Below are 144,179 nucleotides of genomic sequence, written 5' to 3' on the forward strand. Positions count from 1 at the left end.
AAAGCTATGCAACATTTCGGATTGTTCAGAGAGGAAACACGGATGAGGTGTATTACAAAAAGTACATTGAATGGCCATATTTGGGTTACAACCCTACATCGATTATGACAGTTCGTGTGCAATGGATGGATAAATTACTACTGTGAAATGATAGCTTATTACGTAATCAACTGGTTTGTATGCAAAGGCCAGTAGCTGTAACTTTCTATTACAGTTTTTCACTATTTTATTTCTGTATGTTTTACTCACAAATGCACGTTGACCCTTTAGGTGCTGTAATTTTTCCCACCACAATTTCAGTGCAACGTTTTACCATTTTTTTTAGAAATTTTGTCTTTAATTTTTGTTGATAATTTTGGATCAAAAGGTTATCACATTTCATTGGCTACAGTTGTCTACAAAATTTTGGCAAAAATCTGAAAAAAAAAATATTGACTGGTGACAAAAATTGACTTTGGCGCTCGAACGGTTATTAAAACGCTTTCTCCAAAGGTCATCGGAACACTATCTTTGTGAATTTGAAGTCTAGTCCCGACCAGAATCCACATGTCAGGAATTCCAATATAGTCTGCAAATGTACAGGACGACTCGACTAGATTAATACCATGTATCTAAACATACAACAAGAAACTGAAATTGACGCGAAACACAAACATGATGAGAAACCGATTAAAAAATATAGATATCGCTACTGGGCTTTTGTCATCGACGTTTCAGCTTCCCATTTCTCGACCAATTCGCCACTAATTGACGACAGAAATAACAAAAAACTATACTGTTTTGAGCCGCCTGGAATAAAAAGGCATAGAGAGATAACTGTAAATGTTCGGGTTTAGATGTGATGTATTCATTATTGATGAAGCGTGGACGATTGACTCGTTATTCACCAAAGCAGATGACTATATACTTTTGAAGGGCTGGGTAATTATTGATGGCCCTCTTTCAATGATGATTACACCGGTAGTAAATTTGATGAATATACAGGCAGGTAAATATAGCATACAATTTTAAGAAGCGAAAAATAATGGCTAATGGTGGTCGCGGTTCTGATAATGCAGACCTCATTCTGCTAGTCGAGTTAAGTCGTTGTAACCCCTAACTTAGCGAATTTTATCAATACGTTGACTTGTTCTGTCCAACGGCATCACTATAGAAACAAAGCAGGGAACGGAAGGAACGATTAGTCACAGTATATATCAGAAAACAAGAAAATCATTTTTTGTTTTTATTCTTTTTTATTAATCTAATCGACTATCTCCTTTTTGCTTACTATAAAGGGATTTCATCTGTACAGTGAATCACATAAGCTTTTTTATCTAACGATTTCGTTTCGATCACGTGCATGTTCTAATCAAATGACTCATTCTTACTTTTTGAAATTTACACTGTACTTTCAGAAATTTGCTTAGGATTCACTATTTATGACACATCGAAATGTGCAGTAGAAGCGGCTAAAATCCAATGATTACCAATAGAGTACACATCACTTACGACAGAACAGTGTTTATTCCGCATTTGAGGTATGATAGTGTAATTTCAGATAGAAAAACGAATTTTAAAAATTTGATAATCCAAGTCATACGCATTACGAAGCGATTAGGGATATAGACATAAAAGGAAATACGCAAAGCACGATGTCGACAGCCACGCATTAGTGACATTACGATGCTTGGTATTCCGAACCTCAACGTCTATAGGTCGTTATCCTATTACACTCAAACACTTAATCAAATTAATTGTATCACTTTCACAGTCGTCACGATATGCAAATCTGACAATGATTACCAGTTAGAGCCTTTTGTGAGTGCCGGACATCCAATTATCCGAGTCATGATCTCTGGTAGAGTGAATTCAACCAGATGATTGAAAACGGGGAGATTCGGTTTGAAGGACTTTTGTAAACATATTTTATGCAAAGTCGGACAAGAATACTTTATTTGTGGCCACGATGTGAATGCAAATTGAACTTTAATAATTCATCTCTTCGATTTGTTTCATAATTTTTAATATTGCGTTCGTGTCGTGACGTATTCATGAGGGGATCGGCCGGCACAAAGCATGTATCTAGGCTAATCCCCTGAACGCGGACAAATTTCGAGTTACCGAATTAATGGCGTATGACTCCCCACATAGTAAATAAACTATAGATCGAGTAGAACAAAAGATCACCATGTTTGTGGAAATTACACAACCCGTGATAATTGTAGAGCAATCACCGATTGACAGTCAGTTCACACCTCAAGTAAGGTAAACACGATTGGAACTAATTTGGGATAATTGGATTTTCATATTTTAAACATTTCTCTACAGTGTTAGGTGCAGTATAGCTGAATGTTGCAATATTACAAATTACTCATAAACGCAAATGTGTAACTTAAAAAGTAAAGCAATTGAGCTTACATTTGCAGATCAAACAGACGTTACTTCATCATCCAATTACCCCAATTTAATTACAATCGTGTTGGTATCTTTTCATATGGAAATGATTTCGAACCTACAGAGTTTGTGCCGGGGAATCTTGGCATGTTATAAATGTGTGTATATAAAACTTGGAATATGTACAATATTTGTAAAATTAATTGTCTTTCTTTGAAAGATCTTCACTAGGTTTGTGAATGCATTGATGCTTTATATCTAACTTAAAATATTGGTAACCAATGTCAACATTCCCCTGATAAGCTGTTAGTGAAGTTAACCTTATGTACTACGCTATAGCTGGTAATAAATCTTACATTTGGAATTCGAAGTAAACGATTTATCTTGTCTTATTTGTTTGCGCATGGAGAACGCGAATCAGCAATCACAGTCATCAAATTAGATGAAACTATTAAACTCGCTGGGTTCAAGGGATTTAGCGAAGAATTTTTTGCCAAGAATTCGGTCTTGTTTAAAGACAAAGAAAGTGTTTGGTGGTTTTGTGTATCCAATTCACGATTGAGATACATTTGTAGCAGAGAGAGAGAGAGAGAGAGAGAGAGAGAGAGAGAGAGAGAGAAAGAGAGAGAGAGAGAGAGATTCTCTGTAGAGGAATGACATTTTTCGGATTTTTAATTGAGCACATTTTAATAAAATGAAGTATTTTATTATCACTAATGATAAGATATGATAAGTTATCATGATATCTATGACATCATATGACATTGGAAAAACTAATATTTGCTATAATGTTAAAGCACAAAAGACGGTCAAGTTTGTCAATTGTATATAAAATAGTAATTGCATGCCCAGACCAAAAAGCACATTCATAGAAATACGATTTCAGTTATAACGCAATAGCAACACCGTCATAAAGTTAGGATCATAACTACAATAATCTTTCCTCGAAATTTTGACCGGGATAGAAAGTGAAAGGATCAAAGGTCTGTCTTGCGAATTGGAGTAAACTATCTTGTCACGCATCACACATTTTCAATTTCGAAGATTCAACAAGTAATGGATGATAAACGTACGTGCTCTTCATTAGGGGAAGGCTCCGTCATGTTGCACGTGACAGACACGTGATCAGATATGATGAAAGGCTACCGCGAGTGTTGTAATTCTTGACGTGAATGCTTACGATATGTCACTGAGACTTAAGTGGAAAATGAACCTATTGGAAGGTAATTTTCTAAAGATGCCACACAGCACTTCAATCTTCACACGTCATCAGCTACTATTAATGTAATGAAGACGATTAAAGTATTCTCATTATCTACCGTTTAGCATATTTTAAACAGACGTGACGTTTACAGCTTCTAACCGAATTAATTTTTACTTTTTGTGAACCAAGCTTTGCCAGTTATAATTTTAGACTTAGCTACTCGTCATTTATTCAGCCGCTTGAGGGCATTAACTGAACCCTTCTATCGTTTCACGAAAACCAAACATCTAATCTTGAATCGAGGCCGAATAAGAGCCTGCGCGCGTCTGCGGACCGCCTCATGTCATCCGTAAATAAACTACCTTAAGTTTTCCAATCTAACGATGCAGAAGCTCGCCTACAATATATTTTAATATGCGCAGAAGATGTGTATTTAGCAAGTCTAATAACATAAGCTGGTGTTGCGGAACCAATTTGAGAAATGGAATGACAGGCGCGTCCCCTGGGACAGTTCAACGAGTGCCGTCCTGCGCGTGCGTACGGACAAGGGCTACAGAGGCATCGACGCCCATGGGTCCCAGCCCTTGCTAAACATTTACACTAATGCCTTCTGGGAGAACGTGACCTAACATATGTTTGAAAGACAGACTACAAGAAATTGACAATGTGGGACGTCTTCGCGGGAAACATGAGAAGCCCGGGTGTGTCATCATTGACAATTCTGCTCGCTTGGTTTGCTTTGGGAGCCGCCAGTGTCTTTGACTCGTCCACAGAAGGTAAATACTGAACAGTTAATTGATACAAAATGATGTTTCATGCAACGTCAAGTGTTTGCTCTCGGTAAATTACCCTCAAGAAAACCAACTTAGGTGATTGTTATTGCAGCTTAAGTCTTCACAAAATTGTGATACGGTCTTGGCGGGACACGTATAAGGGGACTTGACAACGGTTCTGTAAAGTGTTTCTGTTCTGTCGCTGGAAGACAAGATTATCGAAATATTAGTAATGGCAATTTTCTGCGGTGTCAATAGTCTGTCTATGTCCCGGAGGGTAACTTGTTGAGTATTTCACTGCGCTGCACCTTCTATTTCAACTCTCCTCGTACCAAGCGTTTTCAGTGGTTTGGTTAATTTACCGTGTATGCGTATACGTTGCTGTTGATGACGTGACGCAATGTGTTCAGCTATTTAGGTAATTCGCTTTGCCATGAAACGCAAAGCAAAAGCCAGGAGCACTGACTTGACAGTGCAATATCAGTTACATAGCGAGTGACATTCACCGCACAAGTACTACGTTTCAGTGCTGTCCGGGAGGAAAGTTCTGTATTCTCCAGGCCTTGCTGATGAAAATAATGACTCATAATTCTCATATAAACTCACCATCAGTTACTGTATGTAGGAATATTCTGTGAGCGCGAAAGAGTCAATATTTATTACCCGCACGACAACCCTCCACGTTTGGTGATAAGTTTCGCCTAACCCAAAGCCCAGGCTTGATGTGTTTGTGTGTCTTGCAAAAAATATTGGATATGAGTGGGTTGAAATTCTGACAAGGAAGTGTATTTAATGATCGCTAGGAGCAAGCATTAATATAAACAACATCCAGTGATACGGTGTTAAAATTTAAACTGTTTATGAATTAATTATCTGCTCACTCCGTCTAGGTGCGTCACAACTTCAAGCTGTTAAGCTTACAGAGCTATATTTCCTCTAGTATAATGCGTAATCCGTCTATCTGACACTGTTTAAAACCATATTTCAGATTTCATATTTCATATTTGCAAGGTTCATACCCCGCTCATTTGCTGTTACGCTCATGTTCGCTTCATTAATTGGTAAATTTTTGGTTGAGTCTGTCATTGTAAATCTTCAATCGAAAAAGAAGATCCGTGTAAAATAATGTCTTAATGGTATATGTACCCGTTGAGTGTTATAATAATTTTTTCTGTATATTATAAAACATCTGCTAAAGATGACTCGGCAAAATTAAGCGGACGAAAGCGAAAACAGATAGAAAGTGTTCTTATATGACACTTTTTGCAAGTACCTTTAGTAATTTTTTTTTCACTAGTTGATTTTCGTTATTTTTGCCATCAAAAATAATCTCTTAAAAACAACGCTTCGAGACAAAATCCCATATTGAGTAAATAAGTGCTATATTTGTTCTATAGTTCCTAACAGCCTATAACCTCCGACTGGAATTTACAATGTTCTTAAAAGAAAGCTCTTTACAATGTCGACAAAATATTTGCTTTAGAGCAATGAATGGCGATGTAGAGAGGATACTGGCGAGTATCTTAATCACAAGACCGTGGAATACGAAGATTGGGAATGCAAAATTGTTGACATACCGTGCAATACCTGGCGCGTTCTGATTAATTTTTAAAATGAGTTACATTTCAAAACAATTTAAGCATAAGTGTCCCTGGAATTTGTATATGTAGCTCGTTATCCACGTTAATAAATCGTCCGATGATGATTACGAAGTTAAATTAGTCACTTGGACCAAAATTTCAAAAGGACGGAGCGTGTGCGAGTGACGATTTTTTAAAAATTAAATCCCTGTCCGCATAGCACGGCAACTCACCCACTCATCACCGTAATGGACACACACAATTTCACAGCAGCTTTGCATTAAAAGCACCTCGCTTCCCCCTAGCAACCTAGTAATTTACGTGTAAACAACGCGCAGAACGGCAGCGAATTCGTCGGACCGGGATTGACCGTACAGTCGTTAATTTCAGTGAGATCGGATAGTCGATGAAGTGTATTTTTGCAGGTAATTTATGTCGACACGGAGACAGTCGCATATTAAACGCCAAGTGCCATGATTTCTACCCCCAAAATTACAAAAAAATGGACTATGCGGATGCTTCTTTTTGAAAGGAGTGAATTTTCTCAGCGAGCACGCCACACAAAATGTCGATTCTGACCTGTAGCTGTTGCCGGTTGTTTAGGATAAAATGTTCACAATGTGAGTAAGAATGGCACGCCGGGCCGCCATCGACGTTGACAAAAGAACGGATAGCAAAGACAGAGAAGAGCAACGAAGCGAAGCGAAAAGAGTTTTTAGACATTGATAAGATTAAATTGCCTCGACAGGAGGGAGTAATTAGCACACTAATGAAAACATTGATGGTCGTGTGTTATGCTTTCCAGAAAAACCTAATTTTGTCGCGGAAATTAGAGTATGAATGAGTTTCTGGATACAAATCCAACAAAAGAAGACACGAGTAGACAAACAGCTTTATTTTACACTGCGAAGGAGGATGTTCAGCTTGATAATTAAATATCAGAAGGGTTGTTGACTGCATTGTCAGCTAATGACATGTTCCTCCTACGTAAGGGAGAATAAATATATACATTGCCAATATCTGCAATAATTGAATTAGCATAGCGAGAAGAACGCAGACTCCAATACAGTCACTGAGATAATCAACACTGCGACTAACCGATATAAAGTTGTGATCAACAATCAAATTTGTAATTATTATTGCGATATTATTAAAGTGCGGTAAAGCTTAGACAAGAAATTATAAAAATTTTTTAAGAAGGATGGAGTTTTTGAGGGGGACTTTTAACCGTGTATGTCACTTATTTGAACGTTACATGCCTAACATTTTATTTACAACACAATGGTAGAAAGCCTGCACTGCAAAGTTGAATGTTTAAGGAGAGAACACAATCACACGCCCTTATGTAATTCTTTTTCAACGCTGCCAGATGTTAAGAAATTTAACCCTACGAAGTGAAATATGTATAACACCAACATTCAATTTTTAACACACGTCTGCAGATTATGTTAATCGGCCATTATATTGAACACCAAGGTGTTCCATTACTGAAAATGTGTTCAAAAACTGAATGTATTTACGACTTCAAAGGGCTGTAACATTGTTTGAACAAAATATGTGTCAATGGCTAGAGCACACTAACACTTTTTGGACACCTTTAATTTTAGGCGTTCAGGGTCGTCCATGCCTTAAAATAACAAAACACACCAGTTGTATTCAGTACAATTAATTCATTTCAAAAATATACTAACGATGTCTCGAGGAAAATACAAGTATTTTGTGTAAAATTGACAAATAAGTATGATCACTTTGTTAGGTTCGTTGAAAAACACCGGCAGAGTCTTACACCTTTCCTATCAAAAATTAAACAGAAAGAAAATTCCACACAAACACTGTAGAGCCATTCAAAAAATATATTGTAATCAGCGTTGGAAACTACTGACAAAAACAGGTTTTACTAACAACACAATTGGAACTATTTTGTGATTATAAGATCTTGAGCATTTTGTCATAATCTATTTAAAATCATCCATCTAACAGTGTTTTGGTGTGAAGGCGGGGGCAAATTTCATAAATTATTGATAATTGCACAATCATCAAATACAACTCGAACAAATTTTACATTTTTGTCAAGCTTTTCGCTTGCTTAGGAAAAGAGTACCAATTAAACGTAACTGATTTGTCAATTTTGTTTTGTTTAAGTCAAAATACAAATTCCCCTTCCAAGGTTGATTTGTAGGCATTTACTGTTCTCACCAAACGATGCATGATAAAAATTTTAAATTTTCGATGGGAAAATGGCATTCTACCTCTACTTAAATTAGTTCTGCTGTAGTGTATGTTTTTTTGGTGATCTCTCTTTCAAATGATTTGGTAGATGTTAAGAAAATGTCTTGTACATTTATTTATTTCATATACAAGGAAATGAGACCTGGTAAATTTGATTAAACTACCCTTTTCTTGTAAGTGTGCTAATTAATGCTGGAAAATTTTACAAAATCACTGAATTATTACAGCTCTTCTATTTAAAATGAACTATTTTTGGTAGATGCAAAGAAATGTTATCAATATCATCTGTCTGTTGAATCCTTAAAATATCAACGGCGGAAATCAACAGTTTTTGTCTGGAATTTTTAGGGACTGTGCAGAGATGTCTTTGCAGCTTTCAGAGACACCCAGATGTGACCCTGAATCTTTCAAGGACTATCCTGGTGTGACCTTGAAACTTTCAGGGACCACCCAGATGAGTCCTTGAAACTTTTAGGGACCACCCAGATGTGACCCTAAATCTTTCAAGGACTATCCTTGTGTGACCTTGAAACTTTCAGGGACCACCAAGATGAGTCCTTGAAACTTTCAGGGACCACCCAGATGAGTCCTTGAAACTTTCAGGGACCACCCAGATGTGACCCTGAATCTTTCAAGGGCTATCCTGGTGTGACCTTGAAACTTTCAGGGACCACCCGGATGAGTCCTTGAAACTTTCAGGGACCACCCAGATGTGACCCTGAATCTTTCAAGGACTATCCTGGTGTGACCTTGAAACTTTCAGGGACCACCCAGATGAGACCCTGAATCTTTCAAGGACTATCCTGATGTGACCTTCGCTCATCAGCTTGTGCATTCACAAGCATTACTTGGTAAAGCTGACAGGCAGAGGAATCACTGGAAAGATTTGGTCCAACTTCCTGCACATAAGCGTCAATATTCAGCACCTCGAAGTTAAGATTATGTAATGGCTTAACCCGGCGTCCTCATGGCTCCAATGTGTGACTGGTCGGCCGGCGCTGAAACACGTCTTTGCGTATTAATCACGCGACGAGATCTACAAGGCATGTTCTCCCTGGCATAAATGTGATGAACTGGGCAGTGGCTGGACCTTCAGTCGGTTTAAACGAGCCTCTTGACGATTAATGGCAATGTACTCGTTTGTTGAATATGATGCATGCTGTCCGAGCCGACGCGACGCTGGTAAACAATTTGCATGATGGCATATTCCATTTTAATCTACAGGGACACCTAGGGCGCATCGTGCGATTGTGTAAGGTCCCGGGTAAGGTACATGTTGCTCTTTCATGCTGTAAAGTTTTCCCACCGTTTAAAATACTGTGGTTGTATGTTACAGTCTTCATGATTAATTTGGAGATGTTGTCAATGATGCTTTTCTCGTTAAGCGAGACACCGAATCGTACACCAAATAATATGGTCCTTGCTAATTAACATAATAAAGGTCACGGGTCACATTGTTGTGAGACTCTGCATTGTTTCAAGTCGATTGTGTAAACGACGCGACGTTCGTATGAATTTTGTCCACTGCACTAATTCCTTCGTCGGGAAAGGTTACCGATTCTAAATGAAGGACGTCATTACCTCAGTTATTTAATGACAGGACTACATGGAAAGCAACGGAATACTGGATATCGCCGATGAATTTGATGTATGTTACCAAGGTCCTTTGTGGAGTGACAGTGCTGTTCCCGATCTCGACAATGATGTCAGCAACTATGATCGTAGCGTGAACATGACTAAGTCTATGAGTCCTTGAATCTTTCAGGGACCGATTGAGGTGTCCCCGAATCTTTCGAGGACTATCCTCATGTGACCGTGCAACTTTCAAAGACCGCCAAGACGAGTCCTTGAAGCATTCAGGGACCACCTGATATGTCCCTGGATCTTTTAGAGACCACTCTGATGTGACCTTTAAACTTTCAAGGACCACCCGGATGAGTCCTTGAAAGATTCAGGGACCACCCGGATGAGTCCTTGAAACTTTCAGGGACCAACCTGAGGTGTCCCTGAATCTTTCAAGGACTATCCTAATGTGACCTTGAACATTGAGGGACCACCCACATGAGTCCTTGAAACTTTCGGGGACCACCCTGATGTGTCCCTTAATATTTTTAAGGGACCACTTAGATATGACCCCTAAACATTGTTTGAAATAGTAAAGAACCAATCAGATATGATCCCGAAACCTTCAAATGCATCCAGGTCCTCTAAACAATACAGCAATCATCAAGTTTTGACCTTTAATCTTGACATTTTCAAGAATGTGTATCAATGAGATGAAATATCCTTAAAAATTGTCAAAAAGGATAAATTTACAATTTTTGAATAGCAGATGGCTTTAAATACTACAATTTTATTTATACTACTTTAACATTTAGTTCGATAATTACAGTTTTGATATTTTCACTAGAAAAATTGATAATTACTAAATGATTTGAGTAAACCCTCTCTTAGAGAGCATATTCTGTGACTTTTACTGTTCATCTTATAATCACAAAATAGTTCCAATTGTGTTTTACATATTGTGAGTCAAGTTTTATGTTCATACTTGTTTAAAACGTACAAAAAGAATGGCGTTGAAAATATATGTATGATATGCATACATCCGTTTGTAAGATAATTTCTTGAAGCCATTTTCACTTGTAAAGACCTAAAGGATTCTCTGATGCATATGATACATGGTTTTCTACATTACAGTGAACTCAAAAAGTTAACATGTCAAATTGTCAAAGTGTCACATTTAGGCACAATATGCAAAAAGTGGGTCTTTGGCAGTGTCAAACCTATTTCCTTGTCCAGCAAAGTCCTTCATCAACAAAAGGATTTTGTTTTTGATACCTTGAATTATAAATCCTCAAATAAATCAATGACATTTCAAAAATCTACTTCTCAGAAATTAAAAACACATTAACTAATTAAGACCTCGTTTCATTAGTTTTGCTCTGTGTATCAACAAGCGTTTGCTCTTAAACCTGCAGGAAATTTTAGTCCTTACTGAAACACCCTGGTAAACCAATTATCATTTATCTGACCGATTTGATTGATCTGTACGTACCGTCAAGAAATCTGCGATCTTCTGAGAAATTGCGTTTAACTCCTCCTCGCGGATATTTTAATAAGTCCTACGGTCAAAGAGCATTTTCGGTATGTGCTCCTTTGCTGTGGAATGCACTGCCCTCAGAAATTCGTTGTGCCAGAAATGTTACTTCTTTTAAACGTTGTTTGAAGACCCATCTTTTTACCAAGTTTTACTCATAATTGTAGTTTTTTTTGAGTTTTTAGCTGTTTTTGTATCTTTTAAATACTTGTGTTCAGCGCACTGAGACGTTTGTGGAGTGCGTTTTTTAAGAATTAAATATTATTATTATTATTATTATTATTAAACGAAAATTGCCGTCTGAAACCCATGGCAACAAACTAAAGTAGCTTACTAGCCCATTCTACACCAATACAGAAATAGTATAGCGGCCGATAGAGCTCGCTGTGTTATGTAAAGAATGCTCTCTTTGGCATGGTTTTTACAACAAATGGCAAAAATAGCTGCAAAATACAGAATTGAAGATTTCCTCATAATATGAATATATCAAATTGCGACCACCCCCAAAAATGTGTCTTGCAAATACCAAAGCTATCAGACGAGTAATTTTTGAGAAATATGTTTTGACCAAATATTGTAAAACTTGCCACCAAAATAGCAAATTGCAAATTTCATCATAATATTGCCTATAAACTTGTATACAAAATATCAAAGCTATAAGACCAGGAGCTATTGTAAAAAATGACCAAAAATGAACAAAAATTACTTAGAAACACAAATTTGCAAATAACTGCCTAATTTGAACATATCTGATAGCGTAGTCCCTGTGACCTGTAATCCAAATATTTAAGGAATCGTACTGGCTGTTTTGACGAAAAGGCTTGTAGTCCAGTCAATCTAAGCCAAAAAAGGGGTAAACCTAGGACTAATTGCAACAGAAATTATTTCTTCACCATGCATTTTGGAAAGGTCCCAGAAATAACATACTAAAAGTATAATAAAATCTAAGGGGTGCAACAGTGTCTAATTTGCATAAATGTAAAGGGGGCTCATGGGTATAAAATTGTCGCTGATAGATGGTTTCTACTTAAAATATGTGGCTAAACATGATTTTGATACAGGTTTTTTGGCTTATTTGCCTCGTTTTTTGTCTAGGCAATGTTGATGGCTATATTTTATCGTCATAGAAATATTCCTCATTGCATAAATCCAATATGGCGGCCACACACCTCACTTTTCTTTGATTTTCTCTAATTAATAACTATTTTTAAGCTACTACTGACAGCAATAGAATAATTTTTTCTCTTTGTATTTTAGAGAAGTCCCAGAATAACATACTAAAAGCCTAGTACAATCTAGAATTGTAAACAGTGCCTAATTTGCATAGATGTATTAAGATAATGGTTACAAATTTGGTGCTGATAGAATGTTTCTGCTAAAACTATTTGCCTAAACGTGATATGTTATGCAGGTTTTTTAGCTTATTTGCCTTGTTTTTGGTCTAGGTAATGTTGATGGAAATATTTTGTCATCATAGAAATATTCCTCATTTGCATAAATCCAATATGGCCGCCACAACACCTCACTTTTCTTTGATTTTCTCTAATTAATAACTATTTTAAGCTACTACTGACAGCAACAGAATATTTTTTCACTTTGTATTTTAGAGAAGTCCTAGAATAACATACTAAAGCCTAGTACAATCTAGAATCGTAAACAGTGCCTAATTTGCATAGATGTGAAAGGATTATGGTTACAAACTTGGTGCAGATAGAATTTTTCTGCTAAAAATAATTGGCTAAACATGATATATGCAGGTTTTGGGATTATTTGCCATGTTTTTTGTTTAGGCAATGTTGATGGAAATATTTTGTCGACTTAGAGATATTTCTCATTTGCGTAAATCCAATATGGCCGCCACAACACTTCGCTTTTCTTTGTATATCCCTAATTAATAACTATTTTAAGCTACTTCTGACAGTAATAGAATTATTTTTTCACCGTGTATTTTAGAGAGGTCCTAGAATGACATACTAAAAGTCCAATACAATCTAAGAGGTATAACATTACCTAATTTGTATAGATATAAACGGTTAATGGGTGCAATACATTCACTGATAAAAGAAATATGCATATTGAATTGAGAAAAACGCGACATTATGTTCAAGTAATGTATGCATTTATCTTATTTTTTGGCCTGGCAATATTTTTGAATATATTTTATCGCCCGAGAAATATTCCCAATTGGCGTTAATCAAGTATGACTGCCACTGTGTTTCACTTTTCTCTGCATTTTACATAAAAGTTATATTTAATCTACAACAAAAGTAGTTTATGTTGCGCTCTGTATTAAGGAAGGGTCTCAGGACGATAAATAAAATGACTAGTAAACCCTAAGAGGAAGGGGTGAGACAGTGCATAATTTGAATAAATGTAAAACTCAGTAATGGGAACAAAATCGTTGCTGTTAATAGATTTCTTAAAATATATTGAGCAAATTGACATTTTATTCAAGCAATTTGATTATTTAATGTATTTTTTTTGTAGGCAATGCATCAAATCATTTAAGATTCCTCATTTTACATAACTGCAATGTGCCCTTCCTACCACTTAACTTTTCCCTTTCTTTGACCTATAAATGATTATATATAATGTTAAAAAATAACCGAGATCATATAATGTTAAAAAATAACAGATGATTAGAACTATTTCTTCATTGTAAATTTTAGTAGGGACATGGAAATTACATACCGCAAGTTTAATGAAGTTGTGCATAAGACAACTAATTTACCCAAATGCTAAATGGGTCATAGATGCTATACAAACCTGGTGGTGATAATCTATTTACGAAAGTGATTTAAGAGATAAGCTAGCATTGTAATGACTATGTAAGATCATTTTTGTGTTTTTAGTTTAGACAATGTTGTCAAATAAAAATGTTCTTATTTGCATTAGTCCAATTCAACCATGTCCCTTCCTTTTTCTAATTGGAACATGAATTATTTCTCACCTTAAATACTTAAAAGGTCCAATAAAAGGTATATTCAAAGTCTAATACAATCTACATTGCGCAACAGGGCTAATTGTAAAAGATTTTATAGGAAATGCCTACACTCTATTAAATGTAATACTTGAAACTTGAAATGTTATACAATATCGTAAAGAGAGATTGGAAGTTTTTACTAACATTGCTAAATATATTTTACCTAATTTTGAGCGATTCCTCATGTGCATAAATCCTATATGATGACCATTAAAATAATTTTCTTTAATTTTCCAAATTGACGTCAACTTATTTTAATTAATTATGTTATCAGTAAAATGAGAAGTTACATTAAGAGACACTACTTGTTTAAGTTATTTAATACTTTAAATTCTTCCTATCGAAAGATGTCCATTTTATAACTTGAATGAACATTTTGCTCAGTACAAAGAAATTGACATGGCTATTTATTTTCTGTGTATTTAACTCATTGTAATAATTATATACTAATAGGGCCTACAGAATGAAAAGCCCTGTAAAAATAAACAATTATTGATTCGTATAGTTCATTTCAATTATCTAGAGAATTTGCATAATGTCAATAACATTGGGAACTTACTGGAAGATTTGGATTTTCTTAATGCATACCAAATTGCTTGGCCAAATAACCAACACTTTGTACTGAGCGAGGCTGAAGAAAATTTTTGTTTCAGCTCTATTTCTTTTATTTTCACCCTTACCCGTATTACTAATATAGATTAAGTGTTGGTAAAATGTAATTAAAGACCAGGTTGTGTGGTCACTGGTAAATCAGATATACTTTTGACTGTGTGCATCTTGCCTGTTCATGCCACATACAGAAATTTATGATAATAATGTTAAATAAATTATAATGATCATGATGATATAGAGGTACAATTGTTATACTATACTGCCAATTATCATGAAATATGGATAACGAAAGCTGTTCCTTTATCAGCTAAAAGACATTACAATAATCAAAGGACACTGCTTTTCTCAAAATTTTGAAATTTCTTGAAGACAACAATTGAAAATTAATATAAAGTCATATAATGGACTGAAGAGAGAGATTTCCTGTTTAATCTTACCGTACACAGCCATAGCATTTGAGGAAAAACTAAAAAAAAATCTGTTGACTGAATCATGATAATCTAAATCACTGGTAAAAGCAAATCTAGATACTTTTCATAATGTTACATGGTCTAGCTGCTCTTTCTAATTTTTATAACCATGAAACAAGAAAACCAAAATGTGAAGGGATTTGCATCACAAAAGCTGCCGTTAACGAGTTTATCAATTAGGATATCAAATTTTGACATCAAATCATCATAAAATTGGTTATCCTGTATTTTGAACCTTATGGAAGTCTCACCTCAGATTGGCCAGACTTTCAATTCCTTGAGTGATCGATCTTATTGGTAATAATACAAAAGTCTAATAATCTGCAAATGGGAAGTCCTTTACATAACAGCCCCATGAGTGATACTTGCACATCTAAGATCTGATATGATACGCAGTACAATTATATCATCCTATGCTTCACATCTTTTCATTGAGTTGCCCTTCCCCATACTTATGGGTTCTACAATGAACTGCAGCAGCATGAATAACCCCGGAAGAAAGCAAAATCTAGACTTTCTGTTGTCAACGAAAGGATTCTGGCTGTAAACAAATGAACCACCTAGAGGAAGATGTAAACAGAGAGGAAGAGGAAGAAATTTTGATATGATAATGATATCATAATAATTGTCATCACCACTACCATCATGGTGATTCAAATGATGTTCGTATTTATACTAATGATAGTTTAATAATGAGAAAGATGATTCACAGGCACACCTGTTAAGTGTGGGGAACCATTTATTAGTAACTGAATATTTCCATCATCATTGAAGATAGTGACCAAAAGCATAAAATATTCCTTCAAAAATTTTACTGCAATTGAACATGTTGTAGGAGAAAATGACTGAAAATGACAATTGATGTCAAATTATTGAACACGTCCAATGATTTTTTATGAAAACCTATGATACCTTATCGTCGTAAAAGAAAGAAGAATATTCAAAGAAAGAATTCTGATTCCTTTTATTTAAACAGTAATGCTCTGAAACTCTTCTCTTTATTCATTGCATTTCTGAATAACCAGAAAATGTCAATGGAAGCTATTGTAGGCTTATTGTATTCAGAAGACCGTTTGTGTCAATTATGCAAATTAGGCATTTTGTATTAAAATAATAGCATGCAAATTAGGTCAACCTCATTTGTTTTAGGTAATTCTTGCAAAACCTTAACAATTTCATAGAGAAAAAAATTGTTTAAATATGAGCTTAAACATTCATTTTGTCTGAAGTATTGGGAAAAATGCGAATATATGCAAATTACTTAATTTGCATAATCTTTATTGTTCAAGACATTTAGAAAATAACCTGTTGAACCTTACTAAATTGTGTTGCAATGATAAAGTCACTTGAATTTAGTTTATCATGCCCAAAATGTGAGTATAGCAGTCATTTTAAAGGCGATATATAGCTATTTGAATATATGCAAATTTAACCAATTTGCACCCCTTAGATTTTTTTCTTCTATACTTTTAATATGTCATTAGTGAGACCTTTCCAAAGGTCATGGTGAGAAATAATTTCTGTTGCAATTAGTCCTAGGTTAAACCCTAAAATGACTGGACTATTGTGGTGTAAAAATGAGGACGATGCCACACCCGTTAGACAAGCTCCGCGTCGCTGACACAGAAGCTAAAAAACGGTTACTAATCCATAACAAAAATACAGAAATTTATCGTATTTAGTTTCTGGCCCTTTAACCTTTAGCAACCGATGAACTGATGCCCTCAAGCTTGTTTCCAGACAGACCTATCCTCAATACAAATACATATACAAGGTATAGAAGATGACCTAGATCAATCCACAATACACATACATGCACACAGTATGGAAGATGACCCCGTCCTATCCTTATAACAATACAATAAGTACATGTACACACTATAGCAGAAGGTGACCCTGGCCACATAGGAACAAATACCGGCATGTACATGCTAGGGAGATGACCTGGCCTATCCACACTATCTCTTGTCATGATGTGTACATTTACTAAGTAATTTGTATCTGCGTATTGTGGATAGGCCTAGCTCACTTATTTGCATAGGCCATAATGTTTGCATGAAGACAGGTCCATGACGTCGTGCAGTTGAAGGTTTACCACCTGCCACCTAAAGGAAAAAAAACACATTTTAGCCATTCCAAAGCGCTATACAAATAACATCGTAGGATAATAATACAAATGCTTTAAAATTTAACACATTTTACTATTTTGGAGAGAAATCTTACGTGTACAAGAAAAATGTCACAAGTTCCATTTTGATGCATGATTGGATGAGAAAAGAGACCTAACTTAAACACCAAGTGTTTAGGACTAGAACGCTCACTTGCACGCCGATGTTAAAATCACGAAGTTCATCGTGGTTTTCTGATTTTCTTTTCAATTTTGCAAAATTTTTAACTAATTTTTACTAAAATGTGCAAAATTATTTTTTAAACTTCCCCTTTTTTAGAGAAAATCATGCTCGCAGCAGTTGTAGAGCAGGGATATTTTTCACTTCTTGTGAAATTCGGTAAATCAAAATTCATGTACGTTTGCCAGACAGCAAGGCAGTAGTAAAGTTAATATAACCTGAGAAAAGTAAAAAAATACCAACATTTAAGATTGTTGTTTCACAGTATTGTAAGATTTCTGTATTCCTGAGTTTTTGAACTCATGAAGGAGATGTATGTAAACAAAGCGTGTTTAGGTCTTGAAATGTACATCAGTGTTTATAATATTTAAGGTGTTCACAACTTCAAAGTTTAACACGGTCATCTACATTTTGAACTCTTAATTCCTAATGTCCGCTATTTTTACCGTGTAGGCGTCTCGGGACAAATGTTCCTCCAATTTCCAATTCACCTGGTCTACCATTTGTGAGTACTGGTTATAAAGGTCTATGATCAGTAAACATTTTTATCGTCCTAATATTTCGAAAACCAAAAACTCCACTTTCCCAACAGAGAAAACGCATTTTGAAATAAAATAACTATCGGTAAATGTTTAGGTAATAAGTTTCTCTAGTGCTAACCTTTGCATAGCGACCATTGATTCTTATTCTTGATTGGTAATATAAGTGATAACAATTTCAGTGAGGATAGTTTGAGATAAAGTCTTGACGTTTTTCACTTCGAGGCGCATACTTCTACTATGGTCAGTGAGCTTTTATTTCGAAACAAGTGTTCGCCGCTTGCAAAGTGTTGCATTTATAGCCATAGAGCAAAATATGGGAAAGTAGCGTCTAATTTGTATTTGCAACGGGACAAAAAAAAACTGCACGATGAATATTTATTTACACAGTGTTCGAAGCGGAATAACAGAGGTTGGGTACAATAACTGAGGATTGTGTTTTTTTTTGTCTGTGGTACGAAAGAATTGACTTTATTTCTGGTGTTACTGACTCTTCCAGTGTTCTGTGGCCGTTACATCGAAGTGACCACAAGTTCGAACCACAACGCCACCGTGTCAACAGCCAATCGGAGCGAAGAGAACACCGTGTGCACCGAGGACGGCGAAAAATGCGTAGCAAAATGGCGAATACATGCATCAGATGCGAAGACCATCCGAATACGATTTCACAGCTTGGACATACCAGGCACAAGTGATTGGCTTGACATATACAAGGCGAGGGAGTGTCCAAGTGAGGCACAGAAGGAGTACAGACGTTTTAATAATTATAGCCCACCAAGGGAAGAATTGGTCATTGACAACGGATTTGCCTGGGTAAGGCTAAGGTCATACGGGGAACACAAGTACAATAACCAATTTAGTCTAACTGCCCTCTCAGGTATGTTTATCTGTACACAACTGCCGGCCGTCAATGGTCTTTATTTTAGTAGTCAATAACAACGGTTGAGACGATGATTGCTTGCATGATGATGAAGATAAAGATCATGATATGTATAATGCCTGTATGTATGTATGTATGTATGTATGTATGTATGTATGTATGTATGTATGTATGTATGTATGTATGTATGTATGTATGTATGTATGTATGTATGTATGTATGTATGTATGTATGTATTGTCCGCACACCACGTTTGTCTATCTATCTATCTATCAATAAAACCCTATTTTAAGTTTGGCTCGTTTACATTCTGTACAGTTTTTCCTTGTCAAATTTCTGTTACAAAATGTTACAAAATGCTTTCAGTGTTACATGAATTAAGTCAGCGGCAAATGTACCCTTATAACATTGTATTTTGTATGTTTTCTTCATCAGTTTGATTTATTTTAATCGACATGACTCAGCAAATTATATCTAAGTAAACCTAAAATAGATCAGCGGTCGGTATACGTATGTAATCAAAACATATTTCCGTGACATTCATTAAACGTTCTGTCATTTAGGGCACACGCATAACATATTCTTGGTCTTTGTATTGCATTTTCCATGTAGATGTCAACGACTGTGCTTCAAGCCCGTGTGAAAACAACGGCATTTGCATAGACATATACCGTGACTACACATGTTCCTGTGTAGGTGGCATGTCGGGAAAAAACTGTGAAATCGGTAGGTGCTCATTTTAGAAACGCTGCAATTTCTAATGCAATTGCTAAAATAGTATACGCCACAAAAGTGAGAGACTTAAACCTTCGCTCAAACTTTCCGCAAGGAATATATTATTTCAACCATTCTCTTTCAAAATGAATAATATAAATTGGGGATCACGGTGAAAAAATTGGAACTAGCGAAACAAATTACCGATTATTTGGGATGTTCGAAATTCAAAATAGCCGCCATCCCTGCCTTAACTCTAGTGGGGAAAATTAAATTAAGAATGTTCGATAAAAACTAAGACTGCCAATTTTATATATCTCCATGAGCTGTAAATGAGCCCCTACAAGTGGTAGGACGGAAAAGAATTGGAAAAATTTGAGAGTCGGAGGCGCGTTCTACCTTATGTAAATGATAGGAGTTGAATCCGTCGATGGATAAACAAGGACGGGCCTTCATAACAATTTCTATTCATTACAAATTCACAGAGTCAATTTTTATTTCGCAATATTTGGAGAAGTTGGTGACATTCTCGTTATCCTGAAAAATGTGTTTTTCTGAGGATATGTTCAATGAATAATTAAAGAACATTGCTCCTGCAAAGGTTAAATTCTCTTCCTGTCTGTGTGTCAATTGGCCTGTCTCTGTCTGTCTGTCTGTCCCCTCTCTCTCTCTCTCTCTCTCTCTCTCTCTCTCTCTCTCTCTCTCCATTTAATGGACAGACATCGCAAAAATGACAGCATCACCATCCGGGACGACTCACGAAAATGCCACATTGACGAGAAAGTCGACTGTGCTTAGGAACTCAACAGCAATAAAACAACAAGAACAGCAGCAGACGACGGACACAGTTTCAACAGCTACGCAAAAAGAAGCTGACGTTTCGACCGGAAACACAGCCTTTATAACGCGGGGTAATCAAAAGTTTATTGTATATCGCCCTACAAACAAAAACAATTATCTACCAGTTTTCGTTTTGTCCCTTCAGCGCTGTTAAGTATTGATCCTGTGGCTGATTAGAATGAAATGGTCTGATTAAAGTCATAACAGAATAATTTAAAACGTGACAGTGTCATCAACTTCAGGGACTGTGTGTTAGAAAATAGAAGGCTAAAAAACGTTCCCGTAGGCTGTAACGGTAACATCAATCATGTGTTATTTTCAGCAAAGTAAGCAGAGACAGACAAGCTGTAAAACGAAACAAGTCTAAAAGTAAAGAGCTTTAGCATGTCACAAGAAGACTTGCTCCAAACAAGAGGGACATGTTGTTTTTCCCCTACTTTAATTTCCTGTTATTAACCGCTTTCATGTACAGCTATTTATGAAGTGCAGTGTAAACATTTAATCAGTCAATAGAGTTTTCCGTAAAAACGACTTTCCCGCCTTCAATGACGTCGCCAAAATGATATAGCGATAAATCATCGACATTGCGCGGAATAACTGCAACTGCTCCCCATCTTCGCGTATGTACGTTCTCTGGTGCAGGAGGGATTAAATTAAAGAAAAATAGTACTATATACACTGTATCACTTACATTGATTGTGGCTTGTATTCTGGTATTCGTTTTGAGATTCCTGGCTCATGTACAGCGCAGTACAAATATTTAAATTGTAAAAAAAATAATAGCACAGAAATAAATTTATCTAGCTGATTAAAGTAAAATATTACAGTGCCTAGGGTCAAAGTTAGCGGATGTATGAAATCGTCAATTTGGGCTTCATTTTGGCAACTGTTTTGTGAACGGATTCAAAGAATATTGTTTTTAAAGAGTTCTTGAATATGACCTGCTCGTTATTCATAATGAGCTTGTCATAGTTCGGGTGTTTGAAATTCCCTCGTGGTGCTAGTTTTAGACTACATTGTGGTTATGTACGTCAAATGTGCCTTCGTTCACATAACAATTGTATACGCTACGTGAGAATCCATTCAATGCGCACTGTTTTCTGTGTCATACAGGGACGACAGATAAAGATGACACAGCATACCCAGTGAGGGCGACTATCAACACTGTGCAACGCAAAAGTAAGTTCAAGTGCTCACAGTCCCCTCACCTACCATAGCTATACGACGAATATAGTATAGGACTGTTCATGATTGACGTCATTGTTTTATCATTAATATGCGAAAATAAACATTTGTACGCATTTTGAAATTACGCTTTTGAAAATTACGCATGCCAGAATGACGAAAATGCATCTTAATAGGCAACTGCTAGTATAACAAGGGATACTATTGACGACTCAGAGTGTAAGCTGCAAAAACAGCCACACATGCACCATTGATACAATTTGTCCGCATTTCAAGCAGTAGTGCAGCTATATTTAATAACAAACCTGTAACCGTGAACAGCGCTATTTTTGCACAAAGTGTGTACCCAATATACAATGTAACGTTGCTATTTACGTAGCACTTTATTGTTCAGTCTACCTTGCATGTAGATGGCAGTAGAAATAGCGCCAAACGGCCTCACAAATGCACTCCATCATTAACCCTTGTAATAAATTCACCCGTCTTTTTCGTGTGTATCACAACCAGCTCTAATGAGCATCAACCGTTCTGACTTGGAGAAATGATATTCACGGAGAATTAGTCTCCATCCATGACTAACATCATACAAACTTTTATCATAAACCCATGCCCATGTCGCTTCAACGTCATCGTGACGTTTAACGTAAAATGTCAGCTGTCATATTTCACGGTAAACGTCGAGATATGTACGATTTACGTCATCGGTTTTGGAGTATTCTCGAACTACATTTGCAGTGTAATAGTAAATTACGTAACAACAAAATGGCTGCCGCTCTCTGTATACGGGAATAGCATATTGAATCCTGTAATATTTTTTCCGTTGGGTTCCTTTGTAGATTTTTTTTTCAATTTTTGGACAAGCTCTAGCAAACCTTCTGTCATTCCAACGGCACAGTCTACCTCCGAAAAGGTAGTGAGCGCGTGCCGTGACGGTGACAACGATGTCGCGGGCGCGACACCTGCTGCCATGGCAAATCTCGGTATAAATAAACAAAATTGCCTCCTCTCATCCGCTCTGTTAAAGACGATCGAGCCTGATCGCAATCGAGGGAGATTTAAAGCAGTGGAAAGTTTTAAATCGGCTACTATTGTTATAACACAGGGCACCATAAAAAGTTCTTCCCGAGCGATTATTTATGAGTTTGGTGTCTTTTCTCATGGACACGCGTTCGTTGAGATATCGACGTTTGTCGCAGTTGTTTTTGACTTCTGCAAATAGCTTATGATTGAAGCCTGTTTACACAAGTAGTCACATATTTATGCACACGTGGCAAAATAAAAATAAATCCTAAAAATTTCAGGTTGTTCCTATCATTTGTAAATTTCTGGGCATGGGTGTACAATAAATCGGTTATTAGCCAATGTCGCTAGTTCCTTGCGTCACATCTACATTCGTGTCAGTTTATTCTGCGTTAGACACTCAACTTTGCTGTTCTCGTGTCAAACGCTGCACAAATCGGACACCCATGCTATTACGACACAGGAAGAGGGGATATTGGGCAATAACATGTAAATACTATGTGGCCAAGAGAGATTGTTCCTTCAATACGTTTTTTCATATCAAGAAATTGTCAGGTCAATAAATCCAAAATTGACAAATAAAAAATACGATGAATATCACTTTTTATACTTGTTTCACTTTGAACACATCACAGGTTCTGATAAGTGTCGCACTTGCGGGTACTACTTTCCAAACCAGATTTGTGAAGACCCAGCCGGTGGATATAACTGCACATGCGCAAATGGTTTTGAAGAGATGGCTGGTGTTTGTAAGCCATCTCCGCAGGGGAAGGCTAAAATATGCGACGGTAATGGCAAGTGTTTTTTTTTTTCGCTTATCATTTTAGGGTGACAGAGCTATCGTTCATCTCACTACCATGCGGTCTGAACATGATAATTTGCGTTATTTGAATAACGAAACGATACATTCAGCGTGTGGAAATGTACAATATGTTGAAGGTAACCATATATGTTAATATCGAAATGTTTAAATTGTCTGTAAAGGGATAAAGCCGCGGCCTATTCAAACTTTTATTATTATTCATTATTATTGCTTCAAACCGCCAGGAAAAGTTCTTTGAACATTTAATTCACCAGTGTAAAATATTCCAAGGGCCGCATATGTGAACTTTACCCGCGAAAATTAAGTACACACAAATATACCTGAAATACACTTAAGGTAGTTCGCGCCAAGAAATTGAAAAGCCTAAACATTTTGTTCCCAAACGTCCCTCAAGAAAACGTTAAATTATTCCCTAGGCCGTTGAAACCAAGAATGATAATCATAGGTCTTTCGATAACAAGAATGATAATCATGGGTCTTTCGATAACAAGAATGATAATCATGGGTCTTTCGATAACAAGAATGATAATCATGGGTCTTTCGATAACAAGAATGATAATCATGGGTCGCAGTGAACAATGCGGTACTGGAGAATAGCGGGATTTAAGATATCAAAATGGTCGCCAGTCCTGTGTTAACTCTTTAGACAAAACTTATTTATCTATATATTTATTCACTTTAAAAGATTACAAATTTATAGACACCAATTGAGTGACCATTTCACATTGGGGCCGAAATGTTCCATGGGGTCCTACGATTCAATTTTCGATATTCAGTGGAAAAAGATAATGAGCCGATGGAAACTGTATTTACTCCATGGGTTTCAAAATGAGTTCTAAAAATGTAGACCAAAATGTATATGTAGAACAAAAGGTTTAGAGTTTGAATATTTTTCCCTAAGGCATATAGCATTCTACAAGCTTTAAACGTTTAAATTTACCTGCTGATGCAAAGGGTGTAGCAGCCATTAAAACCATCAAGAATCGAGTTGCATTAACAAGCAATGTTAGCGACATGAGACGCTGATGGCACGGGGAATGTACAGTCCAAGCTTTTCGACAACATTCGTTGTAGTGCGCAGTGTTTCGTGTGCGTGGACAAAATGGCTCTCCCTTGCCCGGCTTATTGGTTGATACTGAACCACCTCAGGCATATAGCAATTTAACATTTTCTTATTTAGGGGTAACAAAAGACATACCTTAGGGTAATGGGTGAACATAGCACACATAGTCACGAACCGTAAATGACCATATTGTTTTACCTTCGAATCCAAAACAGTGACAGTTCTACTTATTCGTGTGGGTTTTATTTTGTTTTGTTATCTTTTCAGAAGAGACTGTTACAAAGAAATGTCCACTGGAAGTCAGTGACATTGGAGTAGCTAAATGGAAAGAGACAGCTGCCGGCTGTGTGACTGAGAGAAAACCATGCAGTGGCCCGTCAGTCGGTAAGCGGTAGAATAGTCCCTTGGGGTTAACATTGCAGAACATCTTTTGTAGGCGGAATCTATTTGTTTGAGAAGAGCTTAACCTTAAACTCACTATGACAGAAATCTTCTCTTTAACGGTAGCCAGGTTGTAACACACAGACCCTTACAAAATATCCCTGAAATGTGGCAATTTTTCACGTAATGGCATTCGCGTTGTTTTGCTTGAATTCTTTCCAACAATCATACAGTCGACATCCTGTTGCTTGGGGAAATTGAATCATATTTTCGATACGCCAAGGTAGAAATTAAACGAATACAGCAATTCACCAATTACCCATAACATCGCATATCAAACACTTACTGTCCTGCCTACATGGCGAATTATTAAATGTTTCAGTAACAGACAGGCGGACTTTATCAAAGCATCATGTACTATTAATATTTATAACGTGAAAGAAATCATCATAGAACATTAATGATTAATGAAAAAACACGACAGAAGGTTAATACGTGTTCTGTTGGTTCGTCAGCCGGCACGATGACCAGAAAGTGTGGAAGCGATGGGCAATGGCTTGATCCCGATGTAACGCAGTGCGTGTCTGAGGATTTCTTTGAGATCAATGCCAAGGTAAATATGAAGCTATACGTCGGTGTTTCCAATGGTCTTGTCTGTCGGTCGATTGTTTCGGTGCGTACTCATTTTGCACCAGGCGATCGGTGATCCTGCTCGCCATTTGTGTGTACACCGACTGAATTGGCTGATTCCAATACTCTTCTGCACCATTAATTTGAATGTTTTTTGAAAGAATAACTCGTCTTTTAGGAATCTTCCCATTATGATATATTTAACGGTCCTTTAATTACTTTTTTATTGTGTAAACAGTTGTACAGCCCCTTGAGATATCCGTCTTTATGCCAGGCGTGTTTTTGAGAACTATATTATACCATTCCTTCTAATCACTTTACATGGATATAACGTGTTTTTGTCGAGGTTCAAACTTATAGAATTCAAGAGACTTGAAGACGACATTATTACATTTTTGCCGTCTTGTAATCTTGGCGCGCATATCATTTTACCAATCGCATGTTTTCTTTCAACAGGCGGAAAGGGCAAACACCCTGGCTTCCGCTAACGACGTACTGGACGATCTCGAGAGCATCGTAGAATCGGATGACATCATCACGCCCGGCAATCTCTTGGCCAGCGCCGAGCTCGTTCGAAATCTACTGAATGCGTCCCCGTTGACGTTTAACGCAAGCGAAGATTCAAAGAAAGCATTTATCCACGTAAGTATTTGTCATACTTAGTTGAAAGGTGAGCTGACTGAACCGCTGTCGATATCATTTCATCGCACTTTTGATCTCAAATGACAAGCTATGCAATCATAAGAATTTAGGATTTAAATTGTGTTTAATCAGGCATTGCGTGTGTTAATATTTTTGTTGGTTCAGATATTCAATCGTATGTGGGTAACTTGTGAACCCTTAATTGCCAATACATAAAATTTTCTCGCAACGGTTCAAGGAGAGAAATACACCTCACTGGAATACCGAGGTATCCCCGCCAAAAATTTGAAGACTTCAAACCTTTGCTGAAACTTTCCGCCAGGAAACTTTAAATCGTTAACTTTCGAAATCAAGAAATGAAGGTCAGGGTCATCGAGCAACATTTGGTACCCGCAAAAGTAAATTTCCCAAATTTATACAACCCAGACTTGATGTTCAAAATGGCCAACGTCGATGCCCACTCTACGAGTAAAAATTAAATTTTCATTTTTCCCAACGTAAGCCGGTTAAAACATTACTTACTCTGTGCGGTTCAAAATGAGCCCCCACAAGTGGTAGACCGAAACAGAGTTAGCTTATTGTAGATTGTAAGAGTTAGAATATCTGTTTCTAAGACACATTCTATATTTAAAGCACGTACTTGTGTAAACCGTCGTTGTTTTTAACTACTTTTTCATTATAACAAGAAATGACCCTTTCATGTGCAATTAAACTAATTTCTAATCGAATTCAAGGCCGCCATAAGAACACTGCGTGTATGGCTTTTATTTAATTACACATGTTAATAATTAGGTTAATTTCTTTTTTTCAAGGACGTTTTCAAGCTGTTGGGATCTTACTTTGACGAAGAACTGTTTGATGTTTGGCATGATATATTCCAGGTAGGAAGAATATGTACAGTAAATCTCTTATAATTAGTTTGCTCAAACAGAAACGATGACCAGTTTAAAGGTTCTAATGTTTATGAAAACTTATAACCCGTTTTATTACATTCCTCGTAGGTCGAACGTTGATGACGTTGCGGGCATCACTTGCCTGAAAGTGAACCGGAACTACTTTCAAGTTGACAACTGCGAGATTTAGAAACTATAAGATAAGACGTTTTACATAGAAAATGATATTTTTTTTACAAAATTATGCAAAAACAATCAACAAACCGCATAAGTGCAAGATAAAAATCGTTATTAATTTCAACAGATTTTCACCTAACATTGAAATAAAACATACGATTGTCAGTTGTATGTAAACTAAAAATTGAGAATGAAATAAAGAGGCATGCAATAAAAACATTATAATAAGGGACTATTTTACCGCGAGACAGGAGACCATATGTCCTTTTTACACCGGAGCAAACGGTCACCCACCCCGGGCACATAGTCCAATGTTTCGGCTACAATATATAATGACGCCAGGGACGTGGGCATAACGATGATAATTCTGGCGTGTATTGCCCTGACGCCGAATTGACGGCAGTTCCCACCAAGAAGATACTAGTATTACTTAGCAATTTTTTCCCCAATAATCCTATGCACTTTCATTCGAAAGTGAAACCCTTAACCTGTATGTCATGATCACAGTGATCCTAATAACAAAAACGTCTCTACCATAATGAGAACAGGCGGCTTTAAGGGAATTTTTTAAAAAGGAAGCAATATCTGCAATGGCTGGTATTTTTACATCAATATTCTTTTTACATCCTCCAGTTGCAGTTAGAGGGAAACCCAGTAGACGGGCATATTGCAAACATACGACGATTCACTGAGGACATCTCTCAGTCCGCCAAGAAGTCACTCAATGATACAACAAAGAATATCGGTAAGTTAGAATCGTCATAATGAATACTTGCCGTCTCTTAAATTTATCAAAGCTGAACTTGATCAATCACGTGACCCTGCGTACTGTTTTTCCTTACAGCCTTCGCATTTCAACCATTTTACGTCACTTCCGAAATGAATGTATATGGGAGCAACAGGAAAGACGACAAAGCGCGGGTGAAACGCAGAGTGCAGGACGACTCAGGTAACGTCCTCCTAGAGTTAAATCCAGGAAAATTTTCTAGTAAGGGTATTTTGTATACTCCAATTATAAGTCGTAAAGTTAATTGAATGGAGCGCGGCCTCGCGTCACTGACGCGCAATGTCGCGCAAAAATTGTCGACGAGGCCAAAATGGCGCCCAGAAAAAGCGTGAAGGTATAGTATGGCGATGTGACCTCATACCAAAATATCTTTTTAGATTGTTGTTATGCCACAAAGGAAAAGTAATAAACCATTCGATATCACAAATCGATGGAATGATGTTGTTTCTGATTGTTGTAATTGACGGATTGATATGAAGCGTTATGAGCTAAAGTAGTGTTACCAAGACTTGGATTTTGTACCTGGTCCAATTATCCAATTATGCTTACCCTTGATCATATGGGTCTACTATGCCCGGTTGAACAATCTGTAAAGGATACACCGTATACACGAAGGGCGATCGGGATAGCAATGGGAAAGCTATAAATATTTGTAAGTTTAGAGGTACATACATGTACTTGGGTCTTCGTTTTGCTATTGACTATTTTTCCTTAATTTTTTGGTAAGAAAAGACTAAATTTTATGTTCATGTTTTAAAAAATATCCAAAGTCTGACACCCCTGACACCACAGTAGTGATTTTGTCAAAACTGTCGCTAAAATCAAGTGTCTAGTAATAGCGGAGTCAATTTTCATATGAAGGGCGTCGTTGATTGAAGTGATTATTAAAATGCCTTCTAAGTCCCCGCTCAATTATCAGATTTATCTAATATAAATGTTATTTACTTGATGAAATATTCAATGGAAAAGAAAAGAATGACAAGCTATTAATAGGCTGTTGACACATTTGCTAATGCGAGAACCTGGGATTGAGAAGGGCGCCTTTAAGGACAATGCATATGTAACTTGGAGTGCATAAACGATATCTAGGCATGTAGGCTACTCGTATCTCTGAGCCAAATTTCACCAAAAGGCACTACGTGTACTATCGGGCCGGGCCAGCATTGGATAGACTTATTAATCTATACGTTGGCGACGTCATGAAAGTGATGTGTTTCTCTGCATGTTCGTGGAAAGGGGCACCTTGTGCCCCATTCATCAAAATTAGGGGCAGACTTGAGATTCTAGGGGCAGTAACTGCGGATGTCGATTTTGTCTTCCTAAGGTGAGCTTCATATCGATCGTCGTGCAATTCGTATTCGTCGTGTATGTCGCATGCAGCACCCGCACTAACATCGACATCATGACGTTTGTACGCTTGTGATTTGACCTGGTTCTATAGTCTGTGATTTGGTGAATGCTATGTTTTGTGTTCTGTTATCATGTGAAACGCATGAGTGGGGTGAACGCAATGAGTGTGGTGAACGCTATACAGGGGAGTTTCTCCCTGAATCACAGACGTTGCTTTCTTGCATGATCTGCATTGCTATAAATTATTGATGAGATGACGTTTGTATTTACAGATCTATTGTTCATCAGATTATATCATCGTATATTGGGAGGATTTACCTCTCGATCTCCCAAGAGACGTGCATACAATTCACATGGCCTTGTTGATCAAATTGTCGATTGGTCAACCGATCAGTTTTAAAGCGCGGTCGAGGAACGAAATTTTGCCACATTTTCTAAGCATGTAACGATGTTTAAGTGGATGCATTCTTCTTATCGACCAGAATAACCAAGGGGAGGGCTGTCAATGAGTGTGATATCGCAGCGGTGCTAGTGGCGGCTATCAAACGCACTCGGGTCAAGGGTCACCGCAACAGTACCGCTGCGAGCCAATCATGGCAGTTTTGGTAGTTTGCTACGACACAGATCGGTGTCACTGAATTACCAAGCAAAACAATCGTAGACGTAATGTGGATATGACCCTTGACCCGAGCGCGTGCGATAGCCGCAACTAGCACCCCTGCGATATCACAGCTATCAATCAGTTTGTATTTGCTTTACGTCACTGTGTACACAGTCCGTCTGGACGCCGGTACTGTGCAAGGAGTCAAAGTCGGTGAATCCGGCAGAAACTAATTCATTACTGCGCAGACTCAAAGGTAACGCGTTCGATCACTAGGAAAACCTGGCCTGGGCTGCCAAATTCCAAATAGGTTTGAATGAAATAGGAGAGACACAAGAGAAAAAGTACAAATGGTTTTATTCTTTTAGAAATTCACCGACTTGAACCTTGTCTAGCTAGAGTTGTGCTTGGCTGCTCTCAATCTGGTTTCCCCGACTCAGACTTTGAAGTATTTGTTCTGTTGCGCACAATTTTGTCCGGATTTTAGGGTCTAAATCCATTAAAATAAGCATCTATCAAACGATTGTTTCATTGTAATCGAGATCGATCGTGACCGCAGCTTGCTTACACAAAAGCTGGAAATTTCCATAGTTCAATAATTGACACAGTGTTTCAAGTTCTGCGTTCAAAGTTGACAGTTATCAAAACATGAACATAAAATTACTCTAGTATTCATGGAGACTGAACCGCAATCAGGTCGTTGGCTGTTCTTTTTGATGCGAACACTCCACGTCGTCACATCACCAGTTTGAAAGCTTAATGAAATTTGCAACGGCAAATTGACAGGTCGCTACACCATGCGCTTGGGATCATACTCACGTGTGTGGACGTCTTTGCTTACTTTGTTTCGTGCACGATTTCCGCGCTATCAGTAACTTTTCTAGGGCAGACAATGGCTCGAAGTGCGCAATTTGAGCAATTGCACAGTCGAGAAAAAACCTGCTTAAAGTGGTTCATACCGCTGCAAATATAATAAAATTAGATGACAAAGGGAAATAGGTATTTAAATATGTCAACTGTAAAATTGATTTTGCAACCGAATGAACTACAGTGATCAAAGATGGTAGATACACTGGGGAATTAAGGAATGAAAATGCCCGTTTCATTATCTGTTGTGAAAACATTTTAAACAGATCAATTAGACTAATTAGGTTTGTTTCTAGATTAGGTGACTTGAAAGAATTAGGGTAATGTTATTTTCAATGATGTTTACTTCAAATTGCTCTGTTTTGTTGTTTCAATTATTTTTTGTAATGTTTTTAATGTAAATATCTTGCAAACTTGTGCTTTGGCTATTAAGCAATTTTATCCCTTTCATATCGAGGACTAGCGACTCTGTGTCTACTTTTAAAAATGTTGCCAGGCGTGTGACAATGTGCAAGTAATACCGCCCAATGAGTATTGTTATTAGGGAATTATTCAAGCACAAACACAGAAAAGGAACGTGGAAATTATTTAAATGGTACATTTAAGTGATAAATTAATATTGTACAGGAGTGTTCCCCATACTTATCCATGGCTGATATGCGGAGATATTGTATGCGGTGTTTGTCGTCTCCTTCCTACCTCCATGGATCTTAATCCTGTAAAGAAAATGCAAATTCGAGCGACTAAATGCAGATTCTTAGGCTTTTTCGCCATTCCTACAAATTACGGATTACCCAGTTTCTGTTGAATTTTATACTAATTACCACTTCTATGGTAATTTTGAGAAAACATGTGTTCTCGAAATGGCTACCGAAGTACCTTACTACATAAAGACGGGAAAGCAATCGAGAAGAGGTAAACCAAGTATACACTGATAAACAATATTTTGGCTATTCTATTTTTCCAAGTTCATTTCAAAGTGACCCCTAAAAACTGTTCATGGCGGAATGCTGCAGTCTTTACAGTATAGGCTCTATCTATCTGGTCGCTGAATAAATCTGGTGTTAGGCTACCCTACGCTGCTGTCTCACTGCATTGAACGCATTTCCCGCGCTCTCTCTGTCACACTTTGTACGATCTACACATACACTCGCCGTCGAATGATCTGCAGAAAAAAAAACTCGCTGATATGTGAGAAAGCTTGCTTTTTACGATTTCTACGCGCTGTCTAGAGCCAATTATCATAACAAAGAGCGCGATAAAATGTATCAAATTCTCAGTGAAGCCAAAACTGTTACGCAAATTTGGAACGAAGACACGTGCATCATGCACATTACGACTGTGATACAGAATCTGCCATTAATCGTCCAATGATACAGGTGACAGGCGTGTTACAACCGATAACGTAGTAACTAACCGACAATGTATCAAACCCGATAACGTAGTAAAAATTTACCGATAACGTAGTAAATCAACCGATAACGTAGTAACGAACCGATAACGTAGTAATTTTTTCTAACCGATAACGTAGTAAAAATTTACCGATAACGTAGTAATTTCTCCTAACCGATAACGTATCAACAAATTTACCGATAACGTATCAATGAACAATAACGGATTAAACCGACTGACAATATAGAGTAGTCAACCAATACCACTTCAAAACGACCAATAACGTATCAATTAGTTGATAATATCTGATTAAGCGAATCATGAGGAGCAATAGATCGATCGATTGATAGATAGATAGATAGATAGATAGATAGATAGATAGATAGATAGATAGATAGATAGATAGATAGATAGATAGATAGATAGATAGATAGACAGATAGATAGACAGACAGATAGATAGATAGATAGATAGATAGATAGATAGATAGATAGATAGATAGATAGATAGATAGATAGATAGGTCGATCAATGTATCGATAGATAAATCAATCACTCAATCGATAGATCGACCGATCTATCTATCGATGTTTGATAGATGGTCGGTCGATCGATCGATCAATCGATCGATAGATAAATTGATTGGCAGATCGATCGATAGAACGAAGGATCTATCCATTCGATAGAAAGATATATCAATTAATCGATAGATCGATCAATTCGATTAAATGGTCAATAGATGGGTGAATAGATAGATCTATAGATCGATTTGTCATCACATTGTCTCTTACTAAATTTATTTTTCTTCTATTAATTTTTTCCGTTTAGCGTAAATTGTTATAAATATATTTGTTTCTCATCCTAGACATTGCAAAACTGATGCGGTGACGCGGTTTTTTTCTTCTCATTTCTTTTACTCTTCAACCAAAAAGAATGCGCGAAAAACATGAAAACGACATAGGAATGCACGCAGAGATAAATGTACAGTAGTGTTGTTTAGTATTTTTTATAGCAACAGTTCTGCGGTTTGACTTTTAGTGCAGCAATGCACAGTTTTGACAGCTTAATATAACAGTGAAATATGTGTACTGTTCTTTTTTCTATTAGCACTATACTGTGTATGACTACTCGATAATTTTGAGATGTCTTCGTAATAAGATGTGAATCGACGTGAATCACAACAGAAAGGATAAAGAGGAAAGAAAAAGCAATACGTTGTCTACAAAGTCTGTTGACTAGGATTGCTTACAGGAGTAATTTGCAAAATTAATGAATTGTGATTGTTAGGAATTCAATTGAGCAATGAGTCCAGATTTACCTGTAATTCAGTCCCAGAATGAGAGTTACATGAGTGTGTACCGGTGCTTTACTGTCTGTTCTGTTTTGTGTCTATGTTATAACTAGTGTATTACGAATTTTTACCAATTTTTATCAGATTACGGATGGGTATGTTACGATTATTTTGTAAAGGCTTATTGTCATTTTGATATACTGACGTTGTAAGTAACGAAATTTTAAAATCGGTCATATTGAAAACTTTTTCAAAGTCCTCCCAACTTAGAAAGTGTGTCAATAAAGACACTCTCATATGTGTTGTATCTTTAATTCATTCTGCGCAGAATACTTTTAAATTGGTTCACATTTCCAAAATTGATGAAATTCGATTCGTGATGTCTGAGTAATATCACGAAAACAGTATACTTCAATTTGATACGTTATCGGTAAATTTATTGTTACGTTATCGGTTAGGAAAAACTACTACGTTATCGGTAAATTTTTACTACGTTATCGGTTAGAAAAAATTACTACGTTATCGGTTCGTTACTACGTTATCGGTTGATTTACTACGTTATCGGTGAATTTTTACTACGTTATCGGGTTTGATACGTTATCGGTTAGTTACTACGTTATCGGTTGTAACAAGGCGTCCCACTACACTTGTCCGGTCAATCCCTTGCGGGGCTAATTTAAGTGATCTAAAATTTTTGACGTCTTACTTCCGTGCAAATATTTTTATTTGAGCAAGCTTTGCACGCAATAAAGTTATAAAATTGCTAAATTAACCATAAAGTGAATATAAATCAAAAGCATTCATTTGTTTTCGTTTTGGGATAAAACATATCACACCGTCCGATAGCATCGGCCGTGCGTGCGCTGACCACTTGCAGCCGTCTTATGCCCGCCGCACACGAGAGAAATTAGCTGAGCAAAGTTTCATTCGAGGCTGTTTGCTCAGCTAGTTTACCCTCGTGTGCGGTCGATTTTTCGTGAGTTTTTGTCCTCGCGAGGCGTTGAGCAAAATATCCAACCTGTTTGATATTTTTTGCCTCGCGAGGCAAAATGCTCACCGTGTGCGCCGGACAAAGTCATTTTACTCACGCCTTTACACTAAAGCGCATGCGTATCCCGTATCCGTGGCGGGGTTGACCTTTTGATGACCCGCATAGCAACGCACGCTACCCCGCCAACAGATAGCTGCGTTTCCACAGCTAATGTCGACAGTACCGTCGCAAGATTTTTTTCTCTGAGCGGACCTTTGCTTGCTGTCCTCTGGAACTTTATTATGTGCTGTGCTTCATTTCGATGAGAACGTTATGTCTCTGTTTTTAAAGTCAACAGACCTTACATGATAGCGCAGGATAATTGCACCAAAGTTCCACCATTTGTCCTCCTACTAGACGACATCATTTGTATCGTCATGTGATTTTTAACGCATGCGCTTTAGTGTAAAGGCGTGAGTAAAATGACTTTGTCCGGCGCACACGGTGAGCATTTTGCCTCGCGAGGCAAAAAATATCAAACAGGTTGGATATTTTGCTCAACGCCTCGCGAGGACAAAAACTCACGAAAAATCAACCGCACACGAGGGTAAACTAGCCGAGTAAAACAGCCTCGAATGAAACTTTGCTCAGCTAATTTCTCTCGTGTGCGGCGGCCATTATGTCAAGGTCACCGCTCCGTTCATCACCATGGGACAAAGTATGCTGCACTATTAGTGGAAAATCAAAACACAGGTCTTATTTTAGGAGTTTCCCGTACCCACTTCACAAACTGCCACATAATACGTAATTCAAAAGCTTACTATCCCTACTACAGGAAAAATAAAGATGTGGAGCGGCCAAATAGAGTCTTACACCCCCCCCCCCCCGATTTGTATAATTCACACATGTACCCTATTTACAAACATTCTATAGTCTGTACGCGCTCTTTTTTTCGAAGTAGAACTTTGAGCAAAACCATCCGAAAAGAGAGGTACAGAGAAGATGTCACAGCTCCACATGAGAACCCTATAATACTTAGTGTATAAGCATGGATAATCGCCTGTATTTTAGCTGAATATTGCATATACAGATAAATACAGTCAAGAATCAGCAAGGCCTATATTCATGTGGACAAATGTGAATTCACCTGTATTATTCTATAATACACAACCCATTAGTGTGAATTTATCTGTAAAATTGCATTAGAAAATTCATTGCTAACTGCCATAGCTATTAAGTGATATATCAAATGAAAAGTATCTGCTTGTAGGATACAAAAGGGAAATCCAAAGATATTAAAGCGATTTTAGTGAAATATTTCATATTTATATTGAAAACATATTATTCCCTTTTGAATAACGCCATTTAAACACTTTAAGAGCAAGATCAATGCAACTGCAAGCATTATGACATACAAAAAGTGCTTACAACATGGAAAACAAACAGATGAAATGAGTTCTGAAAATGGATATTTCGTTTGTTTCGTATATTTTTTAAAACACATGAACAACTCTTCCAGTTTGCAATATTATCCAATAACAATGCTTGATTTCTATAGGTCAGGGGCTATTTCTCCAAAACGTGCCTTATTTTAGGAATATAATATAACTATTCACAGCATATCAAGACCTATTAATGACACTAAAGAATACTAAAAATTCTTGTAATGTATAACTATGGCAACAGATTAAACAAAACTTGTATATTAAAGTTGATATTAAACATATAAATGATTTGAATGCCAACATTTTTCTTAAAGATGTGTCGGGAAAATATCACCAACTACTATTAAGTACAGACATACTAAAGATCCGCATGAACTACATGATTATCTTAGATAAAAGTAGTTCTATAGCCCAAACAATATGTCATAGTCAGATGCAGTCAAAGCAATGGCATGATCCATGATCCATATCATTCACGGTGATACAATTTCATTCATTTCGAGTAAATCTTGTAATTCATCATCCTTTTCTTCAGAAGCATTGTCATGAGTAAAAAGGTTGCCATAGCTATCCTTGCCTTGGCAGGAACAAGGGTCTGTGCAGGATAGATTAATTTGAGAGCAGACACAATCGGTGACCTGTAATAAAGGGAGGGCAGCTCCACACATCGTGAATGTCTTAGTTGTTTGCTTTTCATGTATGGTATTGTGTCTATTGAAAGTGTATATTATGTACAGCTGGTTTATATAAAGTGTTGATAAGCCATAGCGAGACGAACCCATACTGCAACCACGTAAACGGTTAAATTCGTTGTTGAATTCAAACTTGTTGTTTTTTTAAGATTGTTTTTTGTATAACTATCATGCATTTTTTGGTGGTTGTTTGATTATATAATCGTTTGATTGTCTTTCCTGATTTAATGCTCTGCCGGCTGATTCGATTGCTTCATTGTGTGGTGTGTTAATGTACATTGACACTATGTTTAGTGTCACCAATGTCACGTGACATTGGCTGGAACTTTGATTGTCTCAATGTTGTATCTTTGATGTATGGTGGTTATTTCTTCACGATTTGTTGAGAAAATAGCCAATGAATTCTGATACGTGAAAGGTTGGATTGTAGCATCTACTTATAATGGGGCATCCTACGAGCTTAGTTCCTGGTGGTGGCGTTTTGTGTATTATTGGCAGGAGACACCAAAGTGGTGTTAGTATTTTACTGTTAACTTGATTACTCGACATGGCTAATCAACACTTTACATAAGACAGCCAAATATAATATACACTTAAAATATACACATATCATACACAATATGAAGTTAAACCCAATAACCCAAACCATTCAAGGTAATAAACTTACAAGGTCGCACAACACAAAAAATGACAATGTCAGAAAGGATCATCTTCAACCAGTTTATAAGGAATGTGTTATTGTACCAGGTGTCAGGGGATGGGTAAGCATACCCTTCTCGCATGCTACACCAGTCAAGAATGGCCCAAAAGTGTCAAAAGGCAAAGTCATCAAGTTAAGGTACTGAATCATTCCATTAGTCAAAGTAAGGAATGCTTTCACGTATCATTTGCATATGCAGATATGTAGTATATGGAAACTCTGTCTCCATATCTACCATAGAACATTTTAAATGATCTTTCAAGCCTATTTTTTGAGAAGCCCTGCCTCACTAACTTAATTGCCAATGATGTATATCTTTCTCGAAAGTCATTATATGTGCTGCAATCTCTACAGTACCTCAGGAACTGGAACAGATGGAATATTATCAGACAAATACTGTATTTGATAATTTGAAAATCAAGATCATCCCGCTTGTCATATAGCCCTTTGTAAAGGATATTCTGTCTAATTTGAATAAACAGATCAAGATATGAAGCCAAATCCATACTTTCCGTTGTTTTTAGGATCTCGAGCTCATGTGGATAAATATGATGTAGATAATTTGTTATACTGGGATTGTTCCAAATTGAAACATCATCAATGTATCTGTGTGTGTTGTTAAAAAGCCATAAATTCGCCTTCATATGAATATAAAAAAACAAAACAGCAAGAAGTGGTGGCACAGTTTGTTCCAGTTGGAATGCCTGCAAATATGATTAATGTGTTATCAATGAGGAAATGAAGCATCTCAATAACTTCCTCATCAGTAAAGTTCAGTATCGTTACTCAAAGTGGAGGAGTGGAGTTGCTTCCCCTTTATTACATACCAATTAATAAGATGAAATGAAAGTTGGTGCCTTCCGTCTTCATGTGCCACATAATTGAACTGAAACGTTCAATATTTCACAAATGTGGTTAATTATCCATCAAAACTATTTCTATAGAAATTCAAACTAAAGTGACATCTATTATGCATAAGGGTTGTCTGAAAAACAGCTATTATGTTCTTATTTGTTCAGCTATATAGTGATTAGACACGGAAAAGTCCCATTGTGCGTATCCTCAACAAACAAAAACAATTTCGGAACAAAGCTCAGATATTTATTCTCCATACTGTTGGCACTATTCGTTTAAAACGAAATTTTATGAATATTGAAAATGAGCGAAGATATTCACGATTTATATGAAAATGTTCAATAAGAACATGTTCAATACATGTTTAGAGTTCATACCTCTATTCTACATGCTAATACCCTTCGTTTAATATATCACTCATTAGACTTAAAGCATGTTTTTTGATTGATTGATTGATTTATTTAGCACTTAAAAATAACCATACAGTACAAACAAGAAAAAAGACAAAGACAGAAGTGCTGGGATAACACAGAAAAGTTAAAAACTTATTTCCACTGCGGTCCCACGAAAAATAAAATCACAAGCAAATCGACACGACAACAATTAATAAAAACAAAATCATTTTGCTCACGTTGAATCATTGCTTCATAAAAATACTTCTTTAACTTTCATGCTTAACAGGTTTAGAGTAGTTAAAAATGAATTTTGTAATTTTATATTAGAATTATGCAAATGGGGTATCTGTGTGAATTAGGGGTTTACGGCCCTACTTGGCAGTTACACATCGTCAATTTTCTTGAAGAAGAGAAAATAAGCTTTCAAATCATGTATGATTAGGCTGTATGTGAGATGGGTAAATTGAGTGTGAAAAATATGTGGGTTCTGTCGCTCGCCAACCACGAACAGGGAACTGTCACTTTATTGAAATTACACTAGAGCTAAGCCCTTGTGTGATATTAACACAGAATTTTTTTCCAGATCAGTATATCTTTATTAACAGTAAATGGTTAGCCTTAACCTCCAACCCTCTCTAAAATATTTATCAAAGCTCGACTTGATCAATCACGTGACCCTGGCTACTATTTCCTTACAGCTTTTGAATCGCAACCCTTCGACGTCACTTGCAGAATGAATGTTTCTGGTAACATAGAAGGTAATACTCTGGTGAAATGTAGAGTGCAGGACGGCCAAGATGACGTCATTATACAGTTCAATGCGGGCAAATCCTCTAAGAAAGGTATTTTTTACACTCCAATTACAAATCTTTTAGTCTTAATAAGGTCAAAGCAAGTCACTTGCCCAAATACCACAAGAGTGTGCAACGTAACCTAAAAAGATAGGGGCTTCCACCCCTAGTTTGCTTATCAAATGACTAGCAAAACTATGAATTCATGAAGCAGCCGTTGCTATCGACTTATAATGATAGAGTAATCTCGTACTGTCAACCTTGCGGGGCTGTCTAGATTGCTTTACATTCATGCTGTTTCGTACGTATCTTATATTAAGTCATTAGTAAAAGGTCAATCGGTGAGCGTAAAATGAGTATGCAAATCAAGTTATATGGAGAGCGTATCGGTTAACAGAAACTCTTCATTTTCTAAAACTTATGGTTCGCTCTTCTCAGGCACGAAAATCTGGATCACAAAGACAAAGCTGAAAACGATCGGAAATATTCTGCCACCAACGATCGTCGTGGAACAGTAAGTATCTTTCCATGGCTTCCTACCCCACTTCTGCCGTTGGCTGCGCTATGCTCACAAAATGGGTCCGATGCCGTTGTTACCGCACAGCCAGCGGCATCACACAGGCACGGACGTCCCAGACCGTTACAAAATAATGGATCGATAGACTCTGTATCTGTAGCTGATTAAAGGCGACGTCACTGGCAATTCATCGCATTACAAAATAATGCATTGTCAAGAAAGTCACCATTCTATTTCATTGTGTGCGCATAACTGGCGGCCAATGAATTGTGTATCTAATAAGGCGCTTTAAATATAATAATTTGTTTGCCGTCCTCGGGCTGATAGGTTTTCAGTCTGAGAGAAAATCAAGAAATCGAACACAATGATAACACTATTACAAATACAAATATTATTTTTCCAAAAGCAACCAAATAAAAATTGAGCTCATGTTAATACATATGTGTGTTTTGTCTGTTTGTTTTTTTCCCTGGCTGACTCGTACGGTATTTAAAAAATCTAAGGACGGAAAACAAATAATTTTCTTTAAATGGCCTAATTTTACTTTTGGCAGAAACCTTCCACAGCAGACCTCCACAGAAGAGGAATCAGCCAATACACAGCAGGTGGTTTTCTCTGAAGTGATCGCCGTGTCTTTACTCCCTGCAGAAGCAATCTCATCACGTGACATCAGTGTCCTGGTAAAATTTAATCACGGAAAGGTACAGCATATTTTTGAAAATACCAATTATTGTGACGTAAAGATCGACTCACTTTCAAACATTTCAAATCGATTTTTGGACTCAAATCTCTTTTCGACATACCTTAATAGGCATTTTGTTCTGTATTTCTTTCGTTTAACGTCTTCATATATACCCGTTCGAGCTCAATACATCTTGTACTACATCATTGATTTAATTTATATCTACTCTTTATACACACTTTTTTTGGTCTAATGTACTAATCGCCATTTCTTTTGAAGTCACCTTTGCAGGCAGGATCGGTTTCTAAGACATGCGTGTACCTGGTGGATGGACACGAAAATGGGTGCGTAATACTTGTGTTCTGATAAATCATGCTGTCAAGGTTTCTAAAAAAAATATAATTTGCCATCTTGATATCAAAATGTCGTGTGAATAGCTCTTCCCGTCTGTAAATATTTCGATGCCAACTAATAGCACAGAGCCGCAGCCCAATTGTCTTCCATGAATCAAGTGACGTTAAGTCAGGTCACAGGGAGCATCGACAACTAAACCGTTGAATACAACTAAATAAAAAAAAACACACAGAAAACAGGTGAACTCGAATGATTGTGAGTCGAACATGAATATTATAGCCATGGCGACGCATACTCGTTAAGGCCGATTTTCTGTAGGCTGAGACCTCCGCGGACGGGATCGATGTATGACGATTGAAAATAGATTCAAGCGCCTGTTGCGCATCATGGATACGAAAATGTAAATTTCTATCAACAGTTCCATGCATCTATTTTAGGGTTTTAAAGAGGGTTTCTGTTGTTTACTTGTCCCTCTCTCTCTCTCTCTCTCTCTCTCTCTCTCTCTCTCTCTCCTCTTATCTGTTTCCCTGTCTTTCCACTGCTTTGTGTTTATGTGTGTGTGTTTTTCTTTTAATTTCCCCTTTCTTCTTGACTGACTTCCTTTACGGCCGTATGCCTCTCTGCCCGTCCTTGAATCTGTCTGTCCTCGTATGTCTTTATCCTTGAATTCATCCAGCTGTCTGTCTATCTTTCTGCCCGTCTCCGTCTCTATTTTTCGAGACTCTCTCACTCCTGTCCGCATTCTCACGTCAATTCTAACGCGCAAAATGTTCGTCGTTTTCAGAATTTGGAAAACCGACGGCTGCTTTATCCAAGAAACGAATGACGACGAAGGGTACACCCTGTGTAATTGCAGCCGTCTCGCTGAATTTGGCCTTATCATGACGTTTACCGCCAGAGCTGCTGAAGTTGTTCAGACAAGAGAGGTACAGGGATAAATCAATTAGTTCTTGAGAAAAAACCTGAATGTAAAATGGTTCTGGTGAACGTACGATAAAAATAACATACAGTTGAACCGCCGCTTTTTTCGGAATAAATTCGACCCTGTTTCAAAGTATCATTCGGTAACTTTTATGAAACAGTGCCCAATTAAAAAAAATCTTATTTTAGCAGAATTTGAACTAATTGGCAGAATAGGATAATGTAGTTACTTTGGTTTGATCAGCAAAAAAGCTCATCTACTTTTCTAAAGCTTGTATTTTTGCAATTCACTTGTTGTTATGCAGAATTTGTAATATTGCAAATGTCGCCCAAAGGGCACCTAACACCTTTGATACATTTGAGCAATTAAAGATACTATTCTCTCAAATTAGTTCCAATCGTGGCTGATTTTAAATAGATGACATAAAACCGCTGAAGTTGTTATTTTTCTCCGTCTCTCTTCAGGATTTTGCAGTAATTATTCTGGGTATTGTTATCGCAATTTACACATTATCGCTTGCTTTGCTACTACTCGCAAGGTATGTATGCTTCGCTAAATTTTTTGGGCTGTGATTTCCATGTGTCGAACAAGGATACTTAAAACATTCCAGTAACAGTGTCTCCACGGAGCATACTATGTTCGTTTTCTCGGCTTCTTGCAGCGCACAAAGATCTCTAAATCATTTCAAATTTCAAATTTTACAGGATTAACAACGATCACCACTTTGTCCTGAAGAACACACTCGTCTCCTTTCTCTGTTTGACGGCTTCAATTTTCACCGCAATGAATTCCCAGTCTGACAGGGAGGGAACGGTGAGTTTCTCTTAAAACAAGAATCAGAAAAAAACGTGACACGGGGATGACGACTATTTTGAAATTGACGAAATCCACGATAATTTGCACAGTTGTATGGCGATTTGATTCATGCAAAGAAATATGAGTAGAGATGACGTCAGACGATCAGAATATCCCTCTGTTACTATGCAAAACATCAGCGGATGTTGTGTTGCCATGGACATATACCTATATACCACAAGGTTGTTCATATTAGAACGAATAAATGTAAATTAGAAAGGGGCATGTTGTCCTTCATAATTAGACTGTATTTTTATCTTAAATTCGTGACAAGGAACAATTACAGCACGTCTTCTATGAAACATAAGTCTTTGACAATATGCCGATGCACAATATGCAAGTCTTTCTATGCGCATATCTCCTGCTCATTATTTATTATAATTGGCTCATCTGCAGGTGCATTGCTTGTTGATCGCATTCTGCGTGAATGCCTTTCTACTCAGTGCCTGTTCCTGGTCGTTGCTGGCGGCTGTTCACCTGCTACTGAGAATAAGAACATTTATTTACAAGAGTTCTAGGGCTAGGTAGGTTGGAGAACTATGTGTATGATAATGAATGAATATCCAAACGAGCAATGCAGAAATCTTACTCAGATTCCGTGATAACAAAGTTATAACGAGGCACGCCTCAATTCCTCAGCCTTGCTCTAGTTTTTTGTGCTTGTTCACACTCAGAGTATTCCCGTAATGTTAGTCCTGTGTTCTTTTGAAAGATGAAGTTGATAAACCTGTCCCCTAGAGAAGGCGTTGATTTAGTACAGTTTCTTATATTCCCATTACAACTGCACGGACGACTGTGATGGCGAAAAGATGGCGGTATTGATGATTTGATTGATGATTTGTATTTTATGACCGTTACGATCATGATATCTGGTAAAGATGCGATAAGAGCTACTGTCAGAACTACTTGATATTGACATTGTTTTTTATTATAATGTAGTATATCGACGACGACGATGACGGTTGATGATAAAGGTGATGAGACGGTTTCAGTTACGGTCGCACATGGCAATAATAGGGAAAATGTGCATATTTTTGGTATCGCGCAGGAGGCGTTTTTTGCAGGAGTAATAGCTACTTTACCAAGCACAGATAGTTCAGTTGGGTTAAGAACAGCAATAGGGTCAAATGAATAAAAAAACATAAAGAAGTTGAAACCAGCCTTTCCTTTCATTATCTTTCTGAGAAACGAGTTGATAACAAATGTTTCCATTTTGAAGTAATGACGATAATAGTTACAATACATTCTCATGTAAATACGAGCTTAATATAATTTACTGATAACAGAGTGCACGTAGATGGATAAAGTCCATTGCTTGTATGGAATTGTAAAGGCTATTTTTTTCTCATCAACATTAATGCAACTCAAATGTTTGTTTGTTTGTTTGTTTTACTCAACAGGGTGTCCTATTTAATCATTGGTTGGGTCAGTCCAGTCATCTATTGCCTGTTTTCTGTTGCTGCAATTCACACAGATTACAGAGACGCTAAACGGTAAGACATTGGCTATCCTTTCCTCTTTGTGCATACAGACATGTATGTATGTATACGTATGTATTGATGGATGGATTTCTTTATCTATGTCTATCTATTTTTCTATGTACGTATGTGTGTACCTATATAACTCTATATGTCTATGCACGTTTCTATGTGCATATGTATGTCTGCATTATCTATGTATGTATCTGCATGTCAGTGTATTCATTTATGTAGAGAATTATGTATGTAAGCAAGTACATAGGTGTACACTGTATGTGGGAAAATATGCATAGATGCATGCAAGTATGTATGTATGTATGTATGTATGTATGTATGTATGTATGTATGTATGTATGTATGTATGTATGTATGTATGTATGTATGTAAACTTGTTACGTACTAATGGAAGTAATATGTGTGCATGTATTTAAAGGTATGATCTTTCGAATCTATTACATTTTCTGGATTTGTAAATGCAAAAAAGACATGCGCCTGCTTTTTGACTTATATTACTTAATTTTACTGTTTCCTAAAATTAGTTTTATATTTGATTTGCACTTACAATCTAATACTTTCCACGCACTTGCAGATGCTGGGTCATTACAGGCCGTGTGTCTCTCGTCATCATTATCCCTGCTATGGTTCTTTACATGGTAATTGGCTTTAAAGTTTACATTTTCTCCAATCCTCGTACAGGATTCTTGCTTTAGAGGATTCCTAACGAACGGTCAGCCAGCTTATTGATATTTCGAGAGAAACGTGAGAGCTCAAGGCCATTTTTTGTCGTACGGGGCGTGTTTTCAAATCGAGCGAATGAATTTAAGCAAACATTTTTTTTTTGAAAATCGATGGTGTTCTGAAGTACAGTACGGTTTTATTTTTCAAATGTTTTACATATTTCATATTCAATTCACTGTGAGATGGATATATGAAACGCAATTGCCCCAAACAAGACTTGTATGGAGTATACTCAAATATCAACCCTTTAGCTAATAATTTGCAATCGTCAATTTACATGTCTGTACGCTCCCTCCGTGGTTTTCGACACGTGCTTACAAACATGCAATCTATTCCGTTCGTTTTTTTTTTCTCTTCTTCCCAGGCAACTCTCTCAGTGATGTTGCTGACGTACAGAAAGACGAGCCTCTACAGGTGCAGAGTTAAGATGGAAGAATTCGGACTCACCCTGTAAGTAACTCGGCCTATTTAAAAAAAACTCAGGGCTCGATATCTATCATGAAAAACACAGTGTTTGATTTAGGTGGCCCTCTCTAAACGTTATTTTGCAAATGTATCTCAAAGATTATGATACGATTGCAGCATTCTTCAATTTGGGCCTTTTCTAGACTTCTTCAATCTTGGCAATTTTATTCCGGTAGATATTTCCAAGGTAAGTTTTGTCGGATCAATGTAACTTTTCTTGTGGAACACATTAGAGCGGAATTGACTTATGTTTATAGAGTTTAACGTGCGTGATGAGAGAAATAAAAACATTCATTACTGCCTTCATATATATATATATATATATATATATATATATATATATATATATATATATATATATATATATATATATATATATATATATATATATATATATATCAAAACGTTGCGGGCCAAGACGTTTAGCCTAGTCTTAGCTGGACTGCCATAGTAGGCCATGTCAATTTCACGGGATTCCTGTCCTGTCATTTGATCCAACAGTGATATTCATCGGCTTTTAAATGTTTGATACCATTGCTCCCGAGGGTGTCGAGCTTTTTTCTTCCAGAATGTGTGTTTTATCGTCGCACTCAATCAAACAATCAGAAAAAGTTTATATAGCGCCAAAATCCAAAACAGGTTTTGCTCTGTGACACTCAATAGTTAAGCCACACTGTATGCTCTGGTGAACATGTGAGTTTTCAGCTTTCTTTTGAAAGTTTCTAAGTTTGGTGATTCTCTGATGTCTCTGAATGTGTGTTTTATCGTCGCACTGCACATTGAAACATACACATTCGGAAGCAGACCGTTTAAATTAAAATTACTGTTTCCATCTTGTCTACAGCTTTGACTTGCGTAGTTTGGCATTCATGTTTGCCCTGTTCACATTGAGTTGGATAGCCGGTATGTGGGCCATCACAGCCAATAGCACAGCAGCCAGAGCCATGTTTACCCTGCTTATTCTCCTCCAGGTAAAGTTATCATTAGAGCGTTGTCTTTCATCATTATTCTCCCGGGGTGAACCAAGAGAGCTTTACATGCAGTAACCTGTACTACAGCAATTTCTTGGCGGCTGGAAGCGCAAATTTTATCCGTATTAGCTAGCGAGGGGGCCACGTTTTTACATCTCATTATTTGGCGGGGAGGTTTCGTATTCTTAGCGAGCAACTCGAAAGCGGCCAAGTTGGCTAGCAGGGAGTGTATCTCTTGCTTACGAGAGTTTTTCGATTTGCAGGGGGAAGGCAAATGGCACTGAAATGGCAGAGGGAACTTTTTTAAAGAGGGGAGGACAGTGGGGCAGTTTGGGGGAGCTTTCCTGGCTTGAAATGGAAAATGAAAACTCGTCGGTAGCAGAATAAAAATTAAAATCGTATTTGTGGAGCTATCATCTGCCTCTGTGAATTTTAATTTGTTCAAATTAGTATAAGTTAATTTGGCATATCAACATGTGACAGCGCCTATGGATAAATATATACACTATGGGTTGGTTGGCTACCCCTAACTCTAGTTCAAGACTACAGAGTCAAACTGTTAAAAAAGTGAATACGCTAACGTTAAACGAGAAACTGGCAGGCAAAATCAAAATGGTTCTGACGGATTTATAGAACAGTGCTTTGAAATATTTTGTCGAAATAGGGTCAATTGATGTAATTTTTAATGAAAGCGTTTACGAATGACAAACAAGCGCCACTTACTACGTCACAGACACTATTTTTTGATGCGACGGCTGCGCTCTCACACCTTCCCTGTCTCATTGCTTTCTTCTGTAGGCATCGTTCATTGTTTACTACTTTGTGTCAAGAAAGGAGGTATGGTTCTATCTGCCATAACATTTCTGTTCATTCCTTTGTCGTCTGCAATTACTCGTGTAACTGTTACAAGAACTCATTTTTTTCCTCCGTTAATAGCCTGAAAAGCTCACGACTTTGACGAAATTTGTCATCACCAAGAGTTGACCGATGCAGTCATCATGCACTGCATCAAAAATATTTTATCGAGGTCTAGCATAAAAAAACGGTCTGCTTTGTTCTTTGCTCAAAATATTCACTTCAATTCTACTTTGTTCAAATATTTTTATATTAGCTATTTGTCTATCACGTGATTCGTGAAGGCCATCTATGATGTACGGCCAACCATTTTAGTTTACCTGTTAGCAACTTTTTATAAGCATCTTTGATGCTTGGCCTAAAGCGAAAACATCAACCGACGCACATTACAGATATAACCCCTTCTTGAAAAATCACACAAATATCTACCTTTATGCTGTTGCAAATGAAGGTTATCCTTGCATTTGGAGATATTTGGGTGAGGGGTTCAACTCATCATTTTGGGGGAATATTTTTGTAAAAAGTGAACCTTTGAGCTCTAACATTTGGATACACTTTGTATAGCAGTATCTCGGGGTTGTTTTCTGTCTTCTAGGTTGCCGATTCCTTGCGTCTCCAACTCTGCTGTGTGTACGGATGCGACTGCGCCGCCACGTCGGAGGAGCTGGCGGAAATCAACGTTCGCCGGAAAGGCGTCCTGAAGCAAGCCCACATCGAGGTGATCAAACAAAAGCGATGGCGTAAAGCGGCGAAGGACGTGAACGGGGCTAGTGCCGACGAGGTAGAATCACTGACGCCATCGCAGCGAGAGATTGAGAAACAATTGAGAAACTCCGATCGACTCCAATGGGAGGCGTATGTTAAACCACAGGGAACAGTCTGGGTAAGTGTGAGTACCTGTGAAGAGATGTGCGCCCGCAACGCCCATAGGTGGCACCTACAAATGGCCTGATTTCGTTCGATTATGCCCAGCTGTAGGGTATGATTGTATATCAATCACACGCTTCCGATCGTCATGACAGCGTTAGCCAAAAAATTATTATTTCACTCTCTGTTTTTGATAAGGAAACGTACTTTTTCGACGCAGAGATAACTTTCTTGCAACCTGGTCTTGTAAATGCAACAAATTTTTCAATGTTTAATGTATGTAAGCGAAACAAAAGTTACCTCGGATATCTCTTAGTTGAAGAGTAAGCAAGTCACCGAGTTCGTCAAACTGCTTAACTGGCGGAGGAGTTATCATATCTCTTCCGTTGAATACAACAACATCTGCCACCGTTTCTCAGAAGTTAAAGCTACTGTGGCAGTAAATGAAACATTTGACAACTTTTCCAACATTGTCCCCATGGATGAACTGGGAGTTCCTTAGTCTACTTACGGCAGCATTTTTTTTAAATACCCCGTTTTTGCTTTGTCAATATCAATGTATTTTGGGTTCCGCTCCTTCAGCTATTGCTGAGTCATTAAACATTGAAGTTTGATTAAAAGGAAAAATGATGTAAAATATCATTGAAACGGTATTTTGCTTGACTTATTGGTAGGTTTAACCGTGCTGCAATTTATTTTATTCTTTTCCTCGAATAATCGAATTTTTACTGTGATGACTCAGCAAAAATTTAATGACCGGGACCCAAAATATATGAGCGGGTGTTTTTGGGGTACTGTGGAAAAGCGCAATCTATATTCTCTATCCCCTTCTCTCTTTGCATTTTATAATCCTCATTTTCCCGAAATTGGTTGATAAAATTCACTTCAGGGGTGTGTAATCGACGACCTATTCTCTGGAGTGAAGCCTCGCCCCCCCCCCCCCAAAAAAAAAAATGATGCAAACGGATCTTTTCTTCAAGTTGTTGAGTAAAACTTTGATGCATGACGTCACTCTGTTCTCTCTATCGTGATAGGTTGTAAAGCATAAGACGATGTCTCGTAACAACTTTGCTGATTCTCCAGAAAGTCTGGTCTAGTGGAATCACATCGATAATACCAAATTGGAGTTTTCCAACAAGCAAAGCCATACCCGGCGATGGAAGCGCATTCGGATTGGCTACAAAGATATGGGGTGACGTACGGCCGTGCCAAACTTCACAGAGAAGACTTTTTACATTAAGCACCTATAGTGTGATGTATTACAGCGCATTTTGGTACTCACCTGTCAATTCACATCAAAATAATGTAATATTAAGTACAGTTATTTTCAGCATATATCAAAGGCCGAGAAACAGTATTTTAGGTAGTACGCGGCTCCATGTGAGAGACTTAAGCTTTTAATCGAAATTTTCTCGAGGAATAGTTCAACCATTTATACTCTTCTAAAATCTATAATGAAAATCGACGGTCACCGTGAGAAGTTGGTACTAGAGAATGAAATTACCAACGATGTCTGAATTCAATATGGCCGATATCCCTGTTTTAATTCAAATTCGATTCTCGAAATAGCTATGACGGTTAACTTTTTTGCAACAAGAGCTTTAAAATGAGCGCCAACAAGTGGTAGATTAGAAAAGAATTGTAAAAGTTTGAGAGTCTTAATATCTGTCCCCGAGGCCTATTTTTCTACCTTAAGAAATTAACCACACTAAGTAACGGTAAAACTACAAGATTTTTACCACTTCGCGACACATGAGCACGGGCTGTAGCGAGTGCATATTTCGGGTGAAGTGGCCAAAATTATGTGCTATATCAGTTTCAGAGGTACTTTATTGTTTTTATCTTGTAATATGAAATTTAAATTCTAGCGTTAAATTTCTCTAGCAGAGACCTCGTGCCTATTCCAACAACGCTAAATTGCGAATATAGCACGATTATTTTTACGTCAGTCTCGACCGTTCAGATTGCAGTATTTGCATCCTCAATATACTTGTATGGTATCATTTGTAATTTATGATAAAATTATGATGAAGACATTTTGGATTACAGAGCTAATTAAGAATACTATGCATACGGTTGTTGGTATAGATAGGGGATGTTAATAATAGTACGCGGTCGAATTCAATGAAATTAAAATCACATCATGATGTATTTGTAAGTCGATAAAGCATTTGTACATTTTGAAGAACCAGTTGTTGATACTCGTGCCGATATTGTACTACATGATTGCAATGATTTACATGGTTTAAGTAAGTGCAGGACACAATCATTTTTCTTGTGTGTTCGAATTCTGTTTTATATTGACTTTTCTCATAAAAAATGCACATCCTTCGTGTACAAAGACAAAACTCATCTTGGCACTGTTTTTAAATCGCTACGTTTGAACAGATTGTTTACTAAGTGTACTTGAATTCCTGGGAATATAATGACCCCGACTTCATTCAGAAATTTTTGCAAAATGTCTAATTGTCCGTCCATATAACTTTCAGTTCACGTCACTGTTAGGAATGAGACGTTAGGAAAAACATGTTTCTTTTCCTCTCAATGAAACGACACAGACTTGATACTACCCAACGAGTTTATTAAGTTCAAGTTTCAGTACACCAATACCCTTGAATATGTCTACAATATCTCTCAGAAATACATGTATTTGGAAACAGGCAAAAAAATATCATATCGCTTTTAAGGTTTTCATTCAAACAAAAGCACACTGTATTTGAAGCACACTTGGATGCACACTTTATTTGAAACTAAACCAACTTTAATGATACAGCCAATAAACAGATGAACCACATTTTTGGTGTGCGACGTCATTTTTGTATGAATATGTAGATCGACAAATATAAGCCAAAGAATGTGAGCCGATGCCTTAATGGAGAGGTACAGGGTTCAGCTTAATTAATTGCACCATCAGCTTTAAGATGTGCATATAGGTGTCATTCTACTCGAATTAGTGATAAGGTCAATTTTTTATCGCTAATTAAAGCTCCATAAGCTGAATACTTTGGCTATTTTTCCCGAACGTTTGTTTTGTGGTTTCCCTGGTTTTCTGCAATGAATCCCTAAACTGTAAAAGTAAAGTATTTGGCATATCAATGCAACCTACATAAATATAATCTCCATTGTTATTGTTGATAATTGTATTCAAGTCCGGACTAGAATTCATTTGTAAACAATTAACAATGATCACTACACACATACAAGCTGTGGTGACAAAACGAATACTCGAAATTTCAGCATGACAAACGGATTAGGATCAGACACGGTAGTTGATATACAGAAGCAGAATACTGAAAAACTTGCCACAAGTTATCACAGCTTATATTCCTTTAAGAAACATTGAACGATTTGATTTTTTATTCATTCATTTACTGGTGGAGGAACCGTGGGGTAGTGGTACGTGCCAGGCCGGGTACTTCAAGAGTATTGGACTCACTGTGAGGATGGTGAGTTTGAGACTCCAGCACGGTGTTGTGCCCTTGAGCAGGGCAGGTTATGGGTACCCCGTCCTGTAATTGGGTTCGCCTGTTGGATGAGTAATAAAAAAAGCAACATTATATCGCGTACCTCTGCGCGCACGCACACACACGTACACAAACACCATTCATTAAAAAGTATAAGGTAAGGGAGTATTTGTATAGGGAGTTTTACGCACATATGAATCTTGGTTTTACCAAATGAAAAATTATAACTTAAAAATTTTGACTTTATCATGTTTCGACTCCGGAGCAATATTTGACGTTGGACTTCGTATTTAGCTAGAAAGCAAGAAAGTTTTGATGTCTTCCGACCCAAATGCCTGAAGTTATACCAGTCGAACTCAATTGTTTTAAAACCATTCATAAACATGGAAACAAATTATAAAAAAAACACATAAAATCAGGCAAAAATACGAATCCTGAGAACTCTAATAATATTATTAATTGTTGCACCCTAAGCGACCAACATGACGGCCATCGGTGTCTGTAAGTGTACTGAATTTCATATAGTAAATGCTATGATGAATAAGAAAAAAACATCTTCCGTTGACTGACGTTGCATCACTAGCAGATTTTCAAACACATTTCAGAGGAGTGTCATGCTGGTCTACTCAGTTTATCGTGAAAGTGCTTAAAGTGTTGATAGGTTGTAGTTTCAATTACAAGATAAAAACTCGAGACTTGCTCATGTTTAATGGTTTTTAATGAATGCATTTACCAACAAATCTTTGCTGAGATAAGCGTTCGCTGTTCGGCTTCATCTTGAAAGAATTACCAGACTTGGTAAACACTTGTCAGGGGAAGAGCTTTTTATCTTTAGCATGTTTTGCATACCTGTCATTGAAAATCAAACCATCATCACAAAACACAGTTCAAAGGCTGATATACTAATTTTACATAGTTTTGAAATTGACCTAAAATTCGGAGGCGAAAGAAGAGCTTTTCGACTGCCCCCCCCCTCCCACTAGAATGCTCAGAATTTGTTCTGCCTACACTGCACTGTGTCTAACGTCTGCTGTCTACAATCAGTAAGAATGTAAAATGTGGAAGATTTCGTTTGCTTTGCAAGAAATTAAACTTTAATCCCCTGGTCGCTTCTGTAGCTTTGCCAAACCATGAGTCTCTGAGAAAAAAAAAACAACATTTTTATACGACCAATAATTACACCAGTTCATTCCCTAGGAAAGTATGGTTGGTCTTTGAGCCTTTGTTTGCTCAAATTTTGCGCGAGCTCAAAAATGTTACGCGGCGCGCAGTTCTTCTTTAGATGTTGAGAATATGTACCTCTGCCCCAGCCAATCAGATTGTCGGATTCCGGCTATTAGCATATTATAATGGTCTATCATTGTCGATTATTGCTAAAGAGTCAATTTATTCCAATAATAAAGAAAAGAAGTAAAAGTTATCTATCAGAAAAAGCTACTATATTATAACCAGTGCTGATTAATCTACACTGTAGAGCAAATGTTCAATGTTTTAAACTGCTGCCTCAAAAATATCATTTTTCTAATTTCATCACCACGGAAGACCGTAGCATAATGACTTTTATAATCGCCGGAGATTTAGCCATTCACAATTATCTTACGGGTTGTCAGGGCTCTCCAGACCCTAATGAGTATACGATGCATTGTTTGGAAGGTAATTTAGCAGGCATCGACTTTAGTGTTATTAACAAAATACCGCGAAGAGCTCAATTATTGGTCGATTTTCATACAAAAGTGACTCGTACACCTAATTTCCAGCAGGCGCACAATTACGTTTTATGAGTTTGTTTACGACAGTAACTTTAATTACAAAATGACGGTGGCTGTGTTATGTGTTTGTCATGAAATTTGTCTAAAACATGCAAATTATGCTCAACATCCCATCTATAATTGTGATTCTTTGAATTTTCAAAATATTTTCTTCATATGAATCGTATGGATAAAAACGATTCCTTTAATATATCGCTTAAATAATACAAGGAACAGGGCAAGGCATTGGGACAAAACCACCGAACACAATCGGACACACGTAGACATGGAAGAAGGGGAACTCGAGCGATGGCACTTATCAAGCTCATTTTATAACTAGAAAGAACGACTTTGTAGTTGGCAGCGAACTTTCACGTCTTGGTGAAGTCACTACTTCCAATTCATAAGATCCTGAGTACGTCTTGCCCATTTTGCTCAATCACGTCCGTACTGCTTGAGATGAATATACTCATCTTGGGAAAATCTTCTACATGCCTGGTCTACCTATATATGAATGGATGTAATTACTTATGAATGGATATACTTACGTGCAAATGTATGCATGAATGTATGTATGTATGTATGTATGTATGTATGTATGTATGTATGTATGTATGTATGTATGTATGTATGTATGTATGTATGTATGTATGTATGTATGTATGTATGTATGTATGTATGTATGTATGTATGTATGTATGTATGTATGTATGTATGTATGTATGTATGTATGTATGTACGTACGTAGTACGTACGTACATACGTACGTATGTATACAATGTATGTATGTTGTATGTATGTATGTATGTATGTATGTATGTATGTATGTATGTATGTATGTATGTATGTATGTATGTATGTATGTATGTATGTATGTATGTATCATTGTATGTATGTATCATTGTATGTATCATTGTATGTATGTATGGTGTTAAATTAGTTTAAAATTGTTGCCTTCAAAAATCATTCCTCGAATTTCAACACCACTTAAAACTGTAGCATGATGACTGTTTGTTGCTGGAGCTTTAGCTTCTCTCAATAATCTTACAGCGTGTCACGCTTACTGGGTGTCACGGCCTGACGGACCGTAATGGGTATACGATGCATTGTTAGGAAAGCAATTAAGCAGACATTGACTTCAATGTTATTAATTAAAAACACGAGGAACTCAATTACAGCTCGATTTGCATGCAAACAGATTCATACACGAACTTAATTTACGGCAAGAGCACAAAGACTCTTATTATATGTTGTATGAGTTTGTTTACGAAAGAAACCTTAATTATGGGATGGGGCGACGGCCTGAATGCGGTTTTTTGTCCCGGTATTACGGCTAATTATGACTACCACACCCGGCAATACACCTTGACGGGAAAATCCCTACATGCCGGCGGCTGACTTGCCTTTGGTCGTAATAGGTCGAGACAATGATTGACAGCTTCACGTGACTGAATCGATATCTCTGATTGGAATAGATGGGATTTAATGTATCAAAATTTAAACTTTATGGGATTTTTGAATAAAGTACATGTAGATTATCTGAATATCTCCTCGATCAAAGGTCATTTCACTCATTAAAAGAATCATCATGTAATGCCGAGAAATAAAACACAGTTAGCGACAATACTCTTGCAATGTGCAACAATTTTATCGATGCACATTATACGAATAATTATGAAAACTGTTCTGGTGATCAGTATACATTTCTTTAAGTTGGTTACTTTTGTTTGATGTCATCGCGGAGTCGTACGTACAACTATAGTTTCAGTATTGGTTAATTAACACTTTGAAAGTGACTCATTAAGTTTTCACGGCCTACCTCTCCGATGGCCGGTCATCACTGCGTAGGCGGATCGATGTCAACCTTATATTCATCCGTCACCGTCGGTTCTGCGTTAAAGTAAGGACGTTGCATCTTCGAGTGTGACCAGCTACTCAGAGCAGTTTGCAAACCTGATCTTTTAAGCGATCATCATGAAACAACGGAATCGAAAAAATTGTCCCAGGTTCCACATCAACCTAACCATTGGCGTCGTCCTTGCTGCTTTCCTACATGGATCAGGTAAGTTAACCATTGTCGACTATATTCATAATGTTCTCAAATGGTCATATATGACTGCATAGGCATGAATCTTGAGACGAATGCAATTTTAAATGGGGCCAGTGTGTATTAAACATCGAGTTAAATACTAAACTATGCTTGAAGAACTCCTCGTCGTGATACATATGAAGACTTTCGAGCGAAAAACAGTCCATAAGTACAAAAGCTGGTGGGGCAGGGGCCTGGAGGTGACACTCTCACAGAGTAAGGACATCCATGCTCGTTCCATAAAATTTAAAGACACAAATCTGGGATTTTTCAACAAAAAGACCCCCCGGGGCCTTATTTTGAGAAATATGGTAGAAAACACAACAAATACCCACTTACTTACAAAATGCAGGAGAGGAAGACGTAATATTAGAGTCAGGTCAATGCTGAATTATGATATGGTTTTCATATATATTAATACAACAGAGTCTAAAGGACACTGTTAACTTTTGAACAGGAGTGTAAAAAGCTTAGGAAACAAACAATGGAACTTTTGGTGAAGTTTGAGTGTCTGATAGGTATTTCCCGGGATATTTCAAACCGTTCTAAGGCTAGGTTCTTGGAAAAGTGCCCCCTTTTCTTGATTTCACGGACCCGTGATAGGGAATAAAAACACCCCCTTCTCCGTGACTTTGGGAACACGCATGGATACCCATTTCCCTTGACGGGGCAACACCGGGGCAAGGGTTCTCAGACAGTATGTTAGTGAAATCAATTAGGAAGTCTATGGTAGATACATAAATATAGTAAAATGTTACATGGTGGTTAAAGAAATGATGTGTATCAGTATTCATAGGTCTGACTTACTACAGTAAAATGGTAGCATTCGATTAGGTCAAACAATATATATATATATATATATATATATATATATATTATATATATATATATATATATATGCATATATATATATATATATATATATATATATATATATATATATATATATATATATATATATATATATATATATATTGGGGGTCCTACAAAAATGCCGCCAACCAAAAAAATTTTAGGGTTTTCCTAAAAATAGAGTCAGTTCTAAAATTTTACAGCGTTTAATGGTTCTACGTGAACACAAATGAAACAAAAATTATAGCCACTGACGGACCTACCGTAATTTTCGGAGTTATTTTTTTATTTAGCCTTATTCGAAATATGTCACTCTCAGTCAACGTTCATGAGTGTAACACGCAAACAGGCTACGCTTACCCACTCTTGACACCTGATACTGTCATTGAACGGGAGTTTACAATGACTCAACCGTTATTGTCATTCTCTATGAGTTCATTGGACCGTGTACAATTAATTAATTATCTTGAACTACGCTTATTATGGGACTTGTTTCAATGTCTTATTCTTGCAGCGGTAACATGTTTAATTTGCTTCGTAAACGCACGTTTTAAAATTTTCAATCGGCCTATGAATTTTATGTATAAAGGGTAACCAGCTTCTTCAGCTGCGGTCAGTTTCCCGCAAAATTAGAATAAACATATTGTGCAGTATGTTCTTCTTATATCTTCTTTATATCCACGTTAGATGACGTGTATCAAATTTATTTAGTCAGATAGGAGAGATATTCCATTTAGAAGAATTTCTGTGGGCTAGATTACTTTCTTTCCTGTTTGCGCATAGCTGGCTGTGAACGGTCGGTTACCCCTGGTGATATGCAGACAACTTTCATTTATAAATGTGCGTCATTTGAAGGCTACCAATCAGGCAGCCGTTATAAGTCACTTGGGCTGAAATTTCGATACAGAGCAAAGGATACGTCTGTCAATCATTATACTGGGGCGGGCCGGTCGATTTTAAGAGCGCATCGCTCCGGCCAGCTCTGCTTGGTACTACACTGTACGATGATCGCATGAATATATGATTTATTCGACATTTTATCGTTAATAATTATGATTTGACCAATAAAAACTTTACTTAAGAAAGATAATTTAGGTAATATAACATGATTAAGTATATAATGGTAGTTCTTTTTTGGGGAAAATGTGGTAGCCCTGAAAAAGGCCGTTTATATGGTTTGGGTCCGAACGGCTTACTTACTTTGGGCTGTCCTCACTGCTGTCGTCACACTGCCACGCGTTGGGTTGCGGAGACTAAGATGATGCTGTTCCTCAAATATTTACTGCAAGGTTTATCGTGCAATTGTTGTAAGTTGCAGTGCCTAATATCCCACCGACTAGCCACCGTAGCCGAAGGATGTTGAAACGCTGTCGCGTAGGAGACTACTTTGTAGCTGACGTGCGATGTAAAAGTTGCGTCAGAAATGGCAGGTCGCTGTTCTGCGGCGTCACCCGGTCTGTTACAAGGTGTGTTTTTTTTGTGGAAGTTAAACGTGAAAATCGCGACAGAATCTCCTACACCTGCTGTCTTCTTGTCTTATTTTCCATCTCGGTGAATTCTTAGAATACATTATTGACAGCCGTACGCTTCAAGGCGATGTCCCCCGACAGCATCTGGCTGCTCTCTTTACAGCCTCTGAACCCTAAGTGCTCTTGGTTATTGAGCCAAACGAGAAATAGCAGCGCTTTGGGGTAGGTCATAAGCGAGTCTGGTTCGTACAAAGAACCGTGTTTTTGACGAACACCCGCGCAAAAGCTGCCGAGATAGATGTCAAGGACATCTGGCGGAATTTCAAATGTCGGCCGCTTTTCTGTGGCTTGCGCAGTACGCACTACTTATTGAACTGGTTTACATAGCAGTTTGTTGACTGTGGCACTGTATTTTTCTTTCTCTGTTCGGCGATCAGCTCTTGCCTGTCGGTCTTGGAGAATGCGACAAAGTGCGATGGCTGAACGTTGGAGGAAACGGGCCGCGACTCGAAATTTTCCTCCATATCTAAAAATCACCCGTTCCGATGGCTCCCAATTCCTCCTAGACGGAAAAGCTCGAGAATTTCGAATTTTCGTCAAGTTCATCTGATCGTATCTGGGCAATTTTGCAGTGTTTTCTGGTCAGTCTTCGTAGCAGCGAACGTTTGAGACACCTTTCCGACTGGCGAAATACTGAGAAAAGCGCAGACGACAAAATCTGTCCTTACGTTCCCGCTACATGTATGAGTACTCCAATTTTATTAACGAGCCCGTCAAATTTTCTGGCCATTCTTACACAGCTTTAATATCACAGTGAAGTATCGCCTATTGTTCTGAATTGTTTACGGGAATCTCGCTAGGCTTAGTATGTAGCTATCTCTCTGCGTCGCAAGCTAGCGGCGGCGAGACAAACGGTATACTCAATCTCAACACGGCGATTGAAGCGCGAAGTGGCAGCAGCGCGCTTTGGATTATATGTTATTGCCTACATACATGTTTATGTGCCAGAGAGCAAGTGACAATTTGCCTGACACCAGGAGGGCACATTGTGTCCTGCTGCGAAGCACATAAACCCATGTATTATGTAAGGCAATTATATTTTATTACACTCCTCTTCACAGTTAATGCTATATGGCATTCAGTTACATGACGGGAATTCTCAAACAATTTCACTGTTATCGACCAGCGTAGCAGTGCGCGCATGGATATTTTGCATCTAGCGTTAAGCGTCTACATTGACGTCGAAAACGTCGAAGATTTTCACCAGACCGGATGACTATTCTAAATTCAAACCTTGGATGAATTGTAAAAAAATCGGTAAAGCAATACAAAAACATATGTCTCAAAGATTGTTCTACAGACCCCCTTCTTGCTGTTTTTGCATATTTTAATCTCTGACAAATTTTACTGACAGTATGAAAAACCTTGTTGTCACTCTTATCTCCTTCTTAGACATTGCTCACCATGTAAAGAACATTATGTAAAATTACTTCCGTCTAGCTCCGGAAAGTTTGTTCTTGTTGCCATTTAACCATTAGGTGATGCCTAGTTATGTGTCTGGACCAAAAATGAATTATTTTTCGCCTGACTTATAATTACATTGCATATTGCACAGGTTTATAAACCAGACCATATACTAAAAGTGTACGCACCGCCATTTAGGTTAATGTAAATATGTGAGGAACACAGATCGTACATTTTTAACACATGATGTCACCTTTGCCCCTAGCTTTGGCAAGATTTACGTATTTTGGTTTCGGAAGCAAGTTCCAAGGAAGACTGATGTGCGAACGGTTTGGTTTGCAACTAGTGAAAGACGACAGTGAAGAAAAACACGAGCGTATAGTGCAGGCAAACAAATACATCAATTATTTATATTACTGGATTGATGCTACAGTATCATCTGATATAGAAATAGTAAAGACAGCTGATGGTGTTGAACTTACCTATAAACCCTTTGCAGATAATTATATACCAATTGCTAACTCCTGCGTTTCGATCAGGTTAGTGTACACAACAGACGTTCCTGTAGTTATTAAAGTCACTTGAATTAAGTATGCAGGGTGTACCAATGATGCCAAAAATCAGTGAAAAATCTGAATTTGTGACAACCTTCGAGGTCACTGCTTTTCCAATGACTATTTATTTAGAGCAAATACTCACATAACCGAGGACAATGTAAAAGTCGAACATGAAGTGTTAGTAACATTGCCACATAGAGCCATGTTAGTGTTATCATAAAAATTGCCTTAAACATTCTTAGTGAAGAATAATGTCGGTATTTATTTTGTTTACAGGAGGAAGAATTGGGAAAGTAGGCCTTGTGACAATTACGGTTACCCGATTTGTGAAAATACTAGTAAGTTATACAATACTTCATTGTTATTCGATAGTGACAAATTGAATGATTTTGTCTTGATTTCCTGATCGCTTAGCACTTCAACCTCTCTCAACGTGTTACGTATTCATGTAACACTTCTAGGTTCGGCGGAGCTTGTATTTTTTGGAAAATGGAACAGAGCACAGGCAGTTGAACTCTGTCAGCAGTTCGATTTGCGCTTAATGCAAATTAGGGAGACGGCGGACTATTACGACGCGCTGAGCTTTCTTAGTACCTCAGGGGAAGCCACGTGTACTTTTATAGATGCTTCCTTTAATACCACGTCTTGGGAGTTTAAAACAAACTACGAATCAGTTCTTACACACAGTCCAACAAGATTTGATGTTAAAGAAACCGAGGATGGATCTTGCATAATGCTATGTCGGTAAGTTGATATCAGATCATATTTAACTGTAAAGTACTAGTTTTAAAAATCTCATACATTATATTTAAGACAGAAAAGCGCCTCATTATGGTCTACGAAATTGTTTCAATGAAGAAGTAGCTGTCTAACAGCGTTTGCAAAAATAAGTTTCTAGTGTTTTAGATCTTTTTTGGTGTACATTTTTTCTCACCCACCTTTTCCGCTGTCTGTGCATGAAATTTAAACTCATTGAATTTCATAAATTTCAGAGACACAGGATTCGGAAGCTTGTCATGTGAATCAAAAAGGCATGTGTTATGTGAAGAAATGGGTAAGGTAATTTACATAATGCACACATACACATCATACTTATCTTATCTATAGTAAAAGCTGAAATTTACTTTTTTTCATAGATGAACAGATACTGTCCAGTTTTCCATGGATTGCATGTTTCAGTTGTTATGCTGATCTTTCGAATATGTCTCGCGATGGTTGCTGTAATGGACGAGTAGAGGACGAATATTAAATATGATCACACTACAACGCAAACATTTCACAATGATCGAGACAAAGCCTGACAAAAGTTCACCATCATTGTACATAATCTATGATACTTTAAAATACAAAATATGGGGTCCCTGGGGCTATTACTCTGATAAGCAAAGTTGAGAGAGAGAGAGAGAGAGAGAGAGAGAGAGAGAGAGAGAGAGAGAGAGAGAGAGAGAGAGAGAGAGAGAGAGAGAGAGAGAGAGGAGAGAGAGAGAGAGAGAGACAGACAGACAGACAGACAGACAGACAGACAGACAGACAGACAGACAGACAGACAGATATTATTTTCCAACTTTTTACCTTCATATTTGCATTTACAGCACTTTATATATATCACTCTTGCAAATTGTTAAAATACCAAGTTCACTGCGTTGCGTTATCATTGAATGGTTTCATTGTTTGTTTGTTTTTTTATGATGGATATACAGATGATGGAAACAAAAATGTGACAAGCAACTCCTCAATCGTTTCGAACTCAACTGTACCAACGAAGATCTCAGAGGTAATAAGAGTTGATAAGATATCTTGCATTTTATGAATTTCAGGGAGAGAATTATTGACATTTTATGAAATCAAAAATATGTCTTGTCCTTTTGTCCTGATAAACAAGGAAACAAAGGGGTTCCGGAAGTAACTTTTTTTGGAATATTAGTACTGGTGACTATTCTGAACATTCGAGCCTACCATGCTAGTCTATGGCGCATTACTGTGGTTCTTTGACAACCTTAAGTCAATCAATAAACAACTACTTTAACAATTATAGCATCCGTACTTGCAGAGTATTGTGAGAACATATGTAACCATGTATGTGATGGCCTAAACATTGCACATTTTATAGCCCACGTCTTGTACATCCGTATCTTACCTAAGTTTGCTTATATTACTTGCTGTATATTTTGACAGAAGTATCGATGTGATTATAGGCATCGCTATTTTATATTCTTATCTTTGCTTCTTTCTCTTGACAGAGACTTAACGATATTGACCTTGACATTTTGCAACTCTTCGAAGGAAATTTCACACTTAACATGACTATCCATGGGGCAGCAGGTATGCTTGTCTTTCTCGCATGGAAGACTATTTTTAGATTCACTTCCAATGAATAGTGAAAGGGATGATAATTCCAGATCTGACATTTTGTCAGTAAATGCATCATTTTTTGAACTTCCATTTCACCCCGTAAAATTGATACTGCTTGATGTTTGCTTTAAACTGAGAACAATTCTAAGATGATGGACTCAAATTGATATAAGAATTTGCTGGGAACTAGGTTTCGTCTCTGATAAAGTTATGAATTCGGCAGATATGAAAAATGACATATTTTAAACCAGCTATATATATTCAAAGAAGAGGTTGGAACTTAATCATTTCGTGTTTCCAACAGGATTATTTACCAAAATACAATATGTTTTGGAAGACATTTTGTCAGATGTCAGTGAATACTTAAATACCGAAATACAGAGACGTCTCATGAAAATCATCATGACAGTGTCTGACAACATAGCTAACTTCACTCTCAGCAAGATGACAGCGCGTGGAGCCGCTGTAGTATTCAAAACTCCTTTCCTCGTATTGCACTTGGAAAAGAACACAATACAGACTCTGACGAATTGCATTTCCATGGTTGGCCCTCATACCGGATTTAGAATTCCTTCAGCCGAACACATCTTTCCACATCTTAGCCGGAACAATACATTAAACAGAGTGGTATGTATTTTTTTTTTAGTTGAGGAATAATGTGCACATGGTCATATCTTCATTTACATATTTTTATGTCCATACGGGACTTTTTTACATGTGGAGCAGGATAATTCAGAGCGGAAGCTAAAAAGTTTCACGGCCCTTCTCATTTTCGGAGTAAGCTGTCTTGATGTGTTATTGTGTATGTTTGTGTTTTCTTGCCTTTTTGCATTTTTCCATTAACGTTTAGAGGAGCTCATCACTCTTACTTTGGCTTTGTGCTTTATGTAAAGCTATAGAATTGATTTTTATTGTCGAGGGCATGTTTGTTCTGATCCTGCCGTTGGGTAAAATATTTCAGTATGTTTTGCGTTGACCTTTTTTTGGTGGGGGGAGTGTCATATTTTGTCACTTTGTCAAAATTTGTCGCCACCATTTTGTCTGATGTGGTTCACAAGGAGGTTACCTACTACCTAGATCTTCACTGACAGGTTTCCCTGAGCGGTATTCCCTACGCAGCAAATTTACTTGCAACATTCCGTCGGAGTGTGTTTGTTTTAACTCGAGTGAGGGGCCTTGGTATTGTGAACAGCGTTTTGATAGAAACTGTCATTGTAGCAACTTTTTTCGCCACTCACTGCGCTATCGTCAAAACAACTAAAACGTTGATACTTTTACACTCACTACGACTACAATTTATGATTATTGCAAATAGTCGAAACGCTCCGCTTTCGTGTTACGTATAGTAATATTGTAACTTTGTAATGGACAGTTCTAAGGTTTTCTTTTGTTCCGGGTATCACAGACTTCTTTCACTCATAAATCTGATCAAATTGAAAGTTTGAGACATTATGTGCAATCTTAACTAATCAGACCTATGGATTCAGTCATGTAATATTGTCACTTGTGATTTCGCTCTTTGCTATCCCGACGCTAAATCAAGTCTTGTGTCGACGGCCTGGGCATCCTATTCAGCGGTGAAACGTCACTCGGATCAAAGTTATTAAGAAAATGATGAGCGTCGTGACTTCCTGAAATATCCTAAGCTTAATCTTGATGAGCTCGAAAATTATAACAAACGGACGAGGTCGCTGTTGACCATAACTATGGTACAGCGATCGCTGCTTCCCCCTGCCAGTGCTGTCTCCGTGATATCTGCAAATTCTCCGATTTTGAGTCTTTGGGGCTGAAATGGATACGATCCTATACTTTAGAATGAATTGTCATTTGCCCTGCTTTATTGGATCTAAATCTAAGGCAGTGTTATCGTCGTAATGTTCTGCTGAAACTGCATAATAGAATTGTTTTAGAACGGTGTCTAGTTTGTCCGTGTTCCGATCGCGATAGATTTGTCTATTCGGGTAGGGAACAAAACTGCAAAAGGTACAGAACATCATACATGTTTACATCAATTTTGGGGTGCTGTGGGCTAGTTCATGTGCTATTTAATGCTTTCACTGTGAAGATTCAGCTTTCCTTTCGAGGATGTTGACATCCAAAATAGGTCGCCTATGTTCTTCCTTCCTTCGAAGTAGTTTTAGTATTTTTAACAGAACCAATGGTTTGACAGCCTAAGCGCAAAGAACTCATAAAGTAAGTTGTCCAGGAAGTTTAAACACCAATATATTGTGTACTGAATATTTTCCGTGATATGTGAAAGGTGTAGTGATGAACATGTACAGACGACAAATAACTTCTTTACAGGTAGTTAAAAATTAGTAGGGCGTTTTTAACGACCTGTGTAATACGAAAGAGTTTTCTTTGCAATCATTTTATCTCATTTGTCACTATGGGCGTTGATAAAAAGAAGTTGGTCCGAGAGTTCTATTTATCAAAGCCACAGCCAACGATTTAAGACATTACACTTTTTTGTAATACGTTGATCTGCTCATAGGTGTGTTTTTTCTAAATTCAGATATTTCGTTTTGGACCTGAGTGGCATCAAATTTTGAATGCGTCCGACCGATTTACAACTGACATATTGAGTTTGCATTTTACGAGCGATGACGGCCAAGAGATCAAAGGTAGGTTTGCTGTTAAAATTGTCCATACTGAAACTATCCACAACACTCCAAAGGTTAAAGATTGTTTTTCATCATTGTTTATGACACCGAACATATTTCTAAGTGACGCATATTTTCGTGTAGGCGTGGAAAACATTATTGTCTTATCAACAGTTAAATCAGCCATTATAAAATACAACCCCGCAAAACCGTGGTTGATACGCCAGTAAATTACATCTGAAACAAAATCAATGTTTATCTATGGCAATAATGTTCAGAAGCACAAAGCTATGCAATGTTAAGACAATATGAGCAGTATATTGTTAAAGTTGTATTTAATCAAGTATTCCTGAAAAGAATTATACAATACTTCATTGTCTACTGTATATCGTATAGAATGGTTATAACACCGAAAAAATGGGTGGTCTCAATCCATGTTTAAAATCTGAATATCACTCTACATGCTGTGATACCTCACGTTTGCTTCTTAATATTTTACTTTCTAAAAAAATCGCAATCATACCCATCCGTAATCCATAACACTAAGTCAAAATTCGTAATACACTAGCTATAAACATAGACACAAAACATCACAGAACAGACAGTAAAGCACCGGTACACACAACAAAGTCAAATCCATGAAAGAAAGATATGTGGACCTAAAAATGCACAAGTACAGTGTACACATGGTTTGCAAAGTTCTGCATTACATATACCATTGCAATACATACACCATGAGAAATGTTCCGTATCGAGAGACCCATATAGCAGGATCCATTTCAATTTATTCTTACAATATACAGTAGAATCAATGAAAGTATCCATCAAAATCCAGCACTGGGAATCCAGCGCTAGAATCAACAATGGATTTTCTCCGGATTTCGAAGTATTTTAATAGAGTCCAATATAGAGTCAAGCATAACCCGTTGTCGATTTAGCCTATTCGGTAAAGTGATAGATATATGCTACGCATATCAACGTATTGAAATGTTCCATTTACAAAGATATACGTCACTTATACCACTAATGTTGTGTTCTACATAATTCAATATACGTCAGTATACTACGTATTTCAAGCATTTTACCCAGTGCAGTAGGAAGCAAGGTCATGAGCAGGTCACAACAATAGCAACAAGCGTCACCGTGAAAGTGGTCAATTAAGGGGGTGCTGCACCAAACATAGCCTATTTTGCTCAAAATCACCTTTTTGAAACATTCATTTATTTATTTATTCTGTTTACCCCAAGATAAGACTAATGGTTGGGTTGACCTTTAAGCTTGTCAAGCAGTCCAAAGTGCGAGATAAATAAGCGTTTACTTATGCAAATGAAAGTAAATCACCCGATTTCTTGGCTTCTCTTTTTCCCCAAATTTCAGGATTTTAAATAATTTAACACCACTATGGCTTGGTTATATTGTGTGAAATTTGCACCTGGTGTTCTTAAAATGCTTTGATATAACAAAACAACTATTTTGTTTAGCAATAACAGGGGTTTCATTAAGAGCCGGCAGCCGGCGAAATTGACCGGTTACTCTCACAATTTCGCCGGCTACTTTTTCGGAAAATTTGAACTCTTTCATCGCTGAAATATTTTTTACCTTCTGAAATGATACGGACAAGTTTCACAAACTGTGTAGTCAAACTTTGCAACGGCTTTTATGTGAAACAAAATTTAGAAGACGAGCGACTACTACGATCGCCTTGTACTACGATGCAGCACGGTCTTGCGTATACTGCCTTAATAAAAATCAGAATTGCAACGGACGATTCTATTGGCTACCTGAACTGCTTATCCCGATGTGGTGACCTTTATATACGCCAATGAAAACGTGCGTACTACACCTGTCGACTGTCATTAGCTCAATTCAAAATGGTCGATGAACAAATGAAGACGGAAGCGATCGCAAGGTCAAACTTCTCTGTACGATCTTCGGTTTGAAGTGGACCAAGAAACAAGAGAAGGATAATTACGTGGATTTAAACTGTTTCGAAGACAATGACCTGATTTTTTCTCACGAAAAAACTTCCCGATTACAGTTCGAATTTTACTAAGCTGACGTGCGTTGCACCGTTGTAGGCGTAATTTTGTCAAGGTATATGACCAGCTGGACGTATTATATGTACTGCTTTTCGGTCTATCGCCAATAAAAACGTCACCCAGAGAGTGGTTAAAATACGATAAGACCTCTAAAATTCACTTCAAAAGCGATCGTCAGGTTAAATCCAAATGTGAGCTTCTGAACGTACAAATTTTCATATCCTATATCAAGGTTCTTACTTTGCATACCCATATAGTAAAATAACCTTGAGGGTCTTTGTTTCTATTTGCGAAATATGGTAATGATTGTCATTTTCATCGTTATTGTTAAATAAATTATCCTTTTTACCTCCCCAGTGGTATAAAAGTTCTTCATCTACAGATTGCCATACCAAACATCAGGGTTCTTACATTAATTTTTAAAGCATAACATTATACATTAATGAAAATTTTCTCATTTACTGTGCCTTACTATATCAGTGTTTCATCCAGATGGCATCAACAAGGGGGATTTCCCCCTTTAATAGAAAATTTCGGGGGGATTTCGCCAGTTCATTTGTTCTACTTGTACCTCTACGGTGTGACTGGCACCATTTCATTTGGGGGAGTGGTCCGCCTTGACAAATTAATTGGGGTGCCAACATTTGGGGTCCAGACACTTCGCACAAAACCAGTTCGCCCACACAACTTCGTCCCAAAACCATTTCGTACCAAAACCACCTCGTCCCAAGTACTACTTCGCCCAACCCCACTTCGCCCCAAGTACCACATCGTACTAAAACCACTTCGCCCAAAGTATAGTACCGTCAACTCGTCCTGAAACAACGATGTTACGACGTATCACAAGGTTGTTTTTACCTGCAACTTGGAAGCATTAATGTGTTAGGACATTTTGGCTATCACGAACCATTTATTGTTGCATGAAACCATAAACGATAGAATAAGAAAATAGAAACACGCAAATGCTACAACATCAGGTGCCTTGCGCGGAATTGCACGATGTCAATTTCGCGAAATGCGTACACTTTCAAGATTTCAGTCCCAGGATGACAGAAAGGTGGTTATTTTCAGCTTTAGCAGTTAGCGATAAGTTTCGGGCAAAGTGGTTTGGGGACATGACTTTTGGGGCGAAGTGGTTTGGTACGAGGTTGTTTTGGTTCGAAGTGGTTTTGGTGCGAAATGGTATGGGACGAGATGGTATGGTGCGAAGTGGTTTTGTGCGAAGTGTCTGGGAACCCCAACATTTCAACAGACGGGCAATCCCCTAACCCCCTTCTAGATGTAACACTTATAATATCGTCTACAATATCAAATTTTTATGTATAATCCCATGGTATTTTTCTCTGTTTGACGTCATTGTATACTCGTGTTTTTCGCGGAGCCGCACAACTTCTCGCCTTCGGCTCGAAGTTGTACGGCTCCACGAAAAACACTCGTATACGATGACGTCAAACAGAGAAAAATACCATGGGATTATATATTTATCACATGAACAGTCTTCTTATTTTTCTTTTGACTTAGGTGGATCAAAATTATCGTAACAAATTGCATGAATTTCGTCGCGATTTGTGTTTTACTTACGCGGATTACTTTCATTTAAAGAGTAAAGCGGCCCGTCACCCAGGAGATACTTTCATTCATAAATCCCATCAAGCTGAAATTTGCTACATCAAATGGTATACATACGGATTCGGTCACGTGAACGTGTCAATCATTTTCTCGCGCTGTACAAATGCCAAGGCAAGTTGGCCATCGGCGGACATAGCTTTCACCGTACTAGCGACGGGTAACCATAGTATTCAGAGTTACTTTTAGAATATTTACAATTATATTTATGAAGTAACTACAACGACACGATCGAAACAGTAATTCTCATTCTCAGAGATGCCGTGGCTTTCAAAATATCACACAAGTTTACGACCTTTGCGAGCGTGAAAGATTCCGTTCTATGACACACTCATTGCATGTTTGTGCCAACATTGAACGCTGCCGTCACCAGTCTCTGCCGGTGTCAGCTCGTCAATCCCGATCTCGGTCATCAATGTTTTCGTCTTACGAACTTTGATGTTTGCATTGACCATGTCTCGTCCATGGATACATCCTAATGTTGTTGACGGAAATTCTGTTTTGAGTGTTGTCTGAGTAAACTTTCGAAGTACATGGGATTCCACAGCGATGCACACAGCTCGACACTGAGCTTATGTCTTCGCTGCAGCCTGCAGCCTTGTGCCGCGCTGGAAGTTTGATTCCGAGCGAGAATTATGGAGTTTTTGTGTGATTAAGGAAATTGATCGTTGTTAGTCAAATGACTTTAGGCTTCTGCCTCCTATGTCGCTTTCCCGAAGATTATGCTATACTCATTTATTCAGTTTGAGGTGTAGGTTTCGGTAAACTGGGATCGCCAGGTACGACGTCCACATTGAACCTACACGATTCGACTGGAGCCGCGACGTTACTGAGCCATTAAAATAACGATCGTCGGTATCTCCATTCGATTCTCGGGAAAAGCTATAGTTTTAGCGACTTGAAATTTCGTTTGAACAAATATGCCTTCTATGTTTCCATGTCTGGATTAGCGGGTCACCTTTTTGTAAAAATAACGTGCGAGCTAGCACGGCATCAATCACAACAAATCTGTTCGTGTCGCGACGCCTGCATGTATACGAAAAAAGTTCCGGTTGATGACGTACAACAGGGGTAATTCGGAATTCTTCTCCGTCCTGTTCTACGTCCACACAGGTGGAGATTCGGGCCAGTTCATGTGATAAAAATAGTGAATTATAGTTTACCTCCTAAAAGCATAAAGGTTCTTAGGTTCTAAGACTTCAGTTTTCTTTGTTCATAATATCGTCAACATTACCACATTTTATTATTTGTAATTATGAATTATCGTATTTAGGCCTAATCTCCCAGGAAAATGGCTTTTATGATATGAACACAAATTGCCCTGGAACACTGCTGACAATTCTCCTGAAAATACTAGAAATTCATGTGACTGTGAGCTGTAAAATGTGAATTTGAACTCATTTTTCAGGGTTTCCGGCCTTCGGCCAGGAGGGGGTACACCCCCTCCCGGACCCTCCCCCACGACGACTGCTTTGTGGTCATGGCAGCTGCAAGCCGCCTACTTTTTCATTCTGGCCCCCTACTTCAAAACTTAATGAAACCCCTGCACATCAATAAAGTTCTTACTTTAATACTTTGAATAAGAGACATTTTGATTTGTTAATCATATTTCAATCACTCTTTTGAGTGTCAGTCTTTCAACCCATGCTCTTATAGGATAAGGATCGATAATGTCAAGTAAAAAGTCGGTTTTTTTGCTATACTTAGTCTTGTTTCAGGTGGAATATTACATTTCAGAAAATAGTTTCTATTCTTTGCCTTAAATGTATTCTTATCATTAATGCTAAATTGAGGTTTTTTAAGTCAAACTTTACAGTCTCTGCTTTTTGAAATATATAATATAGGGAGTTTCCATGTCACCATAGATGAGAAATATTCACTGAAAAATTATTGTTGGCAACGTACAGCTCCACCTTAAATCGTCTCTTAACAATCGTAAACTATATTTCCTGTGGCACTGGCCAATCATACGGATATTTGCAAAGTAATAACTTTAATAATTATATAATCGTTGAAACTCAACGCATTCTTTTGGTCACAATATAACTCAAGGATAAATTTCTTAACCTTTCTTGGTTACGAAATTGTATGTATTTTGTGTAGGTCCTAGATATATACCAACAGCGTATGTCATCATTGTATTTGTCTACTAGCTAAATTTTATCCTTTTATTGCTTCATCATACATCATCTTTATTTTTTTAATTTGAATCCATTTCAGTGCAAATGCAACAAGGGACATAGAAGTGTGGCTAGGCAATCGTTCAAACACCATTAAATGAAACATTTGTTGTGGGGACATACGTTGAAGCTGACGCTGTTACACATTACGTGTTTCAGATTATGGTAAGTCCCTTAGATTTTATATATTTAACATCATGGTACATTTTTTCTACCTTATATTTGTCAGGTCACCGATTTTCCAGACTAGATCATTGACAATATTTTTGGTGACTACTTATTTTGCGCCGACACTTTCTTCATATTTGTCTTCATTAATTAACGAACGTTCACGATAATTTGTTATGGCAGAAATTACTTTTATGTCACTTTACCCCCATTGTATTATCAGCATTTTTTCTAAGTCTGTCTCACAAACAGGCAATCGTAAAAGTTAGAGCATTTTATATTGAACATTTCAGGCGTTCAAGCCCTTCCACGCCATTCAAATAATGCTGGCCTCGTCTTCGCCTGTCTATGAGAACACCACAGCATATGTGTTAACAGAATTACCAGGAAACCTAAGTGCTCGTAGTGATTTCCAATCATCGAGGGACGTCATCTTCAACGGAAACTCCGCCAGTATCTTCCTGCCGGAAGAAGAGGTCACCAAGGCCGGAAGTTTCTATGTAACCTTTGGCCTAGTCTACAGTACGTTTTAATGCGGTTGTTAGCTCCTTCTCAGATCTGTCTCTCTTACAATTGTAGTTGCACGGACACTTTCAAAAGCAAGTGAGATATAAACCTATTCATATTTAGCTTCAACAGGAATTATTCTGTTACTTGGCTTTATTTATCTCAAGGTCTGAAAGATTGATCTGTTTTTCCTATGTGTATTATATGAACTATAGGTTGTTTAAAATTCAGTTTAAATCATCGTAGTGTGCCTGAAATTATTTTCTAAAAAGAGGGATTGAAGAGAAACGCAAAGAAACTTATGTTCACATTTCTCTCGAAAAATGTTCCGATTTCAAAAATTGTAAATACTTTAAAAGTTCCTTAATATATACGACTTTCTTTTCTTTCCAAGTGAATATATACGTCTCCCCTATGGATTATAATTAATTAATGGATCCTCCATCAAAATATCATAAATTCTGGCAACCCATTACGTCTGTCTTTTATGTTATCTTAAGGTCATGGAGTTGAGTTCAGAGTATCAACCACCCAGCACAGATGCAGTTATTCTGATGACCACACCTACAACTGGCAAAATGGTGGATGTAAGGTAAGATTTTAAAATTTTCTTGAACAGCCTACACAATTTGTTTCGCTTTGAAACGAGCCTACAAAGGGTACACATGTATAGAATAGGCAAGGTAACGTGCAACTCTAATTATACTTACCACGATGCCATTAAAAACGTTATTTACAACAGCGAAACAACATGCCATGCCAGACTTACTCAACACAACATTGTGTTTGCTGCAGTCAAACACTGGAATTCACTGACGTATCATCTTAAACAAATAAAATCCAGACGTAAATTTCAAAGAGATTTAAAATAATATTTATCTTTATATTTAGCTTGTGAAAACTTTTCTGTTTACTCCCTGTAGTTTTTTCCTCTCAATATTGTGTGACTATTTTGTAAATGTTATTACTGGTATAATATTGGGCCGTGGACTCGATTAGTCCAGTGGGACTACTTCCACGGTCCAAACCAGATATATTTCAGTATTTTCGAATTGTAAGTTTGTAATACTTTGGTTTATGTTCAACATTGTATTTATATCTGGTTGAATAAAAGATTCATTCATTCATTCATTCAACATGATAAACACATTCTGCCTTGTCTAATTGACCGAAGAATGAAACGTACTCATGTACGTGTCATATTACGATCATAAAAATAGCGTATCAAAGTTGAAGTTGAAAGATATTACCATTATTGCCAAAAATAATTTTCATTGCGACTGTTCACGTGATGATTATCCATGGCATTTATTTGTTTCTGAAATCTACACCTATGTTTTTAACTTGTCTTTCAGGTATCTCCGAAGTCCAACATAAATTCCACTATGTGTTTGTGCAATCACCTTACTACGTTTGGCGCAGCATAATAAGCAGTTCGTGTTATATTCTATCATTGACGTTCAAGGACAAGTATTAGAATTTTTTCCTGAAAGCCAAGGATTTTGAAAATACGGTATTACGTATATCCGTAATTATTGCTCATATGAGGATCTTTATATGTAGGGATCGCGTGACAAACCATTTGAATTATCAGTGTATATTCGTAGAATTATTATCTATCTGTAAAAGCGCTGTAATAGCCTTTCCCAATTTTGCTTAACAATTGGGAACAATATGAACTCTATAAGTGTGTCTCATATTATTTTGACATACCCAGTATCTTTGTACTAAAATTCTGACGGGTGTTAGAGTAGGGTTCAAACACTAGCTTTACAATTACAGCGTCGCTGAAAATGATCTAGAACCTTGATCCAAAAATCGTATACACACTAAAATAAAGCATCCACATTTTTTGTTTTACATTCCAATTTGCTTGAGAATTGGCTTATTTGCAAAATTCTGGTATCAGGCCATGTGTCAAAACTACAAGTATCGAATTAGATTCATTTGACTTCTGTTGAACTTTCTGAAATTTTGTTCAATGAAAAGTTTGATTAGGGTGACATGTGCTTATAAATAAATTCCTATATTCCATGAATTACGCAAGAACCTAAATATTAATATAATGTACTGTATTACATTAAACATATATTGCAATTTATAGTTATGCTCAAACATTGATATCAGTAGTACAATTATTGTTTATTCATTAAGATATTTAAGGATTTTTGTTGTAGAATGAATGTTAATATTTAGGGATTATTACACGATTTTGATCGATACCGCGTCGTATTCCAGTGATGTGTCGGTACTTTAACGACTTGCGCAGCAACGAGTCAAAATGCGGACAGATTCACGAGAATACGACTCGGTCTTGACTAAACTTCGTGTAATAACCCCTTTATCATACATGCATACTTTGGTTATGGCTGTGTTCCTACGGACGTTCCGAAATTGTTGATGAAATCAACTGAAATCGACCTTGCTTGCTCATCGCTGTACTCATAAAACGTTGGTTGCTTAGGGGTGATAACAGCCGTATCACTCCTTGATATCATTTCCCCCTTCAAGGGATGGTTTATTGTAACACTTATAGAGCGAACAATTTAAACATTAAGATGTCGACACAGGTTATCAAAATTTGAAGGACGTTTAGTATGGTGGTATAAGTAAATCTGAAGCTGAAGGTTTTTTTCGTTTTTTTGAAACATAATCCTATCCCTCCGCGAAAGTTGTGAGGCCTGCCAAAAATCGGGTCAAAATATTCGAGCCAGCATTCGATTTCAAGCTCCATCGATTATGAACAGCAGGGCATAGAGCAAGCCGCACTACAACATCTATGAATGCTAAGTAGATATAGTAGCCACTGCTGTCAGTTTATTTCCAGGAATTATAAATGTACTTGCACGTTATTGTTTAATTTAACGACATTTAGCACATTTAAAAGAAAGAATAAAGAAAGTGATCATAATTTTCCTATAATTTTGAAAAAGGTAATATATATATATATATATATATATATATATATATATATATATATATATATATATATATATATATATGACAGTTTGAGTGAAAATACATTTTCTTTTCACTGTGTATATATCATAAAATGAAAACTTCCAATTAACACTCTTAGTTTGAAGGTAAACCATGTTAAAAGTTGCTATTTGTACAAAAAATAAAAAAATAAAATAATACAACAATGCAAAAAATATATATTTCCGCCCAATGTATGTTGCAATATTTTTTATTTCCCAAAACTTGTACATTTCGAGACTCAGCAATATATAGCTCATTTTTGTGTGTGTCTCAAATATATTAGACAATATTTTGCAAACTACTTTAAGAAACTAATTTAAAAATTCTCATTTCCGTCCTTCAGCATTTGCTACCTACATCTACACAAAAATTTACCATTATTAATGTATTGTGCGCCTAGAAAGTGAATGACTTAACATTTTGCTCAGACATTACTCAAAAAACCTTTCATCCATTCTCTTACCAAATCAACAGTTAAGATCAGGAATCACCTTGCAAAGTTTGGAACTTGTGATACAAATCACTGGGCAAAATGCTTGATATACAACAATATATATACACATATACTGATTCTGTAGATGTGTCAAATGCGTTAAGTATACACGTACATATGCCAATAAAATGCAAAACTACAGTGTACACTTGTTGTGCAAAGATCTGCATTACGTAAACTCGTTATTTGCATATATATACTCTACGCATATCAACGTATTAGAATGTTCCATATACAAAGATATACGTTGCGTATGCAATTAATATCGTGTTGCAGATTAAAGAAACTAAAGAAACGGCCTTTTCTGCTTCATAACTGGACATTTTACTTGAATTTGACTCTAATGGTCATTTTTCTACTAGGCTATATTACAAGAGCGATGATTTCAACTTTAGTATCATCAATTTTCCACACCTTATAAGTAATATTCCACTCTCACCAGCTTATGGGGTATACATTTCCCAGCTTATTCGATATGCTAGAGCATGCCGTTCATATGGTGATTTTGTAGAGAGACATGGACATCTCTTTTACAAACTGTTAATCAAGGTTACACCAGAGCAAGACTTGTCTCTACATTCAAACGCTTTTTGGCAGGTATCGCAAGCTGGTAGATAAATACAATATCTCTCTTCGACAAATGATTACTGATGGCATCGGTGACATTAGGCCTTAGTTAGTGACCACTGCCTATCTGACTTATAGATTGATATATGGCGGGTGCCACATGTGGGGCAGGATGCGCTTACTATTTTCGAAACACCTGACATCACTTCTTGGTCTTCTGGCCAGAGGTCCATATATCTTTCTTTCATGAATATGACTTTTTTTGTGTACCGTATATTTACTATCTGTTCTGTGCAGTTTTGTGTCTATGTTTACAACTATTGTCTTGCGAATTCTGACCTACTGTCATTGGATTATGGATTTGTATGCGATTATTTCATATACATCAATATACATATTAAATATACTTAGCATTTTGTCCAGTGAATTACGAAATATTTTTGCGATATTTAAAATTCAAAATATCCACCACTCATGTGTTAACTCAATGGAGTAAAAATAAAATTTACGAATTTCACGAAAAACTAAGACAGTCATAGTTTTCTTTCTCGAAGAGCTTTAAATGATCCCTCGCAAGTAATAGATGAGAAAAGAATTGTAAAAAATTGAGAGTCCGAATATCTGTCCCAGAGGCGCGTTATACCATAAACCTTAATGTCACTACTGTTCCATCATTTGTTTGTTATTCTACGATATTTTTAACGTTATTGCATTAAGACACATCATTAAGCAGACAAGATTTACGGAAATAAAACTGAAAGCATTTTAATCAAAGCACAAAACGTCTTTTACACTTCCATCGTTTAAGCTCTTATGTGACACTTAAAGCATGTGCGCTTTTCTAGCGCATTTTACCAAAAAAAATCTACAATGGTTTGCAAGTGGAAAAGATAAGTGGTAAGGGACTATCCAAACCGACTGTCATTATTTTCATTGAAACGTCAAAAAACTTACCTTTGTTTGGAATGGAGTATGCATATATGTGTGTGACTGTTTCAGATCTCACACGAGTAGACTGGTCACTGTCAAAAATTCGTCAATTATTTGACAACTCCTTTTTTAAAGTGTAGGGATTTTGCGGAGCTGTATCGACTGTGATGTCCTGGCTAGGTGACTATTTGCCATACGTTGTGACTTCGAATCCGATCAAGAATTTACCAGATCACTTTACTATAGCTAAAACATTACAGAAGTGGATTTCAATCAGGTACATCTTATGATTTCACCTCCTGTCAACTCGGACATATAAAACGACTAACGCAGAATCATGGTTAAATTTTCACAGTTAAGGGAAGTCCGTTGAATGCGAACTACGAGGAGGATCAGGTAACATAGATGTCTTTAATTCACAGTTTCCCCTTCTTTATTAGAACATTACATTTTGTTTCTGTCACTCTGTACAGGGGGCAATGGTGAAATTTGCGTGAGTAGATTAAGCAAACAACAGGACGAGAACTGGCAGACATACATGTGCTGTGCTTCAATGACATAAAGTTTGCCAATGCGTATGAGTCTAGCTAGACAGGTGTCTATCAGAAGTTACAAGTAATTTAACAATATTCATATCATTCGATTTATTTCAGGTAGATAGATAGATAGATAGATAGATAGATAGATAGATAGATAGATAGATAGATAGATGGATAGATGGATGGATGGATGGATGGATGGATGGATGGATGGATGGATTTAAAAGCTTTTGCTAATTAACTCACTTTCTTTCTATATTTACCCCCGCTTTAACGGTATAAAAAGCGGTATTTCACGTCATTAATTTTTGAAAAACTATCAGCTTGACTGACCGAGTGAGTCGTGAATATCGCTTGATTGAAGAGTTTGTGTGAATTTAACGTTCACCCTAATTGGTCTGTTTGCGCATGTCGAACCAAATAACACGGGCACGGCAATTGTTAATGTGTCATGTTCTTGGAAACTTTCAGCCAATAAATTTGAGTTTTGCAATAGTTACTTAACATCCTGAGCTTTCAGGCTCAACTGTAGTGTGAATCCGGAAGTAGAGATCATGTCAATTACCCAAATCAAAATTAACGGGATTCCCATGCCGATTAGGTTCGATTTGATCATGACGTTTACTTTCAATATGGTTTTATGAGTAGTTCATGTTTGTCAAGCGATCAGCGTCCTTTGAACAACGTAAAAAAATAATATCTGTCAATTCCTTGCTTACATTCAAGACTTCATAGGGCCTGGGTGATGGATAAAGGCCTTACATTTATCAGCATCAAATTTTCAGTATTATATATTTGACTAATCTATAGAAACATAAACATCTGACTGTCGTTTATGTAGATCTAATATGATGATAGATCCAACTCAATTATTCTGTTTCAATTCATCATGGTAAATGATGCAAACAGAGGGCAGGGAACACGGTAGTTAATCAGCCCTCTTATTGTACGTTTGCCTATACATATTTTATGCCTTGATTTACATTTGCCCTGACAAATAGCGTAATAGTTGACTTTTTCAAAATTAAATTTGAGATGAGCATAAAAAGTATTATTATTTTATACAATGGACGCCACTTTGAAGGACATTGTGAATTGGAACTAATTAAGATTACCATAAATTTCATGTGGACCAGTTGACAGGACCTGTTATAACCAGTTTCTGATAAAATGAATGTCGTTATCAAACAATAATATGAGAGAAAACGAGAATAAATATTTGAAAAACATGCTGATTTGCCATCAGTTTTAAATTATTTAAGCCCAAGGAACCTTGAACTTTTTTAGACTTTATAACTTGGCGCTGTCCATCACGTGGTCGATGATTCTTTTAATCGATTTAAAGAAAGTAATGCCTTTCTAAAGATTTAGACCTTCAACTCCTACAGTTCCACAAAATTGAATAACGAGAAAAGAAAAATGTGTGTACGGTTAGAGTAAACGTTTGTTTAATTGCATTATCCTTCGTTTTTGCTAGCCTACAGTTTGTGTATGTTCTATGGCTTCATGCACAAGTACAGTACTGGGCAAGGGCGAAGAGTGGTGGCGAGGATTTCCATGAAAGAAGACATGGTTTATTATCTAGAGATCAAGAAGGTTTTAAGAAGATATTTTTTATATACCCTATACAGGTGAAAAGCTAAACGATGTGTTATTGTAGTCTTATGCCTGCATGTCCATAAAGGCATACAGTACTCTACAGTCCAATTGTAATCTGCTAACATAGCGAGAGCAATGTGTACAAGGTTGGTGAAAATTCAGCGGGCGGATCATGCATAATACACTATGTTAGATGTGTTTTTTGCAAGATCTTTTTAAAGTTGTATTCCTGCAACAGTTGAACCACTTTTCAACTTAAAAAAACTTAATTTCGTCATGGAGCATTATTCACCTTCCCACGAGAAGGCTAGGAAGGTTCCGAATTGGTGCCCGCTGGTTTGAAAGTCCTGTAAAGTGACAATAGCATACATCCATCCATCTATCCATCCGTCCGTCCGTCCGTCTGTTCGTCCGGGGAGAGAGAGAGAGGAGAGAGAGAGAGAGAGAGAGAGAGAGAGAGAGAGAGAGAGAGAGAGAGAGAGAGAGAGAGAGAGTTAGTTAACAGGCAGATTCATAGATTTCAAGATGTATAAATCGGTATTAAGAGGAGGTTCACGGAACTCTTTCGGACCTTTTGGAAGGCAATGTTTGATACCAATGTTACCCACATCTTCCGCTTACAGGATTATTGTGGCTCCCGTTAGCACGCCATTATTGATTAGACGTCCATGGGCTATGAAAATGTCTTCATTAGATTGTAATGGGACTTAATCGTTCTGTTGTTCGTGACGTGATGAATTGAGCAGTGTACGTATGTCCATTTTCAACGCATGACCAACCTCGCATGCAAATTCGTATCAGAAACACATGTCGACCACTCTGTCTAACAATAAATGTATTACAACACAACAATTATAGGGGAACATGTGACCATAATATCATAGGTGTTTATTTACTTAGTAAAAAGTGCATAAACTCGAAATGTTGATATTTATAAAACGTTTTACGGAAAAATTAATAAAACATTAAATAAAAAGAAAGTCTTGTCTCTCTAACGTTTGCTTATTTTGAATCAATAGTGATGTTACCGTAATAATCACTTCTTGGTAATAAGTCATTGTTCTTCTTCTGAAAGCCATGAACGTTTTCTCTGTAATAATCTGTCTCATGGCTATTACAACAAATCAATAGTTTCTCATGAAAGATATTTCTTCTGCGATAATCTGCCTTAGCAATATATCGAATATGAAATAATATTGATCAATGATATATAAGTAAAAGGACGAATCACTTCTAGAACAAAATAATAATGTAATGAAGACTAAAATATAAGCATCGAGCAATGTAATTTCCCATTAGAACATCTGCATATACTTTGATGCTTTGAAATATATGAAAATGACGGTGAAAATCACTAAATCTCGTAAAACCACCAATACCTCTAACCAACAATTCTTTGTCTATAAAATCAAAGCAAGGCTAACTTTTGACGTTTGAAACCTTTTTATAGCATTTATCTTCAGTGTTGAAATTTAGCCTACTGCAAAATCGGCAATTACTTGAACGACTAAAGAATTAATGTACCATCAATATCAACATTTAAGCATAAAATATAACCAAAGTGGAAATACATCGCATCCAATACTGTTCACCAAAATGTAACATACATCGCATCTAATACTGTTCATCCTATTTAGATACATTAGTTCTTACGTAAATTCAGTGAATATAGAAACAGTATATAATCACGTGTCATACTCATCAAACTTGAAGTTGAACTAAATCTCAGTAATCAAATGAATGAAACTCAGAAGGCTGATGAAATTCAGTGTACTCAACATGATACAACAAATAAATTGAATTATACTTCTAGTTTTGATATAAAGCTTAATGCCAAAATGAATGGTTTTGAAACTGAAAAAATTCCCCAGCAAGTTGTCAGACATTAAACAAAAGCTGTTGTCTAAATCCTTCTATGTTCGGTTCGGGATTTTCATAGAACGCCACAATTTTCACACTGGTGACGCTAACTCTAACACCCGTGAGAATCAGCAAAAATATTTGAACAGATACGAGCATGTGTAACACACTTCTGGAACTCGTTATGTTGCCAATTGTAGTAATAAAAACCAGAAATGCAGCATGGTTTGTACGGCGAACATTAAAATATATGAATTTTTGAAACAATTCACTGGACTGTTACGCGATCATTATGTAAACAATAATGAAAAATTACAATTATCGTATCAGCTAATTTTTATGCTGTAAGAAAATATTTACTTGAATGTGGCCATTGGATTTTGCAGGGAGTTCGTTTTTTGATAGGGTCGTATGCTTGTACCGGAACCTCAAGAAGAGGACATAACACGTACTCCATATTACGCGGCGGTAAACGTGGTTAGGTGATTGCACAAACACAATGTTGAATTGACGTTGGACTTCGAAGATACCTGCAAGACAAGTTAAAAACATGCGTCTGATTTTCATAAACAAAGAATTACTATAGAGAATTATAAAACAAACAGTCGCACGGACATGTATTTTTGAAACAGTATTGATGACATTTTTCAACATTACTAGTAAGAATATTGATTCAATTGTTATTATGATAAAATGATACATGCAGAGAACACATACATTGTCGTTCTCGGTCAATTAACCAGGACAAAACCTTTTCAACATGTTGTCTTCTGGTTCTAAAAAGTAATTTTAATGGCGCCTTTGAAATACATTGAGAGTTGCTTGTTGACCTGCCTTGTCCATCACGTATGGCTTGCGCAGGCTCGTTTTACAAGAAATGTTGAATATGCAACAAAATGGGTACTTTGCACAAGAAAATATGAAAAACGTACCTTGCATCCACCATTTTGCCAGTTGTAGGTGTTGTCATCAGAGTAACTGCATGTGTGCTGGGTGGTTGATACTCTGAACTCAACTCCATGACCTTAAGATGAACGTAAAACACAGATATGATAGCTTGCGAAAAGTCGTGATGTTCGCGATGGAGTGGAACAGTTATTGATTATTATTCATAGGGGAAACACGAAGTGCTATATAAATATATATATATGTGAATGTTGACGTGCACTAGCCGTATTTTATGTTCGACAGTAGATAAATACATGCAATGACGTCACGTATCTTCTCTCTCTGGAAATAAAGAACCCTGTAACTATTAAGGAACATTAAAAGCATTTCGAATTAATGAAATTGAGAAAATTTTCCAGGAGAAATGTGAACATCATTTTCTCTGTCTTTCTCTTTAATTTATCTTTTAATAAAAAAATCGATAACTAAATTTTAAGCACCCTAAAGTTCATGTATAAAAATGAGAAAATCACATCACATGACCTTCGACACTTTCAGATAAATTAAGCCTAGTACCAGTCTAGAATTATTCCAGTTGAAGCCAAATATAAAAAGATTTATTTCTCGGTGGCATTCATCGTAGATTGTAAGAGAGATCTGACTAGGAGTTAACTTTTGCATTCAAACGTACTGTTGATAAGGTCAAAAGCCACATAGAAACTTCCGGCCTTGGTGATCTCTTCTTCCGGCAGAAATACACTAGCATAGCTTCCGTTTAAGATGACTTCACTCGACGATTGGAAATCATTCAGAGTACTGGCGTTCCTTGGTAATTCAGGTAGCACATATGTCGTGGTGTTCTCAAAGACAGGGTGAGACGAGGCCAGCATTATTTGAATGGCGTGGAAGGGCTTGTAAGCCTGAAATATTAAACATAATGTGCATTTAAAAAAACTTTCTGTTCTTGAGACAGACTTTCAAAAAATGTTGATAAATACAATGGGAGGTACAATTAAAGTAATTTACGACGTTTCAAATCATTGTTATTCTCTGTGAATATAACAAAGACAAAAATAACAAAGGTAATAAGGAGTTATTTTAAATGTTGTCCATTGAACTAGGTTGGAATATTGGAAGGCTAACATATATGAGGTAGAAACGAGTGTACAACGACTTACCATAATCTCAAACATGTAATGTGTAGTAGCGTCAATCTCAACATATTGCCCCACAACAAATGTTTCATTTGTTGGTGTTTGACGATTGCCGAGCCATACCTCAATGTCTTGTGTTGTATTTTGTACTGAAATCGGTTCCAGTTAAAAACAAATAAAAGTGAAGTATGATGTAGAATAATACAAAGATTTAATCTAGCTAATAAAAAATACAATAATGTCACACGATGTTGGTACACATTTATGACAAAAACACAAATCTTGGCGTTTCGTGACAAAGGAAATTTTAACAAACTACTGGTTGTGTGGCATAACTGGGAAATATATTTGGTGTGACAAACAATGATGTACATAGATCTTCAATAGCTAGTGTTGAAGTAGTGTCGGTATGGACAGGTTTTGATACGAAACCCACCTTTGATCACTTGGCCGTCTTCGCTGCTAAACCACAAACTCAATATGTCAGTTGTAAATTGGTCCGACGTATTTAAAATTGGTGCCACTCATGTCCCAAGCGGAATATCTGAATAAAAAAAGAAAAAAAACAAAACAAACCTATCAGCAGAACCAACTTCTCAAAGAAATGTAGTGTTTTACATCGTAAGCTATGGCTTCAACAAGTAGATTCATGTACCTATAGTGATACTATGAGACTTCCTTTCACCATTGTCTGTAGATATTCCCATTTCATTACGATTTAGATTAATTATTTGCAAAAAGGAGCAAAACTAATAATACTTTGGAGAAAGAGGGAATACAGGCGACCTGTTTTGGATGTCAAAATCCTCTCGAATTTAGTTGACACTGCATATTGCAACCATTATTTTATGAACCAGCACAATTCACTCAAAGTTGATATAAACATGTGTAATGTATAATCCCTTTGCTAGCTTCTTTTCTAACTCGAATATACTAATCTATAGCGATCGGAACTGTCCAATACTGCAATAGTTTTTAACAAATTAAGGCAGGGCTAGCGACAATTCACTTTAAATGACAGGATGATATTTCTGGTCCCCAAGACGCCAAAATCGACGTGTTCTCAGGTGTAAAATAGGCAGCATGGTAGCGTAAGAGGCGATCGCTGTAGCCATAGTGATGGCCAGCAATGACTTCGTGTGGATGCTATCATTTTCAGACTCATCCAGATCGGAAGCTTAGGATTTTTTTCAGGAAGTCACGACACTCAAAGTGTTCTAAATAATTTTGATCCGAGTGACGGTTCACCTCGGAGTAGAATACCTAACCATCGATACATGACTTGATTTAGCGTCGGGATAGTGGAGTGCGAGACATCTTGTGACATATCACGTGACTGAATCCGTACGTTTGATTAGTAAAGATCGCAGGGAAACGATGTTTTTCCTTGGATTATATACAAAGTCAGACGCTTAATATTTTCAAATTATAAAAGGAAGTGAAAAAGCCCCCAAACCAATGCATTGTCCAAGTTGAACAAAATTCACATTTTCTTCAAAAGGACTACTCAAACGAAAGCATACATGAAAATTGAAGTTTTTTTAAACCTAAAGCAGAGTTAGAACACACATCCCCTCAATTTTAAACAACTCAATAGCTTTACATGAAAATTACATAAAGCAAAAACATAAAGGTTAGTGAAGCATGGTTCTGCTTGAAGTAAATGGAGAGCTTTATTCTGACGTTTTGCAAAAAACAAACAAACATATTCAAACGAACACTTCTTGACAGCCTAGTCCAAAACTCAGAATCTCACAGCAAATGGATTCACCGAATATTTTTCCAAATCTATTAAGTTCGACTGCGTACGACTAACAAATTGATGCATTTGGGGAGGTTAAGAAGAATTAAAATTAGATGCACATTCCTTACTTATCGAAAAAAAGTAGTCCCGGTACATAAAACACAGATAGCTAGGATGAACATTATTGTAATCTGATAAATTATTATTAATACTCCACAACCAATGTTAAGTACAGCAACTAGTCATAGCACAGCAGATAGATATGGAACTTTGTTTGACGCTTGTCTTTTACTAAGGCCCGTATCACTTTCCGTCTACCGCTTGAAATTACAGGGCTCCACAAATGAAAAATCCCATAGGAGCATATATAAATGGAGATATGTAGACTATGTAGACTTTGTTCAGCGACTTAAAAATATACATACCACTTTGTTCAGTGTTACGTTACGGCTAAGAAGTGGAAACATGTGTTCGGCTGAAGGAATTCTAAATCCGGTATGAGGGCCAACCATGGTGGTGCAATTCGTCAGAGTCTGTATTGTGTTCTTTTCCAAGTACAATTCGAGGAAAGAGGTTTTGAATACAACAGCTGCTCCACCCGTTGTCATCTTGCTGAGAGTGAAGTTAGCTACGTTGTCAACCACTGTCGTGAGGATTTTCGTGAGACGTCTCTGTATTTCTGTACTTAAGGTTTCACTGACATCTAACAATATGTCATCCATAACATCTTGTATTTTGGTAAATAATCCTGCAGGGAACATGAACAGATTAATTTTCAACCTCTTCGTTGAACAAATTTATCTTGATAGGAAAACAATTTTTGTTCACATAACGTTATCAAAGACAAAACAACATTCCTTACGGATATTTATGTCAATATCGAGCAAATCATCTATCGAATTCTTCATAGGTTATAAATAAAATATGAGTATTGTCAATTATCCTAGGGATGTAAAAGTGGATGCATTTGCTGGCGATAAGACAGGTCAGGAATTATCAACTTTCTCGCTATTTTTCGAGAATGAAACCCGATATAGCTAACCATGTGAGAACAAACAAACATACAAACCTGCTACCCACTGGATAGTCATATTAAGTGTGAAATTTCCTTCGAAGAGTTAATATGTCAATGTCAATATCGTCAGGTCTCTGCCAAAGTAAAAGTAGCGATGATTAGTAGGTAAAATAAAGATACTTATAAACACACTGAAGCGTTTGACAATTAAGACAAATGATAAACTTTGCTAATAGGGGTGGCCTAAAAGACATGGGCGAGGAAGTGTGCATTGTTTTAATAGGTTATCAAAGATTGGCACATGTTCTCGTAAAGGTTGACAAGGACACTACTTTAGTACTTCAGTACGCATGGCTCTATTAATGTCGCACATGTAATTGTTAATTTAATTTTTTATCATATACCCATGCCCATATCGATTCATCCTAGTGACGTTCAGCGTAAAATATCAACCGTGATATTTCACGGTAAACGTCGAGATATGCACGATAAACGTAGTCGGTTTTGGAGGGTTCCCGGACTACATTTACAGTTTGTTGGTAAACAGCGTAAACAAACAAAATGGCTGCCACTCTCCGCCTGCGAAGCGATGACTGCGACGTACAAATTTGAAGGGCTTTGAGGAACAGAGATATTTCGGGTTGCTAAATACGGAAATAACACGTTGAGTCTTGTATGCTTTCCCGGTTTTTTTCTGTTTAAGTTCTTGGTTTTTATTTGGACTAGCTCCAGCAAACATTCTGCCGTTCGCACGGTCTACCGAACAGGTATTGAGCGTGTGGCATGACAGCGATGTCGCGCGCACGACAACTGTTGACAAGGCAACTCTCATGGTAAACAAACAAAATGGTTGCCCTCTCCGTGCTGTACGACGATCGAGCGCGATCGAAATCAATCCGGGGAGATTTAGAGCAAGGGACAATTTTGATTGGTTAACGATTGTAATAGCATATTGCACCTTAAAAGATTCCTCTAATATGACGATTTTTGAATCCCGGTGTCTTTCTTCTTGGGTTTATAGAGATACGGCGGACTTGCAACGATGTCGCGCGTGATGTTGACTTCTTCGTGTAGTTAATGTATGAAGCCTGTTCACATAAATATTCCGATATTTATGCGCAAGGCGTAACAAAGTAAAGCCTCGAAATTTAAGGTTTTTCGTACTATTAATAAAATTCTAGATCTGGGCATGGGTATATGATAAATCGGTTATTACCCATTATCGCTGTTCCTTGTGTCGTGTCAGCATTCGAAGTCGAGTGTCTGACGCACCACAAATGACACGACACTCGACTTCGTTGAGTGTATGACGCATCACAAATTTGTCAATACCAGTCAAATTTGTCAATACCAGTTAATTATGTGAAGTCATATCCATACATTATTACTGATAATGTATTCCATTATTCAGCATTGCGGCCCACAGCGAGCAAGTTTTTCCGTCTTTTGAAAACGAAAAAAAAAGGACTGCGCATTTCAAAGGAGGGAAAGTCGGATAAACCATGTAATACACAAAACTATAAATCTTGTGAATGGTGCACAATATTGATAATAATGTCTTACTGTACGATTTATCACATTTTTTTGAGTCCTCACGCATGCACTTGTCGTCTGTCTGGCTGGCGCTCAGCATGTCCCCGTCCGATACGCTGGTTGTACTACTACGTTTGCTTACAACATGGTTCGCTTCGTTGCCGTATAGGTGAAACAGATCTCAGTACGTTTGCAAACTCCTAGACGATACTGGGTTTGACACATGGCATATTATGTATGTCAGTGGCCATGTAAACTATGCAAGCTTGAAAGGCTACTCGAATCAGCCGTAAACGGGCCAACAACGGCAGCTTGCTGTCATCAACCTTGACCGGAAGTGTCTACGGAAATTACTACGGAGCCATTCAAAGTCTCGGTCCAAGGTCAGCTACTACCAACAATCATGACGACCGTGGACTCTCCGTTGATCTAACATCTCGGCCACCTAATTCTGATACACTGACTGTAATCGGAGACAACTTTCATTCATCGTTTTTTTCTCCTAGTGGTTTTACCTTGCCTTGTTCTCGATATCGCGACGGTACGGAAACCCTCCAGTATGTTTGTCAACTGTACCTTTCAAGCACCCGTTTATGTCAAGTTTTCTCGTTCGCCGAAATAAAATAGCTCTTCTCAAGAAGCCATCGAAAATTAAATTTATAGACACAATTATTATTGAAATATAAACATTTGAATAACAATGTTGAACTCTGTTGATATCGTTTGCAATGAATGCTGTACTACTAGCGACATAATAATGATCGTATTGATCAGCTGATACCATGGCATGCAGCTCGCTGATCATGCTGATGTCGATGCATGAACATTCCGTTTTCTTCATCTCTGGCATTTCACTGTGTCGGCTTTTTGAATGGCATGATATTTAAAGGTGATGTTTTAAGTTTGATATAGACGGTAGGGATGCAGTTCCTTTTCATTCCTTCGAAAATACATCGTTTTTCAAGTCAAAATTGAAGCGTGAAAGTGTTGGTCATTTTTGTGCTGAACGTGCGTGTTCAGTGCAGTGCAGTGTGGAGTGCGTGTGATGTGTGCAGAGTCACAACGCTAACTGGCTTCAAACTCAGTTTAAATTTCCTTTTTTATTCGTTTTCTACAACTACAAATTCACTGGCATTGCCAAAACTATAAAATAATAGCAATAATGCACCCCTCCCGGCCCATAATGGACTCAAGCAAACTTTGCACTCCATAATGTACGAGGCGAACGCCTCGTACATTATGTCGTGCAAAGTTTGCTTTCGTCCATTATGGGCGGGAGGGGGTGCATTATTGCTTAATTATCGCCTGTTCCTTGTGTCGTGTCAGCATTCGAAGTCGAGTGTCTGACGCACCACAAATGACACGACACTCGACTTCGTTAAGTGTATGACGCATCACAAATGACACGAATGCTGCTACGACACAAGGAACTGGCGATATTGGGTAATAACCTCTGATTAATTAATAGACTCTACATTTTATATGAAGAATGCGTTATAGATCAGATGGAAAGATGCTACAGGCTATGATCCAATTTCACAGTATTTACATTCTGCAAGATAATTAGTTTTCGGGAGACAGTATTGTTAACTGGTTTATTAGTACAAAATAATTCACACATTCCTACTTAATATATTTAATATCGCCATAATTCACCCCCTAAAATCAACACCCTAAGAAGATGCAAGATTTCTTTATTAAAAGCAAATTACCTGTGAGATCTTCGTTGATTCACTTGAGTTTAGGACGGTGGATGAGTTGCTCGTAACTTTATTGTTTCCATCATCTTTATTATGTATTATCCATCATAAAAAAGAAACAATTCAAATAATTCGATGATATAGAAACGTAATTAGTTTGTCTTGAAATAATACAGCGGTACAATATGAAGCGGTCGAAATGTTAACATGTAGGCAATAAGTTGGAGTTTCTCTCTCTCTCTCTCTCTCTCTCTCTCTCTCTAACAGAAAGTCCTTTGTACGGAAAAGAGAGAAAGGATATGTACATGACATTACTACGAAGCCTCATTTTTGAATTTGCAAAGTATAATTATAATTATATCGTCAACATTTTCTAAGATCTGCGACTTTCCTCATTCAAACAATAGTCCTTGAGACCTAAAGGCTCTCATCATAACTTTGTATTTTAAAGTATCATGGGATATATTTAATAATGGTGCACTTTTGTTAGCTCACGTTTTCTTTTATCATCATGATATCATTGTGTTGTATTGTGACAATATGAGATATTCGTCCTCAACTGGTTCATGAATGCCAATATTGCAAAATATCTTCAAAGATTGGTAGAACAGCAAAAAACATACAAACCAAGGAAAGCATGCAAGCACAGTTGAATAGGGAATATTTTAAGTTCAAGCTGACATTAGAACTATGAGTATGTGTGCAATATGTGAATAGGATTACCTTTTTCTTCACATAACACATGTTTTTTCCCTTCGCATGGCATACTTAGAAATCTTCCTCCCCTAAAATATATATAACAATGCATGGTCAGTATCGTGCACCTATAGTGCCATTTACTCAATATTGCAGAATACGCTTTGGGACAGCTATCCCAGAATAGAACTTAATCCTTCTATCGCTAAATGTTAAATGTTCGGCGATAACAAACTCTATGGTTCCATCAATTTGCTTATTGCCCTTTTCAATGCATCAATTGGTAACAAATATAAACAAACAAAACAGACAACAGAAAAGGTAAAAGGAAAGAGGCTGACACGCTTTGCAAAATGAAAGTTGTCCTGGAAAGATCTCAGAAAGACTGCATAATTTACTTTTGTGTCAGTCTTTAGGCTGTCATTTGCTTATTTGAATCGGTTTCGAAGATCATGAAATGGAGACGAGAGTTATCGGTAATTTTAGAAAAAGTGCTTAACAGTTTTCAATATGATGTATATCAGATTTAATACTACAAGTTCACTGCTAATATACGATATGATATCAACTTACCAACATAACACTATGCATGATCCCCCTTTATAGGAAACATCAAAGCTTGTTAGACTGTTAATCAGAACTGATTCGTAGTTTGTTTTAAACTCCCTAGACGTGACATCATAGGAAGCATCTATTAAAGTACATTTGCCTTCTCTTGAAACATTAAGAAAGTCCATCGCACTGTAATAGTCCGCCATCTCCTAATTTGCATTAAGCGCAAGTCAAACTGCTCACAGAGTTCAACTGCCTGCGATTTGTTCCATTTATCCATGACGACAAGCTCCGCCGAGTCTTTTGGTGTTAAAGGAATACATTTAAAGTTGAGAGAGATATCAGTGTTAAGCGACCAGGAAATCATAAAGAAAGGCATTCAATTTGAAACAATAGAATAAAAAGGAGTGTAGAATAACTTACTAGATTTCTCACATATCGGGTAAGCGTAAAGGTCACAAGACGTGCTTTCCCACTTCTCTCCCCTGTAAAGAAATTTCATCGCCGACACTATCCTTCATTAAGAATGTTAAGGGCATTTTAATGACAACATTAATTTGACTTTGCTGTGTGTACCGTGATTAACTGTCTGTTCTGTGCTGCTTTGTCTTTGTAACAATTGTATTACGCATTTGACCCAGTGTTATCGGATTATGGATTGGTATGATTGCGATTATTATTCTAACATGGTTCTGCATGGCAAAGATAACACTTTACGCTCGATTGTAGTGCTGTCCTTGCTTATGTGAGTATTTCAATGGAAAGTGCAGTCAGTTAGAAAGCAGTGACCGTGAAGATCATTAGAACGTCAGAGTCATCGCTTTTTACTGAAATCAAGTGACTATGGTTTACATAACTACAGAAATGATAGTTGTAGATACATACCAGATAGCGATGCAGGAGTTCGGACTCGGAATATGATTTTCTGCGAACGGTTTATAGGTAAGTTCCACACCATCACTTGTTTTTTACTATTGCTATATCAGATGTTACTGTAGCATCAATCCAGTAAGCTTTGCTACTGTATGCGATATACAAGTAATCTTGCTGGTCATTACTGATTCTTGCACTATATGCCCGTGTTTTCTTCACTGTCGTCTTTCACTAGTCGTAAACCAAACCGTTCGCACATCAGTCTTGCTTGGGACGGGCTTCCGAAACTAAAATACGTATATCTTGCCAAGCTAGGGACAACGGTGAAACCATGTGTTACCAATTCGAGATTTATGTTGCTCACATAATCACCTGAATGATGATGCATAGACTTGCATGAGGTCTAATTTATTAATAAGTAATTAATGTACAAAGAAACCAAGAAAAAATACATTATTCATTTCCGGTCCATGCACATTACTCCATTTTGTGCCTTCAATATTCAAAAATCAACAAACAGTTGTCTGGCTTTGTTTTCTTTTACTTTTTCAAAATAATGAAGTTCGTACAATTAATCACTTAGCAAGCAGCACACATCTCGACTTGTAGTGTATCGTGAAAGACTTCACGTAACTGATGTAGTATTGCAAAAAAAATATATTTGTATGAAATATTCCAAACTGGCCCTTGATAATATTGATCCACTGTGATCGGCCAATTTTAACAGATCTGAAAATTGCGTTTCCTCCTCCTGAAAAGGATTGAACAGCGATATATATATTATGTAGAATGACAAACATAATTTACACAAAGGGGGGGGGGGGTAGAAATAATATAGACAGCTATAAGTTTGGTACCTGTTCCACATGCTTCGAACTCACAATATACGGCACTAAGTTACCTAGCGAAGATATCACAATCAAAACAGCTGGTGTTAATTCCCACCCTTGATAAAGTTTGATTCCATAACCGGGCTAACATAAAAGGTCAACAGAAGCACGATCTCTCCAAAGAGGACCTTGGCAGATGCATGAAACTTATTCCTCATGGCGACATTGGGTATTGTAGACTTGGCGAACCACACAAGACGAGATCCCCGCCCCACCCCACCCTTTATTTATAATTAAAATATTTTCAAATTTATATTCATGTAGTAAAGACAAGGACAAGATAAAAAACTGTTTGGAAATAAAGAAGGTGTCGTGGCTTTAAAAATATCACAAGCGTAATATTTTAGGTCGCTGAGCCCAAAAGGTTCCGTTCGATCGAAGACAGGCTTGTAGCCAAAACGCTGTCGTCAACCGGAATCTGCTTGTCAGAAGTCCCGATCCCGATCGTTAACGTTTATCTGTTACAGACTTTGATGTTTCCAGTGATACACAAACAGCACGTCGAAATGATTGTCACTTGGCGGAAAGTATCCCTTCGTCTACTTTCGATAAGACTTAAAGCTACAGCTTAAAACCGATGTGTTTGTTAGCCAAACGATGCATGTTTGATTCATGTCAATAGTATTTTATGTAATGAAGAAAATATATCGTCTTTCTTAGATTGTCCGTGTACGAGTAGCTTTCCGGTTGATCAACAGGTATGACGTCCGCATTCAGCCGGGCGAACGGAACTGCGAGGATACTAAGCTTATCGATCGATGGACCACTGCTTGCAGACCATTGGCATTGGGTCTGCAAAGCAGTGGCAACCCTTTCGTTTATGGGGAATAGGTTAAGCAATTTCTTTGACATGCCTTTCCTGTTTCAGCTATCAAATTCTATGAAACACAACTTTTACAATGACAAAGTATCCTCATGTTATAGTGGAACTAGATCAAGAGAATCCCGATGAAGTCAACGCGATGTGTGTACATTGCATGAAGCAATGTGAGTAGCATCAGGGAAAAAGATAATAAACCCATTTTGATGTGGTGGTATTACCTTCCACCAACTTTAAAAGAAATCCTATCATATTTCTCGGCACGACCAGTTTAAAGAAAATGGTCGCCTGGCAACTATATTGGATTATTGAGTGATCACGTGACCCTGTCGGGTATAGTCACTCGGAAAAGTCGTACTCCCTAAAAAGTTCTTTCACTGGGGATAAACCACCGTATTCTCTGTTTGTTATGTTCGTGAAGAACAGTGAAAGTATGAGTGTGGGTATTGAGACCTGGCGAGCCGCAATTGACATGTTTAGGCAACCAATTCTAGGATGTCTGTCTCAACTTGTGGTCGGTACATGCCTTACACACAAATGTACACACAAAGGAAACATGGGATGACTGCGAAATTAAAGTATGCCACTTTTTAAAAGAAAACTTGCAGATTGGAGATGCTGATAACGAGAATACTTTGTGCATCGAAAGAGCCCTTAGGCTGCCTTATAGAAACACCGATGGTAATCCTCGAAGAATAATTGTTAACTTCCTGTCATATAAAACACGGTGCCGTGTACTGAAAGCCGGTCGAGCCTTATTGAAAGACTCATATTACAAAGTCATGGAGGACTTTCCACCATCGGTTTGGGCCAGACGAAGATATCTTATTCCATTCCCTCAGAGAGCGAGAGATGAACACAAAAGAGCTACATTGATAAACGACACTTTCCTCATTGAAGGCGAGATGTTCGAGTTCGATGTAACAAGGCAAGAACTCACTAAGATCAAGGGATACAGCCGGCCTACTGTGTCTTTACCCAACAAATTTGGCTATCCATTCGCAACGTCAACGGATTCAAAATTTTCTATTGTTTCCTGGAACTGAAATGGTCCCAAAAAGTATCTACAAAATAAAGAAGTATGAAGAGCTGTCTTTCAAAATGCGATGTTGTTGGTATATGTGAAACTTTTGCATCATCTGATTCTGATGTTGATACATTCTTACCGGGGTTACTCAACCTTTTCTATTTCTCGAAGACGAATCTCGCAAACCGTAAAATTGTCAGGAAGGGTTAGCTCAGATCAAATCTTTCACGGTTTGTAAAGAGAATTTGTAAGTGGATGATGCAGTTTTCCTCGTCTTTGAAAAAAACATGCTATATTCAATGCCTGATATTACTATTGGTATGGTGTACGTTTCACCTGAAGGTTCATCAATCTACAACATTGGGCGACAAAATTACGCCTTAAAAGTCACCTTGAGCATATTTTCGTTAGCTTTTTAGACTTTCATTTAATTCTTGCCGAAGGATTTTAACGCACGCATTGGAAACATTGAGGATTTGATTGTCCAACAACATTATGACGAAGATCCCCTTTTCTCATTTGAAAAAAAGGCGTTCAAACTATTTGACGCTGTTATTGTTCCTTACATATGTTACGATAGTGAAATAAAGGGGTTTGACTATTCTCAAATTATTAAAAGGCATCAGTTTAAATTTGGAAGATTTTTAATGGCAGTAACTAGCAGTGTAAACTCAGAAGCACAACTAGGTTAATGTAGCAGACTACCTTTATGTTGTTTTTATTTCAAAAGAGGTATTTCGTATTGGTCATTACTTCTTGTAATGGACGATAATAGGTATCCAAAAGGGTGTTATTTGTTGCCTGAAAAAAAATTGACGATGCAGGGAGAATTACATGGGTAAGTTCTGTTAAAGACTTACTTTTCAGATATGGTTTTGGCATAGTATGGCTTGGACAAGAAATAGGTGACCCCAGAGGGCTTCTGATGAATCAAGGCATAGAATAAAAGATTGTTGTAAACAGGAGTGACACAGTGACTATAATTTGAACATTTCCCCAAGATTAGGGGTATACTGTACTTTTAAATCATTATTCGAACCCGAAAAATATTGAAACTATTTTATTTACAGCAAAAATAAAGTTTCAGCCGATTTTCGTTTCTCAACATATAAATTAAATGTTGAACTAGGGAGTCATTGTAAAGTTTCAGGCCATGAGAAAGTCTGTATGTACTTAAACTTGGTTCAAGTCGGTGAATTTCTAAAAAAATCTTTTGTAATAGTTTCTCGTGTGTCTCTCGTAAAGTCAGGGAATTAGAAGCCTAGAAGTTGAACGAAAAAGGACTGAACAGACAGACTGAAAGCTGTGTAGGCTACATCAGCGACCAGAATGTTGATATGACTTGCGCAGTGGAAGGCTGGTCCAATTATGTTTTCGCTGATGAATAGCTGACTGAGATGCTGACTTTGGTTGGAGTGATCGCACTCAGCATTTTATCAACAACGCCATGTGAGTTTTATGTACATCTCTTCGGGATCGAGAGGTAACTCCTCCCAATATGCCAAATACGATGATGTCATCTTATGAATAATAGATCAGTAAATACAAACATCACCTCATGAATAATTTATAGCAATGCAGATCGTGCAAGAAAGCCAAGTCTGTGATTCCGGGAGAAACTCCCCTGTATAGCGTTCACCCCACTCGTTGCGTTCAACCCACTCGCGCGTTTCATATGAAAACAGAACACAAATCATCGCGTTCACCCCACTCAAATATTCACAAATCGCAGACTTGAACCAAGTCTAGTATGTACTGTGAAACTGTCAGAAATGTTCAGCTTATTGACATGAATATCATTTTGCATTGATCTGTCCATTTTACGAGGATATCAGGGTTACACACATTCCCATATCATTTAACTTTAATTTGTAAATCTTCTTTCGTCACAAAAATTAATAGGTAATTTCTCAGTTGTCTTTACATTGTCAAACGCATTTAAAAGATGTGAAGAGTTACCATCTTTTTCAAGGAGCTAGCACCTTCATGGTGTAAGTTTGGATATTCCGAGTGCACATAGCTATTGTTAAATTAGATAATCACGGACCATCTCGTTATAGTATGTCCTCAGTAAAATGTGCGATGAGGCGAGGTCTTGCATTGAATAAATTTACATTACATTACATTACATTACATACATTACATTACATTACATTGGATAGTGCGAAACAAATCAATGGCGGACGCATCTCCCGAATTGCCATGATATTTAATTGCAATGATCTTTTAGTGTCTGGTATGAAGGAAAAACTTTCACAGACGAGCATAAAGAACACGGTATTCAATGGACAGAAGCACACTATTGGTTGAAAGTACATAGGAACAATACACTTGAGTCTAACAATACATTTCTAGGATCTGTATAGTCAGCGTTGTTGGCCCAAATAGACGGAGGATAGAGATGTAATTATTCAAAACAAACTCGTTAATGAAAACTGACAATCATCCGCTCAAACAAATAGGCTAATATGTTGCAGCTATGACCCAGTCAATTGAGATGAATTATTGGCTAGGCAACTAATTAAAATGTGTACCATAAAAAATTGAGCACAATACGAATTTGACAGGTGGTCTACGTACACGTAAAAGTTACTTGTACTGCCTGATCTTGGTTCTTATTCCAATTGACATATTCTCTTTACGATTTAAAATTGATAATCATGTTTCACAAATTACCTTCAGGCTGACAAAAGAAAACTGTTTGTACCTGTAAATTGGATTATCTATATTCTAATTTTACTAGAAACTGACCGCACTTCAAGCAGCTGGCTATCTGGCTCTTTCTGCATAGGGCGAACGGGCGTTTCGATCGCGTTCGACTAATTTTGCAAATTGCTTTTACGAAGCAAAAAATCCATCTTACCGATATAAGACCAAGACATAAAACCATGTGAAATAATTAGCACAGTTCAAGGTAAATAAATAATTAACCCGGTCCAAGGAACATATAGAGAGTGACTATAACACAACAACAACTTGATGGTCTTGAACGATAGCGTAGGGATAATATCGGGTGCGCAGAATGGGTTAGGGTAGCCTGCTAGCGTGTTTCACACCGATGGTTGACTAAGAGTGACAACTTTCAAATCAGGCAAAAATAAGTGCTCAAAAACTTAGGGTAAGTAGGCCGAAGGAAAGATATTTTTATTTATTTTTTGTGAGACCCATAAAACGCTGTAATTTAGATAATTTTCTCGGCGTTTTTGAAAATCAAAAACTGGTTTGTTGTTACTTCAGTGGCCTTTAATAGGTTCGGGTGAGTTACCAGAAACACAATCTCAAGCCATCAAATCTCTGTCTTGAGTGGTGTAACATTACCACACAAAATCTGAATATATACAACAGAACCTCTTAAATTAGTTCAGTTATCTGCATTCCTTGAATCGTTTCCTCTCAAGTGTTTGTACTTATAGGCTCCGTCTTGCTCGACATTCATTATACGAGTGACAAGATCTTCCTACATATGTAGTTTCAAGTAGCAATCGTCTTCAGATTCTTGTCTTTGGAATATCTTATAACCATTTGAGAAACAGTACTCTGCGAAGACTGACCGTCCTAATCCATAACGTTGATGATGACTCTCTCACACGTACCAAAGTTAATTAAACATTCGCTATATTGTTCAATCTTGGCTGGCATCATTTGAAATAAAATTCCTCAGTATACTGTGTCAAGAGAGCTGAAAACACATAGGATTATGCTTTCATGATAATGATTCAGGATTATAATATTTTGAAAATTACCATTGCCAATTAGCCTGAGTTTTCACAATACAATTCTCTATACAGTCAGCGTAGTCGAGCCAAACAGACGGAAATTAATTTTGATTTAACGCAATTCTATCAACAGACAGTTCTTTCAGGTAAACTCATACTTTTCCCTGCCATAAACCAGATGGAGTGAGAGTGCTTGTTGGCTGGGAAACAAATTACCCGCCGTAGCATTAAAGTTTGGAGACAATAACAACTTTCCACTCAGCCTATTTTTCTGCGGATTCAAATTATGATGTAAGATAAACGTTTAGCTTGGTTTTTCAGTTGAAGAACATGCTAATTTTTGCTGGAATCTGACCGCAGTTCCAGTTGCTCGCTGCCCTTTACACATAATTCATATGCCGATCGGGGGTTAAGATAGCATTTTGATTTTATAAACTGCTTTAACGAAACAAGTTATCCATTACTGGTGTAAGAATTAGACATCAAAAAAGGTCCGATAATCAACATTGTTAAATTACGCTGTCCAAGGAGCACATAGAGAACCATTGCTCAGTGATGATAAACGTAACCAACTATCATGTTTCTCACATGAAGATTGACTAAGAATGACAACTTTCGAAGTACAAAACAAAAAGGTGCGTTTGCAGCAACATACCACCGAATATTAGGGTTCGTTAGTCGGAGGGTATATTGCCTGTTTCGTTTGCCCAGACCAATAATACACAGCAAAATTTAAAGAGTTTACTGATAAGGAGGAGAAATGTCGTATAGGAGTGATACACATGATTATTTGCATTTGCACTGCAGTTTCTACCCTTTCTTTGTGTTTTGTGTAAGCTTTCTGCCGAGGAACTGTGGATGTGTGTAAATGTTTATCCCTATTTTTGACGTTCATCCCTATTGTATGCAGCATTGAGTGTGTGGCGTGTATCAATTCGTTGGTATGCAGATCAAGAACGATGCACCTAATTGCCACATCTGCATTTTTTTCGGTCTTTTTATGACGCATAATTGCATCACCTGTCGCTTCCATCAGCGATATCGTTTCCAATATTTAAGGTAAATACAATAAGGGATTGACAGTCAGCCTACACGAAAGTTAAGTTTCCTTCCTGATCCTGTTTGAAATTCCAGTCAAAATATCTTCTCTGCAGTTTCAAATGATAATTATATTTCGCCTATTACTTTCAGGTAAAAGTGAAATGTATATCGTTAAGCTGGCTTCAAAATCAAAACCATGATGCACAATATGGCTATACTAATTTCACTCAGACCGCACTTCCAGTAGCTGGCTACCCTTTACACATAAATTCGTAGACCAATTGGGAGTTTCGATTGCATTTCACTTATTATTAAACGTGCTTTTACGAAACAAATTATCCCCGTTACCGTTGTAAGAATTAGACATCACAACGGCCCGATAATTAGCACTGTTAAAGGTAAATATATAATATACCCTGCTCAGTGAACAAACAGAGAATGGCAATAATAATTGAGTGATCTTGACACGACCAGCGATGGGTATCTGGTACCCAGTATGAATCAGTGTTACACACGTGAAGATTGACTAGAGTAACGAATTTCGAACAAGGCCAATTAAAAAGAATTAGTGTCTCCGCCGACGTACCCTCGAAATAAGATTCGGTTGTAGACGGGAATATTCGTCATTTGAATTTTGCTGGTACATGGTAAAATTTAGAGACTTTACTGATTACATGTATATTTTAGAGTTGGTCCAGTGACAAAAACGCACACATTTATTTTTTTTATTTTTTTTTGCTAAATCTAATGTCACCAAATTACCGTCGTGAGTCGAAACCATGAACACTGTTACACAGCATATCAAGATTATTCGTAGCAGTGTAACACTTCTTTACGAAATCTGCATATCCACCATAGAACCTCGTAAGTGATTTCAGTTACCTACTTTCCAAGCATCCATGCCTCACTAGCTTTTGTAATAACAGACTGTGTCGAAAGTCGTCTCATGATTTACAGTAACAAGATCTTCCAACATATGTCGGTTTTAACTGTCTGTTGAAAACGCATCGGCCCCGTTTCAAGTCACATTCGAATTCGTTTTCAGATAGTACGTATATCCGAAATCGTTTATGACCATTTGAGAAAAACAACACTCTGCAAAGATTGACCTACCTGTTTCATGTAAGAAGGCAGCAAGTACGATCCCAATTATAACATTGACAACGATTCCGGGACACATTTTTCGATGCCTGTAATTCATGGTCATCACTCTACTTTCATCCAAACGGACTTGCAACCGCTTCGAGTGAGCTGTTCAAACTCCGAGATGCAACGTCTTGCAATAACGAAGAACCAAAAGTAGCGGATGAATATAATTTGATGTCTATCTGCCAACGGCTGTATCAGAGACGCAGGACTTGACGATTTAACAAATCATGTTATTTACCAATAGCGAACTCTGCTCGTTTTACGGCTTCGCTAGAAAAACATGTGTATTCCATGACGTCACATGAAATAGTCATGGGATTACATAATTGTCACATGAACAGCTTTTTGTAGTTTTCGGTTTGATGTACATCGGTACGTACAATTATTGTTAATGATTGCAAAAATATCATCACGATGTGCATTATCTCGCGGGACTACTTTTTAACGAGTGAAACGGCCCATTTAAGAGTACATATGCAATTAAGGTACATGTGCTTTTATTCATATTAAATATTATCAAAGAGAAATTTTGAGACACCGAATGATATCTGTACCAATGAGACATATCGCTTTCATCACGTGTACTCGCCATTCATTATCTCGCGCTATCCCAACCAAAGGCAAGTCAGTCGTTGGCGGGAAAGGGGAGATCTCACAGGTATTGCCGGCTGTGATATCTACATTGAACCCTACTGCAGGGTACACGACCTTATTTAACTCAACGGATGGCGCCCTGGTGCAATTGAAAAGTTCCCTAAGGGACTTTTCTCGTCTTGGCTCGCTGAAAGGTACACAGGATTTCAATGTTTTACTAATTCAAAGTAGTGACAGCAGGGAGACATGAAAGCTTGCTTTCAACGACACAGTGAATGTCTTTATTCTAAGTTATCAGGCTTGATAGGTGCCTTCGCAAGATATCCGCTTCTTCCATGTCTATGTGTGTGTTGGTATATTTTTCTGTCGGTCTATCATCTTACCCTGGCTTCTTTCCTGTGGTTTTAATCATACAATGAATTATCCTATGTTAAGCAGGCAACTTGAAAACGGCCAAGTGGGCAAGCAGGGAATGTACTTTTTTGCTTTCGACAGTTTTGTTTCCGACCCAAGGGCAATGACAAATGACACAGAAATGGAAGTGGGGACATTTTAAAAAGGAGAGAACAGTGGGTTTTTTTGATAGGGAGTGAGGAAAGCGGGATCTCTTCTGGTGGAGAGTGGAGAATGAAAACTCGTCGGTGGCAGAGCAAAATGTCAAATGTTAATTTTAGTTGTAAGGCTATAATCTGCCCCTAAAAATTTCAATTTGTTCAAAATAAATTCGTTAACGTGGCCTATCAACAGGTGACAGCACCTATGGCTAACAAATTGCCTTATGGGCTGGTTGACTGTCCCAACTACAGAGACCTACTCTCAAAATAGTGAGCATAATTACAATAGAGAAAAAAACAGGTGGGTAATATCAGAATGGTTCTAATGATTTAACAAAATGTCCCTTTGAAGTATTTAGGGAAAATTGCGGGGAAAATTGAGACGATTTGTACGATAACATTATTTTTAAAAAATGACAAGCGAGGACCGCTTATTAAGGCACAGGCAATATGTTCTGATGAGACTGTTGCGGTTTCTTACCTTTCCTGTCTTATTGCTGTCTTCTATTGGCACCGAATCGTTCATCGTGTACTACTTTGTGTTAATAAAGGAGGCATGGTTCCCTCTCGTATAACATGAGCGGTTCATCGCTTTGCCGTCTGCAATTACCTGTTTAATTGTTACAAGTTCATTGACCCTATTGACAACCAGATCCTGAAAAGCTTACGCGTTTGACGAAACTTGTCATCACAACACAAAGGTATTGGGAACTGACGCAGTCAACATTGACCATACTGAATATTTAATGGAGGTATCGCCTAATTCTACTGTGTTCACATATCTGTGTATACGCTAATTGTCTATGGAGTCTTTTATAAGGCCATCTGTGCACGGTCGTCCCGTTCGTTTACCTGCTAGCGACTATTTACAGTTTATTTTTATACATGGTTAAATGAGTATGATTGAAAGCATCTACCCATGTACGTCAAAGCAGTGGACCTTTTTGACAAATTCAGGGATTGTTCACCGTTATGTTGTTGCAAGTGAAGGCTTTCCTTGCTCATAAGGACATTTTTTTATGTTGGCGACCCATTGGGGGTTGAGAACTTATAATTGAGTCAACATGTTTAGGGATTTTTCATAAAAAGTGACCCATTTACGAACATTAACGTCAAGCTGTTTCTGTGTTCTAGGTTGCCGATTCCCTACGTCTCCAACACTGCCGTGTGTACGGATGCGACTGCGCCGCCACGTCGGAGGAGTAGGCGGAAATTAATGTTCGCCGGACAGGGGTCCTGAAGCAAGCCCACATCGAGGTGATTAGCAGCGAGGGACATGATCGGCGCTAGCTGCGACGAAGTCATCACAGCGTAAGATTGAGAAATAATTGAGAAACCCCGATCAAATACTATGGGAGGCGCATGTTAAACTAAGGGGAACAGTCGGGAAAAAAGCGAGAACCTGTGATGAAATATTCGCCCTCAACGACCAAAGACGACACCAGTAAATGTTGACGGAAAGTGGTTACCTTCAATGACGCACAGTTGTCTTGGTATGATGCGACATGAGTCATGTGATTTCCTTCTGATGACCGCAATAGAGTGACAAGTGTTACTTGACTGTCTCTTTTCTGACAAGTAACATAATTTATGACGCAAAGATAACTTTCTTGCAAACTTGTGTTGTAAATGCCACAATAAAAAAAAAATGTTATACATATATATATATATATATATATATATATATATATATATATATGTGTGTGTGTGTGTTGTTATATATATATATATATTATATATATATATATATATATATATATATATATATATATATATATATTCTTCTAATAATCGAATTCAGCAAAAACTAAACGTAAGCGAAACCCTAAATATATGAACGGGTGTTCTATGGTCCTGAGGAAAAGTTCAATCCATATTCTTTATCCCCTTTCATATTGCCATTTGATATCCTCATTTTCTGCAAATCTGTTGCTAAACATTCGCTTCAGGCGTATAGAATTGATGACCTTAGACACTGAGCTGAAGCCCCAAAAATAATGCCATCGGATTTTGTTTACGAAAACGATGGTGAGTGACGACACTCTGTTGTCTATCAGGACAGCCTATGAAGCACAAGACGATGTCCCGTAACAACTTTGCTGATTCTCCATGAAGTGAAATCGGACCGAGGTTACTAAATGATATTTTCGGACAGACAAATTGCGTAAATCTTCTTTTCTAGCAGGGTTGATTAATTTTTTTGAAATATTTAAATTGTAAATATTGCAATATCAACCATGACTCTTTTGTCACTTAAATGATATAATGATTGTGGAATATTACACTATTTCTCAAAGACTGCCAGGAAGTTCTCTTACCATTAAAATTTATGCCACCAACGAAGATGGCTGCACAAAATAGTTTTCGTGTATAGTTTTTCAGTGGGCGGACAAATGAAAGGAAAATTATCAGCGGGCAGGGAAACAAGTCAATATGTATAGTAGGCGGGGAGAAAATTCAATATTTATAGTATCAGGGAAGAAATTTCAGTCATTTTACTGTGGACGGGGAGACAATTATTGGCAGTGGGTACCAGAAAGTGGAGGGAGGGTGACATTAAACGCTAACCACAGAGGGAGCAATGTCCACCGATTGAAATAATAAGTGTTTTGCTTGCACAATTTTGCGCTGATCTTGGCTGCCATACAAGCACGCCTGATCGGAAAACAGCGCTGTGTCAAGCTAGTACGTGTTGCTTGTGACGGGTGAAACCGAGGGGCTAGCGACAGTTTTAACGTCATGTAGCTTTGCATTCAACAGCAAGGCGTATTGCATCCATGCACAGAAAGAACGCTCACCTGGATTTAGATAAAAATTTCGCAGAGGAAATGTACACATGGGAATATGTGCATCTAGTGGGCAGTGGGGAAGTTTCAGGAGTTTGAGGAGAGGGCACCGTGGAGCTTAAACTAATGTGGGGAATTTGAAGCGGGCTTGCCGTAAATATTGAAGGGCTCTGCGCATCAGTATTCAGTGGGAGGGCATGTATTCCGTATATATCAGTGGGAGGGCAGTGACGAACGGGTCTACATTCTCCTCCGAATTGTCAGGTCAAGATCAAAAATTGTAAGATCAGTATATCAGCCTTCGTAAAATATTTTGTGATGATTTTGTTAAAATTGATGATAATTTACCAGTTCGCGGTACCTAATTATGGTATGATATTCAATGATAGACATGCCAGTACCGCAACAATCGAAAGATAATAAACATTTTCCCGTGACTTGTATTTACCACGTCGGTGAACTTTTTCAAAAGCCAGTCAAACAGCGTACGCTGATGTCAGCCAAATTTGGTGACTGCACACGTTAACAAACACTTAACACGCACAAGGCAAGATTCGTATCTCGCTAATAGTATCAATTATCCGAATTGTAAGTATAAACCGGTGATGAAATTAGTTCTGTGATATAAATAAAAAAGAAAACAAGATTCAGTCACGCTGTCAAATTGATTAATGACAAGCAGCGCCTAGCAACGGCCTAGATTCTTGTCATACAAAGGTCATAGCTGCATTCCATGACAAGTTGACATCAGACTATTAATACCTTTCCCGGTTTACTACAACTGAGTGTGCGCGCCACAGCTGCGTCATTGAACACGAAAGTTGCATAGCAAATTGCGATCTGTAAATACTATAATTTAATAAAAGTCTCTCTTCATATGCAAACGTTAAGCCAAATGACGGCTTGATCTATTTTCCTGGTCGTATTAGCCGTCATTATAAAAAAACTATCTTGCTAAGGACGACTAATTCATTTATATGGTGGTCCTCCACAAGAAATCACATATCATCGCTTCAATGATTTCCTCTCGTTAGTAAGAAGGATATTTTAAAGATCATTAGAACAGATTAGTGTTAATCTTGACAATTGCAAAACACCAAAATGATATCCTGAGAATCTCCACAAATTTCTTCCACAGAGTTAGTGTTAGTTGGGCCGATCGCGACATGCGTAATTGACGACTAATATTGACGGTTGAAATTATAGTCAAACATGCTCCAGTCAAGTGCTATTAACCAAATCTTAAGACAGTGAAGCCGATAGTGTTATTAAAGCTATAAACAATGCGTAGTAAGAGGATTTAGTTTAATGCAATCAAAAACCCCACTCGGCCGACGACCTATCTGTTCGTTGGACCATCACAGCTTAAAGGGATCTTGCAAAGGATAAGTGTTATTTCCTTGTATTGGTATGACGATTTTTCATGATAGCAAATTAAATATCTCTTGGTCACTGATTTGGTCTAAATGTCAAGGAAAACTCGTGAAGATGAGCAGAACAGCCGGCAATGTGATCATTTGCACACCACCAATTTGTAGGCTGGAAGTTTCCGAAAGCATGACACATTTACCTTGAAGTCGCAGAGTCTGTATTGTTCAGGGTAACACGCGCAGGTAGACTAACTAGGGTAAGCGTTATCAACGACTCGATCAGTCAGTCAAGCTGATACTTTTCTGCCGTCCAATAATAATGATTAATGATGTCTAACTGCTTGTTGCGTACATACACTCTCGTCATTTGCCTATTCCTGCTCTCTCTCTCTCTCTCTCTCTCTCAAACATTTGCTGTAATTAACATCAGTTTGTCCCTGCATCTGCCATTCACAGGATTGTTACGGGTCCCTCTCGCCTGACCACATTATCTTAGGTGTTTGTTTACCGAATAACATATGCATAGTCTCATTTTCATCCACGCACTGAAAGAAGGCTCACCGGGTTTTAGATGAGCAGTTGCATAAATGAAATATACACATGGGAATATGAGCACCTAGTGAGTGGACAACCGTAAACTTTCAGTGGTAGGGAGAGGGCATTGCGGAGCTTGAAGTGTTGTGAGGAATTGAGAACTGCGCATTAGATAGATTAGATTATCCGCATATTCCAGTGGGAAGGCAGTCCCGAACCGGTCTACTTTCCCATCTGCATCGTTAGGTCAAGGTTAAAATTTGAAAAATTAGTATATCAGCCTTCGAGAACAGTTTTGTGAAGATTTTGTAAAAGTTGACGAACTTTACCAGTTTGCGGCACAAAATTATGGTATGACATTCAGTGACAGGCATGCCATTTCCGCAACAAGCAAAAGATGATAGAGATCATCCCGTGACTAATATTTACCACATCGGGTACCATTTCCAAAAGCAAGAGCAGCAGCGTACACTGATCTCATCAAAAACTTGGCGACTGCATATGTTAACAAACACTAAAGGTGCACAGGACACAATTCGTGTCTCGTTCATAGCATTAATTATCCGAATTGTAAGTATACAGATGTAATGAAATTAATTCTGTGATAAAAAAACTCAAAAGAAAGGATTCAGTCTCGCTTTGTTACCACATGACTGTCGAATTGGTTTGTGACAAGCAGGTCCTAGCAACAGCCAAGAATCTTGTCAAAACAAAGGTCATAGCCTCATTTGATGACAAATTGACATAAGACTAATAACAAGTTTATCTGTTTACCATATTCAGTAAGTTCCCCAACTCCGTGTGTGCGTTACAACTACGTCATTGAATACGAATGCTGCAATAGTAAATTTCGACTTTCTAAATAAATTTAAGTCATCAAACGTCTTCCTTCAAATACAAGCATTAAGAAAAATGGCCACTGGACCTAATTTCTAGCCGTCAATATAAACAATTGTTGCTATGGATGACTTCTATTTCCTTTGCGTCTTGATGGTTCTCCATGAGATATCACACACTATCGCTTCAATGATCTAGTCTCGTTATCAAGGGAATATTCAAGAGATTAGTAGAACAGCTTAAGTGATGATCATGTCAATTGCACATCATCAAATGATTGCTTGAGAATTACAAAAAAAAACAACTCCTTTACAGATATAGTCTTATGTGGACGACTAAAACTTAACATGAACATTATATTCACACATATGCGTCAGTCAAATGCTATTACCCACACCCTAAGACAGTGAAGCCGATAGTGTTATTAAAGCTATACACAATGCGTGGTAAGAGGATTAAGTTACACGCAATCAAAAGTCCCGCTCGGCTGACTACCTATCTGTTCGTTTTGAGCCATCAAAGTTTAAAGCGATCTCAGCAAAGGACAACTGTTATTTCCCTGTATTTTATTACAAATTTTTCATGTTAGTCAGCTAAATAGTCTCTTCACTGATTTGGTCTAACTTTCAAGAAAGAATCGCGAAGATGAGCAGAACTGCAGGCAGTATGATCAGTTGCCCAGCACCAATTGATTGGCTGGAAGTTTCCCAGAGCAGGACACATCTACATTCGCAGAGTTAGTGCTGTTTGGGGTGTCATGCGCAGACAGAGGACTAAGGGTGAGGATTAAATTCACACATTCAACTCGCCAGTCAAGCTTTACCACCGTCGCTTTTTTCAGCCAAGTTGATACTTTTTCAGCTTCAAATACTGATGAACGCGTGCCCAACCTTACATACAATGTCGCCTCAGAAACACATGTTGACTATTGTGTTTGACAATAAAATGGATTGCAACACTACTCCACAAAGATGGAAGACAAATTTGAGATCATAATATAATAAGCATTTATTTGCCGAATAAAATGTGCATATTGCATAAACTACACATGTTGATATTCAAAACTCTTGTTTAGAAAATGTCAGAATACATAAAATAAAAATACTGTCCTTCTAATCGTTACAGTATTTGAAGCAATTGAACTATCAGCTTCGTCACTGCTTGGTAATAAGCCATTGCAAATAAATGGTGTTATTTCTATTTTTTCTTTTGAAAGAGATTTAGTTCCATTCTGTAAAAATTAACCTTATTGCTACTACAATATTTGTATTGTGAAATTTTGATCAACAATGAATACACAACACGTATAAATACAAGGAAAGAATATGTGTGTGTATTGTGATGCAAATCACAATACACACACATATATACATATATTACATAGAGCTTACGGGCGAAATATTACATAGAGCTTAATGGCTGACTGACTTACTGGCAACACATTTAAAGTACGCTATTCAAATCAAGCCCAACATATCCGAAACAAGGCATATGCTAACAGCACAAAATTTCCAAATTATGCCTTGCATTTGAATTCTAAGGACACACCATTTAAGATATCACGGGCATTCCAACTGAAAGCCACTTGTTACTCAAATTTGTCTAAAGAGTGCAATCTTTGTCTGACAGCTAAGCTATTCCTAAATCAATGCCTATAAGCCCGACCTGTTAATCAAACATTCCGTGATGGTCTCCACCTGCTGACACGAAAACAAATTTTACTTACTTAATTTCGTTCCAACCCATCGCACCAACTGACATGGCCAAACTTGATATTATATGTAATCACCTGAAGTAAATTCATTCAATAAAATCTATCTATCTGACGATCGCGTTAATTCATGAAACTCGAGTAATAGATACAAAACATACTCGATGTGTTACCCAAATTACTTCAAGTACAAAGCATTATGTCTGTTTCTTAAATTCCATGCCTCTAGCAATCATCATACTACTGTTACGCCCAGGATGTACGCCTTTTATAGGCACACATTTTATAAAACCCTAATAAACACGGTGCAATATATGTCCAATATTCTGTCCAAATATATTGGTTCATACATAAATTCAGTGAATATAGAAATTGGATAATAATCACGTATTTACACTCATCAAATTTTACTTTGAAGTAAATCTCAGTAAGTCCAAAATCAAAAGACCGATCAAACTCAGTGCATTCAATAAAATTAAAGAAATGGATACTTCGTGTTTTGATACATGGCCTTATACCAGTATTTGCTAATGAGCAAATTCCCAAGCAAATACGAATCTAAAGCAAACGCTGCTGTATTTAATGTGACACGTGTATACGATGTTTTTGCCCCAGGTTCCAGATCATTCTTGATGATGCAGTGATTTTCAAGTCGTTGATTGATCTCTACACTAAAACCTTTGAGAATCTGTAACGAAATACTAGATCAGATAAGAAATCTGAGATACGTTTTTTAAGTTCATTATGTTGCCAATAGTAATGACAAAAACAGAAATATTACAGCGTTTGCACGGGGAAGGTTACAAATATACGGTTTATCAGAGACAATTTAAATGGACTGTCACGCGACCCTTATGGAAAGAATAATTATGTTACATACAAATTACCGTATTAGCCAATATCCTGATTTTAAGGAAACATTTGCTTTGATGTTAACAGATTTTGCAAGGAATTCGTTGTTTTGAAGGGTTTTTACCTGTCCTGGAACCCCTACGACCGCATAAAGCACGATCTCCATATTACGCTGCGGTAAACGTGGTTAGGTGATTGCACAAACACAACGTGGAATTGACATTGGACTTCGGAGATACCTGAAACACAAGTTAAACACATGCGTCCGATTGTCGTAAACAAAGTAGTATCACAGGGGGTTGTCTACATGTCCGTCCCCAGGGGTGGGTAGGTGTTTCGTTGTATCGCTAATAAAGATATATTCTACCAACCTTTGGTGTTTTGGTCTTAACTTAGCACTGCCCTTGACAATCTTGCGTAAGCGTTTTATCAACATGCTGCGTCTATTATTTGATGAGTTTGAGTGGCCTATTAGCCAAAATAATTAAGGGTAAATACTAATCTGTGGACGCTCTCACCAGATTATCACCGGATTAAATTTGACAAAGTCAATAACGAACGCACCAGCAAGGTATAACTGTATTAAGCCGGTGATAATCTGGTGAGAGCGTCCACAGATTAGTAATTTACCCTTGATTACTTTGGCTAATTAGGCACTCAAACTAATCAGATAATAGACGCAGCATGTTTATAAAACGTATACGCAAGATTGTCAAGGGCAGTGCTAAGTTAAGACCGAACACCAAAGGTTGGTAGAATATATCTTTATTAGCGATACAACGAAACACCTACCCACCCCTGGGGACGGACATGTAGACAACCCCCTGTGGTATTATTATTATAAAGAATTATCACACTCACAGTCGTACAGACAATTCTTTTCTTCATGAGGGAAAATGCCGAGAGAGTTTGACCGGTTAAGAAGGGCTTGACTACGCAGTTTCTGCGTAGTGAAGCGTCATTACGTATTCATTGTGACCTCTGGCCAGCTGTCAATATCTTTGGGGCTTTTGTCTTTTGGCCTGCTTGCATATGCGTCGTTGGACACGACCTGCCAATCATCCAGGTAGTCAATTAAACTATTAATTGACTGTTTACCGACCCAATTAACACTATCCAGCAGTATCAGTCATATTTTAATCGCGTGGCCCGGGTGGGCACAACGTAGGAACGCGTGTATTTCTATGTGTACGTTTCACTTATGGTGTTGTTTGTACCATGGAGGTAGGAATGTTTGTACCATCGTGCGTTTGAAGTAAGCTTACTTGTTTCACCTACAGCATTACCTTCAAGGTGACAGGCTTACTATTAATGTTCAGTATCATTGCACCGAGTTCTGCCCACGGTGAAAACCACCTGTTTTGCCACGGTCCCTCTGTGGAGGGACCGTGGTTTTGCCTACTAATTACTGCCCGTCGCTGCCCGTCCTGAATGTAGCCTATCTATAGCTACAGTAATCAGTCAATATATAATACCCCGCGCCTTATAATTTTTATATAAACCACAGTCTCTCTATCCACGAGGGACTGTGTATAAACTTATAAAATCATAGTCCGTGCCGTAAAATTGTTGACTTTCGATGCGATATACAGGTTGATCGTTGAATCGCACCGGCGCATCCATATTTACTTGCCCCATAATCTTACTACTCTGTAAAGGGTGGGTAGATGCAGTTCCTGGGCCAAAAATGAACACCGGGGCGAAACTTTTTGTGAACCCATGTGAAAACATAAATCATTTATCAGTTTTGATATATACTCCTAAATTGTAAGTTTGATCATGGAGGTACCTCCATGGTTTGATCAAAATCGAGACCACATTCAAGGGCTATGCAGACTGTCCATGTACGCACACACAGTGACAAGAAGGCGGCAAACATCTACTTACCAAGCACATAGAATCAGCGAAAAGAAGCATAAAAAAGCTATAGGCTCATCGCCAAAACAAACGCGCCAAGCGCTAACAAAAACCCATACAAGCGGCCCTTTTCAGGGCCACCAAACACTCCAAAAAGAGAACTACAAAAAAACCCATAAAATGACATAGAACACACAAACACTTAAAAGAAATAACAAAAATCGTACACATAAAAATAACGTGACAGAAAAAATGGCCGTGGAAATAAATCAGCTATTTCCAAAGAAAAGCCGACAACAACATGAAAACAACAACAACCTATCATCGCTCAAACTATGAAACTCCGAAAAATAGTACTAGGCAAAGGCCTTAAAATTAATTCGGACGCCAACAAAACCAAACAGAATAAAACCACCTCAGGATTTCAACAAATAAAGTCGTAAAATGTGACTACGCTACATCGTGAGACACAAACAATCGCAACAACACAAATTCAAAGAAAAGTCAAATGGGTTCCACAAACAACAAACACCAAAAACTTGGAAGCTATCTGAAGCTGCTAAACTCGCACTTCTAGAGATACCCTTTCAAACAAGGAAACAAAACATGTCGCGTGCTAAAAGAATCGCGATAAACCAGCTTGCAAACAATAGACAAATTTCGGGAAAAAAAAACCCTCGACAAGGGTCGGGTTTTCGTAATTGTCAACACAAACGATTACGTACTCGAATGCGAAAGGCAATTACGCAACACTCAGTATTATACACAACAAGCCAAAACAAACAGTAAACAAAGTAAACGAACTATGAATCAAAATGTACGAGAACAAGCACATCACCAGGATACTTGTGAGTATCTTGATCCAATAAACATAAAATCCGTACCCCCAGTGGTACTTATTGCCTAAAAATTCACAAACCTCCGCAAAAATCTAAAAGACACACCAGTCAAAACAAAATTTACCGAAGTAAAGAAACATAGAACAAACAAACCGAACCACCAAACGGACTCACAACGTGACCAAAAATTAATATACTTGCCTCGCTAATCGAAAACCAAGACCACTAAAATGCATTAAAATAAATTTTCACAAAACACAAACTAAGGAAAGAATCTACACCGCGACTGATGAGAAACCACACCCAGGTTTCGAAACGCAAGCGTCAAAGGGCGACTCTATCAACTTTTGTAACAACATAGGTCGGCTGCGTCGCTCGCCATAAGCTTTCCCCACACAAACAAAACATTACCGTACACACTAATCCAAACTTCTCTACAAATATCCAAAGCGAAACAAACATTTTTATTAGCACACACAATCGGATAAGAATGTAGGAACACATTTTCGAAACGAATCAAACACAAACTCGACACAAAAACATTTAGGATACTAGTAGTTAGATGGGGAGCCTCTTTTTCTTTTTTTACATCTCGCTATACTGTCTATGATTCTAAAAATAAAGTCATCTGCCACTTTTTCTGTATACGCGGTTTGGCAAAACTCATCTCTTCAATCGAAAGTCGGGCGATTTCATGGTTCTTTGGGGTACGTCGAGCTTAAGGAATGTGGTTATATTCGCGATGTTTTATTCGAAATTATTTATTTCTTCTAGGGCAAATGCACGTAATTCATGCTGTTGGAAATACTGGCCGCTCATAAACAAGACAATAAACTCGATATCTGTGCATCTTTACTTTTATTGTCAAAGTACCATCGACACCCCAAAAAACCAAATGGTTTAGTCCACGCATGGGTTCAGTCCAGGTATTTGCAACGCCAGTTACCTAGGCGACGGTAATCCGCACCACTTATCACCATCGGAAGGTACTCCTCCCCCTATACCACTGGCGATCCCACCCTCAAGGCACTGCGTCATTCGACCAAGCATTGTTATTGTAATTTCCTGCATAAAATTAACAGCGAGGTCAACCGGTCAAACTCTCTCGGGATTTTCTGGCATGTTACCATAATGATGTTTTTTAACAAATTTTAAGAATACAATTTGTTATGATGGTAAAATGACACATGCAGAAAACATGTACGTGTCGTTCTTTCGGCGATTGGACGGACAAAACCTTTTCAACATGTTGTCTGCGCGTTCCAAGTAGCGATTTTAATGCGGCTTTGAAATACACAGATAGTTCCTTGTAGCTCCGCTTTGTCCGTCATGTATAGCGTGTGTATGCTTGTTTTAAAAGATATGTTGGATGTACAGAAACAAATTGGTAGGTTGCACTAGAAAATATGAAAATCTTACCTTGCATCCATCACTTTGCCAGTTGTAGGTGTTGTCATCAGAATAACTGCATCTGTGTTGGGTGGTTGATACTCTGAACTCAACTCCATGACCTTAAGATGAATATGAAATATAGATATGATATCTTGCGAAAATTCGTGATGTTTGCGATGGAGTGGAATATTTAACTGATAATAATTAAAAGGGAAAACACGAAGTGCTATATCGAAGATAGATTATTTTATGTCAGAATGTGAATGGTGACCTGCACTAGCCGTTTTTTTAATGTTCTACAATTGATAAATCTATACAATGACGTTACGTGTCTTCTAACTTTGGAAAAAAAGAAACTTATAAATATAAAGGAGCATTTAAAGTATTAAGAATTATTAAATTTTCCAAGACAAATGTGAAGACAATTTTTTCGCGTTTCTTCTTATCTTTAAAGAAACCATTTAGGCACATGGCGATCATTTAAATGTATTTTAAACACCCTAAAAGTATACAAATAAGTAAAACACAATACTGTTACCTTCCTCAAGTTGAGATAACTAAGGCAATAAGATATCTTAACATCTAAGTCTTATTTATCTTCTTAATTTTAAAAAAATCTCGCAGATATTTTAAACATTAAAAGTATTTAGAATTAATGAAATGGATAAAAAATTCCGAGGGACACGCAAAGACTTGCTTTTTTTCGTTTCTGTTCAATTCATATTTAATGACTATCATTTCAACTGAATTTTTAACACTTATAAGCTGATGTATAACAAATATTAAAAAACCCATTAATGTGACCTTCCACACCCTGAGATAAATTAAACAAAGTACCAGAATAATTAAAGTTGAAGTTAAACATGCTTAGGTTTATTTCTCACTTGCTTTCGAAAAAGCCTGTGCATCTACAATTGTAAGAGAGATCTGAGAAGGAACTAACAACCGCATTCAAACGTACTGTAGATTAGATCAAAGGTTACATAGAAACTTCCAGCCTCAGTGACCTCTCCTTCCGACAGAAAGATACTAGCAAAGCTTCCGTTAAAGATGACGTCACTCGATGATTGGAAACCACTACGAGCGCCGACGTTTCCTGGTAATTCTGTTGATACATATGCTGTGGTGTTTTCAAAGACAGGCGAAGACGTGGCCAGCATTATTTGAACGGCATGAAAGGGCTTGAAAGCCTGAAACATTCACCATAGAAGGCATTTTCAAAATTACCTATTCTTGAGACAGACTTCGAAAAAATGTTTACAGATACAATGGGAGGTATAACAACATAAAAGTAATTTCTGAGTTTCCAAATTATTGTTCACGTCCGCGGAGATAATGACCACTAATATGAAAAAGGCTTCGGTGAAAAAGTAAGCAGTCATCTTGAATATTTCCCTATGATCTGGTCTGGAATATTGGTAGACTGGCGAATATAGGGTAGAAACAAGTGTACAACAACAGAAGTAAGAATCCGAGGAACTTACCATAATCTGAAACCCGTAATGTGTAACAGTGTCAGTTTCAACGTATTGCCCCACAACAAATGTTTCATTTAATGGTGTTTGACGATTATCTAGCCACACCTCAATGTCTTGTGTTGCATTTTGTACTGAAAACGGTTACAGTTAAAATAGAAAAGGAATGAATGATGTAGTAACAAAAAGGATAAAGTTTAGTTGGTGAACGATTACAGCGACGACATGCGCTGTTGGTACATAGGCATTTCGAGAAAAAAGTCGAGTTTCAAAGAATACGTTGAACTCCAAAGATTCTATAGTGTGTGAAGGTTCTTAACATCGATTAGCACATTTCCGTACGATTGACCGATGACAGCAATTTTCTTTTCATGGGGAAATATAGAAGTATATACATAGTTTCCTCTTATTAAGGAACAATTTAATTGGCCACTTTCGCGGTGTAACAAGTTGCAAACTGTGGCGACCTGCTCATGATCTGTCACAATGCCACTTTTGTTGTTAAGAATCAATCAGTGTGTAATATTCATATATCTCTAGTGAACAGTGGGTTGATTGCCACATTTGATGAATTGTATTGACATGCGTTTTCATCGTAAAATATTGATTTGTCATCAACAATTGCAAGAAAAGTCATGACCTAAAGTCATGCATTGATCATAATGATGTTATTATTTTCATACTACATACTGTTTAAACATTACGGAGCTAATTTATCGGATCAAAAGAGAGTAGTGATAGCATACAAACTTTGATTCAGAAACTTAATATGCATTGAAACCACCCGCTTTCCCTCTTTGAAATCGTTATCAACGAAATGCAGTAGAAAAGGACCTATTATCTACAGCAATACTTGCTTAAATGCAACTTACATTATGTTGCTAGTTATGTCTCCACATTGAACTTATTGATGCTTCTGAACATTATAAACATTATGGCAGTATAAAGACTTTGAATTGCATTAGTTAGTGTTACACTTATTTACTGACACTTCAACCACATTTTTTGCACAGTTGTAGATCATGTTGAATGATGTATTACGATGCTATTTTGCTTGTAGTCTTTATGCGCGGATTGTATTTTTAATATGACTGAACAAACATGATTTTCCCAGCCTGTACTAAATTATGCGCCACTGGGAAATATGTCCGGTGCGACAAACAATGATGCACATTGATGTTCAAAAGTTACAGTGTTGTAGGTAGTGCAGTATCGAACCTACCTTTAATCTCTTGGCCGTCCTCGCTGATAAACGACAAACTCAATATATCGGACGTTAATCGGTCCGACGTATTCAAAATTTGGTGCAATTCAGCTGCCAAGCGGAATATCTGAATTAAGAAAAACAGATCTCTGAGTAGACCATCCCATCACGGAAAAACCTAATGTAGTATCCTACTTCGCTAGCCATGATGGCTTTTATTAGTAAAACTCTCGGGCCAAGTGATATAGACATTCCTTATGTCTTTACAAATAATGTAATGTAACTGCAAAAAATGGCGTCAGAATGGCGAAGTGCGAGACAACAAGTGACAATATCACGTGACTGAATCCGTAACTCTGATTAGTAAAGATTGCACATGTTGTCTCAAATTTACAACTTGATCAGCTCTATTAATAAAAGAAGTCTGTGATCCCTGTAACACAGGGAAACTTTTGACATTTTCATTACAAACTTACCAAACACACCTTAGTGTGTTGAAACAATGTCCGATTGCTCTAGCTCTGACCATGACCTTATCTATTTAACATGAACTAAGCTAGTATTAGTAATAAACACATCTTAAACACATTGTATATCACAATAGCTTAGGCAAAGGATGGTTTCCCTTTGATTACATACGAAGTCAGACGCTTTATAATGAGCTTCAAGTAATACGAGAAAACTGAAAATTCCTCCCTCCCAATGCGTGCACCCACTTGAAGAATAGACATGTTTTCTTCGAAAGAGACTGCGAAAAACATACAGGAATATTGTAGAAATATTTTACCCAAAGCACAATAAGAAAAACACCCTCTGAGCTATGATGATTCAAGGGCCAACGGTAAGAGTAGGGCCATCCCGCTTAACGGCAACAGTCGGATTTATTCTATAGTTTGTAAAAGAAAACAAACAAGATACCCATCACACTCTGAACATAAAAACTGCAAAAAGAAATAATAATCTTTACGGCCCTGATACGGGTTTTGCGGACCGAGGTTGTACGGCGGAAGGGCCCGAGCGTGCGAGGGCCCGTACGCCGTACGACCGAGGTCCGCAAAACCCGTATCTGGGCCGTAAAGGTTTTATCATATACCTTATTGAACGGTTGTGATATGTTTCAGTATTATCAATAAAATTTTGTTAAAGTTATGGGTGTAAAAAACCTGAGCCACGCAACTTTGCGAATTAATATGTACGATGTTGTCATTTGTTCTGTTGTGGAACGCGTCACGAGCTTGTACTATGCGAACGCAATGTCACTACAGAATGAGCACAGATAAGAAGTTGATCCTGCTCGTTAAAATACACTTTCTCAGCAAAACATTGAGAGGAGACTATCAAACACTTGTTTTAAACCAATTTTGATTGGAATAAGATTCGAACTGTCTACAATTTGCTTCAAACTACGAGCGAAGCGCATAGAAACGGGCTCGAAGCTCGCGCTGACGTGTTTTCGAATGGAATGTACGTGGATAGCAACGCGCGTAGCAACGACAACGAAAAAGTTCGAAAAAGCGCGCACATTACCTTATTTAGGCAAGTGTGCCTGGGCGTGATACGGCAACTTATTACACACCTGTAAGAGCGCCTTTTCCCATAGGTTTACATGGGTATGCGAATCTAGGTATATGATAATATGAGGTTATTACGAAAATACCGCAAAGGATGCACGAGGACATTGGCGCAGCGTATCGCCCGACGCGAAGCGGAGGGCGATGCGAGGCGCCGATGTCCGAGTGCATCCTTTGCGGTATTTTCGTAATAACCTTATTATTATACATCTTACATTCCTGATCGGGGCATCAAAATGTCGGAGTAGTGACCGTTTTCGTGCAATGTCAACAATTTTTCTTCCGATTTTATCGCACCAGTGTGGAACGCTACCTCGGACGCGCTTCTGCAAGTTTGGAGTGTGTGCACTTACACACACACGTACGTACAGAGCGTGCGCGCGCGAGACTTGTTCTGGCCACCGTCCCTCCACGGACGGTGTTCTGAAACCGTTCTACAGTGAACGCGCAGATACAGCCGCAGGGAATGGGGCGCCTTGAAACCGTGCCGTACGGAACGGGCGCGAGTTCCGTACGGCTTTTTTAGCGCACGCTAAATTCTATTGTTCTCGATGGTAGATGTATAATAATTAGGTTTAGTTGCGCACAACTAGCAAAAATGTTCGAACTAATGCAAGTGGACAGGTTTAGAATTAGAATAAGAAGCACATACCTTACTTATTAAAAAGATAGTAATACTGTTCAATAATCACACTGGTCTTCAAAACCAAAGGATGATCACGAATCCCGGTGATTGCTTTGACAATTTTACAATCTGCCAAACAATTTTCATTCTTCCACATGCGATTACAATTACAACTACTCTTCACATAGATATATTGTGTGCAACTTTGTTTGACCCTTTTCCTCACCTTAGGGCAATATCATTTTTATTGTCTATATTTTCTATTCTTTTTTCGTTTATCTTATCATCCCACTGGCAGGCAAATGCCCAATAACAAGATAAGGTCTCTTTAAGTCACTACCAATATGAGCAATGATAAGCAAAGGTCTTTGCTTACGGCCGCAATTCCGTGTTTGAGTCTCTAACCCACCATATTCTAACAGTGAGTCCCATACTCTAGACTAAACCTGGTTTTGATGTCTCCATTTTCTGATAGTGAGATCGGTACCCTTAGCGTTGCCACACCACGTTGCCTGGCGATCTGTTATGTATACATTGTTCAGTAACTCGCAAATATACTTACCACTCTGTTCAGTGTTACGTTTCGGCTAAGATGCGGGAAAATGTGTCCGGCTGAAGGAATTTTGAATCCGGTATGGGGGCCAACCATGGAAGTGCAATTCGTTAGAGTCTGAATTGTGTTCTTTTCCAAGTGCATTTCCATGAAAGGGGTTTTGAATACAGCAGTGCCGCCACCCGTTGTCATCTTGCTGAGAGTGAATTTAGCTACGTTGTCAGTCACGGTCAAGATGATTTTCCTGAGACGTCTCTGTATTTCTGCACTTAAGTTTTCATTGACATCTAACAAAATGTCATCAATAGCATCTTGTATTTCGGTAAATAATACTGTAGGAAACATGAAATTATTAATTGTCAACCTTTTCATTGAATAAATTTATTTGAATAGGAAAATATTTTTCCGTATCTGTTGAACGCCTAAGTTTATCAAAAAAGTAAAACTAAATTCCTTACGGATATTTATGTCACCATAGGGTCCATCATCTGTTGAATTCTTCTTAGCTCAAAAGCAAATATTGAGCATTATCACTATCTAACTGGGTGTAATGAAAAATTAAAACAGGATGCACTTGCTGACGAAAAAGGTCGGTCTGGAATTATCATCTTTCAAACTCTTTTTCGAGAATGAAACCAAAAATACCTGACCATGTGAGAACAAGCAACAGGCAAACCTTCTACCCATTGGACAGTCATATTAAGCGTGAAATTTCCGTCGAAGAGTTCCAATATATCGATGTCAATATCGTCAAGTCTCTGCGAAGAAAAAGTAGCGATGATTAATACGTAATATAGAGATGCCTACAAACACATTGAAGCGTTTGACAAAATATAAAACAAATGATATTAAAAGAACTAAGCTAATGGGGGTGGTATAAAAGAATTGCGCAATGAAGTGTGCGTTATTTAATAGGGTATCATGGTGTGGCATATATTCTTGCAAAGGTTGCCTAGGACAGTACTTCAGTACTTCAGTACGCAATACTCCATTGATGTAGCCCATACAGTTAATTTTATTTGATTGTTTAGTTTATTGACTTTTAATTTATAAGAAGAATAGTGATTCTCCAAGGATCAAATAGACATATGCTTAAGTCCTTGTTCGAGAGAGTCACAGTACTAATATTCTGAGAGAGAATTATTTTCCGGGAGACCGTATTGTTTTACTTGGTTGTCAGGACAAAATGACTCACACATTCGGCGTTATACATATTCTGTATCTCCGTAATTCACTATCTGAAATCACACCTTGAAAAGATGCAAGATTTCCTCATTCAAATAAAATTACCTGTAAGATGTTCGTTGATTCAGTTGAGTTCACGACGGTGGACGAATTGCTCGTTACTGTATTTTTCCATCATCTGTATTACATATTATTCATCACAACAAAGAAAAACAATGAAACAATTTGATGATATAAGACTCAAGGAACATGGTCTTCAGATAATTTGCGAGAGTGATACAGTATAAAATGGTCGAAATGTTTACCTGTAGGCAACAAGTTGGAATATCTCTCTCTCTCTCTCTCTCTCTCTCTCTCTCTCTCCTCTCTCTCTCTCTCTCTCTCTCTCTCTCTCTCTCTGTGTATTATAATAATATATGTATATAATATATACACACATGTATACAAATATACACATATATACAATATATGTACAAATACTATATATGTAAATATTATATAATATGTGTATATATATATATACACACATGTACACACATGTACACAAATATATACAATATATGTACAAATACAAATATATATGTATACATACACATATATATATATATATATATATATATATATATATATATATATATATATATATATATATATATATAATATATATATATATATATATATATAAGGCTACTCATTGCATATGTCGTGAGGCGGGTAAATAATTTATTTTATTATTGTTGGCACCTCTTTGATTGGTGCTAGAAGTTGCACAAATTAGTGACTACACAGGAAAAATTTCTCCAGTAGAAATTTATCTTGTGTCTGCAGGTTTATAGTAATTCGTTTTTATTGTTGAGGGAGCACATTGCTGGATATGTGATGAGTATGAATTTTTCGTAGAGGCACAGATTGCATTTTTTGTGACGTTAGAGTATGGATTGCATTGCTTTAGTATTTTCCAGTCAATCCTGTATCCTGTCTGCGCATCTTTCAGTGACCAAATGTGCTTGCTCAGTTCATTGCTGTTTCTGTATTTTGTGTTGTGGAATGATAGCATGTGGATATTATATCTTGTTTTGAATGGAGTTTCCGTCAGGCCGATATATGTTGCGTGTGTATTGTTGTCTTCTCTGGTAACTGTTGCTCTGTAAACCAGGCCCTCGGTGAGGCATTTTCCTATCAGTGGACATGTCTCTTTTGTCTACAGTTGCATACTTTAGTGGAGATCATGGCGGTTGTACTCTTGCTTTCCATTTCTTTGGCAAGTACTGATTTCTTATGTGAAGTAATGATACTTTGTATGTTTGGCATACAGCTGTAGCTTAGTTTGAGTGTATTCCTGTTGAATATCTTCCTGAGTGGATGACCATGCGGGAAACATTTGTCGACTAAATGTAGAAATCTGCGCCCGATATTGGTGTTGACGCTATTGTTGAACGTGGGTTGAACCATATGATGTTTCGTGATCGTGTGCGTTTTTCCTGTTGCTGTACGGGTTTGAAAGTGAGTTGGTGGTCGTAGCGTCCTGAGTGCATCTTGGTATGGCGTGACGGATGTATCGAATGTTTGCTTGTCTCATGATATGCTGGTCAGTCCGACGGTTTGTTGATGGATTCTGCTATGTTACGGAATATGGCGGGTAGGTGGTTGCTTCTGTTGTTGACATATAGTTGGGTGTTATTTGGTGTGGTCAAAGGCTTGAAAGTTCAAGTTTGTAGGTCAAAGGTAACGTCCAGGTAGTTGGCGGATTTCTTGTTCGTTTCTATGGTGATTCTCAAGCCGTGGTCTTTAAAAACTGCCATATTTGTTTCTTGCTGTATATCCATTTTCCTGTGTGATTCGTCAAGTGCAGCCAGGCTGTCGTCTCTGTAGAGGCCTGCCTTGTCTCCGCATATTGGTTAAAGCAGTGACCGCAGGTAGGCCTATACAAGCTCACAAGTTTCCGCGCCGTCTAACTGCCATTTGTCACGTCGAATAGCGTGTCTGTTGTCTTCTTGCACCATGTTGTGTTGTCGTTGAAAAGTAGTGATTTCTTTGCTTGCAAGATGATGTTTCTCTCTTCGGAAGTGATCACGTTGTGTTGTCGTTGAAAAGTAGTAATTTCTTTGCTTGCAAGATGATGTTTCTCTCTTCGGCAGTGATCGTGTTGCAATTTGATGCAAAGACCAATGCTTTTTCCAGTAAGTCCTCTATTACTGATGGGTAAAAGTCAATTATTTCAAAACTGACGAATGTGTGCTTGGATTTGTTGGGGATCGCTTTGTACCAGTTGATGACATGATGGCATATGGTTATTGTATCTCGTTTTCAATGCAGTCTCCGTCATGCCGATGTATGTTGCTTGTGTATTATTGTCTTCTCTGGTATATATGATACTCGCCCTCTGCGTGTCCATGAATTCAAACGTTACAAAATGTCTTTGAAGACCGACAAAATAGCGGAAGCTTGCAAGCCAAGGAAAACATGGCAGTCATTGTCAAGAAATTGGAATCGTTCAGCTTCAGACATATATGAGAATTATTGTGTGCGTACAATACGAAAACGATATTACCTGTTTCTTCACATAACACATTTGCTTTTAATGCGCATGTCCCACTGTGGAATTTCCCATGCCTGAAATTTCAGAACAATGCATAATCCGATTTGTGCATGATGATAGCTATTTTTTGAGTAATGCATAATGCGCTTTGGGACGAATATCCGAGGAAATAACGTATCCTCCTTTTGCCAAAACTTTTGCTGTTCCCTTTAATTGCTGGTTGCCTTCTTTAGAACATCGGTGGGTCACAAAATAGACTTCAAAAAAGGTTACTGTAAATAGGCCTAAGGCTGAAACCTTTTCAAAAGACGGAAGCGTTCTAAAATAATCTAAAAGACTGAAACTTTTAATTTTGTATGCTTTGTTTGATTGAAACTTCATAACTCTAGAGAAACAATGTCAAATATGTCATAATGAAGGGGGGGGACTGACAGTTATTGTTACTTTTAGAAAAACACTTTTGGTCTTCAATATGATTTATGAGATTTCATACTTTATAAGTAGGTTGCAATGAAATACGTTGTTATATCTACTTACCAACAAACATGTAAACATGGTCCACCCCATGGGTGTATAACTTCAAATTTGGTCCGATTGATTTTCAGAACTGAATCATAGTTTGTCGTAATCTCCCCAGATGTGATATCAAAGAAGGCATCTATAAGACCACATCTTGCCGTTGTATTTAAGGTGTTTAGAAAGTTCGTGACGTCGAAATATTCCGCCTCATCCCTAATTCTCATTAGGCGCAAGCCAGACTGGTTACAGATTTCCACACCCTCTGTTTTGTTCCATCTTTCCATTAAAAAAATCTCCGCTGAGCCTATTAGTGTTGCAGGAATACATTACAAGTTGAGAGAGATTTATGTGTTAAGCGACCAGGAAATCAAGAAGAAATGCATTCAATTTGACAAATCGAATAACAATGAGATGTTTAATAACTTACTGGCATTTTCACACATTGGGTAAACATAATCTTCGCAAGGCCTGCTGTGCCATTTCCCTTTCCTGTAAAGAAATCTCATCACAGACACCATTTTCCATTAAGAACTTTTGGCATTTTAATGATGACATTAACATCGCTCAGCATGGCAATGTTGCTAATGCTTTGAGTTCAAATTTATTCTGTCCTTGCTTAGTATTTCCACTTAAAATGCGGTCATTTGGAAAATCAGTGACCGCGAAAGTCATAATAATGTCAAGAGATTGTATTAATTTTGATATCATTAGTCAACATTGCATACTGAATTCAAGTAACTTATGACTACAGAAATTCTAGTTGTAGACTCTTACCAGATAGAAACGCAAGACTTCGGTCGCGGAATTTGATTATTTACAAATGGTTTATAGGTAAGTTCCACACCATCACTTGTCGCAACATTTGTTGTTACTGTAACATCAATCCAGTAACCTCTTTCCGCATTTATTGTCTTCTGCACTATACGCTCGTGTTTTTCCTCACTGTCGTCTTTCACCAGTCGTAAACCAAACCTTTCGCACATCAGTCTTCCTTGGAAATGGCTTCCGAAACCAATATATGTATATCTTGCCAAAACTAGGGATAAAGGCAACGCTATGTGTTACCAGTGTAAGATTTACGTTGTTCATGTCATATTATAATAACAACTGAAGGACGATACATTATCTTTAGGTATATGACCTTATCTAAAATTTATAAAATATGCAAAAGAACGTACGCATAAAGCAAATAGATTCATTTCTGGTTCATAAGCATTGCCAAGGAAACCACAAATCAACTCTATTTTGCGTCTTGAAATTGTCAAAAAATTTACCATAAGGTGCCTTTTTACGCTTTTCAAAATGCCGAAGTTTCGTACAGTCCGTTGCAAAGCAAGTAGCACAGATCCTCGACTTCTTACTGCAATTTTGGTAGAGTATCGTGTAAGACTTCTCGTAAGGGTGGCCCTACTTTTCTGTTTCTCATTTCCAGAGAAATACTCAAGCAGGGCGGGCGAAAAAAAAAGACCCAAAAAACTCTATTTTTTTCAGTTAAATGTTTTGTCCATTCAGTCTATAAAATTTTTAAGTACAAAAAATATGTATTTGTTTTAGTTCAATGTTCTGTCCGCTTAGTCTTGAATTTCTTATCCTTCAGTTCAGTGTTCTGTCATTTTAGTGTCTACAATTTTAAGTACATTGCAGCGTTTCATCTAGGATGCTACACCAGGACAAGTCCCCCTCTACATGAATTTTGAGAGGGATTTTAAATTTTTTGGGGGAATTTAACTGAAACATATACTTTACACGTAAGTTTTTATGTTGCAATGATGTCACTTGTGATATACATACTACAAGCCAAATATCACTTGCTCACACAAAGCAAGCTGCTTGATGCAAACATTACCCTTTATAAGATTTTTGCAAAAGTCAACAAATTTGAGTGTTACTATTGTGAATTTATAGGGCTTCCAAGAGTGGCGAATGGTTCATCATCGAACGCTCAACTTCATGTGAATATTGTATACATCTCATGTATTCATCAGTGTGTTTCCTTTGGAACTTTATGAGTTGATAAGGAATGAACTTCCTAAGAATTTTCAGACGCTGGCGCGACAAGTTTATGTAAACATAGATACTGTGTGCTGACTGTGAACAGTATCTGCTGTAAGTACGAGAGAACAGGCTCCCTGAACGCAGCCGGTGATAGACCTGTGCGAGAACGCACCAGAGTTATGGACAACGTTCTCCAACATATCGAGTTCTACAAAGGCGGCAGCCAAGTACAGGAAATCAGAAGAAAACTTCTTGATAATTAAAACCTGCCATCGCTGGCGACAATCCACCGAGCGATAACCAAATACCTGAGCATGAGTCGAAAGAAAATATCAAGTCTTGCCGCATAATCATGACTCCAGCTATCGAACAATATACACTGGAGTTCATAGAAACTAATTTTGACTACAATTAAATCATCTTCATTGGTTTGATGAGTCTTCGGTGATCCGAACTTCAGGCAATCGTCGTTTTGGACAGTCACGCAGAAATCGTAACACCGGCAGTTGAAATACAACGGCATGCATCGAATGCTACATACACGATCAACCTCCTTGTCAGTACTACGGGTGTCGATCATTCCGATGTGATCGTTGGACCATCAAACGGGTTGGAGCTACTGAAATTTTTCGATGAGGCTGTTCAAGTTACGGGCAATTTTGGAAATCCGTGTTGGCCGTCGGTGACTGTGTGATTATGGTTTCACCACTCGCGATGTGATGAACAAAATCCCAACGACTATTGTATGAGAAGGGGTTCGACTGATTACCACCCAGTTCAACGCTTGCGAGCCGTGTTTCAACTATATAAAGAGTAAGCTTAGATCTAATCAAGATTTTGCTTACAGGTTCACTGAACTAGCGACTGCTTATGCCATAGCAAACATTACTCCCGGTGCTTGTCGTTTCTTTGCGGAAGAAAGTGGTTTCATTTGGGACCATCATCATTCATAATCGTCACGATACGTTACGTATATACATTTGTGCCGGCGTGAGGAAATGAACCAGCGCGATGTTGACTTTCAAAATGAACCAGCGCGATGTTGACTCTCAAAATGAAAGTTCGACTACAATTCTTCATTGTCTCTTGATATGTGAATCTTAGTTTCTAATTTCACACATTTTAAAGAATTTCTCTGTCGGCCAGGACTCTGCACACATAGACTCTCGCCAGTCGCTTGGTCTCGCGTATTGGCGTAGCTTCCAGTATTTGCTTGTACTTAAAAATTGTAGATTATAATATGCTTAGCTGGAATCCGGCAATCTGATTGGCTGGAGCCGGGGTTTATATTCTCAACAAGAAGACCTGCGCGCCGCGTAACATTTTTAGCTCGCGCAAATTTCGAACGCCAACTTGAGAACTCAACGCGCCATAACATGATAATGTCGAAAAAGTCTATGGCTTCAGATTGATTTTGAATGTTAAATGTTAGTCTAGTGCAGCTTGACGAACCAACAAATGAAGTTTCTGTAAGCAGCGGAGGCTGTCTGACAACAACATAATTTTTAAAAGTTTTTTGAGTGTTTTTTTGAAGTAAAATTCTTCAAGTTCGATGTCTAATCGCGATATCGATGCGTTGCGTAACAGTATTTTATGAATTATAATATGCTTTGCTGGAATCCGGCAATCTGATTGGCTGGAGCCGGGGTTTATATTCTCAACAAGAAGACCTGCGCGCCGCGTAACATTTTTGAGCTCGCGCAAATTTCGAACGTCAACTTGAGAGCTCAACGCGCCCTAATGTCGAACAAGTCTATGGCTTCAGATTGATTTTGATTGTTAAATTTTAGTCTAGTGCAGCTTGACGAACCAACAAATGAAGAGTTTCTGTAAGCAGTGGAGGTTATGTTACACAACAACATAATTTTAAAGTTTTTTGAGCGTTTTTTTGAAGTAAAATTCTTCAAGTTCGATGTCTAATCGCGATATCGATGCGTTGCGTAACCGTATTTTATGAATTCAACTGTGCACGCGCGCGCGTTCTGAAACGTTCTTTTTTAGAGTTTGTATGCGGCTGGGCGCTCCTGAACTCTCGTTCCAACTTCGGCCCTAAATAACGACATTGTCCACTTGTTTTTAACTTAAGCATATTATAATGAGGTTATAAACGGTGCGCTCGGGTATTTGGCAGCGGATATAAGACCTCTGGGGGGAAAATTCGCATATTTGGGTGAAATAATCACCTCGCTTCGCTCGGTGATTATTTCCCGCCAAATATGCTAATTTTCACCCCAGAGGTCTTATATCTGCAACCAAATACCCTCGCTTGCCGTTTATAACCTCTAATTCAACTGTGCACGCGCGCGCGTTCTGAAATGTTCTATTTAGAGTTTGTATGAGGCTGGGCGCTCCTGAACTCTCGTTCCAACTTCGGCCCTAAATAACGACATTGTCCACTTTTTTATCTTTAGGATATTATAATGAGGTTATAAACGGTCCGCTTCGGTATTTGGTTGCGGATATGAGACCTCTGGGGTGAAAATTAGCATATTTGGATGAAATAATCACCTGCTTCGCTCGGTGATTATTTCCCGCCAAATATGCTAATTTTCACCCCAGAGGTCTTATATCCGCAACCAAATACCCGAGCGCACCGTTTATAACCTCTAAGACTAAAATGACAGAACACTGAACTGAAAGATAAGAAATTGCAGACTGAACGGACAGAACATTGAACTTAAAAACAAATACATATTTTTAGTACTCAAAAATTTTATGACTGAATGGACAAAACATTTGACTGAAAAATAGAGTTTTTTGGGTCTTTTTTTTCGCCCGCCCACCCGCCCTGCTTGAGTATTACTCTGGAGATGAGAAACAAAGAAGTCTTACACGATACTCTACTGAAATTACAGTAAGAAGTCGGTGAAACTATAAATGCACCTTTCACTGGACGCATTATTTTACAGTTAGTCATCTTTCAGCCATTTAAACCGTATTGGGTCTGATTTTTGGTCACACTGTCTCATTATTCCTCATTACAGTATTCTCAAGGAAAGAATTTGGAAATTTTGATTTTCCAGAGCCTGCTAAATTGTGATCATGCTAATGACCAAAATTATTGTTCCGGATTTGGACTTTATACCAACACTTTCAACAGGTGCCATCAGAATTTTGGCAAAAGATTTCAGTTTTAAAAATCATCCGGTCACCTACTTACAGCCACACACTACCGAAAAGACGAAATGTGCTGTGCCGAGCGCGGGACCGAGCTAAATATTCATGAAAGAGTTGCAGATTCCGTTTCCCTTATATTTTTCCCTTTCCATTATGATCTTTTGGCAAGAATTTTACGAAGGAATTCCAAAAATTCCTGAGCGTTATTATTCATATGCAAAAATAGGTGAAAACACAGCTGACAGCACAAACGATCGTTTACTCGTTATTTCATAAAAATAAGAGGGACACAAAAAATAAAACGATAGAGTTTTAGTTAATCTTCATGAGGAGTGTAATCTCAAATATTGTAAAAAATAATGGCGAAACGGTTTTTTTTTCAGCTGTATTTTTCGTTTTACGATGAGGCGAATAAGTTCGAGTTCCCATTGAAAACAATGGTGTCTAATGAACCAAAAAGGTTCAAATTCCTCAATTCTGAACGGTGGTCGTATGGTTGACGTACGAAATTCCTATGGTTTTAGATTTTTGAATTTCTTGACGAAACGTGTTTTATTTGCAATGTATTTATTCCGATCACTGAAATATTCTCCTGCCCATAATAAAATGGCGATCTAACGGCGCGGCGTTTATATATGCAGAACAAGGGTCTTACATTTACGCATTTTAATCAGTAAGCGTCTCTTAGGTTTAAAAGACCAAATACCTGTTAGGTTGTTGTAATTTACACGAAATTTGGGTGAATATGAACGACGAAAACCGCAGTCAATTGAAAAAATAACACATAATGGTGGCGAACGAGCGCACAGTCTCCATGCAGAGTCTCCACTGTAATCGTGTAGTGAACATTATCGATCGATCGATATTCTTTTATCGGACATTGATACATTGTTGTCTTGCTCACTGGCATGTTGTACCAGGTCACAATGGCGACAAACTTGGGCAAAGTGCGCCAAAACATGCTTAAATATAAGAGTATTGCCAAAACTTTAAATACTTTAATTTCAGTTCAAGAAACTAAAGGTTACGTTGATGTTATGGTAGGTGTTTCTGTTGAAATATACATGATATGACCAGAACACACGAGCGGCGTTCGTGCAGTTTTCAATCGATATCTATTTAAAATAAATTGATACAATGTTCGCTGTCGTCAATAGCGACAAAATGAAAGCACTCTCAAGTACGAAATATGCTTCGGGGAATACTTTCCACTCAGGCGTCTGTTCGGACCGCAGTAATCTGACCTATCATACTTACACAATCGGTCGAGCAGATAAAGCTAAATGCCCTCACTTAATAACTTCAGTAAGTTTATCGGTATTGGTTACATCCACCAACAATCGATCTAAACCACTTCAGGCTTCCTGTGCCTCTGACAATAGTCACCCTTAGAAGTGCTCAAGCGCTTCAGTCAACAACGTCAACCAACTGAAAACCGCTGCTAAGTCATGGTGTAGGCCTTCTTGCGCCCTTTATCAAATGTAGAGGACCTCCATGGTCGCAACCAACAAAGATATCCAAATGCAAAACAGTTACCGATGGCTTTACCACTGTGAAATTTATTATTTCACATACTATTGAACTAAAGCTGACACTCTGAACAGGCTTCAGCGACTTTACAAGACATAGAAAACAATAATTCAGAGGCTTGTAGCATGGACCAATAAATCTGAAGCTTACTCATCTCTTACAACAACCTTGCAGCTTTGCCTTCTATGGATTCAGCAGTGATTGATATCTATCTGATGGGAAAACATTAGTGCCAGTCTGAGAATTAGAATACGTCACCATCTACTGCTGTTTGGCTTTTTAATTCAGTGTTTTGAACCTGGCTCAAAGCTCCGCCCTTGGTGACAGAACTGTTTCTAGGACCTGTATCTGACTGGTCATATCAGCACTTTACTTTCGGGGAGTGTTGCATAGACTAAGAGATCTTCTCACACTAAAATGCATTTCACGCCCATTTTCCCTTACAAACTGACGAGAGTATCGACAGCAGACTCAGCAGCACTCATCTGCAAAAACAGTGCAGGTGTGACAACATCTTTGCTGGTCGAGATAATGGAAAACGCTCCCCCCCCCCCCCGATTTTGCAGTTGGGGCTTTGCATGGTCAATGGGTAATCAGTGTACCTATATGAATCCCTGTTAGGTCAAAACTCTTTAATCAGGATAATGTAACCTGGCATCATGGTTGAGGAATGTTAAGTATCGCGGGGTCAACGTTAAGATAAATATTGATATAAAGCCTAGGGACAACTAAGAGAACCGCTTCAGCTGGTGCAGACTTAAGGGACAAAGTAAGAGAGGAAGGTCATGTGCCATATCCATAGTGCCTCATGTGCCTCATCAATGGTGCAGTTTAACTTCAAATTAATCCATTATAAATCATATTCCAGAGTCTGTCCGCTTTTCCTTCTTTCAAATATATGCCTCTATAACGACTCGTCTTCAAATTCATTTTTGATGAGACCCATATCTCTTTATTCGCTAGCAAATTCTATGAAACAAAACGTTTTTGATAACTGCATGTCGTTGTGCGACTTGATCGAATATATAACAAGGAAGTCAAAACTATGTTGGTACAATATATGTAGTAACGTGTGTTATATTATAAAAATCAACATCACTGTTCAGATGTGAGGTTATCTCCCTTTGCAAACTAAAAGAGGAATCTTATTATTTGCACCTAATGATATGAACAGCTGAAGTGGTCGCCTAACAGCCATATTGGATCTTACTGTGAATCAAATTAATGTAAGTACATATGACTTTCGAATTATTACTTGTGTCAACTTGACGAAAAATCTCCCAAGTTGCTAGGATAGACAGCTATTGCTCTTTTTTGATAGGAAAGGGTCTTCTTTTTGAAATATTGAGTAAAATATTTTCATGATCCTGTCTGTCAATTAGGGAAAATACTTTTACCGATGAGCAGAAAAGTTCAATTTGATCGATGTACAGAATTAAATGATTGGTTGAAAGTTCAGTCTAACAAAGTGCATGACTCCTCAATATCAATATTAATCCCTGTATTAGCATTTTGGCCATAAAAGACGAAAAAAAATATATTTAAACAAACTCGTCAATACAATGCTGTCAACCGTGATCTCAGTCAATTAAACTAATATTTTCAGGCTGCTATTAACATGACTATTTGAGATTGCTCGTTGGCTAACAAAACAAATCACCCTTTTGTACTATTGTATATTGAGAACAATAAGAGATTGGCAGTCAGCCCACACGCATATTACATTTCATACCTGATATCATTTCTTATTCTATTCGACATATTGTACATCTTGCCTGCGGCTTCAGATGATAATGATATTTCCTTAATTACTTTCGTTTAAGAAAAGTAAGATTTTTATATTTTTAGACAAGTTTCTCAGTTGAAGAACGTGCTCCAAAATTTGTCGATGCTAATATTGCTTGAAAGTGACTTCAGTTCTAATTGCTTGATACACAAAATTCATAGGTCGATTGGGAGTTCAACTGCATTCAACTAATCTTAAAAAGTGTTTTTGAGAAGCAAATTATCCTTGTTACCACTATAATGAAAAAAGATCAGAATATGCCTGATAATCAGCATACTTCAAGGTCGTCATGTTTAATAAGAGAGTTCTCTTTTGCAGCTATACCAATGCTAACGAAACAACACGAGAATTTGATGCACTCGGGAAGACTGAACTTTCCTTAAGTTCTAACTAGTTATGATTGCACTGTATAAGTCAACCACTGACGAAAGAATAGATGCATAGATCAAGCATCAATATATTATTCTGAATAGTGAACCCTCAAGATGAACAACACGGCATTTGCGGCGGGCCGTGAATGGCAACATTTTGTGATTACATCAAAACCTAATGTTCAATCCATTGTTGAAGAACTCGTATATGGTACACGCGAGGTATACTAGTCCGAGTAAGTAATGTGTGCAGAACATTTAGCGAATTGCCGTACACGTGGACATATACATTCGATGGGAAAATATTTAAGGTTAGACGCCTCCGAAATGACGATGTAAGCAACTGATACATCAGAGTATTCTAAAATGAAACATTGGCCCTATATTACCTCTATTTGTAGCAATCAACCCTATTTGTAACAAAACCTAATTTTCAAAAAACTAGGCCGTATTGTTGAAATCTTGATGAATTATGCATATTTGTATGTTTGAGGGCACTATTCTTTTTTTTCTTGTCGAAAGTCATTCTTTCTGAAACTGTTTTTGTTACAAATAGGGTTGACGTATCAACCCTATTTGCAACAATCAACCCTATTTGTAACAAAACCTAATTTTTAAAAAGACTTGGCCGTAATTGTTGAAGTCTTAATATACTATGCATATTTGTATTTTTGGGAACGATTTTCTTTGTTTTTCCTTGTCGAAACTTATTTTTTTGTATTTAAGTTGTTTTATTGGTAACATTTTCTTAGTAACAGTAACTTAAATAAAATGAAGTACAGTGCTTAGTTATCTACAATTTTGTGTAAAATTGAAAATCCATTTGCTGCAATGTCTCTCTAATTTGTCTTTTTTCATAGCTATTTCGTACTCTAGATGGTAGTTGAATTTCACTTGCAACATAAAAGCTGCAAAGTGTGGTTTACTCTGTTTCATTTTCATGGCATAGATGTGTCTTTTGGTTAACAGTAGCAAGTGATTATGAATGTCAGAGTAACCTTCAACACCAAAGAGCACTTCATTTAAGTTATGTCTAGTGAACAAACTGAGAGATTCCTCGAAAAATGTGTGAAACTTGTTCCAGAAGGTCTCAGTGAATTACAGGTGTAGAAAAGATGATCTAGTGTCTCGTTGCTGTTTGGCAGAATGAACAGAGCGGTGATTGGTCCATGCCTCTTCTAGATAGATCGTAGTTTGTGTACAGAATATGATGAAGAAGTTTGAACTGAATTCACGTGCTTTTGTGTCTAGGCTACCTTACATGGTAGACTATATGGAAGACCATGGTCCAGTAAAGCAACGCCATTTACAGTAAAGAGGAATTAAGTCCAATTAATTAACGCTATTCGAAACTCATTTTTACTGAAAAAGCTCGTTAGATTAAATTTCATTGTGCAGGTTCCTTGGGATAATAGGTCTACTCGTAAAAAAATATCAAGTCGTGCAGATACATACCAAAATTTTGTTTCCGGGCAATTTTCAGCAATTTCGGTCGAAAATGTCAAAAAATCTTGTTTTCTGACTGAAATCATACTAACTCTATATGGGTGTGACGTTTGTTACAAATAGGGTACTTTGTTACAAATAGGATTGACATGTCAACCCTATTTGTAACAATCAACCTATTTGTCACAAAACCTAATTTTCCAAAAAACTTGGCCGTACATGTTGAAATCTTGAAAAAATATGCATATTTGTATTTAGGAACAATTTTCTTTTTTTTCTTGTCGTAACTCATTTTTTCCGAAACTGCTCGTTTGATTAAATTTCGCTGTGCATGTTCTTAGGGATAAGAGGTCTACTCGTAAGATATAATCAAGTCGTGCAGATACATGCCAAATGTTTGTTTCGGGCAATTTTCACCTATTTCGGTCAAAAATGTCAAAAAACCTTGTTTTCTGACTGAAATTATACTAACCCTATATGGGTTACCAATAGTGTTGATTGTTACAAATAGGGTTCACATGTCAACCCTATTTGTAACAAAAGTTAACCCCATATAGGGTTTGTATTATTTCTGTCAGAAAACAAGATTTTTTTACATTTCAGGCAGCGTTGTCGGAAAGTCGCACGCGTCCAGCTATATTTAGGAACAAACCTGAAATCGCTATCAACGCTGTTAACGATCGGCAAACACACATGCCTTTGATCGTAGATTCTAGTACGTAAAAAAATCAATGGAAATAAAATACCCATTCAAATAAACAGTTGGTTCTAAAAATATCAGTTCTAGCTCATTTTTTTAATCTAAAAAATTCGTCGGTATTGCTCTACGAATAACCTGATTTGTTGAGAAGATTATCATACTCGTAGTGACGACTGACGTTGCAAGCAAGCGCGGAAACTAGCTTGCCAGTATCATGAAATTCGAATCGTCTATCAAAATGTAAAGAAGTGTTCTATGCTGTTCTGAATCAGGATTAAGGGAAACTTTAGACCACAGTACGCGTAGATGGAGTAAATATATAGATCAGGCGACACAGGAATTAACGTTGCGCTCGAAACTTTATTTCCCCAGGTCAGCCTGATGGCTGCCTGGGGCAACTCTTAGCTCCGAGAGCCTGGAGATATGTTCACTCCAAGGCCCCCAAAGTCTCACTCTCAAATTTACAATACTTTGTCGACAAGAAAACCTGCCAAAGCTAGTTTCATAATGATTAATACGTGTATGCATGAGACATGTCACGACACCATTGTTTAAATCCAAGCTGTTATTACATGAAAAGCGATACTTAACAGCTACAGTTCTGATAAAAGTTCAACTTCTTTGTCTTTTTATTGGCCAACCTTGCGTGAGACATTCCATGCATAATCATAGGAATTAACGAGACACGCGGCTGCCTGGAATGGCGCTGCCATTGAATTTAAACAAAAGAGACTTGAAAATGTAATTTGCCGCCAATTTTGAAGAATTCCACCTCCGGTAAATCGTGGGAATTCAAGCCCAAGTGGCGAAATGTTGAAATTTGGCGAATTACTAGAATGAAGATTTACAGTAACCGGTACAAATTATAGAAACATGACACGTCGATCAAAATCCCATCTTTTCGTTGCTTTTCTCGTACAAAGTCAGCAAAATTGAAGTTTTTCATACATAAACTCAATGTATTATTGGAATCAAGTATACTTTCTGAACGGGTTGTCTTCGCGAAAAAAATATTCCTTCGGCAAGGTGCCAGTGGCCGACGCCACATTTCTTTTTGACGCCATCATAAATGACCAAAGATGACCGTCATAGTAATCAAACCAATCACGCTGCTCGTAACAAAGGCAACACCATAGGCGCGTCTCTCAGCCAATCACACTATTTAACAAGTAAAAGATTGGGCTCAAAAAGCCATAAATGGATACTTAGAAACTGTTTTATGTTTGTGCAGTTCCGAGTTGGAAAGGGGTTGTGAAACTGCTAATCGTACGTGTGCCGTCCAACAGCCGCCAGTGCGATCTCGAAATTATTGTATAGGTCTATAAAAAATAATCTAAGTACGTTAAAAGTAGCCTGGAAAATGTGCAAACAGGCGGGTTGTTTACCCGGCATCCTGCTTCTACAGACAACACTTCAGTAATTAAGATGCAGAAGTAGAAATTATAATCACTTGTCCGTATTATTGGGTTAGCTTTTAAGCGTGTAAATGAGTTAAACAATGTTGTCGATTCCGTACTGGTATTTCGGTGCGCCATAATGTTAATTTTTGAGCAAATTATGACGGTTATTACAGCATTATCTCCCAAAGTAAATAGAAAAAAACACTTGCTATAGCTTTCAATCCTGGCTTTCATCATTTAAAATCCAATTACCCAGTATACTGTGCCAATAAATGAAACACTAAGCATTATGCTTAATTCTATTTTGGATTCCTGAATACTTGGCAGTTTTCCAGGACACTGAGCTCGATTTGCCGTGTTCAATGGTGATTGATACTCGCACGATTCTATTCTCTAGTGGAAGATTCTGTCTAAATTAGATTCTGCTAGAGCTCTCTGGATACGCATCATTGCACACGATAGCATCTTTCTATTTTTAGAGAAAAGGAAAATATATGCCGAGCTAACGTTCGCAAGGGACGTTTTCTTTGATATTGTCACCAATAAATGCATTAAAAGGATATTCAAAAATTCGTACCGCCTTATTTCCCAACGCTATTTAAACAAACTTTTGTGAGCCCATCTCTCTGACAAACTTGACAAGAACATTGTTCAAGTTAGTCATCATGAATCAAGAAGTCTTTCAAAGTAAGGGCGATCATATTGTATCACCTCCATAGTTAGAGAAATAGTCATGAAGTTCAACTTCAAATTCAACCACATAAATTAGATTTTAGGGCGTGTCCATTTTTCTATCTACTCCGATGATATATTCATTTATTACAAGTCTTCAAACGCATTCGTCTGATGAAAAATGTTTTTAAACAGACCTATTGATCTAACGAAATAACTATATCGACATCTTTCTAGAGTTGTCTGTCTTTAGCAAGTAAATTCTATGAAACAGAATGTTTTTCATGACAAAATACCGCATGTTATACTGCTATCAGATCAAAGCCATCACAATGTGTATGAAGTAATGTCCTATATTGTGTAGTGTAGGGGCATGTCCTTCTACCGACTTTGGATGAAATTTTAATAGTCACGGCTCCAGGCATGCACAATTGAAACAATATGGTCGCCCTGCAGCAATATATGATCATAAAATGAAACAAATCAATGTTAAAATAAAATTTCTGGTTAGTAAAACCGCAACAAAAACTCCATAAATTTAACGTAAAAACCCATAAAACCGCACCAGTGCGATTATAAAATCACAATACCTGAAAACGGCAGATAAAAACACTAGGTGTGGAGGATTAAAAACATACGTTTCGATACAACTCTTCGCCATGCGTATTTGGGATTATACTTGCACACATCACACTTGGAGAACAATTGGTGGAGGTAACTCCGGGTCGCCCTTATCAAGTGCTTTTGCCCTCTATTGACACGTAAGGGGATTCTTCTGAATAATAAGTAAAAGTCTTCAAGGTATAAAGGGAACACTTTCACTGATGAACAGCAAACCTCAATTTGACCGATGTACAGAATCAGATGATTGGTTGAAAGTTCCATACACATTAACAATACGACGTCAGTCACTCTCTGTAGAGTCAGTGTTTGTGGCCCCAAAAGACGGAGTATAAAATGTAATTATTCAAACAAATTTGTTGATGGAATGTTGTCAACCGCTCGGTCAATTAAAGTAAATATTAAAGCTGCTGTAAATAGAACTGTTTATGAATGTTATTGCTCGTTGGATAAGAAACAGATTGCCTTGCGTACAATAAAATTATAATGATAATAAGATATGGACGATCAGCCTACACGCAAGATTACTTTTCATACCTGATTGTGTTTCTTATTATAATTGGCATACGTTCTCAATCAGCTTCAATCGATAATGATAGTTCCCTTCGCTTTACAAAAAGGACAATCTTTAGGCAGCCTAGCTTCTCAGTTGAAGAACATGCTACGTTATGCGGCTCTACTGGCATTGCTGGATGGCATTTCTTGTAGCTTACTACTAGTGGACGCAAATCAGTCATCGTTGGACAGCACATTAGGTAGCAAATTTTCAAATCACGAATATTTTAGTAATGTCCGGCCTCTCTCAGACAGCAGAACTGAATATCCCTCATTCAAATTTAAAACAATATTCCCGTACGGATGAATTTGTAAAGACTGCCTATGATAAAGCAAGTATTGCTTATGAACTATGCCTGGGGTTTTTCAAACTAATTCAAGGTAATATATTTCGTAGAATGCAGAGTAACTGAGCTTAATTACAATATGCTCTGCATTACTGTAGAATTAATGACCGTCCAAATAGAAAGAGACCATTGCCTCACATTTCATAATTTAGACAGACATTTAATTGAGGAAACATGTGGAAAAGCGAACTTTTAGTCCGGTGCCTCTTGCAAATACAGTTTGGGTAGCTACCAGGGATGCAGACAAAGCTTACATGTGGTTTGGCCATTTTAAAGACCTGCACTCATCGGTTAAGACTGAGGGAAACAAGTCATTAGTTTGAAGAATATTTGTCGAAAATCTAGCTCAATGACTCTTATAAAAAATCTTCATTAACGATATAAGGAATGCCATCGACAATTTTGAAAAGAGTATAACATGTGGACTTGATGGTATTTCATCTGCACTTAAAAACTATCTACTGTTGATTGATCAATCAGAATGCTCAATTCAGGGGTTTTATTTACTCGTAAAGCCTGGTCACCCAATTCCAGAAACGAATGACAGCGCCGTAGTAAAGTACTGTCCGATCAAAAGTGAACAGTCATATTCTGTAGACATCTGGTACATTTTAATCTTCAAATTTGGTAACACAGCGGAAACCAGCTGCAACACAAAATCTGCTGTGCCCTAGGGCGTTTCTATAATGTGCCCTAGGGCATTTATAGGATGTTCCATTTCATTGGAAGGCTATTTCACAAATAAAAGTTTTAATTCATATCCTAAACATGTTACATTGACAAAGGGGACGGTTGACGTAAACACATTGAAAACGAAAATATATCAGTTAGGGGCGGCCTCGATATTTTATCGTTGGGTTGGACTTTATATACCAGAAGAGCCCTCGTACTCGGGCTTTATCCTATACATGTAATGTATTCTAATATAAGACTTTGTGTACCCGTTGCGATTATATTCAATGCTTGTATGATGCATGATTAATTGCCTAGTAAGACATATATAACTCCCATGCTTTTATGTTGTTTGGATGCTGTTAAGGTATCTGACCTTGGATGAGGAGAAGCAATACTTATGCCTTGGGTTCTAGCTTGTTGAAACTAGATTATTCAAATATTTTGCACTGATTTATACTACTGCAAGGTTTGGTGGTACAACTTTACGAAGTACTTTTTGAACAGTAAAAAAATGTAACCCTTTAGGCGAGGTACTTTTAGCACCATCTTTGTCGTTGATAGTTTATTGTCTTTTGGACAGTTATTGCTTAAAGTGTTTTTAATTTATTAGCAAAATCAATAGATCTAATATCTTTTAGATGAAGACTACCTATGCGTGTACATATAGAGACTCATTACAGTTCAGACGCTATAGGGTTATTTTAAACTGTTTTTTATTTTGTTCTGATAGGCTAATTGAGTATCAATGTGAGTATTTCATTTCTTTTATTTCTATGGGTCAAGAGCCTGATTCAAATAAAGAAATAGATAACCCCCACCGTGTACTGTACGGCGTTTGTGGTTGGCTACTTATGGTAACATTGTGTGATTAAAAACACACTTGAGTAAATTTTGCTCCAAAATAGCCTTGCATCTATTTTTTAAGACCTGTTTTAAGTACACGGGTTTATACTGGTTTCAGAAAGGAGCATGAGCAGAACATCAGCGAATTCCTATCAACGAGGTCACACACACTGATGCAGCCAAGAAAACAGCTACACTATAAATGCCTGATTCAGAAATTAGTGTCATGTGAGCATTAGGACTTGCTAGGTACAGCATTGCCTTTCTGGTCTTCATGTTATCAGATACCTGCCTATGTGCGCAGGCGAGGTGAGACTCCAATACTGAAGACATTTTTTTTAGTTAAACTCCTGGGGACGGGAGGAGGAGAGCATTGGTATTTATATTTGCAAATAGCTTCTACTCGTTCTGTTTGCATTCGTAGGCTTCTATTTAAAAACACTAATGCTGACAAAGTAACCACATTATGTAGTGCGACTAGACGAAATGTATAAGAATCTTCCAAGCTCCATGGGTGATACTATGTGTTAAGTGATGTATCTAATATCGTGAACAAGATACGGCGTGTGTCTTTCTACAAACGTGGAAAGAAATGTTATCAGTCTCGGCTCTAGACCTGAACAATTGGGACAAACTATTTGCCTAGCGCAATATTAGATCGTGTTATGAGACAATTCAATACACATAACTTCTGGACGAGTGTATACGTGTGCCACGATTGGAACTAATGGGAGATAATTTGATGGTGAAGTAATGATGGGTTCATCCACAAATGTAAGCTCATCTGCTTTTCTCTTTGAGCAATTTGTAATATTGCGACATTCAGCAATAGGGCACCTAACACTTTTGCGAATATTGAAAAAATATAAATATCCAAATATCCAAAATTATTTCAAATATGTTGCATAATAGTTTGAGAAAATTTGGCAAAGACATCCACAGAAATGCTTTGGTCAACTGCTATTGCCCTCTATTAACAGGTAACTGGCTGCTTTATTCAAACTTCAGCAAGAGCTTTCAAGGGATTAAGGGAAACACTTTCACTAATGAGCATGAAAACTCAATTTGATCGATACTCCAAATCAAACGATAGGTTGAAAGTTTTTACGAAAAATACGTCTGAGTCAAACAATACTATACAAGTGTATGTATAGTCGGTTATGTCGGCCCAAACAGACCGAGAAAGAAAATATAGATATTATTGCTATATTAATGCAATGCTATCAATTGAGCGGTCAGCCAATTAAAGTAATACCTCTAGGCAGCTCCAAACCTCACGACGTTAGAGTGCTTGTTGGCTTGACAACAAATTAAACAGTATTGCATTGAACTTTGAGAACAACAAGGGCGTGAAATTCAGCCTACACGCAAGATTACTGTTCATACCAGCTATTGTTTATTATTATAATTGGCATATTCTCTCCTTAGCTTTCAAATATAGTATTTTTCCAATTACAGTAAGGATGACAAAAATTGACAAATTTCCAATAAGGCCAAATACAAAATATGTGTTTCTGGTAACATTTGTTCCACAAATTAGAATTGGTAGGTCGGATGATGTGTTTTTATTCTAATTTATTTTTTTATTTTATTTATATATTTATTTTTGGTTGTCTTAGACAAATAAAATATGGTAAAATTCAGAGAATTTCGTCTATGTTTTTAGAATAAAAAATGTTTTGGTCGGCGACTTTGTGTACGGTCCGTCGAGTTACGGGAACATACACATATTTTTACGATTGGCATAATATTAAGCCATAAGATTACTGTCTTGAGTCAAAGCAAGGAACACAATATGTTAATAAAATGGCCGTGTAACGTTTCTGTACAATATATCCATTTCTGCCATATAACCTCTAAAATGTTTCCACTCATCCACTTTCTGAGATTCTTTGCCTTTCAATTTTTCGGGTATATCCAGCTCGAAAGTTTTCATGCGAGACACGCTAACACGATCTTCAGGTACATGTCGGTTTTCAATATTTCTTGAATACACACAGGCCTTATTCCCTGTTGCATTGTCTTCAGATAATTTGTGATCATTATGATACTCTGCAAAGATTGACATACCTGATCCATGTAGGAACGTAACGAGCAAGATCCCAACAATAACGTTGAAAAGAAATACGGGACAACCGGGTCTCTTCCTTTGTTTCATGCCTATTCTGTGTTGCATTTGTCTTCAGATACATGGAATAACTTATAACCATTATGATACTCTGCAAAGATTGACATACCTGATCCATGTAGGAATGTAACAAGTAGGATCCCAATAACAACATAAGCAAGAAATACGGGACAACTGGGTATCTTCCTTTGTTTCATGGTGATCTCCCTACCGTCGGGACAAGATCAGACTCTGCAAAGCAACCTCTTCGAGTAAGCTGATCACAGTCAGAGGTGCAACGTCTTACAATAATTGAAAATCGAAAGTGTCGGATGAATATAAGTTGACCTGTCTATCTGCATGCCTACGTAGTGACGGGTGACTGAAAGAGAGGCAGGGCTTGAAAATTAAACAAGTCATCTCACCTTAATTATTTAAAATACCAAACTATACTTGTATGTATGGCTCCGCTAGAAAATTCGTAATCGATGACATTATGATCACTAAAAGATGGTCATTGGATAAAAAACTTGTCATATGGATAGTTTCTGTAGTATTCGTTTGATGTACATCCACAAAATTATTGTTACAGATTGCAAACGTTTCATCGAGATCATTGCTATATTTTCCCGGATTACTTTCTTTTGATGAGTAAATAGGTCCATTACCAAGGAGATATGCAGATAAGGAACGTCCACTTTTATTCACAAAATTATCTCAAGTCGAAATTTTGATACAACGAATGAAACCTATACCAATCAGACATATCGATTCAGTCACGTGTACTCGATAACAATCATTGCCTCGAGCTATCGGGACCAAAGGAAGTCAGCCGCTGGCGGGCATGGGGATTTCACCGTTGTGGCCGGATTTGATGTCCACAGTGCGCCTTACTACCTAGTACACGATCTTATTTAGCAACCTTGGATAGTGAGCGATTACAACTGAAAAGTTGGCAAAAGGAATTTACTCGTCTTGGCTTGCTGAGAGGTGCATAGGATCTCGATTTTTATTAATTTCAAGTAGTTAATTCACGAAGACATGAGCGTTTGTTGTAAACTACGTAGTCTTTATTTCTAGGTAAACAAGTCTTATAGGTGTATTCGCCATAGATGCGCTTATTCAATGTCTATGTGTGTCTTGATGTATTCTTCAGTCATTCTGTCCTTCTGCCCTGTCCACTTCCTTGTATTGTTTAAGCATGGAGCTTTAAACCTTTAACACTTTAAAAGTGTGATTTGAATCCGGGGCTCGAAATTAGCGGTAGTCCAGCATCCACAGTAAGGCCAGACTACGACTTTGTAATGCAAATTACAAAGACACCCTTCGGTGGAACTTTGCAACAAAAAAGTTTCAATGTCGCAACTGATGTAATTGGATGACAGGTACAGGAAATGATGGCTAATGAAAACGCATTTTCATTATATTTTGATCATAATTTATTAATAACACATAATATGCCTCCTCCCTACAGAGAGCCAATGGTCTATTTTTTACAACTGTAGCAGTATGTCTAGTCTCGATGTGCCCAGAAGGTCATGGTCGTCGTCGTGCCAACTGTCAAACTTTCAACACAACTCTGAGAATGAAACGTGTTGTCAATAGGTAACCAAACTTTTGAGTATCACTGTTTTCCATTAGGCTAAAAAAAGACCGTTTCCAATCACCGCGTACATCATTTTAGAACCTGCGTGTCATGGCATTTTTTGGGGTTACATGCTAATAAATGAAGCTATCCTTTATATCCCTGTTTGCATGTCCAAAACTGCTAAACAGAAAGCAGAAGTATTATGCAGTCAGTGATAAAAGACAATAAATATTGCATCAATAGTGCCAAACCAGCTTAGTTAAGAATTAAAAGAAAAGAAAAGAAAAGAAAATCTAGTTTGCCGCATTACTTTTGCTGAATGTCAAGGGCCAGAAACATTTTATGGGGGGAGGCAGGGCTTATACCTGTTTCCTTTCGGTATTAGGTGTGTAAGTATACACATCAAATGACTAGAAAATTCACTTCGTGGCCAGAATCTTGAAAACTTGCTTTTTCATGTCTTGTTAATGAAAAGCAATATCCCTAAACTAAGGGCTACCAGCCATTGAGCCTGGGCTACCAACTTCAGAAAATGGTAGCCAAAGTGGTATACCGGAGGAAAGGTTAATTTCGAACCCTGAAATCATAAAATGCTATGAAAAAAAGATAAAAGATTTCATCCCATCACAAACATCGATAAGATGTTGTGGTCCAATTTACATGTCCCAATAAACTTACATGACTGACACAAAGCCATCGCCATATTTTAATAAGTTTATTAATTTTCTTAAACAAACTCATAAACATAATGCGAATCTTTTGTAGTCAGTAAAGTGCCTGTTTCTGTTTTGCATGCAAATCGATTTACAATTGAGCTGCTGCTGTATTGACTGTCATTGATGTGACTTACAGATTGATATATGGCGGGTGCCACATGTGGGGCAGGATGCGCTTACTATTTTCGAAACACCTGACATCACTTCTTGGTATTCTGGCCAGAGGTCCATATATCTTTTTTTCATGAATATGACTTTGTTTGTGTACCGTCTATTTACTGTCTGTTCTGTGCTGTTTTGTGTCTATGTTTACAACTATTGTCTTACGAATTCTGACCTAATGTCATTGGATTATGGATTGGTATGATTGCGATTATTATATTGATATTGACGCCAATTAAATTAACTTTCTAACAATGTATTGTAATGTATTGTATACTCATAAGGTCAATACTGAATAATTAAAGCTCCAGCGACTAAAAACTTCAATTTTTATGCAACGGTCTTATGTGTTGGTGAAATATTTTTGAAACAAAAGCTTGAAAGCAACTCACAGTGTTTGTTTAAAAAGCGTAGATTTTATCACCATTTTATAGACAGAGATTATATTTTTAGTTTCTATTAGAGTAGCTCGACGCTCTGGCAATACTGAATTTGATACACATCTGATTTAAAAGCAATCGGATTAGCATATTCTGAGAAATAGATGTTTTGACCAGAATGAAAAAAATATCTCGGGAAATATGATTTGGCTAGTTTTGCCGTCATTTGCATAGACTAGAAGGAAACATCATTGCATTCTCACAACCAATTATCAAAGTTATCGTGGCAGTGGTTCCAAAGAATTTTGTAACAAAATTGAATAAGAGGGCAAACAAATTCATGAAAAATAGACAATTCCAGATGTCAGCTATAAAGTTAGCAATAAATACTTGCAAATAAACTTTCAAACTCTCTAGAGATTTATTTTTTCACTCTGTTTCAAGTTTAACTTTTTCTGCTTATTTGGACAGTTTTGGCAAGGATAAATTCATTTGAACTAATTGCTATGTTATACTCAGTATGCATCTACACACGAAAATAAAAAAGTGAAATGTGCAGCGATTTTCGAGTTTTTGCAATCGGATGCTCCGACCAACAACAGCAAAAATTGACCTCAAAGAATTGCAAGTTTTGTTTTTTTACGATTCGGATGAAAGTAATAGATGGTCTCTAAAAGCGTAATATCGAATTTCCAATTTACCTGACAAGCAGATTTAGTTTTTCTACCAAGAACAGGGAAAAGCCACTAATGTACAAAATATGCAAATGTCATAATAATTTGGAAATACCATCTAAGGTCGTCACTAGGAACCTTCATATCGAATTTTAAAGCAACCTGACAAGCAGTTCCAAAGATTTTTTTATAAAACACAAGAAAAGCGACCTTATTTGAGCTAACCTGACTGAGGTCACGCCTTGGGTCCTCCACACAAAGTTTCAAACCAATCATAGAAGTCATTTCAGGAGATATTGTTTGATAAAAAAGG

At 37.4% G+C, this 144,179-nt stretch overlaps 4 protein-coding genes across 5 annotated transcripts; 3 read left to right on the top strand and 1 right to left on the bottom strand.

Annotated features, from left to right (window-relative positions):
• Window positions 1-4,135: 4,135 nt before the first annotated feature.
• LOC139129634 (adhesion G protein-coupled receptor L4-like) lies at window positions 4,136-51,092 on the top strand. Of its 2 annotated transcripts, none has more exons than XM_070695298.1 (27): window positions 4,136-4,356; window positions 18,711-19,088; window positions 19,704-19,817; window positions 20,525-20,716; window positions 21,759-21,824; window positions 23,486-23,638; window positions 25,004-25,120; window positions 25,633-25,730; window positions 26,204-26,389; window positions 27,202-27,270; window positions 28,093-28,204; window positions 28,304-28,408; window positions 39,502-39,645; window positions 40,033-40,108; window positions 40,665-40,812; window positions 41,085-41,137; window positions 41,932-42,073; window positions 42,534-42,607; window positions 42,774-42,882; window positions 43,321-43,448; window positions 44,325-44,417; window positions 44,992-45,055; window positions 45,505-45,590; window positions 46,450-46,576; window positions 47,375-47,413; window positions 48,027-48,314; window positions 49,333-51,092. In XM_070695298.1, the coding sequence occupies exons 1-27, from the start codon at window positions 4,245-4,247 to the stop codon at window positions 49,393-49,395; spliced, it is 3,336 nt and encodes a 1,111-aa protein (XP_070551399.1). In that variant the 5' UTR covers window positions 4,136-4,244; the 3' UTR covers window positions 49,396-51,092. The 2 variants fall into 2 exon arrangements, with proteins under 2 accessions (XP_070551399.1, XP_070551398.1); XM_070695297.1 differs by having other exon boundaries at window positions 4,137-4,356; window positions 41,073-41,137.
• Window positions 51,093-55,298: 4,206 nt separating this feature from the next.
• LOC139127859 (uncharacterized) lies at window positions 55,299-62,319 on the top strand. Its single transcript, XM_070693718.1, has 7 exons — window positions 55,299-55,572; window positions 59,650-59,923; window positions 60,218-60,279; window positions 60,403-60,685; window positions 60,934-60,995; window positions 61,642-61,715; window positions 62,182-62,319. The coding sequence occupies exons 1-7, from the start codon at window positions 55,485-55,487 to the stop codon at window positions 62,317-62,319; spliced, it is 981 nt and encodes a 326-aa protein (XP_070549819.1). The 5' UTR covers window positions 55,299-55,484.
• An 8,524-nt stretch (window positions 62,320-70,843) lies between these two features.
• LOC139125121 (adhesion G-protein coupled receptor G4-like) lies at window positions 70,844-73,423 on the top strand. The gene is made up of 4 exons (XM_070691229.1): window positions 70,844-70,906; window positions 71,203-71,431; window positions 71,917-72,008; window positions 72,772-73,423. The coding sequence occupies exons 1-4, from the start codon at window positions 70,904-70,906 to the stop codon at window positions 72,841-72,843; spliced, it is 396 nt and encodes a 131-aa protein (XP_070547330.1). The 5' UTR covers window positions 70,844-70,903; the 3' UTR covers window positions 72,844-73,423.
• Window positions 73,424-80,548: 7,125 nt separating this feature from the next.
• Window positions 80,549-82,946, bottom strand: LOC139125132 (polycystin-1-like protein 3). The gene is made up of 5 exons (XM_070691241.1): window positions 82,865-82,946; window positions 82,453-82,577; window positions 81,966-82,194; window positions 81,319-81,410; window positions 80,549-80,916 (listed from the first exon to the last, which is right to left on the bottom strand). Exons 2-5 carry the CDS (start codon window positions 82,465-82,467, stop codon window positions 80,845-80,847), a joined length of 408 nt encoding a protein of 135 aa, XP_070547342.1. The 5' UTR covers window positions 82,468-82,577; window positions 82,865-82,946; the 3' UTR covers window positions 80,549-80,844.
• Between the last annotated feature and the right edge of the window lie 61,233 nt (window positions 82,947-144,179).

The sequence above is a fragment of the Ptychodera flava genome, chromosome 3 (assembly GCF_041260155.1).
Source record: "Ptychodera flava strain L36383 chromosome 3, AS_Pfla_20210202, whole genome shotgun sequence".
In the NCBI taxonomy this organism is placed as follows: Eukaryota; Metazoa; Hemichordata; class Enteropneusta; family Ptychoderidae; genus Ptychodera; species Ptychodera flava.

Coding starts and splice junctions, on each gene's coding strand:
- LOC139129634 (XM_070695297.1), top strand. CDS start 4,245: ATGTGGGACGTCTTCGCGGGAAACATGAGAAGCCCGGGTGTGTCATCA. Junction 25,731..26,203: donor TCTTTGAGATCAATGCCAAG/GTAAATATGAAG, acceptor TTCTTTCAACAG/GCGGAAAGGGCAAACACCCT. Junction 28,409..39,501: donor CAGAGTGCAGGACGACTCAG/GTAACGTCCTCC, acceptor ATTTCCTTACAG/CTTTTGAATCGCAACCCTTC.
- LOC139127859 (XM_070693718.1), top strand. CDS start 55,485: ATGAAACAACGGAATCGAAAAAATTGTCCCAGGTTCCACATCAACCTA. Junction 60,280..60,402: donor CCCGATTTGTGAAAATACTA/GTAAGTTATACA, acceptor TAACACTTCTAG/GTTCGGCGGAGCTTGTATTT. Junction 60,686..60,933: donor TCTTGCATAATGCTATGTCG/GTAAGTTGATAT, acceptor CATAAATTTCAG/AGACACAGGATTCGGAAGCT.
- LOC139125121 (XM_070691229.1), top strand. Junction 71,432..71,916: donor AACCTTTGGCCTAGTCTACA/GTACGTTTTAAT, acceptor TGTTATCTTAAG/GTCATGGAGTTGAGTTCAGA. Junction 72,009..72,771: donor GGCAAAATGGTGGATGTAAG/GTAAGATTTTAA, acceptor CTTGTCTTTCAG/GTATCTCCGAAGTCCAACAT.
- LOC139125132 (XM_070691241.1), bottom strand. Junction 81,411..81,965: donor GGCTTTTGACCTTATCAACA/GTACGTTTGAAT, acceptor GTTCATCTTAAG/GTCATGGAGTTGAGTTCAGA. Junction 80,917..81,318: donor GGCAAAATGGTGGATGCAAG/GTACGTTTTTCA, acceptor CTTGTCTTGCAG/GTATCTTCGAAGTCCAACGT.